This window comes from Juglans microcarpa x Juglans regia, chromosome 2D (assembly GCF_004785595.1).
Source record: "Juglans microcarpa x Juglans regia isolate MS1-56 chromosome 2D, Jm3101_v1.0, whole genome shotgun sequence".
NCBI lineage: Eukaryota > Viridiplantae > Streptophyta > Magnoliopsida > Fagales > Juglandaceae > Juglans > Juglans microcarpa x Juglans regia.
Window position 1 is genome coordinate 7,079,296 of NC_054596.1, and position 144,179 is coordinate 7,223,474.

Consider the following 144,179-nt stretch of genomic DNA (forward strand, 5'->3'; position numbering starts at 1 on the left):
TTAGATATAGGTCATGCAAATTACAATGTCTGTTTTTGAAGTTTAATGTTGTTTTAAAAATATGCTCAAAAAATTATAGAGATGAGAAATGTTATAGTCTCAAAAAGATCTCACAAAACTAAATTTAAAAACTGATATAGTTTCATGTAATACATTATATCTACTTTACAATAATAGTAGTTTTGCAGTCTAACATACTACATCAATTTGTTAGTTTATTAATTTATTTTAGAATATATTTGTGGTTAAAGCATTTCTTATTATAAATCCTATGTTTAGCATTTAATGTGTCTATCTCAATCTCTCTCTCACCCTAAACCTAAAAGTTTGGACAGACAATCTGGAACATATAAATTAATCCTTGAGATTCATTAAAAGAAAAAAATCCTTGAAAAGTACACAAATTTTGCCTCATATCGCGTTATAATAATTGGTCTTTCATTTAAATGTCATATAATAAAAGCTGAAAATCTTGTGAGTAATGTTACATACAGGTATGAAGTATGCAAGCGTTGTACAGTGATTTTGAAAAAGAGTAAGATTCACTATTAAAAAATTAATTTCTTTTTAATTGGGTCTTGTATTTATTCATTTTTTTAAAATGATTGTACGACCATTACATACTCACGACTGCAACTATCATTTCTCAAATCTCATAGCCTTTGGACCTTTACTATGGCACGTGATCATATATCAAAGCCCGTTAGGTGGGATCTTATGTTATGGGCTAAAAATTCAGGGTATGGAATTTGCTTTACTTGCCAATAACATTTTAAGCTACGACCAATTCACTCAAGAAGGGCTCCAAAATTCCAAATCATATGGTTAGACCATCTCACCATGTTGGCACTTTTATTTAATACTAGGTCGGAATAACGTGCAAAGCACATTTGTCTAGTTCGACGAAATAATTATTTTGAAAAAATAGTATATATTTTATTAAAAAAAAATTGAATTTAACCAATAATTTAAGGCATATAAAAAAAATGTGAAATCTAGCAAATATTTAAGGGTAAAGATAGTTAAATAGAGTATAATAATTAAATATGCCACATAGTGATCTATTTCGGTTGGGCTTCGTGTGTGTGTGTAACTTCGAGCCCAGCCCGTATGAGAGAAGATGGGAGCCCAGCCCTACAGAAACGGCGCCGTTTTGGTGCTGCTGAAGTGAAACCCTAAGGGTTTCATCTTTTTCTCTTCCTCTCTCTGATGCGCCGCATGAACCTTCTCTCCCCTTCTCTCATTTCTTCTTATTCTTCTTCTTGTTGTTGTTGCTGAACCTTGTGCCACCATACCCATCTCCCCGAACTCATCCACCCTCGTTTCCATGTCTCTTTGTTTCTCCCACCACCACATCCTCTCTCCGCTTTTCTTCAACTCTCTCGCCTCACTCTGCAATCTACATTTTCATTCTCTCGTCTCTACCTCACTCTCGTCTCTCGTCTCTCTTCCTCAACCTCACTCTCTTGTCCCTCAGCCCTATTCTCCATCGCACACAATCTAGTCGTAGCTTACCAGTGATACCACGCACAGACCCTTAGCCTCACCTCACCTTCTCTGTCTTCGATTCCTCATGGTAAGTTATTTTTGTGTTTTTAAAATTACTTTGAAATCTCAAATCTGGTAGATGATATTATGTAATTATTTTATTAGGATTTTTGAATTCAAAATTTATGATTTTTGTGATTGTATTTGTGTTATTAGAGTTTTGTGATTAGGTTTGTGCTGTTAAAATTACTTTGAAATCTCAAATCTCAAATATGTGAAGAGATTTATAAACGGGAAAAAAAAACAACAAATCTGAACAACATCCATATTTAATTTATCTACAGATTCACAATAGAAAAAACAAAGTAAAGATCAAACAGAAAAAAAAAATAAAAAAAAAACAATAAATCTGGAGACAAATTCTAGATGACGGGCTTCAACGTCTCAGTTACATATATGGTAGACTTAGTTTAGCCAATTAACTAGTGAAATCTGTATATACAACCATTAATAGAAGAATATCCATAAACATACAAATAGAGCAAAAGCAGCACCAATTTGTGTAATAACCTGACATTTAAAAAGTGCACTTTGTAATTTTTTCAAAACTTGGTGACAATTTGGTAGTTGTGCAAATAGAATTTATGAAAATATAAATACGATAGAGGACACGTGTCACTTTGTTATTATCTCTAGTGACGAATTGATTTCCTTCACCTAGAGCAAACAAGTGTATAGATATGTAGAAGAGAAGAAAAAAAACAAATAAATAAAAGAAAGCCAAACAAAATCTCCTCATTGGAGGAAGAGGAAATAAAGAAAAATTAAATGAAAGTTCTCTAAGGATATGCCTCGAAGGTGAAGGATTGAAAAGAGGTTAATAAAGTTCAGTAAACAATCGAGGTTGCTAAGTGAAGTGTATAGGAATTCATGAAGCTGAGGAAAGGCAAGTAGATATGATCATCCCTTACTTTCTTCAAATGTCAGCAAAATATTTTTCTAAAAATTGTTTCAATAATTATGATGTAAAATAGCCTGCTTTTGGTAGCCCTCTTTATGCATCCAACACTATGTCAGAAAGACTTCAAATGTAATTGATAATATTTCATGTTAAGTGTAACCATTATATATCCAACCCTACATAAAAAAGTTAAGATTTTTAGGTCACCATCAAACTATACAATACACATGCACTATTAATGAATAAATAGAATAACATATGCACCATTTTCATTAATGAAAGTGTTGCCTCCTAAACAGTATAAAATAGAACAACAATAAATAACATCAAACCACACAATACACATGCACTATTAATAAATAAATAGAATAACATATGCACCATTTTCATTAATAAAAGTGTTGCCTCATAAACAGTGTAAAATAGAACAACAATAAATAAATAAAATTGAAAAAATAAATTATATAACAAACGACGTGACAAAAATAAATAACACTATATACTTGCAAAGATAAGAGCCAGAAATGTCCAGCTGATCCTCAGCTAAGAACACCTTACAGAATTGGGAAAGCAGCTGAAAATAAATCACCAGAAAAAACCAGCAGTAAACATAAAAAACTAGTAAAAGAAAAAAATGGAAGAGAAGAGAAGAGTTTTGCCAAAAATGAACATCGAACACTTTAATCAATTATTCACCTATGACAATTTGCTTAATCCTCAATTTCAGAATATGAGGAGTAAAGACCAGAATTTGTTTAGTTGAAAGTGAGGTTGTATGAGAAGCAAAGACCAAAATTTGTTTAGTTGGAAGCGAGGCTGCATAGATGTCAGGTGGTTTGGTTTGGCCTCTCAAAACACATTATCTTTTTAAAGTGCAGTGTTCCCTCTCCTCCTAAACGACCTATCACCCATCAGACCATTGCAAAACCAAACAAAAATTACAAAACCAATCAAGCAGACATGAAAAAAGAAAAATGTCAAAATCAGATATGGGAAAAAAAAAACTTGTCAAATCATGCATGTGTATGTTTTTTTTGTGTTTAGCAAGGGGCACATTTTTTTTTTCTGTACAGTTTGTTTTTATCCACTTAGATGTATTCTTCTTAAAATCGTTCTTACTTGTATTTTATTTTGTAGGAAAGTGCAATAACAGGACCATGACAATTGGAATATTATTTTTTTAGTAAACCATCTTTGGGCCAGGACCATAAGCTAATATTGGAGTGCTGCCCTGACAACTGCACAAAATCAACTTCTGGGCAACGTATAATATTTTTTTTAATTAATGATGAAGTTTTTTTATACCCAGATTAATAATATTTTTTTAATAGTTTTTGTGATTTTTTTTATCTATTTTTTAGATTTAGATTTTTTGATTTTACATTTTTTTTAATGTTTTACGTGTTTTTTTCTATGATTTTTTTTTCTTCTTCTCTAGTGAGCACCTTTTTTTTTTTTTTTTTTTTTTTTTAAATTTTTTTGCAGTTTTGTTTTTAAATAGACACAATTGCTTATATGCAAGCACTGATTCAACCATGCATGCACTAATTCAACCTATAGAAGACAAAAAGCATACAAAGATCAGTATAAAAAGAAAAAGCATGTACTGACACAAAACCATCAGATTCAATCAGTGTATCAAAAACCCCAATAATCCCTAATAACATCACAGTCAATGAAATTAATTAAAAACTTCTGAATTATACAACTTGCAATAGAGAAAAAAAGACAGAAAAAACATAAAAATTGTGTACTGATACAACCGACAAAATATAAATGATAAAAATAATAAATCCAACCTGTAGAAGAGAAAAAACATACAAAGAAAAAGTATAAAAGTGGTGAGCTGATACAATTGACAAAACAATCCAAAATATTTTAATACTCAACACATAAAGATGTGAAAAAAAAAAAATTAACTAAAGGATAAGAAAATAAATGTTCCCAAAACTGCAGTAATAACTTAATATTGATTTAACATAAAGTTAACGAAAAATAAAAATTTTCGTTTAGTGACCGTTTGATAGCTATTTATATAATAGTAACGATATTATTACATTTTTGTTTTTTTTAAAATGAGAACAGGTTTTCACATAACCTCGGTGTGTTTAGCATGTCAGCAAAAGGACTTTTAAATAAATAATTTTTCTTTAAAAAAATCTTAATTGCAATACTGTATTCGCTGATCTTAATGACACCGTGTTTGGTGAAGGAAAGTGTCGGCCGTAGGACATCACGCCGCCATATGAACGACTTAGCCCCCAAAAAAAAAAAAAAAAAAAAAAAAAAAAAAAAAAACCTACAAAATGTAAATAAATAAAAATTTTCAAATTATTTTATTAATTATCTTTACATCACAAAATACATATAATTTTTTATTTCTTTTATTTCTTTCTGCATCATTAAATATTAGAAAATTTTAATTAATTTAATAATAATAAAATAAAAATAAATAAATAAAAACATGATATGTATGATCTTGGATGATCTTTAAATCTAAGATCTGACTGATTTAAATAAATAATTAATGAGAGAGATGAATTAATTTTTATCAATATCAATATTTGATTATTAATATTAACAAAGGTATATATGACGGTTTGACCAGAACAAATTGCAATCGACGGCAAAGGACGGAGCCTAAAGCCTGGAATAAGATTAGAAGTGGCCAAAAAAAAAAAGTAGGTAGTTGGCAATTTCTCGCGTCTCGGGAATTTTCAAAACATTCAATTCGCGTTCTTTGATTTTCAAAGGCGACGCGCTTCTGACGAAGAAGGCGCATTCTTCATTCGTATCTTTTCAATATCTGTGTTCTTTGAGCCTGTTCGATCGAAAACAAGTTCATGGCTGCTGCACCTAGCGCACGAGCCCATTCGTATGGTCAAACCGAGATTAACTGGGATAAGTACGTCTCCTTTTTCTTCTCTTGAGTTTTGTTTCCTTTCGTCAGCGCGCTCTTTTCTCGTTATTACTATGTTTCTTTCGATTTTCTTTGTGAAATACATTTGATTTATTTGGTTGCTAAGGAAAGGGGAGAAAGAAAAAAGGGGGAAAAAAATTCAATTCCATCCTTCCCCGTTTGTTTGGTTATCTCGTCAAAATGTTTGTTTAAGTTTAGGCATAGAATTTCTGAAAGCGAGGAGTTAGAAATTCCACGAAGTTGTAAGATCCCTTTTTTGGAGGAAAATTATACCAAGATATCTGGTAATGGGGAGAGGTTTCATTTCAATCTCAAGTGTATCTGTTAAGTCAACAAGAGGTGTAAGATACACTGTATACTTCGAAGTAATTGAATGAATATTTTGCATATCTGAAGCACTTATGCAAACTTTTAACATAGTTGAGGAATATCTTGTTATCTCAATCAACTTGAATTGGATAAATCAAATTGATATGGTTTCGATCACATTGAGTTTGTGCATAACAAAAGCAGTCAAGTGAAGCCATCGTTAAGTAAGTTCTAACATGAAAAACTCTCCCTTGGCAGTGGGTTGTAGTTCATCCTGAAGTTTGCTGTCATCCTGCCTCTTTCTTTTATGCAATCATTTATAAATATATTTAGGCTTATAAACATAGAAATTCATTTCTGCCTATTGCATACTTGGTAGTTATATCCTTTCACATAGCCAATCCCAAAATCCAAGATAAAGCAGGAGGGTTGTAATATGTTGAAAGTCAGTGTAGAACTTTTGTCACATTGTATGAACTTTGATCGTATTTAATAAGTCTTAGTTGAAAGATGTCTTTTCATATAAAAAGACACGCATGCACACATCTTTTTAAGTCAGTTACGCACTACTACGAGCATAACCATCAGACTATTATATATGCGGATGGATTGTTTCTCTCCTGTTTTATTACTTAACTGTGGATTTAAATTCTCACAAGGTTTTGAACTCACTGGTTGTACCCGCTTCGCAGGCTTGACAAAACTAAGTTTTATGTCGTAGGAGCTGGCCTCTTTACTGGAGTTACTGTGGCACTGTACCCAGTCTCTGTTGTGAAAACCAGGATGCAGGTCGCATCAAAGGATGTTGCAGAAAAAAATGCTTTTTCTGTCATCAGGGCCATACTAAAAGCAGATGGGGTTCCTGGTCTATACAGAGGGTTTGGTACAGTCATAACTGGTGCAATTCCTGCCAGGATCATTTTTCTTACCGCTTTAGAGACCACAAAAGTGGCTGCCTTAAAGATGGTTGAGCCATTTAAATTATCTGAGCCTACAGAGGCAGCCATAGCGAATGGTTTAGCTGGCATGATAGCATCCCTATTTTCTCAGGCTGTGTTTGTTCCAATTGATGTGGTATGTAGGCTCTAGATCATATCGTTGGATGAGCATTTTTTGGTCTCTATACCGTGTAAAAATTTGTTTGAGAGTTGGCATATCATCGTCTGATATTTGTTTTATAATTTTTTTGGAAATGCTATTTAGAGTTTAGCCTAAAGGTTACTGACAAGTAAAGCAAAAAAAAAAAAAAAAAAAAAATGCTGATTTCCTCAATTAATTTTGTATTTTTCAGGTTAGCCAAAAGTTGATGGTACAAGGATATTCAGGCCATGCTAAGTACAGTGGGGGTCTGGATGTTGCTCGTAAGGTTATAAAATCTGAGGGCATTCGGGGATTATACAGAGGGTTTGGTCTATCTGTTATGACTTATTCCCCATCTAGTGCTGTATGGTGGGCAAGTTATGGCTCAAGCCAACGCTTGATCTGGAGGTGAGACATAGTAATATGTTGAAAGAGCTTGTTTACCTTAAGAGCCAGTCCAAAGAATAAACTTTTCTAACGTCTAAGTTGGCATCAAATGTTTCGTACCTTCAGATTTTAGGTTTGGTATATCTAATAGATGACCCCTCCTTAGTTATTCTCATTTACTTCTTGAGGGGCAAACCAAAACTGAAATTACATGTCCCTAGGTTTGACTTGGTGGGCTTCAAATTCCAATTTCTTATTGGAACAGCCTAATGAATTAGGAGGCTACAAGGCTGAAAATGTTGGTTCTTATGACTTTTGTCTAAGACGCCATGCTATGGTTCCCTAATAGGTAAGCTAGCAGGTTGTAAGAGATTTGCACTGTCCACATTTATGGACTTCAGGTGCACCATCTATTATTATTGTGGTGGTTTAAATGTTGGGTTCTCCTCTTATTGATTGGTTCATTTGATTTCTAACTAGTGCATTCCTATACCATTTGTTTGGCAGTCTCTTAGACAAAGGTATTGATCATGAGGAAGTTGCTCCTAGCCAGTCAAAAATAATGTCAGTTCAAGCTACTGGTGGAATTATTGCGGGAGCTACAGCATCATGCATCACAACCCCATTGGACACCATCAAAACCCGCTTACAGGTATTCATAAACCTAGTTCTATTAAACCATATTCTTCTATCTCGATGAGTTTCATTAGACTTTGACTGCTAAATAGGCCTTTGGTTGGTTATAATTGAAAATTTAGTGTTAATTTTGCTAAAAAGAATTAATAATCAAAAAAGAATTTGCTAAAAAGAATTGCTTGCTCTTATATTTTCGATTGACAAATGAAATTTATGTATAATTGATAAATCTTTACCAATTTTCCGGGAAACAATACTGATTGTGTGTGTGTTTTTTTACGTGGTTTCCTGGTTTATACCCATGCTTGAAGGCTTGTCAGTTGCCACTTTAATTGCATGTGTGCCGTATATTTTTCCATAAGGATATGGTAGCTATTGCTATAGCTCATATCAGTTTTTCTTTACCATTAAGATAAACATAGGGTTACTTCCTGGGACAGAAAAGCTTGGTCATCAATTTTCCCAAACTTTCACCCACCATTCTAATATTTTCCCCTGCAATTTTACTTCAAGTCATTCAAATCAAGGTATGGAAAGGACATAGTAGGAAAAATAAGTTTTATTACTATGTAAAATCTTTTCACAAGTATTCAGTACAGGTTGGCATATACCCAATTCGTAACGCTAGTTCATTGCTTGGTATTTATTGCTGAATAAAATTGTGCTTTTTTTTTTTTTTTTTTTTTTTTCTAAAGAAGAGCCGGAGGCCACATGTCCAATAGTGACCTCGTCCCAATTTTATTAATAACTCTCACTTGTTGCGGATGAATACCGTGGTAACAAAACCGACACTAGGGATTTACAAATATAACACTAAAACCATCCCTAGTATCCAACCAAAATTAAAACAACCAAATCAACACAAACTACTAAACAGGCCTATAAGAAAAGAACAAAAACTAAACAAGCCTACAAACCCTTAAAAACCCTAGGCAGCTGTACTTATTTTCTTCTCAAATATGGCAAACCGCCCTTATCAAGTCTTAGAAAACCTCTAACCGTCCGTGGAAGATCCAAAACAAAAGAATAAATAACATTAATCCCTTTAGCACCAGATTGAGCCAGAAAATCAGCAACCGCATTACATTCCCTATAGATGTGTCAACATGTGAAGCGAATCTGACCAAGTATGCTCATTATTTCTTCCCAGTAGTCTTCTAGATACCACAAACCACATCTTCTTTTTCCAATCCAGTCAATAATCAATTTAGAGTCCATCTCAATCTCAATGGCATCAAAACCCATACACCTAGCATGCCTTAAGCCATGAAGCAAACCCATAGCCTCAACATGATTATTAGAGCTGCAACCAATATAAGCAGAAAACCCCAAATGCAATTTCCCATCATGATCACGAATGACACTTCCTACTCCTGAAGCACCCGGGTTTCCAAGTGAGCAACCATCTACGTTAATTTTGCACCAACCAATGTTTGGTTTCTCCCACCTCACAATCTTATCACCCCTCATATGAAGTCTCGGGATAGGAATGTGTAAGGATTGCAACAAATCCTCATCCCTTTTACTAAAAGAAGTTTGATCTTTAAACTTTAAAGCTACCTAGGACAACCAATTTTTAATAGAAACCCATACCGTATCAATAGTTTCAAAGGAGCCCTCCATCCAAGCCCTGCATCTCCTCCACCATAAATGCCATGTAATAATAATAATAATAGGGAGGATACCAAGAATTTGTCCACTGCAAGATGAACGTTTGGCCCGTTGAAACTAGCACTCCACCCGCTCTTTCCAATTTCTACCAATCAAGTGTGGCATGCCTAACTGAAGACAAGCACGACTCCAAATCTGTGACGCAAACTCACCCAAAGCAAGCACATGATCCTGATCCTCATAAGCACCCGAAGCACAACAATCACATTTTGAAACCAGAATAATACCAACTCTTCGTAATATACCATCCACAGGAAGGCAACCATGCATGGCCTTCCACATCAAAACAGACATTTTTTTAGAAATAAATGGGTGCCAAACCCAATCCATCCACGGAGTCATCGGAGAACGAGCACGAAGGCACTCCCATGCACTTTTAGTGGAAAACAAACCATCCGCCTTAGGGACCCAAACAAGAACATCCTCACCATTTTTTAGCTTTCCCAATTTTTCAATCAACATATTTTTTTTTTTCAAACCAACCAATCTTTGAAAGAGATCAATATTCCAACCTTCCCCAGATTTACAATCCGCTAGTGTTAAAGAAGGAAGATCTGTGATTTGCTGTTGATCACACAAAGGGGCCTCACCAACCCAATGATCCCTCCAAAAAGATAAGTTAGCATTTTTAACCCGCCACAAGGTATTGTTTTGCACAAAAGGGAGACTTTTCATAATCATTTGCCAAAAACGAGTTCCTTTATGAGGATCAACAAGCGATATATGTTTCGAACCCACATATTTAGCTAGGAAAAATTGGGACCAAAGAGATTTACCTTAGAGAAGATTCTAGGCAAGCTTCATATGGAGAGATTTTTTAATTTCATGAAGGTTTTGAAGGCCCACACCCCCTTCCAAAACTGGTTTACACATGACATCCCCCAAACACCACTTCCGTTTTGGCTTACTATCACGAACACCCCAAAAGAAAGTACTCATAAGCCTCTGGATCTTATCTAACACCGAGTTTTGCGTGGATAAAATTGATAAGCAATGAATCGGAATACTTTGCAAGACATGTTTAAGTAAAAGGAGGCGGGCACCATTTGAAAGCAATTTAGTTTTCCACCCTTCTAAACGGCTTCGGATTTTATTAATCAGATCATCAAAATGATGTGTCAACAAACGGCCAGAAATAATAGGAACTCCCAAATATGTAAAAGGCAATTTATCTTCACTAAAACCTGATAAGTTCAAAAGCATGCATCACTGAGCCAGCATAATTTTATTGGAGAAAATAATCGAAGACTTTGCCTTGTTGACCACCTGACCCGACCAGGCTTCATAGTCCTGCAAGACTTGCATAATAGTTCTCATAGAAGCTTTTCCCCCATTAGAAAATATAATGATATTATTCGCATATAGTAAATGAGAAATCACGGGAGAAGCTCTTGGATGAAAAAAATGCTGAATTTTCCCCATTACAACCTGATGCTTGATCAACCGAGAGAGATTCTCTTCTGCAATAATAAATAAATAAGAAGAGAGGGATCCCCTTGTCGCAAACCGTTCAGAACAATAGAAAACCACAGGGTGGAGATGCATTGATTAATTAAACTACACATTGCAGGAGAAAACCCAAAAGATTGCAGTACATGAAGAAGGAAACTCCAGTCAATGCTATCATATGCCTTTACCATATCAATTTTTAGCACTACATTCCCCCCATGGGTTGGCTTATTTATACCATGAATCAGCTCTTAAGACAAGCTAATATTCTCAAAAATACTATGCCCTGGGATAAAAGCACCTTGTTCGGGAGAAATTATACGAGCAAGCAACGGTGAAAAACGATTTACAAGGATTTTTGAATGTGCCTTATAAATAACCGAGCAAAGGCTAATCGGGCGAAATTTATTAAAGCTCCTCGGATTTTCAACTTTTGGAATAAGCACCAAATAGGAAGTAGTGAAAAACCGAGGCAACACACCACCTCGTAAAAATTCAGCCACAGCTTCAATAACATCCTTACTAACAATGTGCTGGCAGCACCTAAAGAAACCCGAGTTGAAACCATCAGGCCCGGACAACTATCCACCGGAATGGACCAAAGTAAATCATAAACCTCTTGAGATGATGGGAGTTTACATAAAGCAATATTATCTTCTTCTGTGATGATGGGAGTGCTTGCAAATTTATGCCCCCACGCTTGTATTACTTCTTTTTCAAATGTATTTGCTTCAAGCATTTAATTCCTTTGCTACTTTTTCTCTTGGGAAAATAAATGCCCTTATAACCAAGCTTGCAAAAGCTTTTATATTTGCACATACACACACACACGGATGGAACTTTTAATACACAACCTTCGAGTCTCTGATGTGTTAATATTCGCTATATAGTCTATAGACCTCATTATTCTCAAATATAGCCAAAATGAGTACGCTGTTGACCTGGTGCTCATTTTCATTTGATCAAGTTGCTGCTTATTGTTTTTGTTTTAACTTGTGGTTCTGCATTATAGGTGATGGGACATGAAAAACAAAAAACTGCAAGACAAGTTGTTAAAGGCTTGATTATGGATGAGGGTTGGAAAGGTTTATACAGAGGATTGGGTCCAAGATTTTTTAGCATGTCTGCTTGGGGAACCTCAATGATATTGACTTACGAATATCTGAGTAAGACTCTTCCCTCCATTTTCCATTATTCTGGAGTAAACAGATTTTAAGATAATGAAGTGAAAAGGCTAAAGGACTCAATCATTTCTGTCTTCTTTTTTCTTGAGTTTTACTAAATGGATCTCAATTGTCACTAATCACAAGCATTGGAATTTGGAACTCAACAGAAAAGAAAAGTTTGAACTCGCCCAGTGGACCCTGACTTTCTGATTATATTCCAAATTTTTATTTCTTTATTTTCCTGTAATTCTTGAGCATATAAAGGTATTAACCTTGGATATAAATGTTGGTATCGCATGATGTTGTAACTTTTTGTGGCCATGTACTTTCTGGACTCTCTCAATGGTTGCCTTCACCTGGTCTAAACCAGGTGAAGGCAACCATTGACTTTAGTTCAGTTTCTAAAGTCTTCTCATATAATTCTGTTCCTTTAACCCCAAGGGGTGGCGTATTGGTCTTGGGCGAGCCGTATAAACCAGACGTCCTAGGTTCAAAACTCCGCATTTACACTCTTGGAGCCGTATAAACTGAACGTCCCCTTGAATTACGCAATGTGCACTCGTGGGAAACTCCTTGCTGAGGACCTGTACACCCCCATGATTAGTCGGGACTTTGTCCCAGACACCCGGTGCCAATAATTAATATATATATATATATATATATCATTATATTGCTTGATTTTCGCTCTTCTGCTCATGTAATCTCATCAGTTTTGATATTGTCATCTCTAGGAAATTGCTATTTCCCTTTTCATATGTGAGCTTTCCAAGAACTATGTTGCACTCTGGCATCATGTTTACATAAGTTTTTAAACACTTAGCTTCAGGTGATCTTCAAAACACATGCTTGTTATTCTAGGGGGTGAACAAAGAAAATTCAGATCTATAATATTCTGCAGATGGTGAGTTCCTGCTGGATAACCCAAATATGGCTTAGGAAGGAATCCTGACAGTGAAGTTCCTGTTGGTGACTTCCACACAATGACATCAAAATTCCTACTAGGCCACTTAAATATCAGAATTGGGGAAGCATAATTTGTAAAATGATAAATATTGGCTTAGGAAGACAATAAAATGGGAAATAAAGAAGGAAAATCTTGATCTCAGCTCAGGTCATTGATAAAAATGCTGTTTGTTATTGATTAGAACAAACATGTGTCATACTGAGTCTATGGATGGATGGATAACCATTTCAATGATATAATTCTTATGTCGCATCTCACCTGCTTGAGATTATTTTATGGTTAACTAGTGTCTGCAAAATATGTTTGTAACGGTTACTGTAATGTGGCTTTAAAAATGGTCGGTATTAGGGTACAAACGAGAATCATGTGGTATAATTATTGTACGTATTTTTTTTTAGAAGATTTTAGTCAGCCTTCTTTCAGGAACTAATATAGGCAGCATGTAACTTACAGATATATTACCCATGACAATTTCTTTATATCATGAGAAACTACAGGGCGCACAATCACATGCTTGTATGAATGTATTTATTAGTGGTTAACTTCAATGGTGAAAAACAAAACATCATTCATGGTTTCAGCCTCTCTCTCTCTCTCTCTCTCTCTCTCTCTCTCTCTCTCCCCCCCCTTCTCTAATTATCAATGAATGAAGAATGTCTGATGGCCATCCTTATACTGTGATATATTTGTGCCTCAAAATGTTAATACAATTCAGGCGTATTCTGCAAAGCAAAGCAAGGGAATGAGTTTTCTCCATTTTCCTTATCTTGTTGGGGTTTTCAGACCTTTTTCTGTATCAATGCATATCTCTCTCTCCATTCCAAGGTGTTTTCTTTCGGAATCTATGTTACCGTGTGGACACAATCTCTCTCTCTCTCTCTACAGCCATATACAATCACTTTTTATGTATATATGTATATACACATGTATTTACGCTCAATCTAAGCTTATTTTATTGATTGTCTGTTCAGAGCGCTTGTGTACTATAGAGGAATTGTGATGTACTACTAGTCCACAGCCTTGCTTCTTTCCGGCATGAGATATTATCGATGCTGGGTCAAAACAGGCTGGGATTCAGCGTTTTGTTGACAATGGTTGTTTTTGCATATCACTACAACGCTTATCGTGCTGTAGGGTACCAGAACCAGAATTGCTTATATTGAAGCCCCTGGTTATTTTTTGATTAGGAAGCCCATATTGCGGTTACCAGAACTGGATTACTTTACTAATTATTTTTGGATCCTCACAGGAATTTTCGGCCTGGAAATTTGTTAATTACCTTTCCGATAAAATTGAATCAAGTTGAGTACGTAGCAGATAGCAAATGTATTCATTGGCATAGGAAGTGGTGTATTCTTACAGCAAGAGAGATATATCATTAAATGCAAGTAATTTTGATTTCAAAGATCTAGTTGTTCTTTTTTGTTTCTGCTCTCGTCACTCTGAGATATTAGATATATACCTGATAATTACTCGGTTCTTATGTGGGGAATTGTCTGGCTCGTATGTAATTGCAGACAGGCTGTTAGCCTAGAAATAGCAGTAATATATATCATGATTTATGAAGACCAAATTGGTTCCGGTTGGCTTGTTGGTACTTTTAACACCTAAGAGGACTTCCCACTGCAGCGTCGTGCTCACGTTTGTCTTTGGTATTTGGTACTGCCTCCATTGTAGCTCTCTGTTGCCTGGCTTCTGAACAGAGTTTCATATCATTTTGAAAACGGTGTCTAAAGAAACCCTTGGGTCGAACAAAGCAGTCCCAATCAAACCTCACAAACTTGGGGAAGTTCCATCTCGATTCACCCATCCAAGAAACGGGTGGAATCGACAATATCAAGTGAATTACGACAGGCAAACCCGTACTGATTTATGAACAGGGTGGGAGTCCTCTCAAGGCACTGAACTAACCATAAGGGGCTCCTAAATTCTGAGTGTCGGGATGCTCTTTTTCCCCGTGATTGCAGCAAACGTGCCAGTTGTTGGGCTAAAATCAAACCCTTCTCGGATCTCTCCTGCTGCCTTGACCTCGAAACTTCATCCATGGAGAATTTAGCTGAAAACAATGCATTTGTAGGAATATCCCGTTCTTGTTTCCAAAGACCAAATTTGTTGGCAGAACGTTCATAAAGAGCTGCAATCAAAGCCTAACTAGTGCCCAGATGAAAGACAACAACATGCAAAGAGCACTCCAATGGGATTCTGTTGGTTCTAAGAATTTTATTTTCATAATAATGCAATTATTAATGGAGAAGCTGTACACCGCAGATTAAAATAATAACTTATAAAGAATGATAAGCCAGCAGAAAAACAACATAGGAGTAAGTCATCACTTATACTCTTGAAAAAAATGAAACATCATCCGTAAATGTGATACTTTAGCACATATTCAACAAAGAAACGAAACCTGGTATTTTAGCACCTAAGGTAGTGATTAGGACTAAGGAGAGGTCCCCACAAACTGTAACCATCTGTTGGGATGCTGTTCGTATTCCTTAACTCAAAATTAGGTCCTCAACTTCATTATCGTCCTCATCACCGTTATCATCCCTTCTTAGCTCAGCATACTCCTCAACTGATGCAGAAGGAAATAACTCCCCAACCTTGTTTTCTTTGCTAGTTGCCATTTTTTCTGAACTTTTAGATTGATCTCTGTTCATCTGGTGCAATAAAAAGATTAGACACCACATGTTAGAAGAAAAAGGGTAAATGGCCGACATGCTCAATTGAGTGTAAACATGTAATTTATACCAGTAAAACAATAACTAGGAAAGACTACAAAACCAGAGATACCTGTAAGAACTTAACAATGCACAGAGAACAGATATTTCCTATATAATAATCACAACTTGCCGGTGGTTGAGCTTATAACAGCCATGTTATTAGCTATGAAAGTTGTAGCTGGTTCATATAAAAGGGTAAGACATGATTGGTTCATTTTTAACTCACGGATGGTCTACCATTCAAATTAGGATAATAGCAATGTTCTAGTTTTTCTTCCCCACTAAAAGGCAAGAAAAACAATATTTTGATAGTATGAATAACATTCTATCGCAATCCTATACTCCAAGTTGTTTATATCCCCTCAGAGAGGTCTTTTCACAACTATAAGGAGAGATTGGTTTCCTCCATGTTTTGATGAGTCATCTTCTCCCAGAAACGAACCTTGGCCTACCACGCAAGAAGACCACAAGCTTAGTTGGATATCCCAGTGGGAGGAACCCTCGATAAATCAAACAGACAACATAAGGCTACAGCCCTCATTATCTCATTACTGATCTATGAAGAACCTAGCTGATCAGAGGAGACTGCAATTGCCCAACGAATTCATACAGCTTCTTATTTTCCCAGTCTTTTTTATTAGCAACAAATTTTGGACTGTTAGGTATTCTCTGACTGCCTAGATCAATAAGCTCAATAAAATCTTACAGCCATTTAAGAAAAAAGGTTTGAAACTCCAAAGTTTAATTTTCTAAACATTCATAAAAAACATGTTTCCTTTTCCCGTCCTTTGGTGGAAGAGTTTACAAGCATATAGTTATCATACAACTACAAAGACAAGCCAAGAAAAGGAAACTACAAAGACAATTTTGAACCTAGAAGTTTCGTGCAGAAAGAAACATTATCCCTGATTAAGCTTTTAAGTATGCTACCAATTATAATCTCTTGGAAAATGTTACCGCATATCAAATTATATAAATTATTATCTAAAAACTGTAAATTACTTGCCCATAAAAGATTGGTGATATAAGGATTTTATGAATAAATAAAAGTCACATTGTTGAGTTAAAGTGTGTTCTCAACCCCTATACTACACAAGAAAGCACAACCGATTGAACTGAAGAGCGATGTAGAGTTTCTATATAAATAAAAGAAAACAAATATCAGAGCTGAAAAATATTGCTTTATAGAGCTTACAGCTCGTAGCAGAGTCCTCCGGTCCCTTTCTCGAGCATTCTTAATTGCCTATAACAAAATCACACAGACCCTTGAATTATTTTCCAAAATGCTAAATTAAAACCAACTTGAGAAACGCATTAGTGACAAGAAAGTAACCTCGTCAAGCGACTTTTGCTCAGCCTCGACTTCCGAAGAATCTCTACAAGAAAAAGGTAAACAACATAAACAAGATTTCATATATATATATATATATATATATAAATACATATATATACACATATATATATATATATATTATCAGTAAACAAAGAGTATAATTAACGATATAGATAGGCATATATGATTCAAAGACATGCTTTCAAACAAAACCTTCCAACTATACGGCTCACACGGCAACGACACTTTGCACAGACACTTTGCTCCTTCGCACAACCTAGGTCCAAATCAATCCAATGCCTCAATTAAACAAAACCCAACAGCCCCGAAAAAAAAAGGCGTATAATTTGTTTATTCCAACACAACATATTAACTTAAATGCACTTATAAAAAAAAACATATTAACTTAAATGCCTTTCTCGGGAAAATAGATTCTATTGAACCAAACAGAGCTAAAATAATTCAAAAGGGGAAACCAACCAGGACAGAGATTATGGTAAGCCTGACGAACGGCTCGTTTCGAACATTGCTGACTGTAAACATTTAATTCAACAAGTGTTAATTAAAATTAAATCACTTGACCATTTAAAATGAAAATAGGAAATAAAATTCAAATATTAGAAAAAAAAAATACCATTTGGCCGGCTCGGCGAGGGGCTTGTACTTGCCGTAGCGGCGCTTCCAATCGATCTGTTCTTTACAACGTGGACAAACCCCCGTGATCTCTGAGAAGGGCCTAAACTTTCCCCCAACTTCCTGTTAAAAAAAAAAAAAAAAAAACTATTTTTTCTTCAGCCAGTGTAATCGAAAAGCAGTATCTAAATGAGTGAAATTCTTTTTCTTTTTTTAATTCTGTTTTCAGCTTTCAGAAATAAGGAAGAAAGAGATGATGGCGTGTCATACCGTTTCGTTTATCTTGTGACCGGCCTTGGGTTTCCAAGCGTATTTGTTTTGGTGCTTTGGGGGGCCGTGCTTGTTGCTCATCTCTTCGCTCTCTGCGGCCTCTGTTAGTCTGTTTTACATGTTCTGGGTCTTTAGCTCGATGATGACCTATGTTTCATGTTAGCTTCATGAACGGCACGCAGTTTATGTTGTTCGGGACTAAACGCCATGTCGCAATAATATTAAGATAATTATATTGGATTGTTTGGGAAGTGAGATTATCACATTCTATCTCATCTGATTTAAAAATTTATCATAATTTTCTTCTTAAATATCACTTAAATACAAACACTTTTCATATTTAAGTTTTCAATTTTTTTATCTAATCATTATAAATTTCTCAAACCTCCAAACATAACACAAAAAACTATATATTTTCAAATTTCAAAACAAAAATTATATTTTAACAAATTTTTTTTATTTTAGTTTTTTTATATAGTTTTTTTTCACATTATTTTTTTAAAAAATAAAAAAATTCACAATATTAATAAACAACATTTTCTTAATCACTACATAAAAAAATAAAAAAAAAAAAACTAAAAAACAAAATTGGAGCGAGATGTTTGAACGAGATCCCCCTGTCGGGATCCCTATCATTTTCTCACAACCCCTAAATTAATAAATTGTAAACCCAACCATTTAATCGATATTTCAGTCTCTTTTTGTGATGCAAGTATCAACTTAATAAAATTAATTAAATTATAGCTCTTAATTAAGACAGTTCAGCTGGGTACCTACTTGGATTATCCTGAGCCGGCACTTGGAAGAAATTGAGTTTTTTGAAACCCGAAAAATCTGGGTATTCGGGTTTAAAATAAAAATTAACTCTTTCTCCTTTTGTTTTTTTTTTTTTTTTTTTTTAAGTTTGAGTATCCAAGTTGCACTTGGAAATCAGGGTACCTAGATTGGACATAACTTATTTTTAAAAAAAGTAAACATAGATTGTAGGCATCGAGTTTTAAATTCATTACCCACCTTATGTATCTGTACCCGCTCCCAAATATGAGTAAGTAAGTAATCCGGTTATTGGCCCGAATTAGATAACTGCCTCCGAAACCGAGTTATCCGCTTTTCGGATCAGGTAGAAAAAAAGGGGGCCTAGATGAGCCGTGATAGATATATATATATATTTTTTAATCAAGAACAACCAATAAGTGTTATTACAAACAGAGAAAAGGATATGGTTAGAAGAAGCTGGACCCATGCAAATTATGAATCACTTTACTTCTCTGAAGTTGAAAATCACTTTCCAGCATGCATCAATAAGTATTTCTTTCAGCCTGCATCGAATATCATATAATACAGACCCATACCTTGTGCTGATTTGTTCATTTGGAAAATGGAGATTTTCTGGCCTTTTGATGTTAAAAGATAGAACTTTGTCTAATTGTAGTGCTTGAGCTTAACGTTTGACTGCCTTTCAATTTGTTTCCAATGCCGGCAAGAGGAGGAAATTCATTAGGTCGGTGCCGACGAGAAACTGGGAAGGGAGAGGGAGAAGGATGTCACGGGAAGGATATCAGAGCTCGTGCCTTTCAATTCTCTCTCTCTTTTTTTTTTTTTTTTTTGTTGATATTTTTTGGTCATTTTACTCCTCCAAAGTGGATGTGGTGGACGGACGTAATTAAATTAGAAATGATTTTTACAAGTTAAAAATATATAAGTTGCACGCAATACCTTGTAAAAAAGTGAATTTATATTTAAAAAAGTGTAAAATTATTCTTTTATTAATGAGATTCATTTTTTGTTTTTTTTTTAAAAAAAAAGGACTTGCATTTATCTATTTAAAATTTTTATCTAATATTATTCTTAAAATAATAATTTAAAAAAAAAATTTCCATAAACGATATAGTCGTTGTAATTATAGAATATTCCAAACCATCCATTTAGTTTTTATTATTGTTATTGTTATTGTTATTATTTCATGGATTTCGTGTAAAGTTCTTGGTTTGAAAGATAACACAAACGTGTTTTTTTTTGTTTTTTACAATTCTTTTCACAAATCAACAAAAGTTAAGGCCAAACTTTGATCCCACTAAAGTCTCCTTTCCCAAAAGATGTTTCACAGAAAGTTGCAAATCCAATGACTCAAAAGTATATAAAGTAGCCATTCCACTCGAAATGCAAAAGCAATAGTTCACTTCTTTATCAACTAAAGTGAGTCGTGACAGCTCTAAGCTCATTTATAAAGCGGCGTTCACACGATAGAAAGATCAAAGATGAGCTCCTATCTACAATGCAAACGTCGCTCAATTTTTTTAAAATAAAGTAGAGTTTATTATTAAAAAATTAATTTTTTTACATAAATTTAACATTTATTTATTTTTTTTAAAATAATTACGTAATATTTATACATTTTATTACTGTAAATCATTAATTGATTGCTTCCATAATAAATTATATAAATCTACAGCATCAGTCTTTATGTATATGCTCTAAATTACAAAAATAAAATACACTTACAAATTCTGATCAATTCCATAGTTTCTTTCATCCATCTTTACTGTTGGATATAGAATTATTCCATCCCATCTGAATACTCTTCCCACCACTACTAGCTTCCCAACTACTTCTTGAGTTCAACACGTGTCCAGGAGAAGAAAACAAGTCATCAAAATCAGAGGCAGTCACCTCTCCACGTGGATTAGATGGGCTGGCTTGGGTCCCACCTGTGTCCAGGCCAACACAGCCTACATCCTCAACCCCATGTCCGATATTCTTCTCAGCGTTTTCTTGAAGTTTAAGTACAAACTGAAGGGCCCACACCACATCTCTCATTGTTGGCCGTTCGATTCCTCGATCACGTATGCAACTATCTGCAACCTCCCCGAACTTGTTAAGACAATCGTATGCAATCTCACCTCTCAAACACGGGTCAGCGATCTGATCAAGGGTTCCATTATGATAACATTTCCTGGCCCATTGGGCCAAGTTCACTTGCTCCTTGGGTTGGCTCGGCATCAATGCTGGCCTAGCACACAATACCTCAAACATAACCACCCCAAATGAGTACACGTCAGATTTTTCCGTTAGCTTCTGCCTCCGATAGTACTCCGGGTCCACGTACCCAAAACTACCTTTCACGACAGTGCTGACGTGGGTCTGGGACATGCTTGTGGGACCCAATTTTGACAAACCGAAATCTGAAACCTTAGCTAACAACCTCTCATCGAGCAGTATGTTCGTGGATTTCACGTCGCGATGAATTATCATATTCTTTGCACCTGTATGAAGGTAGTTCAACCCATGCGCTGCGCCGATGCAAATTTGGACGCGTTGCTTCCATGTAAGCGTAGGGTTGTCATTTCCATAGAGGTGAGAACGAAGGGTCCCTCGTGCCACATACTCATACACAAGGATCATCTCGTCTTGATCATCACAATATCCGATTAAAGCCACGAGATTAACATGGCGAAGCTGGGAGAGCATGTGGATCTCAGTCCAAAACTCGCGAGTCCCTTGCTTTGACGATGGATTCAACCGTTTGATTGCAACAGCGGTGGACCCACTGTCAATATACCCTTTATATACATTGCCAAATCCTCCAGCACCTATGACTAATTGACGATCGAAGTTGTTCGTGGCCGCTTTGATCTCCACGATCGAGAAGTAACGACATAGTTCTAATGGCAATGTTGAAACGTTCTCGTCAGTGGACCTCCACGTCCTGGAAAATGGGACCCACGAGGATTTGGCCAAGCTCATACCAGATTCATCCGATCTCTTCCTCCTCCTCTGATAGTGAGCTAAGAAACATATGTTAATGAGTATTGCAAGCAAAGCACCAGTGGCAATGCCTGTTGCAATCATAATCGGTGACAGGTTATTTTTAGGCGTTGTCTTCTTCTCTTGTTCTGAGGATGTTGGACTTGGACCCACCATCGTCGGTTCTGGATTGGGCCCGGCTAGGTTACCATCCGATTGGTTCAACTTGAATATCTCTACACCGTTCAAGATCGCATCTGCATAATCCGGTTTTGGAATCACGTCTCTGTTTGGATGGAGTGCAAGCCATAAAACCTGCTTAGCTTGGGATTTTCCAGGAACCAACACAACGTAGTCTCTGTACACAGGACTTCCATTGCCGCCACTCCATTGGATCACATCCATTTGCTCTTCGGCCGTCTGATTATAGATGAATACACGAAACACCCGTTGATTCTCGTGCGTGACTTCTAATTGAGTCTCGCAAAAATGGAGCCTAACCAGATATAGAAACCCAACATCCACAGAAAAAATCCAAGTGAGGTTGTATTTCAAGTTAATGTTAGGATCCGTACCCATTGTACGAGAAGAAGTGTATATAATCTCTGGCGCGGTGTATGGTGGGGTGTCCTCAGTGTACTTGATCGTGACATTGGACCGATGAGGCATGGTGCCAAATGCCTTTCCAAAGATGTAATCCTCATCCTGACTCCAAGATCGGAACATTCCAGTATCATCAACGTTGGAAATATCTTTGCCACCCACGTTTAACCTATACAATGTCTCAAAAGCGAATAGATTATTAATATAGAAGGGCGAGTTGTCGCCTTCATTTACAAAGGTCACTGGGGACGTTTCTTGATTACTAATATTGTATAATTTACTGGGCATAGAAACAACCTCGATCCCGTTGATGAAGGCATAAGAGCTTGGAGATGGCTTGAAGGTTACGTCGAGATTTTGATTTTGTTGAACGTGGACGATGAATTCTTTGACAATAAATGTTGTGGAAGTAGTTGTAGTGGAGATGGAGAGATAGGCGCTGAAGTTGCTTAAGAGTGTGAAGTCATTGGCAGTGACAGAGAAAAAAGATTTGGTTTTGTCGTGATTGGAATATGATGTAGGGTAGAAGTAAAGGCGGAGGAATTTTGGGCCGGGTGAGACAGGAAAGGAATAGGTGAATTTGGAGTGGCGATCAAATATACGAGCAGTCATGTATGGGACTTGAGAAAGGGAAGGGTCAAATTTGGAAGCATTGGATGATGATGATGTGCTTTGAATGTCGTGGGGGAGAACATTGAATTGGAATCGCCTTCCCAGCGTCGGCCATCGAGTGAGGTAGAGTTGGAGGAGGAGCCACAGTTGAGGAGGAAATAATCAGTAGGAGTGTAAGGAGGTGGAGTTTTGGCGGTGGTGATGGGGAGAGATGGGAGAAGATGGACGATGGTAGAGAAGAGGCAGAGTAGTGCGACGATTGCCATGGGGCTAGAGTTACATACTGAAAACCCAGGAAGGAATGTTATAGTTGGAATTTGCAGCAGAAGCAGAGGCCAGTGTGAAAAGCTAATTATTATTAACTTTGTGGATAGACAGGTGGACGTCAAAAGTGGCAGAGAATAGTGCGGTTGTATCCATGATTGGGTTCCGTGAAAATCGTGGTTTATAGATCTATCATCTGATTAAAGCAAGCGATGATATGACGTTGGGGACAGCTCCGCTCGGATCCATGTACTGCCGTTTCTTTGCAATTTATTTTTTCTTATGTTAAAATGGAAAATCAACATGTACTGTCGTTTTCTGTTTACAAATGGACAAAAGTAGGCCCAAATTCATATTTTATTCCTGATTTCTAATGTCCAAGTATTAATTAGTCAAGCCACGCCTCCTCCTCGTCCACACCCTTATTTTCTTACCTTTTGGATTTGATTTTCCATTGATTTTGATGGTCATTCATGAATTTTCAAGTCTTTTTTATCCCACTAAACACTGCTTTTCCAAAAGAAAGTTTCACAACGTTACAAACTCCAGGCCTGAAAAGTATAAAGTAGCCATTCCATCACTCCCACATGAAAGCAATAGCCTCTCTCTCTCTCTCTCTGGTGAATCAACTTGCTGGAAATGCAAGTGGCCGGTTATGGCCAAAATAATTGTTGAAAATATAGGATTTTCCTTGTTGCATTCTATCAATATTGTTGGCAAGCGAACTAATTCGTCCACGGGGTTTATTAATTTCGTGGGAAATTGATATATGTCGGCAGCAGACTTTTAAGGCAGTAAATATTCAAAACGTAAACCTTATTGTTCACGTTCATACCCATTTTCTTGTAGTTGAAGCAGTAGAATATTTTTTTCTTTCATTATCCGATACGCATGAAATGATCAAAACGCGTCTCTTTTATGCATCTGAAATACATGTCAACTTGGACCGGAAAAATAAATCTAGGTTAAAGTCAGCAGTTTGTACGTAGTTTCAACCTGCAAGAATTAATGGTTGTGTTTTATGATTTTGTAATTTGAAAACTATATTATATGGTTTAGCTTATTAAACAAAATAGAATCTTTCAAAGGCAAATGAAGATGGGAGGGTATAAAATTTCATTTTATGAGTGTTAATGCCTAAAAATAGCAAAACATGCCAGAAGGAGAGAAATAGTCATTACCAACCCGCTATGGCGATTTAGGCCTTGGTCGGTATGGTCCGGATCGCCCAACAGTGGTATGGTGCAGTTATATGGTGTCCGTATGTATATCCATAGTAGTGAATAAGAAATAAATGTAGGAACAATAAAAAAGACAAACATACAGATTTACGTGGTTCAGTATAATACTTATGTCCAAGGAGGCTTGAGGAGAGAGAATCCACTATCATATGATTATTTTATAGTCTCTCTCAATTTCTCATCCTCCTTTTACAATGGAAATCAGATGTCTATTGTGGCGCCCTCAATCCCCCTTATATAAATACACAGGGATCGAGACGCCAGGATGGTGACAACACGGTCACACATCCCAACGAAGTGCCAGTGTGTGTACATGCAACAATGTACAAATAAAATAACGCAGCGGATAGTCAACTAAGTACCAGAATTTATTTACAATCAAACATCAGTAAAAATTTAAATAGCAGTTATACAGTCATCCATAAAAATATAATACAATAGTTTTCAAATAAACAAACGAGTGATCCCAGATCACTCCTGTGGCGCCCCCAATCCCCCTTATAAAAATACACAGGGATCAAGACGCCAGGATGGTGACAACACGGTCACACATCCCAACGAAGTGCCAGTGTGTGTAAATGCAACAGTGTTCAAATAAAATAACGCAGCGGATAGTCAACTAAGTACCAGAATTTAATTACAATCAAACATCAGTAAAGATTTAAATAGCAGTTATACAGTCATCCATAAAATAATTTACAATAGTTTAAAAGCTACAAACGAGTGATCCCAGATCACTTCTCAGGCGGAGCCGTCTCCTCAGGCTCGCCCTCCTCCTCCTCATCAGCATCAAAATCTGCGACACCACAAAATGGTCTCGCAGGTAAGTATAACCCAAACAACGACGTAATACAAAATGCATTAAATGCAACTAACATGCATGCACATGAAAACATGCATTTTTCCACAAAACATCATTTTCCCCGAAAATGATAAATTTTTCCAACACACACACACCAAAATCTCATTTTGGTCCGAATTATCCGTAAAACATTTTCCCAGAAAATGATTTACCCAAAAAAAATCGACTCGCACTATTTTCCCAGAAAATAGTGCATTAATACCAAATGCACCATGCATTATTTCCATATGCACCATGGTCTCCCCTATGGACCATCCGCACGTCCTGGCTTCGCAGCGGTGCTCAGTTCCGCGCCCAGCGCGTACGTGGCCAAGCACTCACACTACGCAACGAGCGATGCCCAGTTCCGCGCCCAGCGCGTACGTGGCCAGACATCCTCTAGTCCCCGCCAGCAGAAGGACCACGGAGTCGGCACGAGACCATCTCGTCCGAACCCATTGTCGCCCGGCGACAATCCAGGGGACGTTACTCAGTATATTCCGCTCCCGAGTAACCAGAGGAGCTCCACCGAGTTAATGCCCCATCTCGGCTTGGGGTCGTGATACACACGCACCAAAAATATTAACACATAAAATCATAGCTTTTCAAAGCACATCAACATGAATGCAATACACGAAAACCCAGTTTTCTTTTACAAACATGATCATGCATGAAATAATGAAATGCACATGTACCAACACAATATCCAAACCAACAATGACCAATCCAATCAAATCCAACCAAACAACTCCAATCACAAATCCATCCGACCCCGAACTCCTCAGACTCAGTCCGGCATGCCAAATATACAGTGAAATGGGTTAGTACAAAAATACATTTAAATTACGAAAGTTCTTTGGAGAAATACTTACAGTGCAATATAATAATTTTCCGAGGATCGCGAAGTTGAAAAAAGCGACGTTTGAGCAACACCACAGTGTAAAATACACTGTGGCCGTGGGTCACAATTACCAACTTTCCAACGAGGACAAACGAAGACCCAAGATTGATAGGGTAGGGCCTAGGGAGGTCGGTGAAGCTAGTGGTGGTGGTGGTTTGCCGTGGGTGGCGGCGCAAGGGGCGGTTTTAGGCCCGAAAAGTGCAAATCGGAGATGGACTTGGTGGGGCTTCACCGGTGACGGATCGGAGCTTGGGTTGGGTCCAATGGGTTGCCAAGAGGCCGGGGATGAAGTGGTAGGAAGATGGTGGCCGGAGGTGGCGCGACGGCGGCGCAATGGAGGAAAATGTGCCGCGGCGTCGTGGGTTTCGTGGGCTTCGTGGAGGCTAACGGCGGCACGAACGGCGGTGATACTGGTGGGGTAGGACGGCCGACGGCTGGGGAGTCTAATGGGCTGGGCGGTGACGACCACCGCCGGCGGACGGCGGCGCTGGGAGTGGACAAGGGAAACGGGCGGAGGAGAGGGGAGGAGAGAGAGGGATCGCGCGGGAGAGGAAAAGAATAAGGAGAAAAGAAAAAAAGAAAAAAAAGAGGAAAAGAAAAGGAGAGGAAAGAAAAAGAGGGAAAAAGAAATGAGGTCCAATCCTCATAACTTGGGTTACAAAAATGATCCAACGGAAACGATTTTAAAACCACAAGTTAAATAAAATAATTTAAACGTAATGGTAAAGTCAAATTGAAATAATTAAATCCGACGGTAATTAATTTAAATATTAAAAGCAATTTAAATGCATAATAATAAATAAATATTTGGAAAGCACATAAAAATAATTTTCACCAAATAAAAATCATAGAAATAAACTCACTAAAATCCAACCAATTTTAAAATAAGAGAAATTATTTTAATTACATAAAAAATAATTCCTTCAGTAAAAATACACTAAAATACGGGGTGTTACATCCTCCCCCCTTAAAAAAATTTCGTCCACGAAATTGGGAAGGTCAAATATTGCACCAAGACAAGATCAAGATTCAACCAAGAGAATACTTAGAACATACCGTCAAAATCAATCAAACAAGTATGGATATTGCTCCCTCATGTCGGCCTCTCTCTCCCAAGAGAAATCTTGAGCCAACGGATCACCCCACGCCACTTTCACCATAGGTATTACCTTGGACCTTAACTCTTGCTCTTTCCAATCTACGATCTGGGTCGGGGCAACTTCATAAGTAAGATTGGGCCGCAGTTGAATGCGTTCGGGATCCACAAAACGTGGCTCTTGCTGTCCAAAACTCTTCTTCAATGAGGACACATGAAACACATCATGAACATCTCCAAAATAATCTGGCAAGGCAACTCTATAAGCAACAAGCCCAACCTTCTCTACGATCTGAAAAGGGCCAATATATCTTGGACTAAGCTTTCCTTTCTTACCAAAGCGCTTAACCCCTTTCATAGGAGAGACTTTAAGATAAACCCAATCTCCTTCTTCAAAGGATAAGTCTCTTCTTCTTGTATCTGCATAACTTTTCTGGCGACTTTGCGCTTCAGTCATCTTCTTCCTGATAAACTGAACTTGATCCTTCATTTCTTGAATTAACTCAGGCCCAAGCAATTTGTTCTCGCCAACTTCATCCCAACATAAAGGCGATCTGCATTTCCGTCCATATAAGGCTTCATACGGGGCCATCTGGATGGAGGAATGAAAACTGTTATTATAAGAGAACTCAATAAGTGGTAAGTGATTCTCCCAACTTCCCTAGAATTCCATGACACAAGACCGCAACATATCCTCCAGAGTCTGAATAGTACGCTCTGATTGGCCGTCTGTTTGGGGGTGATACACCGAACTAAACTTCAATTTAGTGCCTAATGCCGCCTGCAAACTCTTCCAGAAATGGGACGTGAATCGCAGGTCCCGATCTGACACAATACTCTTGGGTATTCCATGCAAACGCACTATCTCCTTGACATATAACCGAGTCAACTTACCCAACGAGTCAGTATTATTAACAGGCAAGAAATGGGCACTCTTGGTCAACCGATCCACAATCACCCAAATGGAATTCTTCCCACTAGGAGTCCTTGGCAACCCTACCACAAAATCCATAGAAATATCATCCCACTTCCATTCCGGAATAGGGAGAGGTTGGAGTCTACCAGCAGGTCTCTGATGTTCAGCCTTCACCTGTCGGCATGTGTCACATTTCTCAATAAACAGGGCGATGTCCGACTTCATTCCTTCCCACCAGAAATTCTTCTTTAAATCCCTATACATCTTTGTGCTTCCTGGATGAACCGAATAAGGAGCTGCATGAGCTTCTGCTAAAATTCGCTCTTTAAATTCAGAGTCTCGGGGAATCACTCTACGATCCCGAAACCTAAGAATGCCATCCTTATCCAAGCTGTAATGCAAGGGTCCTTTAGACTTTCTGACTCTTTTCCTGATAGCCAACAGATTAGGGTCCTTTCTTTGAAGAGTCTTCAATTCATCAAAATCCACTACTCGGACATCCAAGACTGAAGATAATAATTCTTCTTGCTGTGAACTCTCGATAAGAAGTCTCCTCATTCCACAAAGGAGAGAGTCCACATCTGAAGATTCCGCTTCATCCACTTGTTGTGACTTCCTACTCAAGGCATCAGCGACTAAATTTGCTTTTCCTAGATGATACTTGATTTCACACTGATAGTCGCTAATTAGCTCTAACCACCGTCTCTGCCTCATGTTTAGATTCTTCTGAGTAAATAGATGCTTCAAGCTCTTGTGATCAGTATAAACTTCACAGGCTTCGCCATACAGATAATGCCGCCAGATCTTAAGCGCAAAAACTATTGCCGCCAACTCCAAATCATGCGTGGGATAATTCCTTTCATGAATCTTCAGCTGACGAGATGCATAAGCAACAACCCGTCCCTCTTGCATAAGAACGCATCCCAACCCGAATTTGGATGCATCACTGAAAATCACAAATGGCTTGTGTGGCTCCGGAAGTGCCAAAATAGGTGCCGTTGTCAATCTTCTCTTCAACTCTTGAAAACTTCTCTCACATTTGTCAGACCATACAAACTCAGTATTCTTCCTAGTCAAGGCAGTGAGAGGTCCTGATAGCCGAGAAAAACCTTCCACAAATCTTCGATAGTAACCGGCAAGTCCCAAGAAACTTCGTATCTCACGAACTGTTGAAGGGCGAGACCACGACAAAACAGCTTCTACTTTACTGGGATCTACAGCCACCCCTTCTTGAGAAATCACATGTCCAAGAAACTTAACTTCTTCTAACCAGAATTCACACTTGCTCAGCTTAGCGTACAATTGATGTTCTCTTAATTTCCCAAGTGCCAGGCGAAGGTGACAAGCATGCTCTTCCAAATCTCGAGAATAAATCAAAATGCCGTCGAGAAACACCACCACAAAAGAATCCAAGAAAGGCCGAAACACCCTATTCATTAAATCCATAAAAGTAGTAGGGGCATTAGCTAACCCAAAAGACATCACCTTAAATTCATAATGCCCATACCTCGTCCTGAAAGCAGTCTTGGGCACGTCCTTATCTCTTATTCTCAACTGATAGTACCCTGACTTCAAATCAATCTTCGAAAAGATAGCCGCTCCCTGAAGTTGGTCAAACAAATCATCAATTCTTGGTAGAGGATACTTGTTCTTAATAGTCACTTTGTTAAGCTCCCGATAATCTATACACATTCGGAGAGTACCATCTTTCTTCTTGACAAACAACACGGGCGCTCCCCACGGTGAAGTACTAGGCCGAATAAATCCCTTGTCGACCAGTTCTTGCAATTGAGTCTTCAACTCTTTTAATTCAGCCGGTGCCATGCGATAAGGTGCTTTATGCACAGGAGCCGCACCAGGTTCCAAATCAATAACAAATTCCATATCGCGAACGGGAGGCAATCCGGGCAAATCATCTACAAACACATCAGGAAACTCGCCCACAACTGGAATATCTACTAACGACTTCTTTTCAGATGACGTAGACTCAACTTGGACCAAAAAAGCATCTGCTCCACGAGCTATATCTCTCCTAGCTTGAATTGCTGATATAATTGTTGGTTTTGCCTTCAACTTACTTCCCGTGAATTCCACATAATCATCATCCGAGAGTTGAAAACCAATTACCCGACTTCTACAATCAATATTTGCTGAATATCGATATAGCCAGTCCATTCCCAGAATTATATCAAATCCCAGCAACTTGAATACAATCAAATCTGCATCCAGTGTCCTCCCTCCAAAATCCAAAGGACAGCCCAAAGCAACTTTAGAGCACCACACCATCTCACCATTTGGAAGTGCCACTACTAGAGTTTGCGATAAAGGCTCCGTGACCAGATTACACATCCGTGCAAAAGTGGCAGACACAAAAGATCGAGACGCCCCAGAATCAAACAAAGTACATGCATAGAAATCATATAGGCGAACTCTACCTGAAGCAAACACATCCACCAGACAATCCCAAATAATCCAACCATAACAAATATTAAATCAAATTAAAATAATTAAATGCATACCAGTAATAACCCCAGCATCGTGGGTCTCTGGAGCTCCGTAATCCACATCACCAGGGGTCACTGCATAAACCCGAGCTTATACCAACTGTCTCTGGTTGCCCCTTCCTCCTCGTCGACCTCCTCGCGCTCCTCGCGCTTCTTGTCCTCCTTGAACTTGACCAGGACACTCCCGAGCAAAGTGACCCGGCTGGCCACATCTAAAACACTGAATTCCTCTCTGGCCACACTCACCCTCATGGGCTCTATTGCACCTGTTACAAACTGGAGCTCGACCTCCAGCACGAGCACCGGTGGTCGTCTGCGGACGGGCACTAGTCCTTTGCACGAACTTATGAGGCGACCCAGAACTACTCCCTTCGCCAAGGTAACTCCGCCTTTTCTGACCCGGAGGGGAACCTGCTCCAAAACTGTTTTCCCGCTCTGCAATGCTGGCTAAATCCACTAACTCTTGAAAGTCCTTAATCCGAAGGCAGGCCACTTGTTTACGTACCTCATGGCGCAAACCCTCCAGGAAGCGCTCGACCCGCAACTCCTCCGTAGAAATGAGGTGAGGAGCGAACCGTCCAAGCTCCATAAACTTTCTTGCATATTGCTCCACAGTCATGCCACCTTGGACCAAATTATTGAACTCCCGAGCCTTTTGCCTTCTCACTGAAGCAGGAAAGAACCGGTCATCGAACTCTTTCTTGAAACGCTGCCAAGACACAGCCAAGGAACCCAACTCCATTTCTAATAATGTCCGCTTGGTCTCCCACCAATTTGCCGCTTCACCTTGCAGCATATAACTTCCATATAATACCATCTGAGCCTCCGTGCATCCACAAACTTCAAATGTTCTTTCCAAATCTTGAATCCACCTCCTAGCACGCATTGGGTCCTCCTCCCCAATGAAGGCAGGGGTCCTATGCGTTAGGAAGCGCTCATAGGGACACCCCACTTGGGCTCCCCTACTTGAATCTCCCTGCGGCGGTCGGAAATTCTGTTGAAGAAATTCTGTCATTCTATTTAATGTTCTTGCCATAGCATAATTTCCATCACCTCTAGGTAACTCATCTTCAGGCACCTCAGCTTGCCTTCTTGGTCTCACCATAATCCTGTCATAGAACATTCTCCAACCCCGCTTAAATCCATATAATTTATACTCAACCAAAAATAAACAATAATTAAAGCGATAAATAAAATAATTTAAATAACAACAATTAACATAAAATGACATAGCAACAAACTCATAATATAAAATAAATAACTTAACTTACATAACTTAAATTTTTTTTTTTTTTTTTTAAAATAAAAATAATAAAAATAATTTTCTGGTACTATCCTAAAGGACATGTGGTTTTACCCAGAGCCGAACTGCTCTGATACCACCTGTGGCGCCCCCAATCCCCCTTATAAAAATACACAGGGATCGAGACGCCAGGATGGTGCCAACACGGTCACACATCCCAACGAAGTGCCAGTGTGTGTAAATGCAACAGTGTTCAAATAAAATAACGCAGCGGATAGTCAACTAAGTACCAGAATTTAATTACAATCAAACATCAGTAAAGATTTAAATAGCAGTTATACAGTCATCCATAAAATAATTTACAATAGTTTAAAAGCTACAAACGAGTGATCCCAGATCACTCCTCAGGCGGAGCCGTCTCCTCAGGCTCGCCCTCCTCCTCAAAATCTGCGACACCACAAAATGGTCTCGCAGGTAAGTATAACCCAAACAACGACGTAATACAAAATGCATTAAATGCAACTAACATGCATGCACATGAAAACATGCATTTTTCCACAAAACATCATTTTCCCCGAAAATGATAAATTTTTCCAACACACACATACCAAAATCTCATTTTGGTCCGAATTATCCGTAAAACATTTTCCCAGAAAATGATTTACCCAAAAAAAATCAACTCGCACTATTTTCCCAGAAAATAGTGCATTAATACCAAATGCACCATGCATTATTTCCATATGCACCATGGTCTCCCCTATGGACCATCCGCACGTCCTGGCTTCGCAGCGGTGCTCAGTTCCGCTCCCAGCGCGTACGTGGCCAAGCACTCACACTACGCAACGAGCGATGCCCAGTTCCGCGCCCAGCGCGTACGTGGCCAGACATCCTCTAGTCCCCGCCAGCAGAAGGACCACGGAGTCGGCACGAGACCATCTCGTCCGAACCCATTGTCGCCCGGCGACAATCCAGGGGACGTTACTCAGTATATTCCGCTCCCGAGTAACCAGAGGAGCTCCACCGAGTTAATGCCCCATCTCGGCTTGGGGTCGTGATACACACGCACCAAAAATATTAACACATAAAATCATAGCTTTTCAAAGCACATCAACATGAATGCAATACACGAAAACCCAGTTTTCTTTTACAAACATGATCATGTATGAAATAATGAAATGCACATGTACCAACACAATATCCAAACCAACAATGACCAATCCAATCAAATCCAACCAAACAACTCCAATCACAAATCCATCCGACCCCCGAACTCCTCGGACTCAGTCCGGCATGCCAAATATACAGTGAAATGGGTTAGTACAAAAATACATTTAAATTACGAAAGTTCTTTGGAGAAATACTTACAGTGCAATATAATAATTTTCTGAGGATCGCGAAGTTGAAAAAAGCGACGTTTGAGCAACACCACAGTGTAAAATACACTGTGGCCGTGGGTCACAATTACCAACTTTTCAACGAGGACAAACGAAGACCCAAGATTGATAGGGTAGGGCCTAGGGAGGTCGGTGAAGCTAGTGGTGGTGGTGGTTTGCCTTGGGTGGCGGCGCAAGGGGCGGTTTTAGGCCCGAAAAGTGCAAATCGGAGATGGACTTGGTGGGGCTTCACCGGTGACGGATCGGAGCTGGGGTTGGGTCCAATGGGTTGCCAAGAGGCCGGGGATGAAGTGGTAGGAAGATGGTGGCCGGAGGTGGCGCGACGGCGGCGCAATGGAGGAAAATGTGCCGCGGCGTCGTGGGTTTCGTGGGCTTCGTAGAGGCTAACGGCGGCACGAACGGCGGTGATACTGGTGGGTAGGACGGCCGGCGGCTGGGGAGTCTAATGGGCTGGGAGGTGACGACCACCGCCGGCGGACGGCGGCGCTGGGAGTGGACAAGGGAAACGGGCGGAGGAGAGGGGAGGAGAGAGAGGGATCGCGCGGGAGAGGAAAAGAATAAGGAGAAAAGAAAAAAAGAAAAAAAAGAGGAAAATAAAAGGAGAGGAAAGAAAAAGAGGGAAAAAGAAATGAGGTCCAATCCTCATAACTTGGGTCACAAAAATGATCCAACGGAAACGATTTTAAAACCACAAGTTAAATAAAATAATTTAAACGTAATGGTAAAGTCAAATTGAAATAATTAAATCCCACGGTAATTAATTTAAATATTAAAAGCAATTTAAATGCATAATAATAAATAAATATTTGGAAAGCACATAAAAATAATTTTCACCAAATAAAAATCATAGAAATAAAACTCACTAAAATCCAACCAATTTTAAAATAAGAGAAATTATTTTAATTACATAAAAAATAATTCCTTCAGTAAAAATACACTAAAATACGGGGTGTTACAACTCCTCAGGCAGAGCCGTCTCCTCAGGCTCGCCCTCCTCCTCCTCATCTGAATCAAAATCTGCGTTACCACAAAATGGTATCGCAGGTAAGTATAACCCAAATAATCCTCAAGAATAAAATGCATTTAATGCAACCAACATGCATGCATATGATGAAATATGCATTTTTCCTCAAAACATTATTTTCCCCGAAAATGATAATTTTCTAACACATGCCAAAATCTCATTTGGCTCAAAAATAATCCGTAAAACATTTTCCCAGAAAATGATTTACACAAAATCCAACGCACGCTATTTTCCCAGAAAATAGCCAATTAATCCGTTATTACCCTATGCACCATGGCCTCCCCTATGGACCATCCGCACGTTCTGGCTTCGTAGCGGTGCTCAGTTCCGCGCCCGGCGCGTACATGGCCAAGCACCCACACTACGCAACGAGCGATGTCCAGTTCCGCACCCAGCGCATATGTGGCCAGACATCCTCTAGTCCCCACCAGCAGAAGGACCATGGAGTTGGCACGAATCTCTCGTCCGATCCCATTGTCGCCCGGCGACAATCCAAGGGACGTTACTCAGTATATTCCGCTCCCGAGTAACCAGATGAGCTCCACCGAGATAATGTCCCATCTCGGCTTGGGGTCGTGATACACACGCACCCAAATTCCATACTCACATGAAAATCCAGTTTTCATAAACACATGAACATGAATGCAATACACGAAAACCCAGTTTTCTTTTACAAACATGATCATGCGTGCCAAATGCAATGTACATGAACCAACACAATATCCAAACCAACAATTACCAATCCAATCAAATCCAACCAAACAACTCCAATCACCAATCCATCTGACCCCCGTACTCCTCGGACTCTGTCCGGCAAAACCAATCAACAGTTCAAATATAGTGAAATATATTAGTGCAAAAATACATTAAATTCACAAGAATTCTTTGAAGAAATACTTACAGCGCTATATAACAATTTCCGATGGATCACGAAGCTGCAAGAAATGACGTCTGAGCAACGTAACAGTGCAAAATACACTGTGGCCATGGGTCACAAATACCCACTTTCAAACGGGGACAAACGAAAATCAAAAAATAATAGGGTAGGGCCTAAGGAGGTCGGTGAAGCTAGTAGTAGTGAAGGTTGGCTGTGGGTGGCGGCACAATGGGCGGTAGAAGACCAAAATACCCAAATCAGAAATGTAGATGGTGGAGCTTCACCGGTGGCGGATCGGAGCTGGGGTTGGGTCCAATGGGTTGCCAAGAGGTTGAGGATGATGTGGTGAGAAGATGGTGGCCAATGGTGGTGCGACGGCGGCGCAGCGGCAGAAAGAGTGCCGCGGCTTCCATGGGCTCGTGGTGGTTAACGGCGGCGCGAATGGAGGTGAGGTTGGTGGGGTAAGGTTGCCGGCGGTTGGGGAACCAAATGGGGTGGGCGGTGACGGTCACGGCGGCGCGACGGCGGTAGGCTGGGCGGACGAAAAAAATTCACGGGGGAGAGGGAGGGGGAGCAGTTCGCGCGAGAGAGACAGCCGAAGGAGAAATAAGGAAGAAAAGAAAAGAAAGAGAAAAGAAAAGGAGGAAAGAAAAATATAAGGAAAAGAAATGAGGTCCAATCCTCATAACTTGGGTCACAAAAATGACCCAACGAAAATGATTTCAAAACCTTAAGTTAAATAAAATAATTCAAACGCAATGGTAAAGGGAAACTAAAAAATTAAATCCAACAGTAATTAATTTAGAATAAAGAGATTTTAAACGCATAACAATAATTAATAATAAGAAAGCACTTCAAAATAATTTTCACAAAATTAAAAATCATAAGAATAACCCAAATAAAATTTAATAATTATAAAATAAGAGAATAAATTTTTGAATAAATAAAAATAATCCTTCAGTAAAAATACACTAAAATACGGGGTGTTACATCTATCTTCTTATGGTGGCCTTGTCATTAGTGCTCTGGTTGTGAGGTTAAAGAAGCTTCAGGGTAAGTTGAAGTCTGGAAGCCCCATTGAACTCGTTTGGTTCCCTCTCCTTTATTTTCTGCCCCTTTCTTTATGTCTCATCCTCTCTTTTCTTCTTGACACCATGTCCTTCTTCAGCTTTTGTCACCTCATTTTCTCTTCTTCATCTCTCATTTTGTTGTCTTTTAGTGGGACTCTTTGATGAGCTGGATTTGGTTTATCTGGAATTGAAATATTTTATCTCCTTCGTGAGAACTATAGTCTTACATAGAGATTTTATAAAAACAAAATTTTATGAAGATTATAATTTCATAAAAAAAAATTTACAAAAATAAAAATCATAAACAGGGATGACTAAATGTGAAATGCTCGATATATTTTATAGAAACAAAAAGTTCTATAATTATCACGGCAAATCATATAAACTTGTGAGTCTTCTATGTGTTTACAAAACAAACATATCTTTAATTTTGTAGGAGGGCTTCTTTTAACAAAATGTAAAACGAGAAATCTAGTAGGGTACACGATTAACTAGAGTTCGTGTACAAGTACATTTTGCAACTTGGGCTTTGATTATTTGAAGGTATCAATTACAACAGTTGCAGAAATTAGTAACTATACTAATCACATTGTCTAATACGATCTATGCATTGTCTGTAGGGGTGTAATCGGTCCGGTCCGGTCTAGTTTTAGACAAAATCTAGGATCGAACAGGTATGTATCGGTTTTGTATTTTTCAAAACCGATTACGCACCGGTTACTCTCCTAAACCGGTACTTCCGGTTTTACCGGTTTCCGGTCCGGTCCGGTCCGGTTTTTCAATTTTTTTAAAATGTAAGTTTCACAATTTGTCAATATAAATTTGTTTAAAAAAAAAAAAAATAATTTAAAAAATATTGTTTTATACTTTTATTATAAGTTATATATTAGTATTAGTTATAAACTATATATTTAATATTAGTATTAGTTATAAACTTTTAGTGATTTAGTATTAACATTTTATTTAATAATTTATAAATTATAATAAAAAATTATTTCATATATAAATATATATAATTATATATAAAACTTTCACATAAAAAATTATAATTATACATAATATATAAAACTTATATATACAATAATATAAATATTATTTTTATATATTTTTTTTATCAACCGGTCCGGTCCGGTCCGAAAAATCTTAAAACCGGAACCGGACCGGAACCAGCCGATTTTCACATTCTAAAAACTAGTCTCAAACCGAACCGGTTCAAAACCAGTAAAACCGGTCCGGTCCGGTCCGGACCGGACCGGTTTTCCGGTTTATCGGTTTCAACTTACACCCATTTGTCTGATACATTCTGACCAGAACCAGAGAAAAGATCGTTCCCATCAACGGTAGATATCTCGCCACCTGGATCAGAGGTGCTGGTCCCCGCAGAGCCCTCAACAACTCCAATTTGGCTGCCCATATTCAACTCGTTGATTTCCTTGTCGGCGTTGTCTTTGTACTCTTGGAGCTGCAATGCGAACTCAAGACCCCACAACACGTCGCTCATATTTGGCCGTTCCTCTCCTTGACAGCGCAAGCAACGGTCCACAATCTCCCCAAACTTTTTCAAACAAGCGGGTGCGATCTCGGCCTTCACATTTGGATCCACGATTTCACTGAGGGTCCCACTTCGATAGAATTTGCGTCCCCACTCCGCAAGGCTGACTTGGTCCTTGGGTAGACCTCGGACCACAGCTGGCCGACCACAGAGGATCTCGAGTAACACCACACCAAACGAGTACACATCAGACTTCACGGTCAGTTTCTGCCGTCGGTAGTATTCTGGGTCCACGTACCCGAAACTACCCCTCACCACTGTGCTTACGTGGCTTTGAAGAGTACAGGTGGGACCCAACCTGGATAACCCGAAATCCGAAACCTTGGCCACCCATTTCTCGTCTAACAGGATGTTCGTTGACTTCACGTCACGGTGTATGATCGTGTTCTTAGCACCACAGTGAAGATACTCCAGCCCACGGGCGGCACCGATGCAAATCTGGAGGCGCCGCTTCCATGGGAAAGGTGGGTTCTTTGTTTTGTGGAGATGCTCGCGGAGAGTCCCACGGGCCATGAAATCGTAGACGAGGATCATCTCACCTTGGTCTTCGCAATATCCGATCAACGGCACGAGATGGACGTGACGGAGCTGGGAGAGCAGCTCGATCTCGGTCCAGAACTCACGGACCCCTTGCTTCGAAGATGCGTTCAACCGTTTAATAGCAACTGTGGTAGAGCCCCCGTCAATATATCCTTTGTACACGATACCAAATCCTCCCGATCCGATGACTAACTTTTCGTCGAAATTGCGCGTGGCCACTCTGATTTCAACGAGCAAGAAGTTACGGCAATGGTGCGACTGTAATGATGAAGCGTGGGAGTTTGTGGAACCAGGTACCTTGGGGAATGGGACCCACGAGGACCTGGACTCACTGGTACGAGAACCAGAGTCCTTGACCCTAGTATTTCTCCGGAAAATGAAGATGCAAATAACGGAAGTAGCTATTAAGACTCCAGTAACACCTCCGGTAACAATGATTATCAACGGCAACCTTTTTTTCCTTTCAGTTAATTTTTCGTTGCCTTCCGGGGATGTGGGAACCACAACCCCGTCCGGGTTGTGCCCAGCTAAACTACCGTCCGATCGGTTCAACTTAAATATTTCCACACCGTTCAACAATGCATCCTCGTATCGTGGTTTCGAAACCACATTAGGATGTAGCGCCAACAACAAATCTAGTCTGCGTTGGTTTCCATTCGGGGTCAAAACAATATAGTCTTTGTACACTGGAATTCCAGTGCTGCCGCTCCATTCTATCACATCTACATCTGTCTCCGCCATTTGATTATCGATGAATATTTGAAAAACACGGTCGTTCTTGTACACAACCTCTTGTATTGTTTCGCAGAAATGAAGCCTAAAGAGATAGCTAAACCCAGCGTCCATCGTGAAGTTCCACGTGAGGTTGGAATTCAAGTTGGCCGTGACATTTATACCCATTGAACGAAAAGTTTTGTACACAATCTTCGGCGCAGTGTAGGCCGGTGTCTCCGTCGTATACTGTATGGTGACATTAGGCAGTTCGTATTGAGTAATCCCGAAATGGCCAATCACATACGGCGAGTCGCCAACCCATGATCGGAACATTCCTGTATCCTCGACGCCCGAGACATCCTTTCCCCCAACGTTTAGCCTATACATGGTCTCCAGAGCGGTGGTGCCATCGAAATAGAAGCGCGAGTTGTAATCTACAAACTTGATTCCAGTACCATGGGCATTGTTCATATATAGATTATCCGGAATAGACATGACCTCTATGCCATTAATGAAGGCGTAGGAGTTAAGAGATATAAAGGTTATGTTGAGACACTGGGTGCGCAACACGGGGATAATGAATTCTTTGACAACGACGGCTGCGGGAGGTTCCAGAGCCAAGATGGTAAGGAAGGCACTGAAGTTTCTCAAGAGAGTGAAATCATTGGCGGTGACGGAGAAGAAGGACTTGGATTTATCGACGGCGGCGTACGTGGCGGGGTAGAAGTAGAGACGAACGAACTTAAGGCCAGAAGAGACAGGGAAGGAGTAAGTAAAGTTGTTGGGAAAGATGCGTGCGGTCATGTAGGGAACTTGGGCAACAGAAGGGATTTGTTCTGTGGGTGTGGATGCATTGGAGGTAGTTTGAATATTGTGGGGATAGAACTTTGAGTGAAAATCGCCCTCCCAGTTCCGGCCATCGGGTGCGGTTGAGTTAGTGGAAGAGGAGCCACAGTTGAGGAGAATATAGTCGGGAGCAATATATGGTGGCGGGCTGTGCTGAGCGGCGCCGGCGTGGGCAAAAAGGAGATGGAGGAAGGAGACGTAGAGGGCGAACGTTTTCATGGGGTTGGAGATGAGCTATTTCTCATCGCGACTATATTTGAGAAACTTAAGTGGAGCGTGATGATGATTTATTTAAAAAATAGTTTTAGGCATTTCTACGAAGAGCCGGTTGTTGTCTCGTGAGATAAAAATTATTCATAAAAGATTAATTTTACGTGGTATAAAAATATTTAAATAAAATTATTCAAATAATGGTTGTAGGCATTTTCTAGGAATAAAAGCTACTTGCAGATAGGCGGCTCTGCCCGAAGCTTCGGCCCCGGAAGAAATTAGACCTTGGCTCTTTGTTCGGTTTGTATCGATAGGGCTATCAACCATCTCAACTAATTTTATTTTATTATTATAATTTTTTTAAATTTATATAAAAAATTTAATATTTTTAAATCTTCAAACAATAATAATATTAAAAACTAATATTATAATAATATTTTATTCAACTTTTAACTTTATTTTAATTAATTCATCTCAACTCACATCCATATATACTTTTTTTTTTTTTTTTACTAAAAGGCTATTTAAAAAAACGTACAAGTCAAATGAAAAGACAACAAAAATAACCAAATTACACTTCTAGTAGGCGTTTTAGAACTTTTTAGGCTCAATTTGAATTGAGAAACATTCTCAATCTGTTATGATTCTCAATGTAACTTGGAGTAAAAAGGTAAATTAGAGTGACTGATGAAGATGTAATGGAGTTGAAATTATGAAATGAATGTAATCAGGAAGCTGAATCGAGGAAGAAAGGATGCACTGTGAGAAGATAGTAATGTCGACGAGTTGTTTGATGAAATGGGAAGAAGAAAATCAGTAAATTCCAATAGTCACGAGAGTGCTTCGAGGGCCTCCCAACCTCCTTACAAGTTTCCAGATAATTCCAAATGCAAGATGATTTCCACCATTTCCTTCCAAACACATGTATTCCCTAACAAACTCAACAGACTCTGACACATCACACAAATAAAACGCACAATATTGACTGAGTAAAACCTACAATATGGAGACTACATGAAAAAGACAAAATGCATAGTATAACATAAATTGAAATAAACGGTGCCGTTTAGAGCTGGCTTTATTCAGAAATCTTGTCTTCCAGATCTCAAGTTTTCGTCTAACCCAACCCAAAGTCCCTCTAGTTCGTTGTCTTGTGTGGGTAAAGCTCCAGTAACTTCATCAGTTTCTTCTAAAATTCTTACTTGAGGCTTCAGTTGAAGTCTCTCCTATATTAATGGTGACTAACACCTTGAAAAATCTGTATGCACTTCGCACACTGAAAATACCACTCATTTCATGCTCCCAAATCCACCTTTCTGGTTCATTTGAAAAACTGGGATAAATCCTCAACACTACCTCAGCAATTTTTGGATTAAAGAGAGTCTTAATCTTAGATATATTCCTCCAACGTGTATTGCAGTCAATTAAAGAAGAGACTTGATCATCCAATTTAGCCTGTGCATTTCTATATTGGTTACAAATAACAGAAGCTTCTTTGCTTAGTTCTCGAAAGCCAGGAATCCAAGAGTCTTTGAGGATATGAATACTACTACCATTACCCACACTCCATCTCCCTTCTTTGAGCAACAGATTCTTAGCCTCCCATATCTCTCTCCATGCAAAAGAGAGTGAATTACCAAGAGGGGCCTCAAATAGATTAGAATTAGAGAAGTACTTGGCACTGTAAACCTTGTAGAACAAACCATCTGTGTATTGCAGCAACGTCCAACTATGTTTAGCTAGCATAGCCATATTGAAGGTTTCTAAATATTTGAAACCTAAACCTCCTACAGTTTTAGGCTTGCACACACTCTGTCAGTTAATCCAATGGATCTTTCTTTCTTCATTCTTCTATCCCCACCCGTAACTTACCATCATTCCTTCAAGATCATCACATAACTTGTGAGGAAGTTTGAAACAAGACATGGCATAAGAAGGAATAGCTAGAGTCACTGCTTTGAGCAACACCTCCTTTCCCCCTTGAGAAAATATATTGCCTTTCCATCATTGTAGTTTCAACCATACTTTGTGCCTAATCTCAGCAAATGCAGCCATATTTGATTTACCAATCAATAGTGGCAAAACTAGGCACTTGTCATAGTGCTGAACTTGTGAATTACCCCATAGTTCCATAATAGCTCTCTTTTTAGTAGCCTCAGTATTCTGACTAAACACCATGGCAGTCTGGTCTTGGTTAATCAGCTGACCTGAAGCATCCCCATAGATTTTCAATAGCTCAAGTAATCTGTGATTAGTCTCAACATTAGTAGTACAGAAAATGAGACTATCATCTGCGAACAGCAGATGATTAAGGCTTGGGGCCCCTTGACAGACTTTGAAATGGGATCTCCTTGTCTCAATCCTCTAGAAGGAATAATATGTCCAGAAGGAGCTCCATTGATAAGAATTGAAATGAGGCACTTTACACACATTTCATAACAAGTTTGATTAATCTTTCATGGAAACCTAGCTTTAACATAATTGCTTCAAGAAATGGCCATTTCACTCTATCATAAACTTTACTCATGTCTAGCTTGAGAGACATATAACCATTCTTACCCCTATTTTCCTTTTAAAAAAAATGAAGAATCTCATAGGCAACAAGAACATTATCCAAAATCAATCTACCAGGTAAGAAGGAAGATTGGGTTTCTGAAATAATAGTAGGTAAGACATATTTAATCCTATTAGCAGTGACTTTGGATATCAACTTGTATATTACATTATAGAGGCTAATGGGTCTAAAGTCATTGATTCTAACAAAATTCTTCTTCTTGGGGACCATGGTAATATAAGTATGATTGATTGCTTGTTGGGAATCACTAGAGTTTAAAGCATGGAGGACAACAACAAATATAGAATTACCAATTTGAGGCCAATACTGTTGAAAGAATAAAGGGGCAAGCCATCAGGTCCTGGGGCCTTCGATGGATGCATTTCTTGCATAGCTCTACTGACTTCATCCACATAATATGGCTTAATAAGATCTGCATTCATCTCCTTTGTAACTTTGCTGACTATGTTATCAAGCACATAAGGTATATTACGAGTACCTGCAAAGGAAAACAAGGAAGTAAAATGGTAAATGATAAGGTTATCATAACACTCTCCTTCATGCCAATGTCCTCCTTCATCCATGAGTTTAATAATCTTGTTCTTCTCTTGTCTTTGAGATGCTTTAGCATGGAAGAACCTTGTGTTTTGATCACCTTCAGCTAGCCACAGGGCTTGAGATCTCTGCGTCGACATCACATCTTCCTTACTCAACCATTTATGAACTTCTTCAGAGGCTACATTAACTTCCTCAGAGTTTAGTTCAAGAGGATCTTTTTGTTGCACCAGTTTAAGTTTATGCCTTGTTTTCTGCAGATTAGAATGAACTATACCAAACTAGTCTTTATCCCATAGTTGTAATTTAGCAATACAACTAGAGATACTTGACATAACATCTTCTAAACATGACTCATTACCAAGCAGGTTCCAAGAGTTAGTCACAATCTGATTACACCCATCTTCCCTAACCACACAGCCTCAAATCTGAATGTCTTAGGCCTTCTTCTCCTTGGTTAGACTCCCCTAATATCAACCCACAGTGGTAAATGATCTGAAAAACTTGAAAAACCATGGAATACAGCAACCCTTCCAAACATGTTGCACCAGGATAGATTCCCCAAAAATTTGTTCAACCTTTCAGAAACCAGAGCTGAGTCCTCCCTCTTATTACACCATGTGTATCTCGAACCACTAAACCCAAGATCCTTCAAATTGCAATCAGATAATAACTGGCAGAAGTCTAACATTTGCTAAACAAGTCTATCCCTCCCTCCCCATTTTTCTCCCTGGGTTAGGATTTGATCATTAAAATTACCAAATACAAGCCAAGGGTCTGAATGACCTCTAGGCAACCCTCTTATAAGATTCCAAGTTTCAATTCTTCTAGAAGCTTTAGGTTGGCCATAAATACGAGTTAAGAACCACTGCTTTGAATCTTCCTCCACCCATGCATCAATATGAGAAGAAGAGTAACTAATTACTTCTAACTTTACATCCTTTTTCCATAAGAGAGCCAATCCACCACTATGGCCTGAGGCATCAACAATTAAACAATTTGCAAACTTTAATTTCACTCTATATAGTTCCATTTTAGCAGCTCTAAGTTCCATTTAAGAAACAAAACTTCGGGATCTTCCCTTTTGATTAAATCAGCAAGAGTTCGAATACCACGAGGGTTTCCAAGCCCTCGAGTATTCCAGCTTAGGATCCTCATGGGGCTTCAGCCACCATAGAATTAATATGATTAATACCATTGACTTCCTCACTCAATTTCCCCTTATTCTTCAATCTTTTAGACACTCTAGGGGCCTCCACTCCAGGACTTGAAATATAAGCCCTTTTAGCACCAATCTTTAGTTTGTCATGCATACAAGGATGCTTGAGCCTTTTCCATTTACGTGAATCAGTCACTTGAAGTTGGAATTCATCCAAAGCTTCTTCTGTCCCACCAACTTGAGTCCAAAAACCAACTTCATCAGTAGTTACTAACATACCCCCATTAGCAACAAAATCCTCAGAGGCCCCCCATCAAACATGTATCATTCGAAATTCCTTTTTTAACGCCTGATATCCTACAGAGAACAGATCCGGAATTTTTTGCATCATGATAAATTGAAAATAACTGCTTTTTAGGACTTACTTGATTAGGATTGGCCTCATAGTGTAACTACTTTTTGGAACCTGCATGATTTGGATTGGCCCCTTGGTGTAACTGCTCCAAAACATACTCAGAATTTGAATGATCCACTGAAACTTCCACCCTCGATTATTCTTAGATTCACTAGAGACCTGATCGTCAGAGTGCACCGATGGGCTTTGCTGATCGAGTTGTTGGTGGAATCGACTCAGAGTAGGGCTACTATCACCCCCTGTACAGAGCCAAGGACTGTAGGGAAATTTAGATACTTTCAATGAATTCATAGACTCCTCCCAAAGATCACAATCACGATGGCTATGTCCAATCAAACCACAAAGGTAACACAGATTAGGAAGACGTTCGTATGTGAAGTTCACCTAGACGGGCTGAGATGAACCCACACAGACCTTCTTTCCACGTAAAAGAGGTTTTGACACATCCATGCAAACCCTGATACGCTTAAACTCACCACATGCCATTTCATCAGCTTCTAAATCAAGTGCCACCACCTTTCCTATAGCCCTCCAAACGAGGTTTCCCATTGTATAATTCCGTGCCATAACAGGTAGGTCATGTATGCGAACCCAAAATAGAGCCTCAGTAAGATGAATTTGATGAGTTTGTTTCAATCCGTCCACATCGCTGGTTAGAACAAGTTGCTTATCAAAACTCCAAGGACCATCAAGTTTAACACGGTCTTTATCTTTCATATCTTCGAACTCAGAAATAAACAGCGTGGGTTGTAAGTCACAAATGGTTAAAGCATGGACAGGACGCCAAACATTCTTCATAGTAGACTTAAACGCTTCATTGTTGAAGTGTTTGGAGGTTAACAACTTGAACAACAAACATCTTTCACCCCTAACAAGAGCATCCCCCAAGGAATGCTCCTCAATCTTCAGGGGTGATAAACGGTCCGTCCAGACCTAACGGACCGACCGAACAGACCATTTTGGTCCTGACCGGACCAGACCAAGACTGAGACCGGCCGGTCTCGGTCCACGTTTTAGAGGACCGAAAAGTTTCGGTCCGGTCCACGGTCTAGGGTTTTTCTGGACCGGACCATACCGAATGAAAAAAAAATATTATTTATATAATAATTATACAATTAACAATATAAAATTTTAAATATGTTATTTATAATACTTTTTAATATTCTATAAATTAACAATATTTTATATATATATATATATATTCATCAAACCTATCACTATTAACAATATAAAATTTTAAATATTTTATTGACACTTGTTAATATTCTATGAATTAACTAATATATAATATCAATTAGTTAATTATATAGTAATTATATAAATTAATAATGTAATTTTCATCTAATTTATTATTATTGACCATATAAAATATTTTTTTATTGAGTTTGTTACATAATTCACATTAATAAATCACTTAGTTTAATTTAATATTTTAATTACATTTTTTTATTAATTGATTTAAAAAAGAAGAAAAAAAATAGACCGGACCGAATGAAGCGACCGGACCAGCGGTCTGGTCCAATTCCTATGGGTGTTTGGTCCGGTCCGGTCCAGAAAAATGATGGACCAAACATTTTCGGTCCATCACAGGACCGGACCGGACCGACCGATTTGCACCCTAAAACTTCTTCCTTCTGCTCAGTTACCGACAAGCGCACACACAATAATTCAAGACTTATACTGTATCCAGTATCCACCGAGAGAAACAAAGTAACGTAGAATTAAGATGAACGATAAGACCCGGCACACGACAGGAAAGAAACCTCTACCCCAGGAAACCCCGTGAGCGGAAATCGTTTACCCGCTTTTAGTCCTTCATTACAAGACATTAATTACGACAAAGTTACCAACAGGACATTAGGACATTTGGGTTAAGAATTTTTAAAGTAAGAAACATTAATTTGAAGCATGAATTTTAGAGGGTCGGAATCCAGTGAAGATCTACAGTCGAAAATAATCAATATAGAAGCTGGGAAACTTATCCAGACGACGAAGGGATTAATAGTCTTGGCGTGTGGCCCGTAATGGCGTAATTAGTCTAATCGGATTCCAGTGAAAAAAGAGAAGGAAAAAAAAAAAAATGAAAAGAAAGAAAGATAGGAAATATTTCTGCATAGATGAAGAAACAAAAATGCTGTTTTTGAATTTTAGGTTTCAATACATGTTGACGTTAATTCATGATTAAGTGAAGGAAAAACAAGGAGAGTACGATGAAACTCGAACATGCAGCTTACAGCTCTCAGATGGGATGATCAATGATCAGGTGAATTTATTATGAGTAACTATATTCACATGTTTTTGCTTCATGGAAAAGATAGAAATCAAAGTACGAGAAAATTAGAAATTAAAATCTATTGCCAAAATTACAAAGTAATCATGTTAAATTTCATTTTCTATATATAATAATTGGGTGCTATTAATTAGTATAACACAATGAAACATTAGAACCACGAAAATACTGAATTAAAAAATAAGCAAGGGCGCCAGTACTGAGAATGATATATAGGTAAAGGTTGAGAATTGTAACAATAACATTGCAGAAAATATAATATATAATATACATAATATAAAGATGATACGTACATCTCGAGGGATAAGCTCTATATACAATAGGGAGTGCGAGAGGATAGCTAGGCGCTTCAGTCTTCGTATAAAGTAAAGATACAAATTAAACACATTATTTTAATTCACTATTTTGATCAAATTGACAAAAATATAGATCGAGACCGCCTAGCTGTGTTTGCTTGCTTGTGATTTCAGGGATGGCCTGATCAGCCGGTGATACCGCGTTTGCATCGGTCGTAAGTGGAGCAAGCTCGCGTCCGTCCACGCACTGGGACTATGCAATTACCATATCTTATTCCACTACAGACTGGTGGCTGGAAGAGAGATCTGTATGCTACATATTCGCTAGAATAGTAGTAGTAGTACGGTTCGGGTTCTGGTTCTGGATATACTTGGTAGTCATCGAGCTGCTCTGCTAATTCTCGGCCGCATTCTCCAACCGAAGCATCGCATCCAGTACTTGTATTTCTGCCATGATCAGGGACTATACCGGACTCGATCATGCTCGGTATTACGGCAAAAAACAATATCACCACTCCAAGCTGCAACGATCTCTTCGATTCTTTTCCCATCTTTTTTATTGTTGTTTGAGCTCGTTCCTATGTTCCGGGGGGCTAGCTAGCTATATTTAAATGGGGAGAATATTCCTTCGCTAAAAAAGCAGAGCCGGATTATGAATGAAAGGCTGAAATTTGATTGGAACGACTCCCCGGTTGTTTCGCCGCCTGACCAGCAAGTTAACTCAAAACGTGTTTCCAGCACTGGAGCGTAGTCTTTGTCGACCGAATAATATTGTTTTGTGATCTTCCTATTCTTTTCGTACGTCTTGGATCGAGATATTGAAGTGTTTTAGCGATTTTGGCCGAATCATCACATGTGCTGCAAGGGTCCAGTTTGATTAAGATTTCTTCCGTTTGCTCTTTAATTTAATTATAAATTAATAAATCTTTGGACTATGTTTTTTCTTAGAAATTGAACAGTCGTGAAAATTATATAATTTTACTAACAAAAACTTAATTAGTTCTTATAATATATATAAAATTGTAAAATTTCTATCAATAACAAATTTTTTATAATTTAAATCATAAAATATTTAACGCACAATTTTGAATAATAAAATAGTTAAAGATCGATAAAAGTACAATGTAAAGGAAGAAGCTCTCCTCAGTCCTCTCCCCATCAAAGTCCAAACGACAAAGGTGCGTGGTGGCTGGGCTATCCATGTAAAACAATATGACATAATTGCCTTATCCGATAATCTTGTGTTGGCCAATTAATTAATTCAAGCTGCTTAGTGACGACAAGATTAGGTGGCGCATTTGCCATTTGGTGTGGCCCTGCAGCCATCACCTAGCGGTTAAAAAAGCGATCAGGAGACTTCTTAATTATTTCATTTCTATCATACAAAATTTTACTTTTATTTTTAATTTATCTTTTCTTAAAATTTGAACTATCTTTCGATGATCAGGCTGTCACACCTTCTTCGTTAATGGTGATAAAAGGAAGAAATTAATAGAGTGACCTGTTTCTCGGTGAGAAGAATGTTAAGGTATTCCTCTGCAACAATGAAGCGAGGGTTTATTAATAAAATTAAGATTCTGTCTTATTGCTCATTTGATCTCTAAACTTGCAGTATTATTGCTCTATATATAACGTCCTTTATTAGCAAGAAAAAAAAATCTACAAAAATCGAACTGATCGATTGAGCCCAAAGGTCTCGCCTTAATTCATATATAAGTTATTCAGCATGTGAATTTTCCCATTAATTTCACATCTTTCACACGTACGCTCCACACATGATGCATAATTAAGACAAGTACACAAGTTTGAAAACACAGATACTTACACAAAGACTGACAGAAATGAAAATTTTCTGTTTTCCAAACAAAAAAAAAAAAAAAAAAGTCACACAAAGACTGACCATATAAATTAAGGGGGAGATTATGCATCATTTTCGCAACTGATCAACATCGATCGATCTCATGAGATATAGCGACGACGGTGACGGCAGCACCGAGTAAAATAGGTACAGGGTCGATCGTGTGGACTGACGCGCACTATGCAGTTGCCATAGATATTCGCATTACAAACAGGAGGTCTCTGAAGAGCTCCATACGATATGACTCGTTGATCCATGGGCCCTCGAGCAACATCATGTTTACCCTTTTCATGATGATCTGCACTCAAGTACTCATGATCTTCTTCTTCTTCTTCTCCTACACTGTTGGTCCCATTATTATATAGCTGCTGGTTCGTGTTGTTCTCGGCAGAAACGCTTGGATGCCCTGAAACTGACATACTCGACGTTGTTGATCTGGAGATAATAATCGAGATAACTATAAGCATCAAGCAAAGGCCTACTCCATTTAATAGGCACCCCATCATTTCTCTTTACAGGATCAGTATGCTCCTATTAAGTTCTCCACTTGTTTAAAAGGAAATTGGCGGTCATAATTAAAGAATCCCACACATTATTAAAGACCATTATTTCATGTTTGTGCACTGTACTTTATTCCCACTAACTAAATCTTGCTCGAGACTGATCTACTTTCTTGATGCAAAAGGAAAAGCTAGCTGCAAGGATTTTGTTTTTTTATTTAAATTCATATGGAAAACCTTCTGGTAGGCCCACAAAAATAAAGCTAAAGTCTTGGTAGTTTAACCTTTTGTCGATGACCTTTTATTCGTCCGGTAAACATTGAGGAACACGCGTAACGTATTCTAGTAAGTAAACTAGGTTGAACTTATCTAAATTAATGGAAAAGTTGATCATTTCAAAGTACCGGAAAAAATTAAGATTCTTCTTGGAATTGATATATAGGAAAATAAAAAGAATTATCATTTTAATCATCGTTATCATTTGAATAAGAGAATTGTTATAGGCAGAAATAATTAATTACAGAAAATAAATACATAACAAACTGATATAGTTTTATAGAATTCGTTAGATCTACTTTTTAATAAAAGTAATCTTACGATCTTACGTACGTATCACATCAAATCATATCAGTTTATAAATTTATTTTTATATACTCACTTTGTGATTAAAGAATTTTTATTTGAACAACCGTCTTTAAAATTATTTTCAGAAGAAGGGTAGCGTACTGAATGTCGCTACTGAAAATGATACGGAATAATCCTTTGCCTGGAAGACCTGGCAATGAACTGGAGAGTCTTTGGCATTTTCGAATACGAATTTTCCATGAAACTTCGTTAATTGGCATCTTTGATAGAGCATATAAATGAAGCAAAAATAAGCTGTATCTACTTTGAAATACGCGCAAGCCTAGTGATGTGAAATTAGCGGGGGAAAAACCAAATTAAAGAGTACTCGATCTATAGTTTTTTTTTTTTCCTCAGATGAAAATGACATTTTTTAGAAGAAAATATAGGTTCACAAAAAGCATATAAATCCCAAGCTCGCGCGTATGAATTAAATTGGGGACCTCAAATCTATCAGTTAACTTATAATTCAACTTGTATGTTTTTTTTTGTTTGTTTGGTACTACTATAAATTAGCAAAAAGTGATCGAGGCCCTAAGTTATAATCCTCATAGAGAGTGAGAAGTTGTCATATAATCACCACGGAATATAATATGCTAAAAATAATAAAAATGTACGTCTCTAATATATTAACCTCAGATTTTAAATGTCACCTAACAATTTAATTTAATTTAATTTTTTTTAAATGGAGACTTCATCTTTGTCTATACGAAGGAGTACTGTCAACTAAATTCTATATATATAGAACTGTCCATATTTATGAGATTAACTAAGCAAGCCTATTATTTAGAAGATAATTAAAGTAGTATTGAATATTTAAAAAAAAGTTTTACAATACAAAGTACTACATCGAGTTATATAATAAAGTATTGTTTTTTGTTTTTTTCTTTTTCTACACATTTACCTTAGGAGTGACATTTGAAGTGATCAACTGGACTTAATTATCTGATGTACTCATGAGAGTCGTGCATGATATCTTTCGGACTCAATGGTGAGTACTTTTATCATCCACAAACTCAGAGAATCTTGATCCATTCACGCGTTTGTAGGTGGGTCATGATGAGTCACGACTGACATTTCATGATCATGATCAGCGAATCTTTTCCTTTTAATTTTGATCTCAAGTGTCATAGTCTGTCCGTCAATTTTGCATCCACGACAAGTCTTTTTCTTTTTAGATTGTCGGACTGGAAGAAAAGTCTAGCTCTCTTACATTAGAAAACATTCGAATGCTTATTACATTCGAACGAGGAGTTCATTATGTTTGATCGCTACTCGAATGCCGATTACAAATTACGTTCAAATGTTCTGTGTAACCGTTCTAATGGTTAGACTGACGATATATTTGAATGATTGTTAGTCATTTGAACAATAGGAATTTAATTTTACCAAATAATGAAAAATGAAATACACATACATAACATCTTAAAAAATATATTAGAATTTATTCAATAAACATAAAAGTAGTCTCATAAATGCGAAATAAATAAATAAAACAATAGTGTTCATCACATAAAAATAGTTGTAGAATCTATATAAATTAAATTAGTTGCTTGGAGACTTGAATTGTTGCATAAGCATATGTATTTGGAGTTACATCTCTCTCTTGAACTCTTCTTGTTGCTGTTCTTATTGTTTCAATCGCATCTCCATGTTTTGTTGCGCCTCTTGAGCTTTTAACTTATGTTGTCTTGTTGTCAATTTCTTGATCTCAAACCTTGATTCCTCTAACATTCTAGCAATGTTGGAGGCATTGTTGGACGATGAGGACAAGCTAGAAGGCTTGAAGCACGATCCATACCCCTAAAATACGATCCTGAACGTGGACTCAACTCTTTTGCAAAAATGTGAACATCACTTGTTGATGAATTTTGATCAAATGCAGATTCAGCATGCAAGACAACTATTTTTTTTTCTATACACAAGAGAAAGAATTAATATTTTCAGAAATATACAAATATGTTTAATTAAAATAGATAATAATACTTACATAATTTTTACGGGCATCAGGATAAGTTCACTCTTCATTACGATCAGTACGTGGTATAACATATAATTTTGTCCGATCGTAATTGGTATCTAACTCTTGCTACATGACACACATTTTATTTATATGAAGTCATTAGAATATGAAAAATGACAAACTTAAGCAATCCATTATATAAAATAGCATTACCAATTTCTTAGAGAGGTGATAGAATGATCTTGAGCTTGCATGATGATGAATCGTTAAGTTTGATCTATTTCTTTTTTTTAGAACTTCGCTCCTGCATAGAAGTAGTAAATATTAGCAAGAAAAAATTATAAAATATGACACATAAAACAAGCCATTTACCTTATATGTAGGATCATTAAAACATCACAAAATTTGTCCAAATCAAAAGGTCGAACATCCTGAAAATGTTGGTGTGCCTTGTACTTGTTCTTGAACTTATTGAAATACTTATGACATATCGCCTTATATTTGTAGAATGCATTATACATAAACTCATTAACAGTTTTATGCTACTCTCACATGCCAAAATTTAGTTCGAAATCATCATTGCAAAAGAACAAATCATTTGCATATTCTATATTTTGCATACACATTAAATAATTTGATAAATCAATTAAACATTACTAAACATTGCTTTTTTGTAAGGTTTTTGATATTTTGGGAGACTTTATGCCATGAATTCGTAGCCAAAAGAATATAAGTTCGTATATACTATTTATAGTATATGATATGTATATATATATATATATGATATGTATGATATGTATATATATACATATCATACTATATGTATATATGTATGATATGATATGATATGATATGATATGATATACTATACATGTATGATATGATATGTATATATATATATATACACACACACATACTATAGTATAAATAACTACATATAAATAACTATATATACTAGAGTATACTCTATATAATATATATAGACTATAATAGTATAGTAGTATATATGTATATATATACATCTATACTATATATAAATATAATATATTGTATACTAGTATCATGACTCATATAGTATACTAGTATATGAGTAAGTAAACTATATGAGTAATATATAGTATATATACTGGTATACTATACTACAATATATTGCTAGTATATATATAATACTAGTACTAACTATATATAAATATACTAGTATTGTATACCAGCTATATATAACTTTAGTACTATAATATATAGTACTAATATTATATAATTTATATAATATACTATATATATAGTATTAATATTTGTTTGTAAAATATCAGACATAATTTAGTGTTCAAATGCTACTTGCGTCTATTCAGTACAATGTGTTATCGTTCAAATGATAATCGCGTATAGAAATAAAGTGTTCGACCTATTTCTATCGTTTGAACTATTTTTTTCCACACAGTATGTTAGTGTTTGAATGATATATGTAGTTCGAACATGTATACAAGGCATTCGTACGGGATTAATCCCTTGGAATTATATTTGAATGTCTTTTAAAAACTGTTCGAACGGATTTACACATAAAACACCCTACAAGGGTTGCGGATATCACACCGTTTGAACCATAATATTATTCTCTCTGCCATTTATAAGCACTATAACCCCAATTCTGCAGTCGTTGTCACCACCACCAACACCACCAACATCCACTTACATTAAAAGGTATGCTACTTCTTCTTATTGCTTAGTATGATTTCGTTATCGTTTGGTGTATATACAACTACGAAATAATGGATTAAATTTTTGATATATTCATGGCCAATGGGACACCGTAGGTGGTTGGAAAAAAAATGGTCGGGATGCCAATATGCTCATCTCGGCCATGTTTAGTTGTTATTTATGCAATAATCAAAGGAATCCACCGATTACTTTCATTTTAATGGGCATTGAGTTGACTGATCATCAATTGTTGAGTTCGATCCAATAACTATTCAAACGCTTTTGAACGAAGAACTAGACACCTCGAACAATTTTGTAATCATTTGAACATATGTTGGTTTGAACGTAAGGTTATTATTAAAATATTTGATGGAATGTTATTATGATTCGATCGAAAGGTGATACACAAGACATATTGTAATTGTATTATAATGGCAATATTGTGCATTCCATACTGTTTTTGTCATGATATAATTATTTTCATGCAGCTTTATGTATTATTTTTTATAACCACTCTTCTTAATTTTATTTTTACCATTTTAGGTTCATAATGACTTATAGGAGAAGGAAACGTGGCAGGTCAAGGCAACCTTCTAGAAAAGAAGTTCGAGAAATGACTGTTTTACTGAAGTGTCAGGTGAAGATTTTAGACTTTCAAGATCTTCTCTGGGAGGGTCATTCCCTGCCAGTTCTCTTCTTTGAGGGTTGTTGGACACCAATCATCAACTAGAAGGACGAAGGGAGTGTGAAACCCCGTATTTTAGTGTATTTTAAGTAAATAATTATTTTAATTAATTTAAATATTGGTTCTCTTGTTTTAAAATTTATTGGGTTTCTCGTTGGTTTATTTCATGATTTTTAAGTTGTAAAATCTATTTTAGTGTGCTTTCTTAATATTAAATATTGTTTTGCATTTAAATTGTTCTTTAATTTAAATTAGTTGTTTGTGGGTTTTAAAATTATTGTGTTGTTGGATTTAATTATTTTATTTTACTTAGTCTTTGTATTGAAATTATTTTATTTAAACTTATTGTTTTGAAATAATTTTCGTTGGATCATTTTGTGACCTAAGTTGTGAGGATTGGACCTCATTTCTTTCCCTCCATTTTTCTTTTTCTTATTTTCTTTTTCTCCTCATTTTCTTTTTCTCCTCATTTTCTTTTCTCCTCTCTCTCCTCTCCCGCGTGCGAGGCCTATGTTTCTCATGTCCGTGCGCCGTCCACCCACTGCCGCCGTGCACCGCTGAGGTCATCACCGCCCCTCCCATTCTTCTCCCCACCGGCCTACGACCTCATCTCCCAATTTCCAGCTCCTCTTGCGTCGCCGTGGGCCTCCACACACGGCATCAAGCCGCGGCCACCATTTGTTACAGCACCACCGTCGTGCCACCTCTGGCCACCATCTCTTCACCACATCATCCTTGACCTCCCAGCAACCTAACCCACCCATCCTCAGCTCCGATTCGCCACCGGTGAAGCTCCACCATCCACATTTCCGTTTTGAGCATTTTGGCCTCCAAACACCTCCCACGCCGTCACCCACGGCCAACCACCACCACCATTAGATTCACCGACATCCCTAAGCTCTTCCCTAGTAATCTCGAGTCTTAGTTTGTCCCTGTTCAAAAGTGAGTTTTTGAGACCCATGGCCTAGTGCATTTTGCACTGTTCCGTTGCTGTGCCGCCATTTCTAGCACCTCCGTGATCCTTCGAAAAGTATGTTATAGCGTTGTAAGTATTTTCCCAAATAACTTGTGAGATTTAAATGTATTTTTGCTCTAATACATATTTACTGTAATTTGGTTAGTTGTGCCGGATTGAGTCCGAGGAGTAAGGGGGTCGGTTGGATTGGAGGATGGTGTTGTGTGACTGGATTATGCTGGGTTTTGTTGGCTGTTGAATATTTGTGTTATGTCATATGCAATGCATTTGCACTCATGTTCATGTTTGTAAATGAAAATTGGATTTTTGTGTAATTGCATTCATGTTTATGTGTATATTTGAAAATTAGATTTTCATGTGAGAGAAATGAAAGAGACTGTAGGGATGGTAGTAAGCAGGGATGGTGGTAGAGTCCTACCTGTGATTCCCGCCTACAGTGCATGTGGTAGGAATGGTGGTAAGAGGGATGGTGGTATAGTCCCGCCTGTGATTCCCGCCTATAGTGCTCTGATTGGTACTCATTGTGTGAAATGGAACTGTAGGAATGGTAGTAGAGTCCCGCCTACGGTGCACGCAGTAGGGATTGTGGTATAGTCATGCCTGCAATTCTCGCCTACAGTGTCCGATAAATAGTTGGATTTTGTGTGAATCATTTCTGGAAAAATGAAGGATTATATTTTTGGGCCAAAATGAGATATTGGCGTGTTGGAAACATTCATTTCTGGGAAAATAATATTTTGGGTTTGATGCATATTTCATCATATGCATGCATGTTGGTTGCATTAATGCACTTTTATCTCGTGGGTTGTTTGGATTATTACTTACCTGCGGTACCGTTTTATGGTACCGTAGATTTTGATATAGATGAGGACGAAGAGCCTGAGGGATTGGCTCTATGAAGGGAATGACATGTGGTTGCTTTTGGATTATGGGATTTGTTTCCCTTTTGTCTATGTATTCGGTTTTTTACTTTATTTTACAGATAATTGTATAACTTTTTAGAGGTAATTTATTTTGAATATTTGTATTAAACAATTCTGGTACTTAGTTGACTAGTTTGAATTTATCCCCTGTGACTTTTGTGGTGCTCTTCTTGCTTATTGCACACACTCGAGCACTTATCATTGGGATGTGTGACCCGTGTTGTCATCATCCCGACATTACGATTTTTACGTTTCCGTACGTGGGAGTCTGACGTCACAGGGAGGGACATCATTGTCTACATCGACATCGTATCTGAGTTCTATAGAGAGCTTGGTGGTGCTAGCTGAGATGATGAGGCATACACGATATTGGTTTGGGGCACATCAATTAAATTTTCAGTGGACACAGTTGTTGATTTTATTGGTATCCCTCGACTGCCCACTGCATATCCGAACATGGTGCCCAGGGAGTCTACAATTGCGGGTGATGGGGAAAAGGCTGAGGACGAGGGCACTGATGTAGATGGACTCGATGGTCTCGCTGATCATGAGGTTCGTCAGTTAGTTGTGGGTTCTGATGCTACTTCCTATGATGGGACCAAGAGCATCAAATAGGTCGATTTATCAGGTTTCTTCAAGATTATGAACATAATCATTGTCAACAACATTGATCCTCAGTAGCGCAAGATTGAGGTTGGTATGGATCGGACACGATTTATGATACGCATCGCTTTTGATGTGCCTATTGACCTAGTAAGTTATATTTTTACTAGGATTCGATCAGAGGCTTACTACGTTAAGACATATATATTTCCATTTAGGGTCTTGATCACATGATTACTGTTAGTGGTCGGGGTCCTACAAGATTTTATTGTGCATGTTCGGGAGCCAATTGGATTGATAAACTCGTCAACCTAGTCACCCAGCATGAGACACTCAAGATTCTGTTGTAATCGAGACTTAGGGTGATGCACACCTGAAAGATCATGGCATATTGAGTGAGACATCTACACAGGAGGCATCACACACTGCTATTCGTGAGGAGATTGCACACTCCAGATCTTCGTACACATTGCATGAATCAACTTTGCTACATGTGCACAGATCTCTACACTCACTATATTTGTGCGTTGGAACAGATATTAATACTAATCGAATGATCACTATCCATGTTCAAACTAACTCCTTGGAGTTTAGACAATTAAATAAATTGTTCGAATGATAAGTCAATTTTTTGCTAAATTTAGTAACTTAACCTGCCGATTTCTCGTTCGACCGTATCGAATATCCATTTGAAAGTGTATTTCATTTATGATTGAACCATTTAGTCAACGTTCGAAGAAAAAATTTATTAGGGAAGAAATTTCCCGTCCTTACGTATATCATTTAAACGAAACATGGATTGTTCGAACGGTGAACAACTTCTATTGGTTTTTAGGGACTAAATTTGAATTTCGTCCCTAAAACTCATTGAGTAATGCTATACACCACATCACCATCCCACTTTCGTCCCACTATGTATGATGTGGCACATTTATCATTATTGGATGATAAACAATCATTTAATAAAGAATCATCTAATGGCAATAAATATGTCACCTCTTATATAATGGGATGAAAGTGAGATGGTGGTATGGTGTAGAGCATTTTTCATGACTGCAAATATTATTTATCAAATAAAAATAAATAATTATTTAATTTACAATAAAAAACAATGCTTTATATAAAAATTTTAAAATAACTTTGTACAAATTAGTTTCCAAGGCAAAAGCCTAGGTAACGTTAATAACCGCCATGAAGTCAACAATAATGGCGCACGGAAGGAATGAGGATGGAACTTGAAATGGGGACAGTAGGCGATAATGAGTGTAAGGGCAAAGTTACCAATCTTTGTGTAATTTGGTCGTTAGGGTGAAGCACGAGTATAATTATGTTAACAAGTTATATTTATCTCAAAGTTTGGATGCAATTCGCTCTCTGTCTTTTTTTTCTTTCTTATAAATTGATCATGAGTTGTTTATGTCAAGACTAAAACGAAAAACATAAGATTAATGTTTGTGTAAAGTTGATTATCAAAGATAAAGCTAATCTCACAACTCATATATAAAAGAGTGTCATTACTAATTTGGTTGTTTTATCGTTTTTCTAAAATTTTAATAATTTAATTTAGAGCTTTGCTATTCATAAGCCCCACACACCACACATCACATTTTCTTTTATTTTTTTATTTTTTAATTGTTTTTAATTATTTTTTAATTTTTTTAAAATTTTTTTGGGTTTTATTATTCTTAAAATAATTGAATTCTTCTATTCATCATTCATATACCATACATTTGGTAAGAGAAAAAAATTAAAAAAAAAAAGAGTGGTGTGTAAGGCTTATAAATAGAGCTAAGAGAGCTAAACCTGTTTCCACAATATGTCTATGTTTGCGCTCAGCCACCCCATTTGTTGGGCAGTATGTGGGCAAGAAAGTCAACAAGATTTTCAGGGAAATTCTTAAACTGATTAGAAATGTATTCCCCCCCTCCCCCCCACCCCATTTGTTTGTAAGACTTTGATCTTAGAGGATAACATATTTTCTACTAGACACTTGAATTTGCAAAGCATGTATAGACATTAGACTTTTGTTTGATTGGAAACAACCATGTGAACCGAGAATAGTCATCTACTAAGATGACATAATACTTACATCCACTATGTGATGGAATGGGAGATGTCCACACATCAAAATGTATTAAATGAAAGGGAGCATTGCTTTGTCGAATAGAGTTACGAAACGGTAATTGTTTGTGTTTTGCAAGTTGACATGAAGAGCAAGAATGAATTTTATTAATAGAATATGTAATTGAAAGATTAAAACATTGCAGTACTTTTCTAGTTAAAGAGATATGAGGGTGGTCTAATCTAAGATGCCAAACTGAGCTGGATGTCTTGATGCCAAGTAGGGCAATGATTTGACTAGTCTTATTTTTGAAAATTCCAGTTGAATTGGATAAAGTCAATTCTCATTCCTTCCTTGCAATAGGATCTTCCCTATGGTGATGTCCTTAACAAAAAAAAAAAAAAATGATTAGAGGTGAGTAAAAAACAACAAGAATTATCAGTGCAAGAATTTTTGAATTGAAAGAAGATTTGTAGAGGCTTTTGGACAGTGTAATATGTTTTGCAAGTGAAAAGATGAACCATTGGCTTGAAAGGTAGCTGATCCATTTTTGCAATGTTAAGATTAGAGCCATTGCCTACAGCTAGAGAGTCATTGCCTTGAAATGGATGCTGTAGGGTTAGATTTTCAATTGAGGCAGTGATATGCTGGTTTGCTCCACTATATTCAAACCAAGAGTCAGTTTTCTCAATTGAGCATTGGTTTGAGCAACCATGCCAGCTAGTTGGTGAGGAGGATGATGCCTTTGAAAAGGGTAATCCATCCTGTGAAAACAATCAAGAGCTTGAAGGTTAGTTTTGCCACATATTTGACAAGGTGTGCAATTATTGTTTTGAAAGATGGATCTAGATTTGGCTATAGGAGCTTGACTGTGGGTGCTATTTGAAGGCTGCTGATTTGGATTCTTAGGAGGGAAAGTTTTGGAGAAGGTATTTTGTTTGAACTTTCGATTATTGAAATTCTTGTTGTCTTTGTTGCTAAAGAGAGCAAAAGTACCAGTTTTAGGATGAATAACTTTTTGCTGAGATTCATGTAGCTAGAATTTCATAGTTATGTAATTTTGCTTGAAAATCATCAAAGGTCATTAGATTGGTATGAGTGGCAAAGGAAAAGGAAGTAACAAAAGGAGTATAGGATGGATGTAAGCCACTGATGATGAAGAAAATCAGATCTTCATCATCCACATGCTTGCCAACTACTACAAGTTGATTTTCCCTAGATTTGGCAAGTTAAAGATATTGAGTGTAGGACTTTGAGTCCTATTTGAGTGTTTGAAGTTGCCTCTTTAGATGAGTAACTTGAGACCTTGAGTGAGAGGCAAATCGAGATGCCAAGGAAAGCCATACTTGGCGTAAGGTGTTGAGACCCAAAACAGTAGAAATAACACTCTCAGTTAGAGTTGCATTAATCCAGCTCAGAAGGTACTGATCCATCTTATTCCAAAGAACATAATCTGGACTCAAAGTAGGTGTAGATCCATCTTAAGAAGGAAGGAATTTGGTAAGACATGGTTCAGATCCATCTATAATTCCTACAAGATCATGGGTTCTTAACACTGGTAGAAATTGTGAAACCCATAACAAATATTGTTGCCTAGTTTAATGGAGATGAGTTGAGTGAGGTTTGGAATGAGAAATGAAGCAACAAATGATGTATTTGACATGATGAATTTTGGTGTTAGCCATTGTGGCTCTGGATACCATGTAAAAACAGTAAAAAGACAGTAAAAAAAAAACACAGAGAAGAATGGGAAAATGAAAACTGTATTTACCTCAGTTGTACATGTCTATTGATATACACATTGTAATGTAAAGTCTAAATATGTAAATACAAGATTACTAGTTTAAATGAAAAGATTACAGTATCAAAAGAATAGAAAAGGCAAGAATAGAAAATGCATGATTTTCTCATTCAAATTTGGATCATATCACAATCAGTGTAGCCTTGCTTACATTGATTCCTTATTTGCCAGCTTGATCTTGGTTGGTAGATTCCTTCTTCATGTCTGCCGTGATTGCAGCATAGTGGTTAACATGCCCAAATTGCATCATCACAAACCAAGCCTCTCACTGGGTGTTGCACTTTGCTGTTCACCTCCATGCTCCACCATTGATCTTAGCCAGCCACCACCCATCACCGGTTCTGCACCGGTCAACCCCCACAGCTCAATCATGCTCCTCCCCACGTCGTTTTCCCTTTCGGTTAACACACATACCCCACCATATGTAAGCATTTCTCTCTCTTTCTCTCTCTCTCTCATTTTTATGTTCTACTGCCTTGGACAACCGTTGTCGCTCACCCACACCGAAAGTTGACTGACAAGCCCACGGCCCACGTCACATGGTTACTCTGCCGTAAGACCCTCTCGCCCACTTCTCCGGTTAATACACATCTATGGTTAAACCGTTAGAAATTTAAATTACATGTATGCCCCTGCACAGTTAATGGTCGTAGCAATTGTTCCATTCAGGCGTTACAACAAATAGTAGTTTTGGTTGACAGTCTTATAAGATGTCTACTAAAAGTTTACATTTCAGACGTGAAACAGTGCTATAGATGAGGTTGCACCAGTTCTGGATATATTGTTACAGTTGAAGAAGGTTATCAGCTCCTATTCTATAGACTTGGATATGGAGGGAGTAATACTTGAGACCCTGCAATCAAATGGAGCGGCGCTTAGTTGGAGCTTTGCCGCGTGATGCACACCTGCTACTATTTTGCGCCACTTCTCACCCATAGACCTTCCCATTCCTTGCCATCTGGCTTCCTTATTCACTGCATGTGGCGCTTGACTGCTTGTCTACCAGGACATGTGTTTATTAGCTCCCGTCATCTCAGACCGGGTCTTATACCCAACAGAAGCCATTTTTATTTCATTTTAAAGAAGATGTGCCTTAATTATAGTAACTTGGATGTAGCTGGAGCATGAAAAGTTATGTTCCAAGCTTTTAGAGACTCCACATGTAAAGCCCAGCCAATTAGAGTCAACAAAAGAGTTATGCTGATAATGGTCTCCGCTTGTTAGAGTTTGAGGTTGGAAATAAATTATTTTTAAGGATAGCACCAATGAAATAAGTTATGAGATTTGGAAGGAAGGACAAGTTGAGCCCTAGATATATTGGGCCCTTTGAGATTATTTATCGGATTGGACCATTGGCAAATAGAGTAGCACTTTCTACCGGCACTTGTGACAGTGCATAATGTATTTTATATTTCCATGTTGAAGAAGTATATACTCAACCCCACGCACATTATTAACTATGAGCCACTTTAGATTCAGGAAGATATGACTTATGCGGAAGAACCAGTACGGATTTTAGAAAAGAAAGAATAGGTGTTATGGACTCGAACTATTCCTTTGGTTAAAGTGTTGTGGAATAATCACGCTACTAACGAAGCTTCTTGGGAGCTTGAGGAAGAGATGCGAGATAAGCACCCACGACTTTTTGATGGGAGTTTTAATAACTTGTAGCAAATTATGAGGATAGAATTTTTATAAGGGGGAGGACGTAAAGCCCAGTCCATGGCCCAGACAAATGGAACTCAGCCCTCTGGAGGATACGACGTCGGTTAGGTAAGGTTAGTTTTCCCCTTTTTGCTTCAGTTTTTCTTCTTCCCTTTTGTTTCTCCCCACCCCACCTCGGATTTGCTCTATCTCCCTCTCTTCAATTTCTTCTATTATGAAATTCTCTCATGCCCGTATCCCATCTTCCCACAATTTCACAGTTTTGTTAATTTTTTTTCTCACATACAGCTTTCTCTCAACAATTGTCCCTCCCACTTCCTCTCTCTCGCTCTCCTGTGATCTTTGCCGTGATTTTTAGGTTGCTATCTCGTTCCTTCTATCATGCAGTGCTTCCACATTGGTAAGATTTTCTGATCTCTCTCTCTCTCTCTCTTTCTCTCTCTCTCCCCGAGTCTCACACTCCTCACGAATCCTTTGGGTTGCAAGTTTATTTTTCTCAACTTGGCTCCACCAGTCATGCAACCCATCGCTGTGAAGTCATCGCTGATTTTTCCTCTATACACAGGTAATCCCTACGCACTTTAACCCTCTGCTTGTACACCATGCCCTCACCCACAAAATTTTAGAATTTTCACTCTCTTTGCACCTCTGGGCACACATTTTCCCCAAGAGTTTTAGTATAATTATATATATATATATTTTTTTTAATTTTTGAAACTTCTTTTGGAATTCCAGTACTTAATCCAAAATTCAGACTTCTGGTCATGGGTGGTATAGCGTGATCTCGGTCCTAAGTGTCGCAAGGTAAAGTCCTCACTCAATATTACAGTTATGCGTATGATAAAATGGTTGGAAGTTGCTGAAATTTTTATTGGGTTATATTTGAATGGTAGGACTTATGAATGGTGTTGTATTCTTGTATGTTGCTGGTCGGGTGAAATTGTTGGCTGTTTGAATCAGTTAGTGACTGGTCGGTTGAGATGTTGGATTGTGGAATGATAGGTGGCAGCTTGGATTGAGGGGTATGACTTGTTTGAACTATTTGGGACTGTTTGGATTTTTTTTTTTTTTTTATTTGGCCTTTGTCAGGTTTGAACGTAAATAGATATAGTAACAATGGTTGTTGCGGATTGAGTTGGATACGGAATTGGTTGGAATGGTTGATGTGGGGTTTGCGTGGAATGTGGAATGTGGCATGTGAGCTTGTTGTGTTGGATTGGCCTCGTTGTTGAATTAAGGGCATGGGACGTGAAATACGTTAAATAGATACTCGGGTTTGAAGGGTGATTGCTTTGGTTGTTGTTGGGTTATATGCCGTCTATAAGAGTTGATGATAAACTGTTTTGGATTTATTATGTTGCTGGTAGTTTACAAGTAACACGTGGAGAGTGGCAAAAATAGTGTTGTGGGTTAATTTAAGATCTTGACTAGATAAGAGCTTGTTCTATTCTACTCTTATGAAGGTGGAAATTTTTGTTTGCCAAGCTAAGTACTAGTGTGAGTATTTATTAACATGTGCACAAATATTATGATATAGGTTATGGTGACACGACTAGAGTACAGTTCTAGAATTTAGAGAATACGCTATAAGAGTCAGGTAAGTAGGGTTCCTATGCTAGATTTGAAAAAAAAAAATGAAAAATGATTTGAAGTTGGTTTGTAAAATATGCATGTTATGTTTTTAAAAGAAAATGTGAAAAAAAAACCTCAATTATGTGTTTTGCATTTACTCATGAAATATGTATGAAAGGAAAAACCCTTTTTGACGTGAAAAGTGTAGACATGAGTAATTTTTGACATGTTTCTGAAATGTGCAAAAGAGCGAATATGAAATCTTAGAATTTTTATACATGTGATATAAAAATATTTTGGATCTGTTTTGGATCATATGAAATGATATGAATATGTTTAGCACTTGGTTTGATATGATATAAATCTGAAAAACCTTTGGCATGACTTATCTGTTTCTACTCTGATTTTGATTTTGGTTATAATATGATGATACTGGTTCACGTGATGTGGTTGGTACCAACATGATATGATATGATATGATATGTGTGCATCCACTTTGGAAACAAAATGATTTTTTATGTGTTCTTTTATGTGTACACACTTGGGGTTCCGAGAATGAATAATGAAAAGTTTCACAATATGATACTGTATGGTTTGGCCACCGGGGATAGCACAACCCTACAATAGGGGTTAAACATGGTATAATATGATACGATACGATACGATACGATATGATAAGAAGAAGGAGTTCAGTTATCTTATGCCAAAGCGTTTTTCTTAATATGAACAGTTGGTTTTTGAAATATGAAAAAGATTGAAATGTCGCTCTGATATGTTGTTTATATGTTTTGAGATTTGCATATGAAAATGAAATGTTTCTGTGTTTTGTATTCTGAACTATTTGAAAAGGCTCATGTTGTACACACTAGTGAATTGTTGATAACTCACACATTTATCCTTAAAATATTTTTCAGATGATGTGAAAGGTCCAACTGAGGACCAGGAATATGAAATGTGAGCATGACTAAACTAAGGAGAGGGTGTTGAGTATCTTAGGGTACTACTGTTAAAAGAAGGAATTCTAATGTCTTTTAGATATATTTATGTATTTGGTTTAGTAAGACTTAAAGATTTATCAGTTTATTATGTTGAGACTATTGGGAGATTGTTGACCCTTTGGTTTATGTTATTATTGTAGTGATGACTTTGTAGAATTTATATTGTGTCTATTTGAAAAATATGAGATTGTTTGCTATTTATGAAATCTCTGAAGATTTTAGATGTGTTGGGAGACAAAACATAAGAGATAGGTAGTAAATCTCCGACCCAGCTGGATACGGGGCGTTACACCACACGAGGGAAGTCTAGACCTACTCACACTCATGATCATCGTTCACATCTAAATTCTTACTAAATTTGGACTCTGAATAATAACAATGAAAAAAGCAGTGAAGCAAGTACAGCAACTCCGGTCCAAGATATACTACCGAAAATAAAACTCGTAAAAGAAATAGAATTACACCATCCCACGTAGAAATGACATACACACGTGGACCTTTCCCATGTGATCTGGCCTCCAGGTCAATTACTTTTCTTAGGATTGCTAGGAAATTCAACGATTATTCCTTTATCGCGCATTCCCATCCATAAGCTCAGAGAACACATGAGCAGTACTCTCGGACAAGAAGCAAGTACTGGAATCCTTGTTAGAAAAAATTGTCGTCTCCAGTACTGCTTGTAATGTTCAGATTGCTGCTGATCACTGCATTGAATAAACCTTCGCTAGAAGAAGTAAGCATGTCATCGCTATCACTTATACCGAACTTTTGAACGAGGGGTCCCGTTGTGTCCTCACCACGGCCGATATCATTGCCGCTCTCCTGCAGTTGTAATGCAAACTCAAGACTCCCCACGACGTCGTTCATCGAAGGTCGTTCGCTTCCGTCATCTAGTAAACAACTCACTGCGAGATCCACATACCTCTTCAAACACTCGGGTGTGATCTCTCCCTTCAGAAAAGGATCAATAATCTGATCAAGCATGTCGCTGTTATAGTATTCTCGGACCCACTCCACAAGGATCACTTTGTTCTTCTCGGCACCACGAAAAAACGGTGGCCTTGCAGACAGTACTTCACACAACACTACGCCGAACGAGTATACGTCGGACTTTTCAGTCAGCTTCTGAAGTCTGATATATTCCGGGTCCAAATACCCGAAGCTACCTTTGACCTCCGTGCTTATGTGGGTCCTGGACACACTAGTTGGTCCGGTTTTGCAGATGCCGAAATCAGAAACCTTGGCCACCCATTTCTCATCCAAAAGAATATTCGTCGTCTTCACGTCTCGATGAATGATCATGTGCTTTGCACCGGTGTGGAGGTACTGCAACCCTCGTGACGCACCGATGCAGATCTCGAGCCGTTGCTTCAACGAAAGAGGAGGATTATCGGTGTTGTAGAGATGATCACGGAGGGTCCCACGAGGCATGTAATCATAAACAAGTATCATTTCGTGATCATCGTTGCAGTAGCCAATCAAAGACACCAGATGGAGGTGTCGTAGCTGGGAGAGCGTCGCAATCTCGGTCACGAACTCGTGACATCCCTGTTTGGAGCCCGATTTCAGCCGTTTGATTGCAACTCGGGTGATCCCATCATCAACGTACCCCTTGTACACGTTTCCGAATCCTCCAACCCCGATGATCAAAACATCGTCGAAATTGTTTGTGGCGGCTTTGATTTCAGAAAATGAAAAGCGACGACATAAATCTGACGGTAAAGATGAGCCTTCCGTCTTGGTTGACTTGGTCGTAGTGGAACAAAGTAGACTCCGCCATGAATAACCACCGGCGGAGCCCGAGGCCGTTGCTCTCTTTGTCAGCCGCATAGTCAAGAAACCAAGAATGGCGAGTAGAGCTACGCCAGAAACTGCACCACCAATTATTGCAATTATTAGTGCACGATTACTTTTGGACTTTACCGATGCTCTGTTTCCGGTTGAAATTGGCGGAGGTATCATCTGCAATGGGTCAGGGTTCGGCCCGGCGAGACCACCATTGGATTGGTTCAACTTGAATATTTCTAGACCGTTCAGAAATGCGTCAGCATATGTTGGTTTTGATATCATGTTAGGGTGCAGCGCGAGCCACATGTCTTTCTTGCCTTGTCTTTCATTGGGCACCCGTACCACGTAGTCTTTGTAGACGGGAGTGTTTCTCCTACTTTTACTCCAGAACATCACGTCCGCTTGATCCTGCGCCGTCTGATTATTGATGTATATTGTAAACACTAGCTGAGACGATTCCGTAACATACGGCATAGTCTCACAGAAATGGAGCCTAACAAGATAAAGAAATCCAACATCGACTGGGAAGACCCACGTGAGATTGTGCTTGAGGTTGAAATCAGCATTTCTATCCATTTTACGGAAGGTAGTGTAAACTATCTCCGGCGCCGTGGAGGCTGGCGTGTCCTCAGTGTATTCAATCTTAAAACTGTTGTTGACGACCGTCATCCCAGCGACGTCAAAAACATATTTGTCGTCCTGTTTCCATTCTCGGAACATTCCAGTATCTTCTTTACCGGAGACTTCTTTTCCACCAACGTTTAACCTGTAAACGGTCTCAAGAGCAGTGGAATTATCGAGGATAGCATTGCAATCAATGAAGGTGACGGCCTCTTCTCTTCGATCAGTGTAGAGGTAGTCGGGCATGGAAACGACTTCAATTCCGTTAATGAAGGCGTAAGAGTTTGGCAATGGAATAAAAGTTATGTTGAGCCTCTGATTTGTTTGCACGTTGACGATGTATTCATTAACGAGCTTTGCACATCCAAGTGCGGAAACAGTGAGAAAGGCACTAAAATTGTTTAAGAGTGTGAAACCATTGGCCATGACAGAGAAATAGGAGTTGGTTTTATCGTGCCCCGGATATGTAGCAGGGTAGAAGTAGAGGCGGAGGAACTTTGGACCAGGTGAGAGGGAGAAGGAGTAGGTGGAGACGGAGTGAAAGATGCGAGCAGTCATGTAAGGGATGAAGGGAACAGAAGGGTTTTGTTCGGTGGCCGTGGAGGGTAAGGATGATTTGGGAGAGAATTGTGAATCTTCTTTCCAAAATCGTCCATCGAAAGTTTTGCTGGAGGATGAATTACCACAGTCCAGGAAAAGATGATCAGTTGGGGCGTAAGGCGCCTGTGGGTTTTCGGTAGCAGAAGCGGCATTGCAGTATAAGAAAAGGAACAAGGAAAGGTAGATCAGCACGAGCGTGTGCATGATTGAAGATTGGGGCAAACGTTATTCGATACCACTTTGTTGCATAATATATATCAAATCTCATAGCCGGAGCGAAAGTGTGGCTTTAATTCGTAATTCGTCTCCGTGCGCGACGTTTGACTTTGGTCAAGCTGATATTTTTCTCGTGAATGAATTATCGGGCACCTCCTGTGTGGATGGAAAGTATTTTTTTTGTTTTTTGGTAATTCTGTGCGAAATTTCCTAATATTCTTAGAGCAGGACCGCGTGCATATGTTACTCTGGGTTAGGAAATATAGCTTATAATTTTAAGATTTATAATTTTATTATTAAAAAATTATTTATTATTGATAATTATATGTTTAAAATTATTTTAAATATATTATATTTGTTTGGAAAAAATTAAAAAAATATTTTCTGAAGTAGAAATGAAGATTATTTGAATTTTTAAACATTATAACTATATCTTTAAAAATTTAAAAGCTCTAAATATTTGAAAGCTGTATGGATATTTTCTTTCGTTAATAATTTTTTAAAATTTGAATTACTTTTCAAATTATTCAAAAAATCACATTTGAGAAAAAATATATTTTCTTCAAACGTAGTTTTTAGTTTATTTGAAATTAAAACTATTTTAATATATAACATCCAAACAATTTAATTTTTCCATTAAAGAGTTTAATTTAATAATTTTTTAAAACTTTTAATGCAATCTCAAATAGGCCCTACATGTACCTACAATTTTATTTATAATTTTCCATACAAGATTAATTTTGTCAATTTTTTTTTTAAATTCAAATTTTAAATTTTTTAATTTTCAAACGTATCAAATTTAGACATACGGAACTTACTGTATTTAATCTCTGATTCTTTACCTAGATTATTTAAAAAAAAAAATTGTATTCAGTTCTGAATTATATTAAAAAATTGTAAAAAATCTCCACTGAGAGAAAAACTTTGAGCTATATTAAGGTCCCGTTTGGTTACGCAGTTTAAATGAGATAAAATGAGATATTTTATTAAAAATTGAATAAAATATTGTTATAATATTATTTTTATTATACAATTTGAAAAAATTGAATTGATTATTATATTTTGTATGAGAATTTGAGAAAGTTGTAATGATTATATAAGACGAAATGAAATGAGATAATTTGATTTTGTGTAACCAAACCAGTCCTAATGTTCAAGTGACAAGGCTAGTACCAGCGATGATAATAAAGGTTGTAATAGCATGACTACTCTGTGACATAAATGTAGGCATATGAGGAAGGATAATGATAGGCTTACTAACTCATTTCCATCCCTCTTATCATTATCCCGTGGGGAGGATAATGAAAATATTTTATCTCATCTCATCTCATTATTATAATTACTTTTTTAAAGTTCCTCACAAAATATAATAATAATATTTTTATTAAATTTAAACTCATCGAATAAAAAAAAATAGAAAAAAAAATTTAAAATAATATTATTTTATTATATAATTATAAGCAAGTTGTTATACACTAGTAAGTTATCCAACTGTAAACGGCTAACATACACGAGTACCAACTTGATACAGTGCCCACAACACCAAGCTAACTGCAACTAGAATTGCAGCCCCCTAAGAAAAGACCAGAAACAATCCCTGCCCAACTGCCAACTGTGCAAATGTTATATAAACAATAATCTATTTAACGAAGATAGCTTAAATGCAAACATATATATATAAATCTTGTGGCCTGCCGGTAACCACAAATTATACTCTGCCGATCGAGATCCTTGCCTTTTCATTCCTCACAGTTACGAGCGGCACATATTGTAGAGAGTGCAATGCCCAGGTTTACCAGTGACTGCTTGTAAACAATTACCATATATCATTGAATTACAAATTGACCCTCTACGTAGAGTTTTATAGAGATTCCCAGCATTGGCTTGGAGGAACCTTCTACTCACTTCAGACTCCATCAAGGGCTGTACTTCTTCGGCAATTGTGGCATTGCGGGAGAGGATTTTGTTGCCATCAAAAGTAGAGGCTGCTGCAGACGGATTCGTGCCGAGTGAAATCTGTTGAAGTCCATGCCCTGAGCAGTCATTGTTGACTGCTCAGCACTCATCTCCCCAACGCTCAACGCCCCAACGTCCAGCAAATGAATGCAAAATTAAATGCATTCATACACAATCGTCGCCTATAAATTGAAGCTCCATGCGAGAGCTTCAATCAACACCCAAGGAAGAGAAGAGAAAAGAGAGAGAGCCTGGAGAGCTCGGAGAGAAAAAAAAAAAAGAGAGTTGAGTTGAGTGGAGAGTGTAATCCTCCTCTTCTGTAATATTTTCTTGTGTACCACTATTTAATAGTGAAGCTCTTTTCTGTGGATGTAGGCAGTTGCCGAACCACGTTAAATTCTTGGTGTCACTGAGTGCGTAGATTGTACTCTTTTATTACCGTTTTTATCCCTTCCGCTGTGTTGATTTCCCCAACAAGTGGTATCAGAGCTATTGTTGGGAAGAGTTTTTTTTTTTTCAGAAAACTCGTTTTTAGTGTGTAGCTCAGTTTTTAAATTTGAGCATACTACTGTGTTCGTCTCATCGAGACAAGAAAAACGGTGAAAACCAGAGGCCGGATGGAAGCCGCACGCGCCCCCACGCGCCGTCTGAAGATCGGAGAGTGAGTCCACTCTCGACACGCGCTACACGCGCCCAGGAGAGGCACGAGCGCGTGAGACCCACTCTCGGCACGCGCCGCACGCGCTCCAGGGAGGCCCTTGCGCGTGAAGTTCACGCGCCTGACGTTCCATTGACCCAGAGAGCGCGTGAATTACACGCGCCTACGCGTTCCACGCGCTCCAGTGAGGTTCTGGCGCGTGAATAACACGCGCCTACGCGCTGTTAGTCGCGCACGTGCTGCACGCGCGACAGTGTTCCTGTTTTGGTTCTTTTGCTCATTCCTTGTGCTATCTGAGTCCGATTTTGACAAAACAAGACTCGTTTCCAACAAAATCAAGCGTTCCGGACACAACGGTGCTGTCCGTTTTACGATATTCCATTTCAAAGATCCTATACTTGCATTTTATATTTAGAATCAGTCTAAATCCATGGAGGATTCAGCATCAGGCGCCATGATAAAGCTGACTGCCTCAAACTACAGTCTTTGGAGGCTTCGGATGGAGGATCTATTGAACTGTAAAGATCTGTCTGACCCTTTGGAAGATGAAGGGAAGAAGCCAGATGAAGTTACGGATCAAGTGTGGAGAAAGATGCACAAGAAGACTATCGGTCAGATCAGACAATGGATTGACCATAGTGTTTTTCACCACGTGGCCCAGGAGACAGATGCATATAGCCTCTGGAAAAAGTTGGAGGATATGTATCAAGCTAAGACTGCTCGAAACAAGGCCCTCTTGATGAGACGGCTTGTTAACTTGAAGTTGAAGAGCGACACCTCTGTTGCCGAGCACACTAGCGAGTTTCAAAACCTAGTTAACCAGCTCAGATCCGTCAACCTGAATCTTGGCGATGAAGAACAAGCCCTGCTACTTCTTAGTTCGTTACCAGATAGTTGGGAGACGCTGGTGGTCTCCCTCAGTAACTCTACTCCAGATGGCAAACTTACCATGACGATGGTTAAGGATGCCCTGTTTAATGAGGAGGCCAGACGAAAAGAGACAAGCATGAATCAAACTCATGTTCTTGTCACCGAGAGTAGAGAAAGGCCTCGAGGTGATGATAGAGGGAGAAGTGGAGGCAGAAACAGAGGGAAGTCTCAACCACGTGGAAGGTCCAGCAATAGCAGGAACCAGCAGACGGGTAACATGAAATGTTACCATTGTGGCAAAGAAGGCCACATAAGGAAAAACTGCCGCAAGTTTTTAAGGGAGCAAGGTCAAAGCAGTAAGCTGAAGAAAGAAGATGGTGAAACCCTTGTCACTCTTTCGGGAGATGTGGCAATACTCTCCACCAGTGACGAGACGTGTCTGCACGTTGCAAGCCATGATGTTGAGTGGGTGGTAGACACAGCAGCATCATACCATGCCACTTCCCATAGTGAATTTTTCACTACGTACAAAGCAGGAGACTTTGGTACGGTAAGGATGGGAAACGCCAGTTCCTCGAAGATCGTGGGAGTTGGCGAAGTGCAGATAAAAACCAACGTTGGTTGTACCATGGTGTTGAAAGATGTTCGACACATTCCTGACCTTCGGCTCAACCTGATTTCGGGAACAGCCCTTGATCGACAGGGCTATGACAGCTACTTCAGCAATGGCACTTGGAAGCTGTCACAAGGTGCCATGGTTGTCGCCCGAGGACATATTTGCGGTACGTTATACAAGACCCATGTGAAGATTGATACTGATAGCCTCAATGCAGCGGAAGACGAGGCATCACCGAATCTGTGGCACAAGAGACTCGGACACATGGGTGAGAAAGGGTTGGATACGCTTGTGAAGAAGGCACTCATCAAGGTTGCCAAAGGAATAGCGTTAAACCCTTGTGAGTACTGTTTGTTTGGCAAACAACGCAGAGTCTCGTTCAATTCCTCTACGAAGAGAAGATCAGAGTTGTTGAGTCTGGTACACTCTGATGTATGTGGTCCCATGGAAGAAGAGTCATTGGGAGGTAACAGATATTTCGTGACATTCATTGATGATGCTTCACGAAAGGTCTGGGTATATGTTTTGAAGTCAAAGGATCAGGTCTTCGAGCACTTCAAGAATTTCCACACCCTAGTGGAAAGAGAGACGGGAAAGAAGTTGAAGTGCCTGCGAACGGACAATGGAGGAGAATATGTTTCCAAAAGGTTCGCTGCATACTGCGCTGATCGCGGTATTCGACATGAGAAGACGGTCCCATATACCCCTCAGCACAATGGTGTAGCCGAAAGAATGAATCGGACCATCATTGAAAGAACAAGATGCATGCTCAGTATGGCTAAGTTACCAAAGCCATTCTGGGGTGAAGCTGTTCGTGCTGCCTGTTACTTGATCAACAGATCACCTTCCGCACCACTGGAATTTGAAGTTCCTGAGAAGATTTGGTCTGGAAAAGATGTCTCTTACTCTCACCTGAGAGTGTTTGGGTGCAAAGCCTTTGCACACGTATCCAAGGAGCTGAGACAGAAGCTCGATGTCAAGTCAACTCCATGTATCTTTGTTGGATATGGAGATGAAGAATTCGGATACAAATTATGGGATCCAGTGACAAAGAGAATTGTCAGAAGTAGGGACGTTGTGTTCCATGAAAACCAGCATATAGGAACTGAAGCTTCCTCGATGTCAGTAGAGCTTAGTTCCTATACACATCCTGCACCATTACAGTTCGCCACAGATAATGAGGATATGCAGGATCGAGATCCAGAAGCAGAAGAAGAAGCTCAGGGTGTTGAGCAGGGGGAGCAAGAACCCTCTCCACCAGCAGCTGGTGTACCACCACAAGGGTTAGATGGTGATGAACCTCCTTTGGTTGATGAAGCTCAACCAAGAAGATCGGCAAGAGGCCGCCTATTGATTCCGTCGATGAGATATCCGGAATCAGACTATATTCTGCTTACTGATGAGGGGGAGCCGGAGAGCTTCCAGGAAGTTCAAACTCATGCTGATAGAAGCCTATGGGTGCAGGCAATGCAAGAAGAGATGAGTTCTTTGCAGAAAAATCAGACCTATGAGTTGGTGAAACTTCCTGAAGGAAAGAAAGCCCTAAAGAGCAAATGGGTGTTCAAGCTGAAGAAAAATGGCCAAGGAAAGCTGATAAAGCACAAGGCCAGATTGGTTGTCAAAGGATTCCAACAGAAGAAGGGAATCGACTTTGACGAGATATTTTCCCCGGTGGTGAAAATGATGTCAATCCGAGTCATACTCGGATTGGTAGCCAGCTTGAATTTGGAACTCGAACAGATGGATGTGAAGACAGCCTTTCTCCATGGAGATTTGGAGGAGGAAATCTATATGGAGCAACCAGAAGGGTTTGAAGCTCCAGAGAAAGATCACTTAGTCTGCAAGCTAAAGAAGAGTCTCTATGGCCTCAAGCAAGCGCCGAGGCAATGGTACAAGAAGTTCGACTCATTCATGATGAGTCATGGTTACAAGAGACTTGTTGCAGATCAGTGTGTCTATGTTCGAAGGTTCCAGGATGCCAAGTTTGTCATACTCCTTCTTTATGTTGATGATATGTTAATCGTTGGTGAGGATAGGTCCAAGATTAACAAACTAAAGAAGGAACTATCCAAGTCCTTTGACATGAAGGACTTAGGCCCAGCACAGCAACTTTTGGGCATGAAGATTGTTCGTGATAGGAATGTCAAAAGGGTGTGGCTATCACAACAAAAATATGTTGAACGGGTCATCAGACGTTTCAACATGGGAGATGCTAAGCCAGTCAATACTCCACTTGCTAACCACTTCAAGTTGAGCAAGAGCTCGTGTCCTTCTTCAAAGAAAGAAATTGAAGAAATGAAAGTAATTCCCTACTCTTCAGCAGTAGGAAGCCTGATGTATGCAATGGTTTGTACCAGACCAGATATTGCTCATGCTGTAGGCATGGTGAGCAGATTCCTTTCAAATCCAGGAAAGGATCATTGGGAAGCAGTCAAGTGGATTCTCAGGTACCTAAAAGGTACATCAAAGATGTGCTTGTGTTTTGGGGGAGCTAAACCAGTTTTGGAAGGCTATACAGATTCAGATATGGCAGGAGATCTGGATAGCAGGAAATCTACTTCAGGATTTCTCTTCACTTTTGCAGGAGGAGCTGTCTCTTGGCAGTCTAAATTGCAGAAGTGTGTTGCCTTATCTACAACTGAGGCAGAGTACATTGCCGCAGCGGAAGCTGGAAAAGAGATGTTGTGGATGAAGCGTTTCCTCCAAGAACTAGGGGTTAGTCAAGAAGACTACAAGGTACATTGTGATAGTCAAAGTGCTCTAGATTTGAGCAAGAATTCAATGTACCACTCCCGCACCAAGCATATTGATATCCGCTATCATTGGATACGCGAAGCGATGGAACAACAACTATTGAAGCTTGTGAAGATCCATACGAAAGAGAATCCAGCGGACATGCTAACGAAGGTGGTTACAAGTGAGAAGCTTGAGCTATGTAGAGACATAGCTGGAATGGATGGCATCTAGGTAAATGGGCAGGGAGGGGGAGAATTGTTGAAGTCCATGCCCTGAGCAGTCATTGTTGACTGCTCAGCACTCATCTCCCCAACGCTCAACGCCCCAACGTCCAGCAAATGAATGCAAAATTAAATGCATTCATACACAATCGTCGCCTATAAATTGAAGCTCCATGCGAGAGCTTCAATCAACACCCAAGGAAGAGAAGAGAAAAGAGAGAGAGCCTGGAGAGCTCGGAGAGAAAAAAAAAAAGAGAGTTGAGTTGAGTGGAGAGTGTAATCCTCCTCCTCTGTAATATTTTCTTGTGTACCACTATTTAATAGTGAAGCTCTTTTCTGTGGATGTAGGCAGTTGCCGAACCACGTTAAATTCTTGGTGTCACTGAGTGCGTAGATTGTACTCTTTTATTACCGTTTTTATCCCTTCCGCTGTGTTGATTTCCCCAACAAAATCAGTAGGAGTACTTCAAAACATGCCACAAGGCGTACTTTCTTTAGTTCAGTGCCCATGATCTCTTTCTTTCCCATGTTCTAAGTTCTTTCCTCTCGAGGAACATTCAACATTATATAAAGCACGAGAGCAAGGTTATATAATAGCTAAATAGTTCAAGAGATAAGAAACGAAAGGCTATCCCTGTTTTCCGGTCTCTTCTTTTATTTCTTTTCTTTAAGGTCTGTTTGTTTGTGTGTTTGTTAGCTGTATTTTAAATGAAAAATGATAATTGAACCGAGTTTTTGTACCGACAAAATAGATCGATTGTTATTTTTATTTACTCAATAATTAAGAAAATAATTATTAGTTAATTATTTTTAAAAAAAAAAATATTTAAAGATATATAAAAAATGATTGAAATAAAAACAAAAACAAAAATAAAAAAGTGCATTTGCTATCGGTACCTTTTAAATAGAATAACGTGATCGCGAAACTTTAAAGCTTAAATGAAAAATTATAACATTTTTAATAAATACCAGTACATTATTAATAATTAATTATAAAATAGTTTCTAAAGTAATTGGATACACTTAAATGATTGATATTCTTGTAGGCTATTTCGGTTGTACTTGTCCCCATTGTAAATGCATGGGCGGTACTCCTCTCCAACCCCGGGCTTAATTGGTAGGGCAGTACTTATTTTTCTCGTGCACCACTCCCATATTTCATCATAGACAACTAAAATACGTATATATATATATAAGCTAATTAAATTTGAAAGTCCGAGAAACAAAAATACAAATCAATCCACATGATCTAATGTGTCTAAATTAATCAGCTATATTATAAAACAATATATAAAAATAAAAAAACTCGATGAATATGATTAAAACTTATTTGAAAATTTTAAGAGACACAATTAGTAAAGAAACTTGTTCGATTCTTTTTTGTTTTACTAGTTTATAAAAAATAAATAGATTATAGGTTAAACATATTTTATTTTAGCAATTCACTAACTATAAATATGATGAAGATGAGTTTTAATTTTGATGGTGCAAAATTTATTTATATTTCCTAATTATATATATTGACTATATAAAAATAACTTAATCTAATATTTTAATAACTAAGCGGGGGCCATCCTCTATATATGGCCTCTATATGCGCCCGGCCCCTTACTCCCGTCACTGCTTATATATCGTATCTGTTGAGCTTTATGTCCAAAACCAAATCAAAATCAAAATCAATGAAGACAAATATGGAGTGTCTAGTGTGCGCACCGTGAGGCCGTGGGTCCCTGCAGCCACGGGTGTTGTTGTCAAAATGGAATCCTAGGCTCCTAGCTAGTTTGACAAATTGTCAAATTAATACGTATCATGTAGTATACGAAAGAAATTAATTAGAAGATAGAAATGACCAAAATCTCATCAAACACGTACGGCTCTTAAGAGGTTCACCGATGTACATATAATGTAATAGATCAAAGTAGGAAAATAATGGAATGCAACAAATCTGATGAAAAGTTCATATGTGATAATGCTCTCTTCGAGGGGAGTTCCTCTATAGATGAAACATAATAACAAATTGAATAACAGGTTCTGGATGATTCCTTAGGCCGTTGCTACACTAGATATACTAGTAATGTGTAAAAACAAGATTACCCTTAGATGATTCGGTTATAGAGTTAAAAGAAATAAAATGTTATAAGTAAATCATGGATCCGGCCTTTGGTTCACTCGAAGCCCACTATCTCTACTTCTCTTCTAAGACATGGTTCAACGCTTCCAGCCCATTCTCTTACTTTGGCCCATGCAAGGCCATTTCATAACCAAGAAGGATATCTTCTGAAAGAACCCTAGCTGTTGACAACTCTATCTCCATACTTCCGTAACTCATACTTTCGTACTTTGTTCTTCCCTCAGCGAGATCAGCATGTAACATATAATTGTGAGGGTTAGAACAGCCCACACACACGAGCAGAGCTGCCACTAAATTAGGATTGATTACGAACAAAACATTAGTTCTCTAGCTCAAAATCAAGTGAGGAACATATAGATCGATGCAATTAGAGGAAAAAGAATATTATAGTACAAAAGTAGCTCGAATACGCTGTGATACCACGATAAAGGAGAATTATCGGTGCTATATAGATGATCACGACGGGTCCCACAGTTCATGTACTCGTAGACAAGTATTGTTAGGGTTCTGACAGGTTGGAACTAAGATGAACTCAAGAGAGACTTGAAGGAACCGTCGGGTGGGGAAGTACAGAACTGGAAGGCGTTGGAAGATTAGAAGGGAAGGCGTTGGAAGATTAGAAGGCTAAGAGACGACGTTGTTAAAGAAAAAGGAAGAAGTGCATGTTGGCCTTGTGCACCGTTTTAGTGTTAGGAAGTTTGAGGTGCTACGCACCTTTGAGAGGTCTTTTTATTAAGTCTGTAAACGCAGCGTTTGGTATTGATACCAAACAGTGCGTTCGTCTGTCTTATTTTTATGTTACTGTCAAGGTCAGTTTAGTTTATTCTCAATTTTGTTAGAAGGGTGAGTGTCTTAAGGTAGAGGAAAGTAAGTGGGATGGATCATCTGGAATCATTTGGCATTTTGTATTGGAATTTGTAAGGAGGTTTAGGGAGCCCTCGAAGTACTCCTGTAGTTATCCATTTGAATTTTCATTTTCAGCATTTGCTCATACATCTGGCGTGCAAGCTGTAGCAGTACAACAACCATTCATCCACCATTATCATCTTCTTCCTAATACACAACCACACATAGCAAGCATAATATCCACCACTACACAGTCACAAACAAGCCTAATATCCACAACTATTCAGGTTCTTAACAGTAGTATAAGCTAGCAGTCGTTCCTATGGCAGAAAATACACGCTCCAAAAATCAGCAATATGATGTCCTCAATCAACAAGTTCAGGATATCCAGCAGCGAAGCATTCATCATCATCAAACAATGGAGGACCTAAAAGCAAACATATAGCAGTTAAATGATTTGGTACGTACCATTGTTATAGCCCAAAATACCCAAGTTCCCCAAAACAAAGACCATCACCAAGAACTTCCCCATTTTCAAAATGACCAATTCCAAAATGACCATGACCAAAATGACCTCAGAAGGCCTAATCTGAGGGGAGTTAAACTTGATTTTCTCCATTTCCATGGTGATAATGCAGCAGCTTGGCTCTTCAAAGCCAATCACTATTTTGAATTTCACCAAACACCTTTACCTCACCGTTTACTTATGGCCTCCTATTATATGGATGGAGAAACTCTTGTGTGGTACCTAAGTTTACCGAACTCTCTTGTTTTGCCCTTACTTGATTTTGAATGAAGGGAAAAGAGTTTAAAAATTTTAGAAGGGTTGGAGTGATAGAATACGTCACCTCATACTGGCTTTAGGTGTTAACACATATATGAAAACAGTTAGGAGAGCCATGGCATTAAAGGAAGATTTTAGATTGAGAGATGCTTCCAATGTATACAAGAAGAGATACTTGCAACCTAGTGCCCAACCAGGAAAGGACCATGGGCAAGGCTTTAAAAGGAGGATTTTTAATAGTGGTGATCAAAAGGGACAACCTTCTGAACAAATGAGTGGAAGACCTTGTTCACGATGTGGAAAATATCATGGAGGGCAACCATGCACTACTGGGGTCAATTTGTGTTACACTTGTATACAACCTAGTCATTTTGCTCGTGAATGTCTGAATAATAAACAACCACAACCAGTTTAGAAAAATAACAGTAATATGGGGAAACAAGTTCAAAGTAGAGTATATACTATGACAATGCAAGATGCCTAGGCTACGGACGAGGTCGTGACAGGTATACTCAATTTATTTTCTGTAAATGTTAATATACTTTTTTATTCTAGATTGACTCATTCCTGTATTTTCAGAGTATTGGCTAAGATTTGTGATAGAAAACCAAAACTACTTGATTATGAGTTAGTAGTTTTAACTCCCGCAGGCAATACATTAATAACAAATCTTGTACTCAGGTCATGCCTTATTATTATTGAGGATAGAGAATTGTTAGCAGACTTGATAGTCTTAGATATGCATGAATTTGATATTATTTTAGGAATGGATTGGTTAGCAATATATCATGCTAATATTCATTGTTTTGAAAAAGTAGTGTTTAAATCTCTTGGAGAATCTGATTTTAGATTTAAAGGATTGTCCACCGAGTCTCCATTACGAATAATATTGGTTTTAAAGGCCAATCGGTTACTTGAATGGATATTATGTGTGAGATCCCTTGTTTTGTGATTTTATTTATTATTAATGGTTGTGTATTTTATTTTTACTTTATTGTATCTTTTTCTTTTATTTTATTTTTGAGTTTGGGCTTTCTGTGCAGTGCTTTTGTGTGTGTTTTTTGTTTGGGTCGTGGGTGTGTGTGTGTGTGAAGGGCCCAGCCCGTGTACATAAGTGGAGTGCAGCCCCTTTAGCCTAAACGACGCCGTTTTGGCAGGAGCCCTTAGGGCTTCATCACTTTCTCCTCTCCCCTTACTACGTTGCTGCCCCTTCTTCCTTTTCTTTCTTTCTTTACTTTCTTTCTTTCTTTTTTTCCCTTTGCCTTCTCTTTCGCCAAGCTCTTCATCGCCACCCTCCTTCGCTAGCCAACGTTTGCCACGCGTCCCCCATTTCAAGCCCCTCCACTGTTGCCTGCACCACAGTCCCTAACCCCAATCTGTGAGTTTCTCTCCCTGTTTTTCCCCCACCCCTCTCTATGAACTGAGGCCTTTTTCAGCCACGAGATGACTCACTGTCGCTTGGAGTCGTTGTTTGCGTGCCATGTGGTGGTTCCTCACAGACCCACTGCACGATTGCAGCATTGTCTGCGTTGGCTGAGAGACCCAACTTGGCCTATAAATAGGCCGAGCTCCTCCACTGCTAAATCATCCCTCAATCGACCCTCTTCCTTCTCAAAGCTAGTTTCGGTTGTTTTCCCCCTTCGAATCGTTGTGCCGAAGCCTTTAAAGCTGTTTTACCGTGCGTCGCAGTGCTTAACCACCTTCTCTTGGCCACGCGATCATCCTCGAGCCATTACACTCCCTTTCTCGTCGTCTCTATCCCACAAAGCCACCCAACCCGTGGGTTCTAGCCAACCACCACCGTTGCCCCGCCATTGTTCCGCCACTTTTGGCATCACCTCGGTGAGACAATCTGCTTGTCCAATCGCGGGACCTGTAGACCGACGCACGCTCTATCTTCCAAAATTGCCTAACCATGTCGTAAGTACCTCTCCAACGTGACCCTTGGGATTAGGACATCCATTTATCACTAACATTGTTTGTAGTCTGGTTGTGTTGAGATGACGAAGTGTTGGGTTTGAAAATCATAGTAATGGTTGGGAGTGGGCCATGGGCCTAATGGAAGATGAGATTACGCATGTAGTTGGGTTTGTTAAACTATACACTCTGTGAATGTTGTGATGATGTATATTGTCTGATATATGTTATGCCATGTCATCCAATATATTGTCTGTCATGCATCTGCATATTTACCTTTATTAATATCTATCTTGATTATTTAACTATGTTATGTTCTGCCATGTGGCATGAATTGAAAACTGGGTTTTCATGTCTTGGAAATATTTTGTGGGTGTGTGTTATCACGACCTTAGGCCGAGATAGGGTATTACTCGGTAGAGCTCATTTGTTCACTCGGGAGCGTAATAAAACTGAGTGACGTCCTCAGGGTTGTCGTCGGGCGACAACGGGCTTGGATAATATGGTAACACTTTCGTGCTAACTCTGTGGCCCCTCGCTGGTGGGGGCTAGAGGATGTCTGGTCACAAACGCGCTGGACGTAAAGCTAGGCATCGCTCGTTATGAAGTCACATGCATGGGTGTTACATGTGGTGTGATGAAGGGAGTCAGGGTGTGTGCATGGTCCATAGGGGAGACCATGGTGCATGCATAATAAATAATGGTTGTATTTTGGGCCAAAGGGATTTTTTTGCATTAAGTGTTATGTTTAAATGTGTAATTTCTTGGAAAGGGTGGAAAATGGATACCGTGGTCTTATGCTTGTATGGTTGTCATACTATGTTAGTTGTATAGATGCATGACTTAATCTCTTGGTTGTTGCATGTTGATTACTTACTGAGATTGCGAAATCTCGTTGTGGTACTCCTACCTATGGTTTCGTTTATGGAACCGTAGATTTTGATGCAGAGGGAGAGTTTGAGCTAGAGGGATCGACTCTACCAGAGGGGTGATTGCTGGAGCTTTCTATTTTTCTCCCGCATTTGTTGTGGGACTTATTATTGCTTTATTTATATTTTTCGCCGAATGACTATATAACCTCCTAGAGGATAATTGCTTTTGTTTTTAAATTTTTGGTACTTAGCTTGACTACCATTTATTCCTTTCTGCTGTGTTTATTATTGTTGCAAACTTATTGCATGTCGCACACACCAGCACTTGGTGATGGGGTGCGTGATCCGTGTAGTCATCATCCCGGTGTCACGACGTCCACCAAATCACACGTGGGGGTTGAGAGCACCACATTATGGGTTATTGGCTAGCATAGTAGATGTCTAAAAGGAAGAGTTGAAACTTGTGGATATACCTGTAGTTAGAGACTTCCCTAAAGTATTTCTTAAGGATTTACCTAGATTACCGCCGGATTGAGATATAGACTTTTCTATGAATCTTACCATTGATACCAATCATATTTCTAAGACACCTAATAGAATGACACCAATGGAGCTAAAGGAACTTAAAGAAAAATTACAAGAGTTATTAGATAAGGGGTTTATTCGTGCTAGTATATCACCTTGGGGAGCTCTAGTATTATTCGTAAAGAAAAAGGATAGGAGTATGAGATTTTGCATAAACTACCGTGAGTTAAATAAGGTTACTATAAGGAATAAATAACCCTTTTTCCTCATCTGTTGAATGTGAAAAAGGAAGATGTGCTAAAGACAACTTTTAGGACTAGATATGGGCACTACGAAATACTTGATGGATTTCATGAATAGAGTTTTTCAAGAGTATCTAGATTAATTTTTAATTGTCTTTATTGATGATATTTTGGTCTATTCTAAGAGGCAGGAGTAACATGAAGGGCATTTAAGGTTGGTACTACAAATTTTGAAAGAAAGACAATTGTATGCCAAATTAGAGAAATGTGAGTTTTGGCTTGGTCAAGTCACTTTCCTAGGATATGTGGTATCCAAAGACATAATTATGGTAGACCCTAGTAAAACTGAGGTTGTGACTGCGTAGACTAGGCCAACTAATGTGTGTGAAGTTCGCAGTTTCTTAGGTCTTGCGAGGTATTATAGTAGGTTTGTAGAGGGTTTTTCTCATACAACAATGTCATTGACTAAACTAACTAGGAAAAATGTTTAGTTCGAGTGGACTGTTGAATGCGAGAGTAGTTTCCAAGATCTTAAGCATAAGCTGGTTACTGCCTTAGTGTTAACCATACCCTCTAATTCTAGAAATTTTGTCGTTTATAGTGATGCCTCATATAAAGGATTAGGTTGCGTATTGATGCAACAATGAAAAGTGATTGCATATGCTTCCCGACAGTTGAAGGGCTATGAATTAAATTATCTTACACATGACTTAGAGCCAATTGTTGTAGTATTTGGCTTAAACATTTGGAGGCACTATTTATATGGTGAGAAGTGCGAAATTTACACCGATCACAAAATTTTGAAGCATTTATTTACTAAAAAAAGTTAAATATGAGGCAATGGAGGTAGTTAGAATTAATTAAGGATTATGATTGTACAATCAAATACCACCTTGATAAGGCAAATGTAGTGATAGAGACACTTAGTAGGAAATCCTACAGATGCAAAATTTCTAAAGATCATGCAGAAAGTACGAGATGGGAAGAAGTCTGAATTCAACATGTCAGAGGATGGTATTTTGAGATTTCGATATAGACTGTATGTTCCTAATGATCTAGAAATAAAAGGAAAAATTTTGGAAGAGGCCCATAATTGTTGTTAGACCATACATTCAAGGAGACCAAAATGTACAAAGATATTCGGGGTACATATTGGTGGAATAACATGAAACGAGAAATAGTCATATTTGTAGAGCAATATTTAACGTGTCAACAGGTGAAAGTGGAACACCAATGAGCTTCGGGTTTATTGCAACCACTTCCTATTTCAGAATGGACATGCGAGCATATAACTATAGATTTTGTTTCAGGCTCACCAATGTCGAATAAAGGACAAGATGCAATTTGGGAAGTGGCGGATTGACTGACAAAATTAGCGCATTTTCTTCCAATTAAGGTGAACTATCCTCTCAACAAGTTTGCCCAAATTTATATAGGAGAGATTGTAAGGTTATAAGGTGTACCAGTAACCATCATTTCAGATAGAGATCCACGTTTTACCTTACAATTTTAGAGTAAATTGCAATGATCCTTTGGTACAAAATTAACTTTTAGTACAACATTTCACCTGCAGACAGATGGACAGTGTGATAAAACTATCCAAATCTTAGCGGATATGTTAAGAGCTTGTGTGATAGATTTTAAAGGGAGTTGGACTGACCATCTACCTTTAGTGGAGTTTGCTTATAATAATAGTTACCAGGCGAGCATTGGTATGGCGCCTTATGAGGCTTTTTATGGGAGGAAATGTAGATCTCCTCTTTGTTGGGATACGGTTTGTGAAAGAAAAACTTTAGGGGTCTAAGATTGTAGAATGGACTTGTGAAAATATAGGATTAATTCATAACCAATTGCAAACTGCTCAAAGTACACAAAAGAGTTATGCGCACAGACAGGGGAAAATGTTGGAATTTGTGGTTGAAGATAAAGTATTTCTACGAGTTGCACCAATGAAGGGTATTATGAGATTTGTTAAGTAAGGAAAGTTGAGTCCCCGTTATGTAGGACCATTCTAGATTTTGGAAAAATTCGGTCCAGTTGCTTTTCAAGTTGCATTACCTCCTGTACATTCTAGAATACATAATGTTTTTCATGTCTCCATACTAAGAAAATATGTATGCAAAGATTGCATTATGAACCATTGCAAATCCAAGAAGATTTGTCATAAGAAGAGAACTCCAATTCAAATTGTGGATTCCAAAGAGCAAGTGTTACACTCCAAAATAATAAGATTTGTAGAAGTTCTTTGGAGATATCAAATTGAGAAGCATCATTGGAATGAGAGGATGATATGGAAGCGAAATACCCTTAATTATTTTCTATGGATAATATATCAAATTTCAGGGGCGAAATTCTTGGAGGAAAGATTGTAATAAACCCAAGCAAAGGAAAACAAAAATAAAATAAAAGAAACCCAGCCCACCCAAAGGCCCTACCCCTCCCCTTTCTTCCCCTTCCCCCCAACCTCTTCTCCTTCCTTCCTGTAAGTTCCCACCCTGCCCTTCTTACTTTCTCTCGCACGAAACCCACCCCCTTTGCTTCCAGTATATTTGCAACCTAGAAATTTGGAGTTTATCAATATTGGAGGATAATATTTTAGAACAAATCTAAATTCATGTTATTAAGGATTGCATGAGATTGTAGAATTAAGTGAGATAATTTTGAGAGTAGAAGTTGACGGATTATAATGGTGCCTTGAAATAGGTTGTGAGTGACTGTTAGTGAAGGAATATCTTGGCTATTTTGACTAGAAATCATGGTAAATGGCTCTTTAATGGGTTTTTTTAATAATTGTTGGTTTGTTTGGAATGGTTCACTTGGGTATTATATTTTCAACTTGTGTAAACTTTGAATTTGTGCACATTCTTATGCTATTTTGGCTCTGTTTGTGGGATTTGTGCAAATTTTATAGTGGTTGGAATAGCTGAAAAATGCTATGTGACTTATTAAATTTAAAAGTCAAATGTAAGCATGCTATTTATTTTTGAGCCCATGATATGAATGTCTTTGTGACATGTTTGACATCTCCCTGTGCCGTGATGTTTTCGTGGTATGATATCTTTGTGGTATATTGATTCCCTTGCGGCATGATGTTTTTGTGGCATGATGTTTTTGTGGTATATTGGTGATTTCCCTATTATCATGTGGCCTTTTTTTTTTTTTCTTTTAGGAAGAGCTGAAAGCCACCCACATAGCAACCATGTCCCAATCTTATTAATAAACCCTCACTTGTGGCTGAAGAATACCGTAGTTACAACCCGAGGCCTGAGGCTACAAATATCGAAATAAACCAAAAACCCAGACCTCCAAAAAAAAAAACCATATAAACTCAACCACAATACAATTGGCACTAAGAAAGCAAACTCAAAGCCACAACTTGCAAAAAAAAAAAAAAAAAAACCTGCACAAACATAAAGTAAGAAAAGAATTGATAAGTGCAAAGAAAGACATACCTGGAGATAAAACCAGCGCCCATAACCCACTAGCAACGTCTTCGAGTTTTCCGTATATAGGGAGGGCCCCCTTTGTGCAGCAGGATATTACCTCTAATGGGAACAGACAACTTAGATAAAGAAAACCATGAGCCAGTTTTACCCTTAGCACCCATTTTAGCAAACCCATAAGCAACCGAGTTACATTATCTATAGTAGTGAACAAGAGAAACATTAAGCCCAGCTAGACGACTCTGAATTTCATCCCAATAATCTTCCATGTACCACAGGCCACATCTCTGATTCCTCAACCAGTTAAGCACTAACAAGGAGTCAAGTTCAATCTCCATAGAAAAAACACCTAACAAGCCAATGTGCCGAAGCCCATGAAGTAAACCCATCAACTCTGCATAGTTGTTAGAATTGTGCCGAGTGGCTACTGCAAACCCGCAAAGCAAATCACCTTTATCATCCCCACTGATGCCTTCTACACCCGAAGGACCCGGATTACCAAGAGAACAACCATCCACATTCAATTTAACCCAACCTTGCTTAGGAAGCTTCCACTTGACCGAAATAATAAAATCCTTCCTCATGACATTTAATGGCATATTAAAATATTGTAAAACACCTTCATCACGCCAAGTAAGCAAATTAGCATCATTGAGCTTTAACGCAATCCAAGAGACCTAATATTTTATGGAACACCAAACCTGTTGGACCGATTCCATCAAGCCTTCCATCCTGGCCTTACAACGACACCCCCATAATTGCCAAGTAATGATAGCCGGAAGAAGACCCAGCAATTGACCAGGGCGAGTAGAATTTTTTGCCCGCCTATACCAACACTCCACCGCTGTCTCCATGAACCACCTTCCATCCAAGGAACTCCAAGAACCACCGAAAATATATGCCAAATTTTTTCAGCAAAGTCTCCTCTCGCAAGACTATGATTAAGATCTTCATACTTAGAATTTGAGCAACAATCACATCGGGAGACAATAGAAATACCAATTCTGCAGATTCTGTCATCCACAGGAAGACAATCAAGTATGGCCTTCCACATAGTAATCGATATTTTTTTGAGAAAAGCATGATGCCAGACCCATTTTGCCCAAGGGAAATCTGGACCCTTCATGCGAATACAATTTCACGCGCTTTTAGTAGAGAAATGCCCGTTAGCATTAGGGAGCCAAATCAGCATATCCTTCCCATTATTAACCCGACCCAGATTCAAAATAAGTTCTTCAGCTTTATGATGTCCAACCAACTGAGTAAAAAGCTCCATATTCCAACCCAACCTAGTTTTACAATCTTCCAATTTAAGATTCGGCATATCATAAATCTGAATATTATCGCAAAGAGGGCCATCATCAGCCCAATTATCCACCATAGAAATATGTCTATCACCAACATTGTGATACCTCGTATTTTATTTTAACTAATTTAAATATTGGTTCCCTTGTTTTAACTTTATCAGACTTCTCATTGGTTTATTTTTATGATTTTAAGTTGTGAAATTTATTTTCACGTGCTTTCTTAATATTAATTATTGTTATGCATTTAAATTGCTCTTTATTTTAAATTAGTTTATTGTTGGATTTAATTATCTTATTTTTATTTAGTCACTACATTTAAATTATTTTATTTAACTCGCTGTTTTGAAATTCTTTTCGTTAGATCAATTTTATGACCCAAGTTATGAGATTGGACCTCATTTATTTCCCTTACTTTTTCTTTTCCCCTTTTTCCTTCTCCTCTTCACTTTTTCCTTATTTTCCTCTCTCCTTTCCTCTGCTTTTTCCTCCCGCGCGCACGACAACCCTCCCCTCTCCCCAGTCCGTTTGCATCGTCCTCCCACAGTGCCGCCGTGCACCGTCCATTGCCATCACCGCCCCTCCCATTCTCTTCCCCTCCAGTCGGCGATCATTTCCCTCCATTTTCAGCTTCTCCTTCGCCACCATTAGCCTCCACGCACGGCTTCAAGCCGAGCAGTTTTTGTGCTCTAACACCGTCGTCACGCCGTCATTGGCCACCATCTTTTTACCACAGCACCGGCGGCCTCCCAGCTACCTAACCCACCCAAGATCATCTCTGATTCGCCACTATTGAAGCCCTTCTAGCTCATTTTACGATTTGGGTGTTTTGGCTTTCAACCGCCGCCCACCCCGCCACCCACGGCCAACCACCACTACCAGTAGCTTCACCAACACCCCGAAGCCCTTCCCTAGCCCGAATCCCTTCCCTAGCCATCCCAAGTCTTCATTTTTTCCCGTTCAAAGGTTGGGTTTTTTAGACCCACGACCCTTGTCCATTTTTCACTATTACATTACTGTGTTGCCACTTCTAGCATCTCTATGATCCTTCGAAAAGTATACTATAGCGCTGTAAGTATTTTTTCAAAGAACTTTTAAGATTTAAATGTATTTTTGCACTAACTCATATTTACTGTGAATTGGTTAGTTGTGCCGGATTGAGTCCGAGGAGTAAGGGGTCAGTTGGATTGAAGGATGGAGTTGTTGTGTGATTGGATTATGCGGGGATTTGTTGGCTGCTGAATATTTGTGTCATGTCTTGTACATTGCATAATTGCACGCATGTTCATGTTTGTAAATAAAAAACTGGGTTTTCATGTGAGAGATGATTTTTAGTATGTTTGAAATGATTGGATTGATCGGTTTGAGAGAAAGGAAAAGAGACTGGAGGGATGGTGGTAAGCAGGGACGGTGGTATAGTCCCGCCTGTGATTCCCGCCTACGGTGCACGTGGTAGGGATGGTGGTAAGTAGGGATGGTGGTATAGTCCAGCCTGTAATTCCTGCCTGCGGTGCATGCAGTAGGGATGGTGGTAAGCAGGGACGGTGGTAGAGTCTCGCCTATGATTTCAGCCTACAGTGCTCTGATAGGTACCTCTTGTGTGAAAACGAATTGTAGGGATGGTGGTAAGCAGGGATGGTGGTATAGTCCCGCCTGTGATTCCTACCTACGGTGCACGCTATAGGGATGGTGGTATAGTCCCGTCTACGGTACATGCGGTAGGGATGGTGGTAGAGTCCTGCCTGTAATTCCTACCTACAATGTCCGATAAATGATTATGTTGGGTCATTTTTTGGAAAAATGGCGGATATTATTCACGGCGTGGTTTGGGTCAAATGAGATTTTTGGTGTGTGTTGGAAAATAATTATTTTCGGAGAAAATGATGGTTTTGGGTCACATTCGTGTTTCTTCATGTGTACGCATATTTGTTGGATGCATTAATGCATTTTTATCTTGTGGGTTGTTTGGATTATTACTTACCTGCGATACCGTTTTATGATTTTGATGCAGATGAGAATGACGAGCATTAGGCTTTGGCTCCGCTGGATGAGTGATCTGGGGTTGCTCTCGAGTATCGAGATTTATTTTTCCACTTGTTATGTATTTTGCCCTTTGTATTATATTTTGGGATAACTGTATAACTCTTTTCTGTACTACTTTTATTTTGGTAAGTTTGTATTTAAAATTCTGGTACTCAATTGGCTAACTTTTAATTTAACCGTTGCAACTTTTGTTGTGCACTTTTTGCATGTTGCACACACTTGAGCACTTATCGTTGGGATGCGTGACTCATGTTGTCATCATCCCAACATCACGATTCCTGTGTTTCCGTGAGTAGGAGTCAGGGTGTCACAAACATATTTAGCTAGAAAAAAATTGGACCAAAGAGATGTACCTTGCGAAAGGTTCCAAGCTAACTTCATGTGAAGAGAAGACTGCTCATCTTGAAGGCTGCGAATTCCCAGCCCACCTTCCGAGATAGGCTTACAAAGATCCACCCAAGAACACCATTTTTTCTTAGCTTTACCATCCTTAACATCCCAAAATAAGGTGTTGATGATTCTTTGAAGTTTCTCAATCACAGCTTTAGGCGTAGATAGAAAGGCTATGCACAGGAATACTTTGAAGCACATGTTTAATGAGAATCAATCGCGTCCCACTGGATAACAATCTAGCTTGCCATCCCTCCAATCTAGACTGAACTTTATCAATCAAGTCATCAAAGTGAGTAATCTTCAGTCTTCCTGAAATAATAGGAACTCCCAAATATTTAAAAGGAAAACTTCCTTCCGTAAAACCAGTGAAATGAAGGAGTGCCTGAAGTCTAGATACAGAAACCTGTGAAGAGAAAAAAATAGAGGATTTGCTTTTGCTCACTACTTGCCCCGACCACTTTTCATACATCTTCAACACATAAGTAATAGCTTTCAAAAAAGCCTTGCCCCCACTAAGAAAAAGCACCATATCATCTGCATAAAGCAAGTGAGAAATAATAGGAGTGCCCCTCGGAAGGAAAAACGGAATGTTGATCTTGCCCATTTGAACCTGATTGTTTATCATCCTCAAAAAAATTTCCTCCACTAGGATGAATAAATAAGGTGAGATGGGGTCACCTTGACGCAACCCACGACCACCTTTGAAAAAACCTTTGGGGACACCGTTCATGACCACGAAGAACCAAGGATTAGTGATGCATTGACGAATCAACATACAAAAAAATTTTGAGAACCTGAAAGCTTTAAGAACATGCAAAAGAAATGTCCAGTCTACACTATCATAGGCCTTCGCCATGTCAATCTTCAAAGCAACATTCCCACCATGAGCTGGTTTATTAATAGAGTGAATCATCTCTTGCGTCACACTAATATTTTCAAAGATGCTGTGGCCCAGAAGGAAGACTCCTTGTTCAGGAGAAATAATTTTAGCAAGCAGTGGGGAGAGGCGATTAACCATAATTTTAGTGCAAATTTTGTAGAACACACTGCACAGGCTAATCAACCTAAACTTATCAAAACTAGTCGAATTTTCCACTTTCAGGATTAAAACCAGGAAAGTTGCATTAAAAATTGTGGAAAAGCCATGCCTTGGAAGAACTCTGCCACAACATCAACAACATCAGTACCCACTATTTGCCAACAAGATCGATAGAAGCCCGACCCAAACCCATCAAGACCTAGGCTACTATATTCTGGAATGGAGCAAAAATCATCGTAGACTTCCTGAGATGAAGGAACACGAGAAACGAAATCATTGCCACCCTGCGAAATAATCGGTTGGACTAAGTCCCCTAGAATTGGCTCATTGCGGCAATTGCCAGCCTCCAAGAATTGAGAAAAATAAGAAATTGCCCCTTCGTGAATCTGCTTTGGTGAGGAGAGAATAGTACCCATCCTCTAGCTTCATCTCTTTCGTCTCTTTATGATTACGATGACTGATAGCACGGAAGAAAACAGAGTTCGCTTCGCCCTTCTGAATCCAACCTTGTTTAGCTTGTTGGGTTAAACGTTTTTCTTCCCTATCCAACCAAACTAAAAGCTCCAACTGGGAGGCAACGAGATCATCCTCCACGTCTTCAGTATACTCAGATTGCAAGCTGGCCTCCAAGCCCTTTATCCGATCCTCAAGTGCTGCTATGTGAGTATTAGCTCTACCAAATATTTGCTTGTTCTAAGCTCTCAAAACAATATTTAGTCTTTTAAGTTTAGTAACAAGCATATACAAACGTGACCCCCCAACAGCATCACCATTCCAAGAGTACGAGACACAATCGAAAAATTGAGCATGAGAAACCCACATTTGCTTAAACGTCATCGGCGCATGATCAGAAAAAGTGCGCGCCAAGTATTCCATATTAGCATCAGGAAAAGCATCAAGAGCCGTTGTATTAAAAAAACAACGATCAAGTCTCGCCCAGTTCCTGGATCTTCCAGAATGAACATTACACCAAGATAGAGAATTCCCATGGAAAGGCATATCAAGGAGCCCATAAGAGCCCACCCAAACATTAAACTCCTCCATCGCCAAAGCCAACCTTGGCCTGCCCCCTCTACGCTCCGAGTCATTTATGATAATATTAAAATCTCCCACAACCATCCAAGGTAAATGATGAATATTAGCACCCATCAACGAACCCCACAACTTCTATACTCCAAGTAGGAGCATTTTGCATAAACAAAGGTAATCCGAAAGTCATTTAGATTAGTGATTCGAACTGTCAAGAATTGATCTCCCATACACTCAACAACAAGATTTAAATCTTGAGACCAAAACATCCATAACTTTCCGCCGTCATCAATATTAGAGCAACAACAATCAAAACGCAATCTATCATGCCACATATCTAAACGGGAGTTATTTACCATTGGCTCTGCAATAACAAGGAGTTTAGGATGAAACTTCGATACCAATTTTTTAAGATGCTTTCTCGATGTTCCAACACCCCGAACATTTCAATACAAGTATGAAATCTTGACAAATTAAGACGGGAGGGCTTGCTTACAACCCTGGAAGAACCCCTTAATTTAATACCTTTCCCATTCCATTTCTTTTTCGACTGAATATCCGAGTTTGAGACCACAAGGTTGTTCTTTGTTCAATGTTCCAAGACCCCTTCTGAATCAGAGTCTAAGCAAACGTGCTCATCAGGGCAGTCATTCTCATGTTCAACGTCCGCACAAGCTGGGTCACATCTGTACTAGGCAAATACACTCCCATCATGGACCAGTTCTTCATCACCTTCATCATCAAGCTCTTCAATTATAATCATGTCCAATTGAACCTTTGAACTGGACCCAGTTTCACCATGCCCAAGGTAACATCCACAAGACCAAGTCCCATCGAATTCAATTCCTTTGAACAACCCAAAACTAGGTCAGCACTCGGATGAAACTGCTTCCCTTCATAGTGGTCCTCAACACTAGCCCCAATGCCAAGAGCTTCCTCACACAACCTAGACATAGACGAACACACAGGCCTTGGACCCTTAGCACCTTCATCAGCAGCCCTGTCCAACAGAAGGTCAAAAATATTCACGGCTTTCGGGACACCCTCTTGAGTGGTTACGGTCACTGTCTCGCCAACCAAAGCAGGAACAACCTCCATCAAAGGCTCATTCTCATAAACAACTTGCATCTGCTCAACAACCCCTAAGCCATGGAGACTTTCAGAGGCAAATGATGTAGAGAAATCTCTTTGTGCTTCTTTACTAGATTCTCCCTGTTCAGCTATCACAACACCAACAAAAGGCACTAGATTCTTCTCAATATTATCCAAATTCGACACTACAGCTGTAGTCGGTAAACCTCCATCCACGTTCTCCCCCTTAGCACTAGGTTTTTTAGATTTCTTCACCCAGATCTTCCCTCCTTTCACCTTTTGTTTTTTATCACTTCCATACCGACAGGTCCTTTGATTATGACCTTGGCAACGACACATCAAACAATAAGCCGGCAAAGTCTCGTAAATGATCTCCTGCCTACGGCTTCTCGGCATCCCAGGATACCAATCCAAAAATGGGAGATGGGATCCTGTGAGGCATCAATTTCTAAGCAAACTCGAGCCCCATCTATGCGAGTGGCACACGTCGTAGGATTGTCATGGCGGATATATCTCCCTATAGGTGTCGTGAGCATCTCTAAGAGGGAGGAATGATAGAAGTTAGGCGAAAGGCTTGGCAAAAATACCCAAACAGGAATAGACGGCGGCTCAAAGTCTTCATCAAATCCCGGTGACCATGCAAAGGGGCGATAGGGGACACCCTCTATATCACACAATTCCCTTGACAAGTCAGATTCATTGGTCATGTGAATAAAATATTCCTGGGACATTGCATGGCCGATACGACAGGCATAGATGACAGACCCCAGCGGCTACAGATGAATGCACGGATGCCGTCGAGGGAGGGTCTCTGTCGTAGGAATTTCACTACCATTGAAAACCTAAGTGGTTCTGCAGTTTTAACAATTTCCTAAGATGAAAAAGAGAAAAACACTTCACCATCCATATATTTCAATTGCCGGAAAGGAACAACCACCTCTGGCAGTGGTTGGGGCACTGTTGAGACAAGATCATCGAAAGATCGAGGTGGACCAGCCATGGGAGGCTGGCCATCAATGGCCGCCATGCAGCGTACGTGAGCGGCTTACGAGAATGAATGGTGAAACCCTAGCAGAGCGAGTTTCACATAATTGCCTTCTAATATTTACTTCAAAAATCTCGTCCCTTCTTGGTTCATTATCATGTGGCCTTGAATATGATATATGGTTGAACATGTTGGTTGAGATAAAATTGTATTGCTCATATTTTATTGAGAATTTATTTACTCTCTAATAGTCAAAGAAATTGCCAACTCCCACAACCCTATTAAATTGCTACATACTGAGCACGTGGCAGCTCACTACTTCATTTGACATATTTCTCAGAGTTGTAGCAACTTCCCTCCTTTGAAGTGATAGCTTTTGAGCCCAAGATTCCAGAGTGGACTTGGTTTAGTCACTTGAGATTGGAAGTTTTAGGGATTGATAGTTTTGTTACGTGAAGATGGTGGTATAGAGAGTTTTTATGGTCATATTTTAGTTATTTTACAGTTTTTGTTGTTGTATCAGTATTGTAATTATTTAGAACTTAATGGCTATAGCCGAACTTGTGAATGCGTTTTTTAGGACTATTGTATTATTGTATCTAATATAGAAAAACTCACCTTGCAACCGACATTGTGCAACTGGTGCGGAGTCACTGATGTAAGCTGTCCACGTGTTTTAATGAAATGGTCGTGTTTCACTGTAGATGGGTGTTTGATGGGCGGGAGGGAGATACAAGTGCTGTCAGTAATGTCCTATTGATGAAACAAATGTTACAAGATCCTAAGCAGGGTCATTTACAGAGGGGACTCCCACTCATTCCAAAAGTTTCTTCTTTCAGAATCCTTGGTGAATTGGAGCTCAAGACCAAATAAAAATTTCTAACCTCCAAATATCTACAAAGCGATGAGACCCCCCCTCCCAAAAAAAAGAATTGCTAAAAATGAAGAATTAAAGAAAAATCTATGAGAATCAAATGGTTTTGTGGAGAAAAAGTAATGAAAAATAAATCTCAAACCAAAAGAAAAATCAATAGGAATATATCACCGTCCTAGCAAAAATGAGGAAGCTTTTTAACAAAAAAGTAGAAAATGGAGCACATTAGAATATTCAAATGGAAGATCCACGAATGAAGAGACGTAGATAACATGAAAGAGCCAAATGAAAGGAAAACTTTAAAAGAAGAAAGAAATCCGATGGGTAATTTTATGATGTTCAGGACTACTCAGTACTGATCCATTTGTTGAAGCTCAAAGAGAGAGAAGGAGAAGATTGGCTGCGGAGCTATAGAAATGAAAAGAAACTGCAGATGGGTTTGCGAACTGAGGGAGGTAGGGAGGAGATATCCTTGAGTTCACTGTAGATTGGTTTGCAAACTGAGGGAACTGAGGGAGGGAGAGAGGAGATTTGCTTGGGTACTCAAATTGGAACTCTTTTGCAGTGAAACAAAACAATAATAAAACGTTGCCGTTTTTTCTTATTTCTCACTTATGCACACCACGTCAGATGCTGATTGCACGGCGACTCCACCAACGGTTGTATGTAGAAGGTTTTAAAAATATAGACGGAACTCTATCCGTTTATGATTTTGGGTTTGGTGTATTACACGTTGACCCAAAGCAAAGTGGCCTTGGGTTTTATGTCTATATATGGATTTGCATTCAGCAAAAGTGACAACCCAAGTCTTTCTAATTGCCTAGCACTTTGCTTGATGAATTGTTCTTGTATCACCTTTGTCGGTTGTGAGATATAGACCAACGAATCAAGTTTTACAAAGCAGGTTAGGGCTTAGGAGAAGGAGCTTGAACAATTAAAACTATAGCCAAGTTAAACGAAGCGTCTTACTTCTATGCATTTTTCCACTTAAATGAAACGAAGCGTTTCACTAGGCAACGTCAAAAGTGCTCCAAGTCTCCCATATGTGGCACTGCATAAAGAATTGGAGAGGGTTGAAATCTCAGTCGTGAATTCATGGGCCCCTTGTTGTGACCCAAATTTCAGTCGTTTGATTGCAATTGGGGTGCTCCAATCTTCAACGTACCCTTTATACACGTTCCCAAATCTTCCAACCCCTATGATCAAACCATCATCGAAATTGTTAAGGACGTCGCAGCATCTAGTTCTCAACCTGAGAGGGTGGAAACCCAGCGATGGCCTTTGAAGATGGAACAAAAAGCATCTCCTTCGATGCTAAGGTCAGCCGCAATGCCATCACGATGAACAGGGGAATCGCGAGGTCGCGAAGAACCACCACCAAGAGAGGGGTTTGCACCTTTGTCTCTTCCAGTGGCCATGGATAAGCAGAAACCAGAGGAAAGCACTGCAGGGAGAAGGATGAGAGGGTTTGCAGAGCAGAAGGCATGAAAGGTTTCGGACGCGAAGCGAGAGGTGAAGGAAAACGAAGCTTGTGCAAGAAGATAGGAAGTAAGGAAAAAAAATAAAGTGGCAGGGAACAATAAATACCTGCGGCAGTTGACAAAGGGGAATGCGTATCGACGTGATGATGAAACGACTCTAACAGACATCCTGGAGGAATAACTAAGCAGAACCCCCAACGTTGCCCCAAGAACGAGTCTCACCACATCGTGCTTGGTGAGGACTCGCGGGGTAACCAGAGGGCTCTCGCCCAATTCAAAAGACCCAACACCTCGTGGTTTAAAAGCCCCATAGCACAACACACGATGAGGCTTCACGGGGTAAATGGAGGGGCATCAATTAACTCTACGGAAGGGCCCAACGACATCTTGTACAAAAGTCCCATCACACCAAATGTAATGAGACTTTGCAAGGTAACTAGAAGGGCTTTCATACCACCATAAGGGCTCCTGAGGTGTCACCATGGGCCTGGGTCATGGTGGCTTGAAAAATCACTCCACTCAAGGCTCAAACCCCTTTGGCTCGATAGGGCTCATGCCATTTTGTTAAAGGAAAGAATGCCCGCCCGCTTATCCTGGGATAATTAGGGTATTCACTCATTCAAAGTGAGTAAAATAGCCCTAATGTTCCAGAGTTCAAATTTCAAATAGTAGACTAAGCAGTTAGTCTAGGTGATCCTAAGAAGACAAAAGATCTATTTAAAGAATCTAGGTACGCTAATAAAAGCTAGCTCTCGAATAATATGGCTCTAAGGAGATTCCTATCATTACTGACTTAGGTATCGAAGGCGCCCCATAAAACGCCCCAAGCCACCTTACTCTTGGGTTGCAGGAGATTGGAAGTGCGTAGCAGTAAAACATGCAGTCCTTAACAGAATTTTTTTGTGGTGGTTTTGATTTCAGCAAACGAAGAGTAACGACATAAAAGGGACGGCAGAGGCAAGCAATTAGAATCACCAACGTTCATGGGGCGCAGTTTCTAAGCTCTCTTACTCAGACGGAAACTTAAGAAACTAAGAATATTAATAGCAGAAATTGCAAGACCGATAAGCTAGCTAGTTTGCGTTGCGCAAAAAGGAGATAGAGGAAGGAGATGTAGAATGCAACCGTGTTCATGGGTTGGAGATAAGATATTAATATTCGAGAAGCTTAGCCTAATAAATCTATTTATATGTCTTATATTTTACACATCTGCCACCCCGTGGATTTAGAAATTTTCTAAAAAAAAAAAAAAGACGGTATTTTAGTATTTTTAAGTTATCTTAGGTCCCACTATAAGTTGTACCTTAACACATCAACTTATCATTAGCAAAATTCTTAATCTAACAGTTGATCTGATCTACTTTCAAGGATTTTTTTTTTTTTTTTTTTTTTTTTTTATTCCAATTCATGTGGGAAAACCTTCTGGTAGAACCACAAAAATAAAGCTGAAGTCTTAGTAGTTTAACCTTTTGTTGATGATCTTTTATCTGGTAAACAACGAGGAACACGTACGTAAGATTGAGCCAATTACAAGTTTGAGAACATAATATTATAGTAAGTAAACTAGATATAACTTGAACTTATTTAAATTAAATGCAAAAGTTGATCAATGATCATTTCTAAGTGCTTATTAATTAACGATTCCTCTTGAAATTATGAAAATAAAAAGATATTATCATTTTAAAGATCGTTCGTTGTCATCTGAACAATGGTCTGATCTAAAATTATTTTCAGAAGAAGGATAACGTGAGCGATACGGAATTATAACCCTTTTCTTGGATGACCAATGAATTGGAGAGTCTTTGGCATTTTTGAATATGAAAGTTCCATTCATAATTGTAGGGGTGGTAATACGTGACACGATCCATAAACGTCCTAGCACGAACATGGCACAAAATTAGTGGGTTTGAGCTTAATATTAATGGGTTTGAGTGAAAAACAGGTTGACTCATTAAGACGGGATTTATAAATGGGTCAATAACGGTTCGATCCACTTAACCCAAAATGAACTCGTTTTGACCCGTTAATTTTATTTCAAAATTACAATTTTATTATTGTTGAGTTGTAATATTGATATTTCTCAATATATTTATATTTTTATTGTTGTGATTGTAATTATGGACCAATGCTCATATTTGTTATTATAGAGATTTTAATATTAGTTTTATTATATGTTAAAATTTGAAAAATATTGACATTTCTTTTTAGTAGGTAGTCTTGTTCTTTTTAAGATATTGTGACTACTAATAAATATTGATTTTAATTTTTTTTTTATGATATTATGTCAATCGGGTCAAATGCATTATGCATGTTAGTTTAACTCATTCACATGAACGGATTTAAATGAGTCGGATCTTGTTGACCTATTTCTAATTAATTATTAAATAGGTCAAAATGGGTGACACGACATGACTCATTATCTAAATAGGTCGTGTTAACGTCATGTTTCACATGCCTTTAGGCCAGGCACGAGCAACTCAGGTATTTAGAGTTAGGCCTTGTTCGGTGTTGTGTGGAGCCCCCAACAGTGGTCCGGTGCGGCTGTACTGTATCAATGCGTACATTCACAGCGATTAACAATATTTAAATGCAGAGAAAATAAAAAGATGAACACATAGATTTTATGTGATTCGACACTAGACCTACGTCCACGGGGTTTGGGGATAGGAGATTCCACTATAATAAGCTTGTTTACATTCTCTCAGGGCCTTTCCTTTCTCACTATACAATGGAAGCTATAAAGCAATTGACTGGAGAATAATTTCTCTCTGGAGCTCTCTGGCTGAAGGAGAGGTCCAAAATCTGAAGAAGTTGAAGTCATCCCAAAAAGAGAGTCCCGCAATCTGTTGGTTCCTCTTGTCTTTTATCCCCTGCCCCCCACTTACTTCAAGTCACTTCCCTACTTTTTCTCTCCTGACACATTGTTTTTCCTTACTTTATGTTAAATCCCCAATTTTCTTCCCCTGACATTGCTTTCTCATGACTCCTGACACCCCATGCCTTTAGTCCCTTCTTGTCCCTCATTCTTCTCTAATACTTTGTCTTTTAGTGAGTCCCCCCTAATGGCTGGGCTTAGGACATTCCATGGGTCAGGGAAAAATCCCCATACAGTTACCCCACCAATTCCTTTCTGACCTATCCAACGGGAATTTTTTAGCTTGTTTTCCATTCGTCTCGCCTCATTCTGCTGGGCCGTCAATTCTTCCGCTTATTGGTCTTTAGGCGGGGTTCTACCCCACCGAGCCTTCATGTCGTCGCTTTGCCCTTCCGATTTTCTTTAACCTTCTTTTTCATTTCCTATTTCCTTTAACCTTCATTTTCCTTTCCTATTTCCTTTAGCCGCCTCCTTCTATTAATGCCTTTACTTTAGCTATTTCCTTTAACCTTCTTTTCCTTTCATATTTCCTTTAGTCACCTTTTCCTTCTATTTATGCCTTTCGTTTAGGTATTTCCTTTAACCTTATTTTCCTTTCCTATTTTCTTAAACAGCCTTTTTCCTTTCCTCCTATTTCCTCAGCCGCTTTTCCCATTCGCTCCTATTTCCTTTAACCGGCTTTTCCTTTCGCCGCATTTTCCTTTAGTTGCCTTTCCTTTCACTCCTATCGCTTTACCCCGCCTAGCCTTTTTTTCTTCCCTTTCACCTTGTCCCACCGCATTCCTTTTCTTTTGCTTTGTCCCACCACTTTTTCATAGCTTTTCTTTCCATTTGCTCCGTCATTTCCTTTTCTTTCACCTTATTCCACCGCTTTTCCTTCGCTTTCCTTTCCATTAGCTTTTTCCTGCATTTTTCAAGTGTTAGTTTCCGTTTGCAAAGATTCCTTTTGATGGAAATTTCGTTGTTGAAGATATTGTTGATAGAGATTCCGCTGATAGAGATTTCGTTGGTGAGATTCCGCTTATGAAGATTATGTTGATGGAGATTCCGCTGGTGAATATTTTGTTGGTGGAGATCCTGTTGTTGAATATTCTTTTGTTGAAGATTCCGTTGATGAAGATTTCGTTGATGTAGAGACCGTTGGTAGAGATTTTTTTATCTTCGGGTGGCCAAGGGCTGACCCGCACTCCTTCGCAAGAGGGATAAAGCAACCTTTAATGCCTACCTTTCCCTTTTACCCCGCAAGGATGTAAGTTGTTGATGGTGATCCCGTTGATGTAGATTTCGTTGATGATGTCCGTGTCTTTCTCTTTATTATTCGGGCAGTCCATAGACTCGGCCCGCTCTCCTTCGGGGAGAGGTCGGAATGCTTCATGCCAAGCTGTCTCTTTCTCCCCTAAGGATGAAATTCAGACAGCTATGTGGCCAGTCTGCTCCTTCACCACGGTGGGGGTGAGGATAAGTATTCAGGCAGCCTCATGACTAAACCCGCTCTCCACTGCGAGAGGGATAAGGCAATATTTTAGGCCTATCTTCCCATATGATATCCCGTATGGAGGTAAGTCGTTCGGGTAGTTTGTTACTGGACCCGCTCCCACTCGTTGACACCATAGGAAATGATAAATTTGGGTCAGGCTGGCACTGATCCCACACTTTGTCACCGCGGGGGTCGGGGTAAGCTATTTGGGTAGCCGCGAAGTTGATCCCACTCTCCGCTGTAGGAGGGATAAGGCAACCTTTTAGGCCTACATTTTCCTATGGTATCCTGCATGGAGGTAAATTGTTCCGGCAATTTTGTTACTAAACCCGTTGACGCTCACGTGGAAGGTAAAAGTTTTTTCCTTAGGGTAGCTAAGGACTAACCTGCACTCTGTCGTAGGAAGGATAAGGCAACCTTCAAGGCCTACCTTTCCCTTTGTTATCCTACGGGGAGGTAATTCGAACAACGATGTCGCTGATCCGCACCTTCATCGTGAGAGGGGTCGAGGTAAGTTATTCGAGCCGCCTCGAGGCTAATCCTGCTCTCCCGGATGAGGAGGCTAAGCCGCCTGCTGAACTATCAACCTTTGTGGGGACGTAAGTTGTTCGAGCAGTTTGTTACTATACCTGCTCCTGCCCTTTGACACTTATGAGGAAGGTAAAGTTGTATATTTGGGTGGCCAAAGACCGACCTGCACTCCTCCGTGACAAGGATAAGACAATCTTTTAGGCCTACCTTTCCCTTTTTGCCTCGCGGGGAGTTAAGCTGTTGATGAAGTTCTTGTTTAGTGGAATTGACTTTCGTGACAGAATTTAGTTGATTTTGTCATTGTTGTATGGAGCCCCCAGCAATGGTCGGGTGCTGCTATACAGTATCGGTGTGTACATTCATGGTGATGAACAGTATTTAAATGCAGAGAAAATAAAGAGATGAACACAAAGACTTTACGTGGTTTGGTACTAGGCCTCCGTCTACGGGAGTTTGAAGAGGAGAGACCCCACCATAATAAGCTTGTTTACAGTCTCTCATGGCCTCTCCTTTCTCACTGTACAATGGAAGTTGTAGAGTTATTGACTGGAGAATAATTTCTCTCTAAAGCTCTCTGGTTGAAGGAGAAGTCCCAATGTCCAAAGAAGTCGAAGTCGTCCCAAAAAGAGAGTCCCGCAATCTGTAGGTTCCTCTTGCCTTTTATCCCTGCTCCTCACTTGCTTTAAGTCACTTCCCTACTTTTTCTCTCCTAACACATTGTTTTTCCTTTCTTTATGTCAAATCCCTCATTTTCCTCATCCTTGCTTTATGTCAAATCCCCAATTTTCCTTTCTCGACATTGCTTTCACATGACTCCTACACTCTCATGCCTTTAGTCCCTTCTTGTCCCTCATTCTTCTCTAGCACTTTTTCTTCTAATGAGTCGCCCCCAATGGCTGGCCTTAGGACATTCCATGGGCCGGGGAAAAATCTCCTTACAGGTCGGGTAAGGGTTTGAAAGTTTAACATTTAAATTAACGGATCGGGTTTAGGTTAGCTTATATAGTTGAATATTCATAACTTAACACGACACAGCCACAATCTGATTGCCATTCTTGCTTAATTGGGATGTTTGATAGAGTGTATAAACGAAGCAAAAATAAGTTGTATCTACTTCAAACGTTCCAGAATCTACCATACATGGTTATGCAAGCCTAGTGATGTGAAAGGGGGAAAAAAGCAAAAGAGGAGTCTATAGTTTTTTGAGATGAAAATGACATTTTTTTTAGAAGAAAATTTCCGTCTACAAAAAGCATATAAATCCCAAGCTCGTATGAATTAAATTAGGGACCTAAAATCTGTCAGTCAACTTATTATTGAACTGATAAGTCTTTTTTCTTTATTACTATAAACGGAAAAGTAAGGTAGTAAGTTCTAATCTTCACAAAGATATATTTTATTTGTAGAAATATGAAAGAGTGAGAAGTCGTCCTATAATAACCACGGAATATATAATATACTAAAAATAAGAAAAATTTACATCTTTAATATATTAACCTTAGATTATAGATATAACTTAACTGGATATTTTACAAAACATAGAGACTTCGGCTGTGTTTGGTTGTTAAAGTGAGGTCAACTCATCCCAAATCAATAATTGATAGGATCCACTACTTTTTCAACTTCTTATAAAAAAATTAAACTCATCTCAACCTACATACATTCAAACACAATCTCAACTTATTTAAATTCAAACACATCTCAGTGATACCTACAAAATACTACCATTCATAGATCAAATTAGATCATCTGAGATCTCCTCAGCATCCATATGCATCCGAAATCTTTGACCATACGCAAGAGTTTCAACTACGATCTATAGAACTGTTCATATTTAGGAGATTAAATCAGAAAGCCTATAATTTAGAAGATAATTAAAGAAATTTTGGATATCACTGATTTTATTTAAAAAATATTTTACAATTTGATTTACCATTGACTTATACGACTTATACATATAACAATGTTTTGAATTTCTTTTTGGATCTAAACATTTATCTTAGGAGTGATTGAAGTGAATTGGACTTATTTGATGTAGTTGGCATTATATCTTCCAGATAAAAAATGATAAACACACATAATTTTTCACAACACTTTACAAAATATATTTTAAAATGAGTGGTTTTTTTGTATAATACCTTATAAAAATGACATTACTTTATAAAAATACTCTCAATTTAAAATATGTGTTGTAAAATATGTTGTGAAATATATTGTGAGGCTATCTATCATTACTCTTTCGGATTCAATGGTGACCAATTTCATAATCCACAAACTCACATAATCTTGGACCATTAAAGCGTTTCTAGGTGGGTCATGAGTCGCGACTAACAATAGATCAGAGAATCTTTTCCGAGTGTCCTAGTCTAGCCATCAATTTTGCATCTGGCCCCGTTTGGATACGGAAATACTCTCAACCCATCTCATCCCATCATTACAACTTTCTTAAATTCTTATACAAAATATAATAAACAATTCAACTTTTTCAAATCTCAAAATAATAAAAATATTAAAAAATAATATTCTAATAATATTTTATTCAACTCATCTAAAATCATCTCATCTCACTATCCAAACCAGCCCGTCTTTGACACTTTCCTTTTTCTTTGTCCGAATGGAAGAAAAGTCTAACTCTTACAACTGAACAAAAAGTACTATGCGTGTATTCCCCGGTAGAAAAACTACAAACAAACAAATAATGATGCGTACAGACAAAGTGTAAGTTGCTTAGAGAAAAATACCCAACACATACTCAAATCTTTGGTATTTTCTTTTTCCAAAAGAAAAATATACTAATACTGTTATGAGTTTGAATTGAAGTTAGGTACTAAACTATATAAGGAACACAACCATCGTAAATTTGTAATACACGTCTTTGGTAAAATATAATTATTTTTCAAATTTAAACACATCAAAATCAAACAAAATTCAAATAAATTAAAAAATGGATGTGAAGTGTTGGGTCAATCTTACAAAAACAAGTTCATAAACTGACCTGATCATTATGTGTGCAATGCGTGAGAAATGTGACAAAAAGGATTAAGAAGGGTTAGGTCCACAAAGAAATTTTATAAATGTAACCATACAAACTTACATAACATAATGTGAGACGTCATATATATATATAAATATTATAATAAAAAGAGCTTTATAGTCTGACCCCCATATTGAATCACATCAAATTGTTAGTTTACTTTTGAAAGAGTTTTTTCTACACTAAGCTTCTCCAAAAGGGATTAGGATGTTTTAAGTTTTCTATTCAAAATTTTTGAATAAAATGAGAGAGAAATACTAGTACGGACACCAATACGCAATAAGTCTCAGTTCATCTGTTTATCTATGTCTTATAATTTATGACGGAGAATAAGAACATGACATATACTACAAGAAATCAGATCTTTTCCAGCATTCAAAATCATCGCAAATACTCCAAAAATTACTGCAAATGATCGTTTGCAAAATCGCTGCATGTTTAACGCAATTGTCGAGTTATTTCTGATCACTTTCAACGATAGGCAAAAATCATCGTAAAAATATACTATTCCCAGAAATTTTAGCCCGTCGCAACTATCCCAAAAATTGACGGAAATGGCCTTTCCCTTTACCATGAAATTGTTGGAAAAAATCAATTACGGTGAAATATCGTCACTAAAGCTTAATAAATCGTTACAAAAGTATCTATTATGGCGATTTTACTTTTCGATGAAAATAAAATGCTGCTATAGTGTCAATAATTATTTACGGTGAATGAAGTCACCTCAAAAACTTCAACAGTGATTTCTCCATCAGTATTTTCCAAATTCATGCGAGAATTTAGCAGCAAACTTGAAATCGCCGCAAATAATGACTATTTGCGGCATTTTTTTTTGCAACGATCTTAAAATCGCTAGAAATGACCTATTTTCTTGTAGATATACAAAATAAGGCAGAAATGGAATGGAGGAGCATCCCAATAACCTCATTCAAGATGCTCAAATCTTTATTAAACTTTGGTCATTTATTTGTTGTATTACGTCGAACCTCAAGTACAGAAATCTTCTCTCTAAAAAAAACTGGTAAGAAAATATCAAATAGTACTACTCCTCCCTAAACCCTTTGTTGCTATGTAGGCCGAGGAAGGAGTTAAAGACCCCCCCAGGAAGGGGATGCACTCCTCTAATTTGGCTTCTTCCCTCCCACAGCCATCCATCCCACCTTTCTTCAACAGCGCATATGTGCCACTGCAAGAATATTGAACATTTACGAAGAGTTTTTTCAATGAGCTAAATCATTATTTATGATGAAAGCAGACTCATTTTGATAGAAAATAATCATTTTAGCAAGAAATAACTAATCAAAATTAAATAGTTTTCTTATAGCGCACGGCATCTCATGCCCTGACACTGACAAAATCAATGAATTGAAATTCTTCGTTTAAGAAATTTACAACTCTAGTAGTGGCCCTATTGTTTACATCAACATTGCTTTTTGTATTAGGTAATGAGTTTATGCAAGAACTTTTTACTTTGAACCTTGGCTTACAAAAAAAATATATATATATATCCTAATTTGGACAAGTTAGACAGGATGTTAGTTTTATTTTTGGATGTTGGTTGTCTTTAGTATTTATTGACCTAGCTCATGTGTAGTATTTTTCTTTCATTTCGCTGGGAAGAAGAAGAAGATAAATTGCCAACAACAAAACAGATTGATCAAGGAATGAATGAGCTCAATCATGAAATTTAGGACTTATTCATCCATGAAGTACGCTTTGCTTTTCTATTTGTAGTTGTTAGAAATACTAGATCAGAATATGTAACAGAAGCGATATTACCTCGTTGGTAAATCGTAGATCTAGTGTGGTTGTTCCATAGATTCTCCGTTGTTGTCGTTGTTCATCCGTGATCTTCCGTATCAATGGTGGAATGTGCTACATGGTAATACCACAGCAACACCCACATATCCCACAACCTAAATGCCAGGACTAGAGAGAACCATTTGAGAGAGAGATTTTCTGTTTGTGATGCAAGTGTCTCATACAAAGAGCAGATGGACTATGTAAATTGCCTCTCTAGTGTAACCCCTTGACTGGCCACTAAGGGCTAGCCATCAAGCCTCATGAACTGGCTAAAGAGCCACTTCATAACCCCCAAGAAAAGGTGAATGGGTGCCCACTATGGGTGCCTCTTTCTTACATCTCCCACTCACATATAGTGGGCGAGACCCCAGGTCTGCATCCCTCAATAGATTCTCAATCTTATTCATACTGGCAAATAGGACGTGCGACAATTAAGCACAGCTGTAAAAGAAAAATGAGAATACTATACCAAATCTCTCTGAGAGAATACCAGCATAGCAACATCCTTAAAAGTGTCTCGTTATGCCCCGACTCATTTGGTCACATCAGACTAAGCATCCCTAATCCATCTCGAGTCCAAATGACTCAGAGCAATGCTCAATCTCCATAAAACATAATGTACTCATAGCCATGTTGCAACTCCCAAGAAGTAACATAACTTGCTGACAGTGAGTACACACCATTATCGATGTGTTACCAAATAGTCTTTCCTTCACCCTCATGTCATTTAGTTTCAGTTTAGTCACTTTCCTAGCAATGTTTCTTTAGACTATATCATTCATGGTCATAGATAACACGCCAAAGTAGTAGACACTAAAACATCAAACTTGTGACATAGTCAAAGGTCTCCTAAGGGCATAAATAAAGTAAGGTCATCAATTATGACCTACAGGACTCACACGGTGAGAAAGTAGGGATCCATTCACTCACCTTTACTGTTGGTCACAAAAGCACATGTAGTATGAAATATATGTTACAATGGATTTCTCTTTCTGAAAAAAGAGCGTATATCTAATCTCAATACACCGTACAGATCTTAGTCTAGTCGCTATTTCAGCCCCTAACTCGAGTCCCTCCATTTGCTCGTTATTCAAACCACCAAAGAGGATCTCGCACCTGACTAAACCGCAGGCTACGTGAATTATGGGTAACCATGCACGGTCCTTTTAAATATGATGGACCTCATCTTAGATTCCACTAAGACGACATATCTTTTGTGTCTTACAACTTATCCCTCTCTGAAAAAGTACCGAGTGACACATTGCCTCATCTTTGCTGGCTACCTCTTTGTAGCGCCAAAGGTGATCGCTCGTGTGAGTAAGCTAATCTAAGCCTTTCAATATACATTTTTCACCATAACTTCTAAACTTATGGTGAATGTGTGTGCTTACCAAAAAATACTTTCAATCACGCCACATGATCATAGAACACATCAATATCATGTGCACGACGAGCAATACCATGAGGTACAGAGAAATCACATGGTGAATAACAAATTATTAAACCATAACTCTCAAGTGGTGTTTAAGGACCATTTCTCTCCATATGCATTCTAATGTGTAATAACTTTCCAAAACATGCTCCTATCAAGAGACTCCGTTTTTACATATAAAAGTCCTTTGCACAACCATGAAGTCAATGACAACTCATCGTGAATCTCATTTAGGTCAAACTCACAATATAAACCTTAAATTCTAGTCAGCAAGTCCAACTGCGATTTTTAAGAATCTACAAGGTGACCACAAATGTCATTTAGCAAACTTAATTTGTAATTTCAAGGTTTCATATAAATCTTTTGTACTCAACAAAAGCATGTGAGATAACCATAATTTATTTTTCCTTAAGGGTAAAGCGATTAGGGCCTTTTCCCCCAAAGACAATCATAATAGTCGCATCACAAACTCACTTAATCAAGTAAGTCATACTTACCCTTTAGCAAAATATTAACATCTAACTCCCATGAGCAAACCATAATAGAAACACCAAATAGTCAAGGCAAAACTAGATTCTTTGGTAATGTCCATCTCATTAATTGTCTATGGATTTTAAACAAGAGCTCGTAGAAACTGTTTTTTGTATACACAGTCTCACACGACTTGAAATCTTAACTACTTTTCATAAACTCATGTTCATCACCTCGTAAAATGGAAAACCTCTTATTAGACGATAACTAATTATCTAAGACAACCAATTCGCAATATCTCTTATGATGACACTTTTCTAATATTGTCAATAGCGTTCAAAGAACTCCATTTTATTCAATAAGTCGTTTAATAAAAAAAAAACGACTAGGTACATTAGGTATCTTCGAATAGATGGTTTGTTTAGGCCGCATGTAAACAGTACTAGCAACATTCATTCGCTTTCTGTACCAAAATAGTACTAGCAACAATCATACACTCAAAGTACTTCATGCGTAAACATCACAAAAGCTAACCATCTAATTCTCCTATGAGGATCAGCTATTTAACACATTCAATAAAAGTTTCAATAAATATGCGATCAATAGCTATCTAAATGCAACTCAATTAGTACCAAGAGATGGATCTATACCTCTATCAACTCCACTTTTCCTTTATCAATTAGATCAACAATCCCATGTTGGATCATATAAGTGAAGCGAATCTAAAATTCTATGTTGGGATTCCTACTATGTGAATTCAATATATTTAGCGGAGCCATATTACAAATATTCTCTTCTAGTCTCTAAACGACGAGAGAATATTGATATAAAGCTACCATGCTATTTATGAGGATCCTTATATTCTATAAATTTTGGGAGTCATTGGCATTAGTAGTACACCATCACTCAAATGTATACTCACACTAGTTGAATTACTCCCATTATTTTCGGCGATCTTTTAAAAAAATTTAAAAATATTAAAGTTAAGGTAATGTGGAATGCAACGTGATGAAAACGTTCTTTCCAAGTGTTACAAAAAACCATAGTTCTCCACCCTCACCGAAAATACAAGTAATTTTCTTGACTCAACCAAAAAATGATCAAGCTTAGATCCTCTCAATTTTTAATAAAATTATTGTTTGCACAAAATGGTCATTCTGCCTTTCTCAAAGGCGAATGAACTTGATCTAAGGACGACAAATCAGAATTAAGGCCGCAACCCCAAATTACATCAACCCAAGTGTGATGTAACAACTGCTTTGCGCCATAATTAATTTATAACACCATTCTCAACAAGTCAATAAACTGCGAGATAGTTGTTCTTATCATATAACTCGTACGATTGCAATTTTAAAAATAATTTAACTGAAAAAAAAAATATTTTCCTAAAAAAATCTTGGAGTCGTATTGTATTTATAGGATGAAACAATATTTTTATTATCTCATGTTCTCATGCCCTTAGTGTGCACGTATAGAAACTTTCATATAGAAAATGTTCACATTACTTTTTCTCTTTGACTCTTCTAAATAAAGGAGAGGGATCTCAATAGCGAGAAAAACTTTAATTTCTCAAGCGTCACACATGTCATCTTATGCCTCCACAGCACATTTTAACATATCATCTCTCTACTCAAGAAATAATATCACTGAGTCAAAGAATGACCATCCAACTTCAAAAACTCTAGAAATCTTAACTAACACCACTATTTTCAATGAGTCTTAAACCAAATTAGGTATAGACTTCACTAATATCGCATTAAAAAATGTTAATAAAAACATCGTTTTGTGCAACAAGTGCAGTATGTGATGTTTTAGCTGCTAACTAGCGATATATCCTTATTTCTTGCATACTCAATATTTTTCATATTCTCCAATCCACTATAGAAGAAAAAAGAAAAACTTTGTGAGAAATTATCTTAGCCTAAAACCTATCTTGCATCAGTGCAACCATAAGAAAAATTTTTAGGTTAGGCTTAGATAAGTCGTACCTAATTATTCAGACTTTTGTCATAGTTACCATGCAAATCTCCAAGGTGCTTGGTATTACATTACTCTCAATGAGTGCTCCAAAGTTTATATATCTACAAGAACCTATTTGTTCTTGGTAGAGAGAAATAAAACTTGAGCAAGATTACCAGTGCTAATACCATATAAAGGTGCACTGATAAAACCTTTAAAAAATGAATGTGCTAATCAAGCATATCCTCAACACTCTTGCACACTCAAATTTTAATATCCTTACTTGCCAGACATACTAACAAGTAGAGAGGGTTTGTGCTTATCTGTGAGTTAATCTAAGTTGCTTCAAGATTTATAATGCTCAACCTCAAATATAGGAGCAATTAATCTTTGCGTTACAAAAACAACACGCAACTTCTATTATTACTCACAAGATTCAAAGGCGAAATAGTGGTTTAGCTATCTGACAGTTGATCTTATCAACTTCTATGAAAAATTATAGTGCATGCGTCCCATGCGCACTTCCAATTTTATTCTAAACCTTTCAGAAGTTTCACAATAATGATGGTCTAAGACTATCTAATAATAACCTTTATTCATTTCCAACTACTTGCTCATGGAAGAGATTAATGTGACAACTAAGTCGCATACATAATCTCTAGGCTTTATTTTTGGTTATCTCAAAGTTACTAATCTATGCGCATCTAATTGCACACACATATAAGAAGTTTTCCATGTTAATCTAAGTCAAAACAAAAATAATTAATACACGTCGCAAGATCAAAAATTCGCTAAGCTTCCTAATCATCTATTGTGCCTCAATTCCTAATTATTAATTTCTAATTTAATTTTCGTGCAAATTTATATCGTATAGGAGATTAATTCCAAATCAATCTCAACCATACTTCCACTAGGATAAGTAATCTACCGAGGCAATCACATGAAAAATAATTTCGTCCTAGATCAAAGAAATCAATTTGAGCCAATCAAAAGCAGGTACTAATCAAACGTGGGCTACTTAATCCTCGAGTTTATCACATTCTAAAAAATTGAAGACTAATTCTTAAAAATAGCCTAAAAATACAAGTGATAAAATAAGCTCAAAGTTTGACATGTAAACATAATACATGTACAAAAATTCATCACATCACATTTCATCCAAACAATTATTATTCACAAATAATAATAACGTTGGCAATCTATACTATAAAAATAAAAAGTCTAACAAATGTGACAAGATTTATCTCATAATCTCATGGCATGCATATATTCAATAACCATATGCAAAAATATTTCAGAAAAATAAATATTATATGCCACAATTATATGTTGAATTAATAAATAAAATCAACATACACACTAACAATAAATTGGGCTAGAGCTTATAGCCCTTGTGTGTGAGGTATTGGATTCAAAACACCACCTAAGCATTTTGTCAAAAAAAAATTTATGCCACTATTCTTGGACAGCCAATGGGCCGCACCACCTTGGGCGCCCAGCTGCAGAGCGGGCTTGTGCATGCTGGGCTCATACCCCAATTCACAAGCACCCTTAACAGAATATGATACGGGCCGGATTTTTTAAAATAAATGACGGCCCCAAACAGTATAAGCCTAAAACAAGTTCTTAGCCCAAAGATAATTTAAACCAAACTAAAACTACTTTTGTTTTGTTGGTAAAAAAATTATATGGGCCGGGCCGAAAAGCTTGATTTAATAAAAAAAAAAGGCCCAACTCCCTTTAAATCCAGCCAAACTTCATCACAAACTAACGTAAAAACAACTGGAAACAGCAGCTTGTAACCGCCGCCTATTGTAGTGGGTGGCCATTAACCAAGACTCTAAAGGTCCTGGCAGAGCCGCCAAGCCATGGCAGTGCCGCCCCCATTCAGTGGGTTGCACTGTGTACAGCGCTGCACCATGGCAACGTCATACAGCTATGTGTGATGCACTATGCAGGCTGTGCCATGGGCGACGTCCCGAAGCTGCAGTGCTTGTCGCCACCCTATCAGCCATCGCACAAGGCTCTGCCCTCCATGGCTGACACTCCACGGGGTTCTTGCCTTCCGCCTCTCACTGGTGCGCACAACACCTGGTGCTCGCTACACTTGGTACCCGCAGCACCTCGTCAGTGCATCTCTGTTGGCGCGCGCTGCTCCTTTGCAAGCAGCAAAGGTAGCAAAACGACCCTGGCGGAGCCATGGTGCGATGTTGCGCAAAGCACTTAGTTCTGCATGTGGCCCTGCATGCGGTTCTACCTGCAGCAGAGCCTGCGGCACCACCATGGTGCAAGGCTTTTCGTGCAACAGAGTCCCCACCGCATCTAGTTGCTCCCCACCACCTACGGGTAAGCACCGCCCCTTGGCAACATGGTAATACCAGAGCAACACCCACATATTCCACCCACATATTCAGAATATGTAGTGGAAGTGATATTACCTCGTTGGTAAATTGTAGATCTAGTGCGGTTGTTCCACAAATTCTTCGTCGTCGTTGTTCATCCACAATCTTCTATATCGATGGTGGAGTGTGCTACATGGTAATACCAGAGCAACACCCACATATTCCACAGCCTAAATGCCGGGACTAGAGAGAACTATTTAAGAGAGAGATTTTCTGTTTGTCATGCAAGTGTCTCATACAAAGAGGGGAGGGGCTATGTAAATGGCCTCTCTAGTATAACTCCTTGGCTGGACATAATGGACAGCCATCAAGCCTCATGAGGTAGCTAAAATGCCACTTCATAACCCCCAAGAGAAGGTGAAAGGGTACCCACTATGAGTGCCCCTTTCTTACAGTAGTACAGTAGATTAACACAAAAGACAATCATGACTATCGTCGTGGTTCTTTCCACAATCACATCATGCACTCTATGAAGCAAATGAATCAAACGTACATGGAGGAAAACTTCTCATTTTATTTCCTTTGAAGGAAGAAGTCTTACGTTTACTTCTTAAAAAACATAAATGATTTAGGGCTTATTTGAAAAGTAAGATGATATGAGATGAAATAGTTTTAAATGAGTTGAATAAAATATTATTAGAGTATTATTTTTTTTCTATTGTTATTTTTTTTGAGATTTGAAAAAATTAAATTATTTATTATATTTTGTATGATAATTTGAAAAATTTGTAATAATGAGATGAGATTAGATGAGATGAGATAGGTTGAGGGTGTTTCTGTATCCAAACGGGGCCTTAATGTTGAGAGTAGTGAAAATTTTCAAACTGTTACATAGCGCGAGAGAGAGGAGATTGTTTGTGAATAGTAGTAAGATTGTTGAGTTGAGATGAGATGATATAGTTTTTGAAAATTTTGTGTGTTTGGATTTGGAAGTGAGATGAGATGGTTTTAACTTTTTTGAGATATGATAGATGTAGGTCCTACCAATTATTGCATAGTATATGTTTGAACTTGTTTTATTTATAAATATATTTATAAATAAGTAATAGTAATTTCTAAATTACCTACCCAAATTTCATTTTTTATAATATATTTCATAATAATATTATAAGATGACAATATTTTTATAAAATTAAATTATTTTATAAAATATCAAATAAAAATATTTTTTATTTAAAAAATAATTAAATAATTAAAAATATCTTTACAAAATATCTTTTATAAAAATATTGTGCTTAAAATCATTTTCCATTTTCAAGTACTAATAATCATGATTTTGTCCAGCTTTTGAACTTACTTTATGCAAACACCATATGTCATTGATGATTGAAAATTACTCAGATTTATTTTGGCAAAATTATATCCTATAACGTTCTCAACAACTCAACATAGAGCAAAGAATTGTTTTTGCCTATATATTTATTTTATAGTCTGTCTCATATAAAATCACTTTATTTTATAATTTTATTATTATAAAAATTATGTCTGTACCAATCATTTATTAAAATAAATCTACGTATAGACCTAAAATTAGCGATGCTAATTTGTAAAGAAATGTTCTACAAACTTCCCCATGTATGTAAATAAGTAATCTATCGCGAGACCCATTAAAAAATATATCTATAAATATATTTTGTTTATAATGATTTTTTTTATTTATAAATATATTTATAAATAATAGTAATTAATAAATTACCAACCCAAAAAATGAATGGTGCCTTCAGACAACGTTCGCTCGATGTTTGCTGGACTGTGGCAGCTCGAACGAACATCACACAAGTTGATCGCTTGAGGAGTCACTCGAATATGGTTCTAGCGAATATCACACAGATTGTTTGCTCGAGCCACAGTGAACATCACATAGATTGTTCGCTCGAAGTTTTGCTCGAGTGTGGCTCGAGAGAAGTAATGACAGTTTGTCGTTACATGAAAAAATTTGAAACCATATTTGAAATCTCACATTTACCGTTTGGATAAGAGGTGAGTTTTCCGTAAGAGAGGTGAGAACACAACACTGCAATTAGATTGTTCTATTACTAAGCCTGTACTAAGACTTCAAGCAAGAATGGATATGTACAGGCTTAGTAAAGCTGTAAAGAGAAAAAAAAATGCCAACGTTGGATGGGTGGTAAAGCTGCTGTTACGGATAATAAGGGTATCATCACCCTGGTGTGGCCAATACTTATCTTCCAGACCCGAGAATCCTTTCTTCCCCTTTCCTCTGTTTTGTTTTTTTTTGTTTTTTAATATATTTACTGACGTGGCAAGTGCGATTCCCCTACGGTTACAACTGCCCGTTGTCTACCGAAGAACTCTTGCTTTAATCCTATGGGTACTCTCTCTTTATAAAATTAGAAAAAAAGGAGAATTTAGTAATTTAATCACCATCAGTAACACGTGCATGCGGTAGAGAAAAAATAACTTGCTTGAGAAGAACGCGAAAAAAATTGAAATCGCCACATGATAAATTTAAAAGAAAATACTACTCATGAAAATAATAAATTCCTACAGCAAATATAAGCATATCATCAAATATCTGATGTGAAAAAGGCATTCATGTGGACCCTATTAGCTAGCAAAACCTTTTTCTCGATTGCTGCTCTGATTAGCACCGGTAGAAAACATATCATCGCTGTCACCTATCGCCAACTTTTGAATCATCGAGCTGTTGAATTTGGAGAATCACACGAGCTCCCCTGCAGTTGTAATGCGAACTGGAGGCCACCCACGACGTCCTTCATGGATGGTCGTTTGCTTCTGTCATGCAGTAAACAGCTCATCGCAACCTCTACAAACTTTTTCAGACACTCTGGCGTAATCTCATTCTTCAAAAATGGGTCAACAATCTCATCAAGCTTGTCCTCATGATAGCATTCTCGGAACCACTCAGCCAGGTTCACTTGCTTCTTCAACGCCGTCCGAACCAACGGCGGTCTTGCTCACAGTTCTTCGCACAGTACTACACCGAAGGAGTAGACGTCGGACTTTTCCGTCAGCTGCTGAAGTTTGAAATATTCCGGGTCTAGATACCCAAAGCTACCTTTGACTTCGGTGCTGATATGAGTGATGGAGACGCTTGTGGGTCCCATTTTGCACAAGCCGAAATCTGAAACCTTGGCTACCAAAGTCTCGTTCAAAAGTATATTCGTCGTCTTCACGTCTCGGTGAATAATCAGGTGGTTCGCACCGGTGTGGAGGTATTCCAACCCAAGTGCTGCTCCGATACAAATGTCGAGCCGTTTCTTCCACGTTAAAGGAGGATTGTCGGGGCTATATAGATGATCACGAAGGGTCCCACAGTTCGTGTACTCGTAGACAAGTATCATCTCCCGGTCCTCGTCACAGTAGCCAATCAAAGACACAATATGACGGTGTCGTAGCTTGGAGAGGGTTGAAATCTCAGTCGTGAACTCGTGGGCCCCCTGTTGTGAGCCGCATTTCAGTCGTTTGATTGCAACTGTGGTGCTCCCATCTTAGACGTATCCTTTATACACGTTCCCAAATCCTCCAACCCCTATGATCAAACCATCGTCGAAATTTTTTGTGGCGGCTTTGATTTCGGCAAACGAAAAGTGACAACATAAATGGGACGGCAGAGGCGAGCAATTAGAATCGCCAACGTTCCGGGAGCCCAATTTCTTAGCTCTCTTACTCATACGGAAACTTATAAAACCAAGAATAATAACCGAAACTGCAATGACTATAATAACGGCCATGATCCGCGGTGACCTCCTTTTCCTTTCCGTTACTTTTATGTTGCCTTGATCAGGGGATGTTGGAACCACAACCCCGTCCAGGTTGAGCCCAGCAAAACTACCGCCCGATCTGTTCAACTTAAATATTTCCACACCGTTCAACAATGCATCCACGTATCGTGGTTTCACAACCACATTAGGATGTAGCGCCAACAACAAATCTAGTTTGCGTTGATTTCCATTAGGTGTAAAAACAATATAATCTCTGTACACTGGAATTCCATTGCTGCCGCTCCATGCTATCACGTCTGCATCTGTCTCCGCCGTTTGATTACTGATGAATATTTTAAAAACACGATCGTTCGGGTACACAACCTCTTGAATTGTTTGGCAGAAATGAAGCCTAAAGAGAGAGTTAAACCCAGCGTCCACCGTGAAGTTCCACGTGAAGTTGGAATTAGCCGTGGCATTTCTTCCCATTGAACGAAAAGTTTTGTACACAATCTACGGCGCCGTGTAAGCCGGTGTCTCCGTCGTATACTGTATGGTTACATTAGGCAGGTCGTAAGGAGTAACCCCAAATTGTCACTCAGTACATACGGCGAGTCGCCAACCCATGTCCGGAACATTCCTGTATCCTCAACGCCCGAGACATCCTTTCCCCCAACGTTTAGCCTATACATGGTCTCCAGAGCGGTGGTGCCATCGAAATAGAAGCGCGAGTTGTAATCTACAAACTTGATTCCAGTACCATGGGCATTGTTCATATATAGATTATCCGGAATAGAAACGACCTCTATGCCATTAATGAAGGTGTAGGAGTCAAGAGATATAAAGGTTATGTTGAGACACTGGGTGCGCAACACGGGGATAATGAATTCTTTGACAACGACGGCTGCGGGAGGTTCCAGAGCCAAGATGGTAAGGAAGGCACTGAAGTTTCTCAAGAGAGTGAAATCATTGGCGGTGACGGTGAAGAAGGACTTGGATTTATCGACGGCGGCGTACGTGGAGGGGTAGAAGTAGAGACGAACGAACTTAAGGCCAGAAGAGACAGGGAAGGAGTAAGTAAAGTTGTTGGCAAAGATGCGTGCGGTCATGTAGGGAACTTGGGCAACAGAAGGGATTTGTTCAGTGGGTGTGGATGCATTGGAGGTAGTTTGAATATTTTGGGGAGAGAACTTTGATTGAGAATCGCCCTCCCAGTTCCCGGCCATCGAGTGAGGCTGATTTGGTGGAGGAGGAGCCACAGTTGAGGAGAATATAGTCGGGAGCAATATATGGTAGCGGGCTGTGTTGAGCGGCGCCGGCGTGGGCAAAAAGGAGATGGAGGAAGGAGACGTAGAGGGCGAACGTTTTCATGGGGTTGGAGATAAGCTATAGGTATTTGACTAGCACAGCCGATAAATCTATTTATAAGTTTTATCTTTTATAAATTTATCATTTTAATTATACTAAAAAATATTGAGAGTTTAATATTTTTAAAATTATAAAATATTAAATTATAAATTATGCGTTAAAAAGCGAAATTGATGGTCAACTTCTTCTAGCCCACAAAAATAAGAGTCATGAGTTTTTTTTTTTCCACGAACTCACGGTATATATCTTGATCCGTTCACGCGTTTTAAATCAGAGAATATCTTTCTCTTTTAATTTTTGTGCCCCCTAGCTAAGTGTCCTAGTCTGGCCATAAATTTTGCATCCAAGATAAGTCCGACTCTTTTTCTCTTTCTTTGTCGGAATATAAGAAAAGCCTCTTACAATTGAACCAAAATTATGCGTGTATTCCCCGGTAGAGAAACTACAAATAAAGATGCGTATAGAAAAAGTGTAAGTCGCAATGAGCATCATTTGCCTCGCAATTACTTTTCAGTAATACTAAGTGCCAAAAAGCTTTTCGCATCGAAATAAGATATAATCGCAAGAAAGTATTCATTTGGGGTGAAATTGGTTCACACCAATGAGGGACGCAAAAAAAATTCGAAACGGTAAATAAAGCCCTATTTGCAGCGTCTATATCATTGCAAATAGTCTTATATGTCGTCGCAAAAAAAAAATCATGGTTAATTATTGTCAGTAAAGTTTTTTCTTATGATTTTTTCTCGCCGGAAAAATGTCAAAAGTAATTACATAAAGCAATTATACAATCCATAAAGTAATTATAAAGCAATCCATAAAATAATTATACAAAGTACTAGCTTTATATTCTAAGCAATTACATTATATTACAATCCATAAAAGCAATTATATACATTAGATGAAATTATATAAAGCAATTACATTATATTCTAAGTGTGCAACTTTGAATTTCTCAAGGCACATCAAAGTACAAAACCTTTAAACTTGATCCAAGAAATTGTGATCTCTTAAACCACATACCTATGTTATCAAACAGGAAGGGAAAAAGCAAGAGGAGAGAGAATGGCTCACCAGCACAAAAGGCACCCTACAAACATCAAACTGGTACAAAGCCAGGAGTGCAACTCCAAATATGGTTGCCACATTCTTTTGCAATGAACGCAGCATCCAGGGACTCTCAACTTGCAACGGCCAGCAAAATCATGTTAGAATCTCAAAGCATATTTAGCATGCACATAGATGACGCTATATTATCAAATCACAAACTTATGCTATATTATCTGATCCTTCGAGTAGAATCATCACTAACCAGACTGACAAGCATGTTATACATTATCCATCCCACTGCAGAGGGCCTTAAGGTGCCTCTAAGCAATCTATTCCTTGTAACACCCCGACCCGAGGGTCTAGAGAGTTAACTCATAAAACCTGATAATTAACTCTAATAAGGCTAGAGTACTTCCAAATTCAAGAATATATCCATTTTTCCAAACCTCAAATCGAACGTAAATACTTCAATTAAATAAATTCAATAAACTCATTTATCCAATATTCAATCCAACAACCTAAATAAAATCAATTCTTCTTCATGTCTCAATTAACAACTAGAAATTATATAACATTAACATAGTCTCCATAAACCGTCTAAATCCATTGAAGTAAACTTAAGAAAGATAATTAACCTCCAACACCAACACTAATATCATGATATACCCGACAACAATACAATGTTAATCTTCTCCATAGACTCTAATACTGATCTTCAGTTGACCTATCGATATCATCTGAAATATTATGAAGATTAACGGGGTGAGTTATCAACAACTCAGCAAGCAGAGAGCATATACTAGCATGTAAACATGAGCATTTATAACATTTAATAAGCCGAACAAAACATTTACTTTCATAATGCAAAAAACAAAACTTGTACAAAAACTTTAGAGCGAAATTTTCAGAAAAATAAACTTATTCCAAAAAGAACATCCGTTGGCATTTCCAAACTGAAATATTATAATTAAATCATCTCTTAGCATCACATTGGGACAATACCATGTTTAAACCCTGTGGTAGGGTTATAAACCACCATTATACCCGTGGCTGGGCCTTAACAGAAACAGAACGGATTTCATTGAAAATCCAGTTACACACATATACAGAATCAGAACTCCATGCCAAGATTTTCAGATGACACATCATATCAAAACAAATCACTAAAAGCTTCAGATCATTTCACATGTTCGAGATAAACATAAACAAAGTATTCTCATTTATTCATAACAAAACTTTTAGAATTCCTTATTCGCTCTTTTACATAGTTCAGAAGTACAGTACACAAAAGTAGCTCATGTCTACACTAGTCATGACAGAAAAACACTTTCTCTTATATAGAATTTATGCATATGCAGAATAAACATCTGAGGTTGTTTTCAGATCATCTCTTTCAAAAGAAAATAAACACATTTATTCTCAAAGTCAACCTCCTTTTATTTATTTTATACAAAACTAGTATATGAACCTCGCTTACCTGGACTTTTTAGCTTTTCTGAATCTTTCCACAATTGTGCCGAATGGATACCAATCGTCACCTATACAGAATACTAAACATTACTAAACTTCTAAAAGAACCGCTAAAACTCTCCATCTACTTAAATTCATCCTATGGAAATGGCTTTGATAACTGCATAGGTATCAGAAATCTAATAAATATATTATCATTAAAAATAATCTTTAACTTATTGTAATATAATTTTATTAAATATGGCAAAACAACTTAAATTCTTTTCGAAAGTTAACTTGATCATATTTAAACTCATATCTCTATAAACTATTATTAAAACAATAATTTAATACATCCAACATATAATCTAGTAGGAAATCATAAATTTCTTAAGCAATAGTAATTCATAAAATATTAAAATTAAAATATATATATATATAAACAATAAAACACTCATTTAGTAAAATATACTTAAAATCGATTTTAAAGCATTTAGAATAAAGATAAAATCTTATTATTTACTGATGAAAATAGTTATAACAATTATTACTATATAACTAAAATTTTAGATCTTTAAATATTATCTATATGAAATTATAATTTCACGCTAAACATGACTCCCAAGAAACATCTCAAATAAATCAAACTCAATATCAAGGTAAACATCAAATGGCAAGAAAGCGTACTGACTTATAAACTAGATGTAGTAATATAAATATATTAAAACAATTTCTTTACTATGCTTTACAAATGCTATACGATAAAGTATTAAAAGTGGTTTATTTATACAATTAAAAAAATCTTAGGTAGGGAACAAAAACTAGAAACAGAAATACTTATGAAAATGCGAACGAAATACTTGAGAAATACAAAACCGTGCGATACAGTCAGGGCTCACCGAGAGAAAAGGCCAGGGATGACGGAAGCGGTGGTTGGCTAGGTCTACGGTGTACGGTGCGGTGGCACGGCACTGAAAGAGAGAGAAAGTGAACGTGAGAGAGAGAGAGAGAGAGAGAGAGAGAGAGAGAGAGATGGAACGTCCCGAGAGAAAGAGGGAAAGGGAGTTACGGACCGTGCAACGGGGCTGGAGTCTGACCATAAAATCTTGCTTCGTGATCTGAGGTGGCTCCACTAGCGGGTTCACGGCTGGGCTACAGCTCACGGACGGCCAGTGACTGGGCGGCTTGCATGGAGGCAAAGTTAGAAGGAAAGCATGCTCTATTTTTGGCAAGTGGAAACAGAGGCTCTTAGGGTGCGATGGTGGCTTGGGTTTCACGGTGAAGGGTGGTGGCAATGTAGAGCTCTAGCCGTGAACTGGTGGCTGGAACCGAGGGAACGTGGGAGGCTCGCATGGTGATGATGTGTACGAGGCAGTGGCTGGGTGGTGCAAGTCCGTGGGGGTTAGTGATCTGCAAGGGCGTCTCACAGTGACAGCGTGGTGGTCGTGGGGTTGAGAGGGTGAGCTGTGGCTCGCTGGTGCATCTGTGAAAGCCACAGGTTGGCGTGATGGTGGTCGTGCGGGATGGTTGGCGATGTTGCAGTAGTGAGTGATGGCCCCGTGCTACGGTGTCTGCAAGGAGGTTTGCAGTGAACGAGAGAGACATGGATAGAGAGAGTTTGTGAGATTTGATATAGAAATGCACAGCAAGTATAAGGCAATAAAAAGTAGAGAGGGAGAGACCTGAATGATGGACAGAAACGAAAAAAAAAAAAAGAAAAAAAATAAGAGAGCTCAGAAACGGAAAGGGAGTTCAAACTGCCTAGACGTGAGAAATTTGGGTGGAGGAATTTTCGGGAGTGCAAGAACTAAACGTGAAAAAAGAAAAAACCATCGGAAGGATAAAATGCATGCGGAAAGACGAAGCTCTTGACGTCGTGGCTGCGTGAAAAACAGGGAAGAAGAAAAAGAAAAGAAAATTGGGGAAGTTTATCGCTGGGGGAGGCAAGAGGGAAAAGAAAGAGATGGGAAAAAAAAAATTCAAAGGGCCGGGATGTTACATACCTGGTAGTGTTGTATAAATATGTTAATGTAAAAATGAGTGTGTTGGCATATTCTTGTGAAAACCTTTGTAAAATTGTATTATAAGAAGTTTGAAGTATGTCAAAGTGAAAAAAGGGGTCAAGTGAGCTCAAAAAGAATACGCACAGTAAGTTCGCTCGACATACACTAGACTGGCGCTCGAGCAAATCTCATACAGAGAGTTCGCTTGACATTCGCTTGATATGGAACTCAAGGGAATATCACACAGAGAGTTCGCTCGACAGATGCTCGACACACGGCTCGAGCAGAACTCATCCAGAGAGTTCGTTCGACAGGCGCTCGACATAGCGCTCAAACTAAAGTCATCCAAAGAGTTCGCTCAAACTTCGCTAGACTGGGCGCTCGAGCGATTTCAGAAGTACAATGTTTGCTCGACCCGTGCTCGACATTTCACTCGAGCCAATGTTCAGAAAACCTAATTTTTCTTATGGTTTGAGTGCCTCATTACTTGGGAGGTATAAATAGAACATTTTGTTCTGTCCTTTGTAGAAGTGAGAGAGCAAAAAACTGAAGGCATCTTCCAAGAGCATTTGAGAGCTTGTCCCCCACATTCAAAATTGCTTCTCTTGGAAAATATACTTCCATCATATCACACTCAAGATCAAACACATTTGAGTCCATTGGAGTAGACGTGTTATTTGGTCAAAAGGTTTTCGGAACTACTGTTGCTGCAGAGATCGAGAGGTTCTCGTGAGATACTATAGGAAGGTCGGAGTTCCGACACTACATGTGCATAGAGATTGAGTGGGTCACTCTTGGAGTTGCAAGCCAAGTTTAGCTACTGCAAATGTTTTGTGTGTGTTTCTAAATTGGTTGTAACAAATTAAAATTTCTATAGTAAATTTGTGGTGGTGACCTACACCCAGAGTGGTTTTAAATTTTAACGACGTTCTTCAAATGAATTTCTACTTTGTGAACAAATTTCTGTATTGATTATTTGTGTGTCTTATGTCTTTGATTAATTGTTTACTTGTCAATATTTTCCAAATCCAACTTCTGGGGATTCGTGTGATTCTCCAAATCCAGCAGCTCGATGATTCAAATGTTGGCGGTGTGATAGCAATGATATGTTTACTACCGGTGCTGATCAGAGCAACAATCGAGATAAATGGTTTGCTAATAAGGTTGTTGATGTCGGGAAGCTGAAATTGGGACACTAGCATGTTAGGATTACGTGGTCCACGTGAATGTCCTTTTTACATCAGATATTTGATCATAAGCTTAGATTTGCTGTAGGAATTTATTATTTTCATGAGCAGTATTTTCTTTTAATTCATCATGTGGTAATTTCAATTTTTTTCTACATTCTTCTCAGCAAGTTATTTTTTCTCTATCACATGCACGTGTTACGGATGGTGATTAAATTACTAAATTCTCCTTTTATTTTCTAATTTTATAAAATGAGAGTACCCATAGGATTAAAATTCACTGCAACAAAATCACTCTTTAGGGATGAAAATTTTTGTCCCAAAAGGTTTCAATTTTGTCTCCAAAAGTGTTTTGAGACAAATTTTTTTTTGTCTCTAATTTCGTCTCAAAAAGTATTTTGAGACAAAATTGGTCATTTCCGTTCGAATGGATTTTTTTTGAGACGAAACAAATTTCATCCTTAATAATTGTTCGAATGCCAAAAATACCGTTCGAATGTATGGTTATGTTACAAACGAAAACTTTTTCCGACGACCTCTTATCGCGGGAAAAAGTCTTTTACATAAATAAAAAAAAAAAATTGTACTAAACCATAAAAAGCGTATTCATTCAATCTTCTCTGTGAACCATTACAAAGCTTGAATTAATTCTGATGCAATCTGTGTGCAACATGATGAACCCATCGTGGAGGAGGTGAGTCCAAGTGAGGTGAATAAATCTGAAAGAAAATTATGTATCAATAATTCAGAGGTTAGGGGTCACTAAACAAAACACTTATTTTCACAACTTTCTAATTGATCAACAAATCATCAACTAGATTTTGTATAATCTAACAAATGGTTGAAACTAAAAGCAGGAGAAGAGATAAACTCTAACTCACATAGCCAAGAAGCGCAGAGATGACTATGCCAACTTAAGCCACCAAGTTGGTGTTGCTTCATGCTTCCCTGTATACCTGAAGATCTGAATCAGCCATTGAAATGTTAATTGAAGATCTGAATCAGCCATTGAAATGTTAATGGATAACACAACAGACTAAACCAAATGCCATATCTATATATATAACGCAGCTGGCACATGTGGCTTATTATATTATATGCAGCATATATTTACTAAAATAGAGATGTCATTGAGCTTTAATTTGGTCTCTGTTGAGCCATTTACTAACTTAAAAAAGCATACAAACAACAACAAAAATGCAAATCATTGGACATGCAAGGAATGGTTGTACTAAAATTGTAGTAGTGGCTGATGGCCATTGTTATGAGTAATGACAAGAGTGTATGTTCTGTTTCAAACAAACAAAAAAAAGAAATTCCTAACTGATAGAAAAATTGATCAACCATACCTAAAAAAATATTGAGTATAAAATATCATAGATATCATGAAGACCCCAAGCAAATTAATCGCACCATATATTGATAATCAAATTATAATTAAATTATTTCATCTAATTGCACCAATTCAAGCAAAACATACTACTTTTATTTAATTCCAGGCCACTGAATTATATTAACCCCACACCAGTAATAATTATATAATCCAACAACAACTTAAAGTGATTAATAAACAAACCATTGAAAGTCTTTATAGATTTGGCTTCATATAAACAACTAAGCTAGGAAAAGGGGCCCAATCGTATAGATAGGAATTCATAAAATAAACAACAATGGAAGAAGAGCTTTGGAGAGACTAGTCTGGCAGCTTCTATAAGAAGAGCTTTGGAGAGAAATGAAGATATGGAAACAAAGATCCAAGTCTTTCATATGGTTTTGTACTCATACATGCTAAAACATATAGTCCCAACCACAATACTATCAAAAACACCTTCGAGGCAACTTAGTCACGAGTCAAATTATTTCAGTTAACATAAAAGCTTTGCCTTGAGCCATTTACTAACTTAAAAAAACATATAAACAACAACAAAAATGCAAACATTGGATATGCAAGGAATGGCTGTATTAATGTTCACCAGGCATGCTCTTGATGATTTCAAAATCACCTGAAAACCATCAAATATTGCAACAATCAGAACAAATCAATTTGTTAGTTTAGGACTGAAAAAAGTTTAATGGCTCTGCTTCTGCTACATACCAAGATCAATAATGCTAAGACAGCATACTCTGAAATTGCAAATCATCAAGTTCAACTCTAGGCAACCACATTATTGACCTCCAAGTAGCATCGTTGTTATTCATTAAGCTAGGGTCAAAAAAATTTAGAATTGGAACTTCAAGATGGTATAGATTTCTCTAAATTATGAAAGAAAAGCTAAAATACACACCACTCAACCTGATTAATAATGTAAAGAATAAGAGTTTTTTTCTTTTTGAAGTGGAACCTCACTTAAGCAAGGAAGCCCTTCAAAAACCTCTAGAGAGTAAAATCCCGCATACACGACCCCACCAACTACAACCATGTATAGATAAGGTAATCCAAGGGAACTCCAAGTACAAAATCAAAATTAATAACTATGAAGATACTATCAGATATAGGAGGCTTAAAGAGATTTCATGTAATACTAGGATTTTATAGGAAAATTGGTTAAGACAGTAGATGACGTTTCTGGAAAAAGGTAAAGTTCCTATTTTTTTTAACATAGGGTTCAAAAACATACCATGTGGTCTTCCTTTGCTGCTGATGATTTCAGATCAAACCGTAAGCACAAAAATCCCAAATCCATGCATAGCCCGAGCATACTCCTCTCATTCTAAGCCCTAAAATCCAGACTTTATAACTGAAAAACACAAGAAATTCACAAAAGCAAAGCAACAACTTCTGTTTTGAGGGAGAAATAGAAGAAAATGATAGAAAGAACAAAGCTTACCGCATGTGACTTGGTGAACGAGGACGATGGTGGTAGCGCAAGGAACCACTGGCAATAACAGAGTAGCCCGTAAGCACAAAAATCCTCAAATCCATGCATAGCTGGCCGAGCATACTCCTCTCATGCTAAGCCCTAAAATCCAAAATTTATAACTGAAAACACAAGAAATTCACAAAAGCAAAGCAATAACTTCTGTTTTGAGGGAGAAATAGAAGAAAATGATAGAAAGAACAAAGCTTACCGCAGGTGACATGGTGGATGCGGACGATGTTGGTGGCGCAAGGAGACAGTGGCAATAACAGAGTAGACCGAGACACAGAGAGTGAGAGTGAGAGAGAAGAGAGAGATAAGAAAGTGGCGTGCGAGAATGAGAGAAAGGAGGAAAGCTTACTTTAGTGGTTGGCCGGGCGTTGGAGACGAAGGTGGTGACTAGAGGCTAGAGCATCGGCGATGACAATAGAGAGAGGAAAATGGAGAGCGGGAGAACAAGAGTGAAAAACAAAGGAAGGAGGGAATAGCTTGTTTTATTAGGGATTGATTTTCACAGTGTTATTTGATAAATTTACGTTCGAATTATGTTCGAACAACAAAAAGTTTGATTGCCGCATTTTTTGGAGCAAATATTTTTTGGGTTGAACTATTTCGTCTTTAGATACTTCCATTCGAACTATAAAGTGGTAGTTCGAACTATATTTTTTATAATTACAGTTTTTGAGACGATGTTTACGTTTTATCTCAGAAAATTAATTTTAGAGATGAAAAAAAATTTCTCTAAAAAGTTTTATCTCTAAAAATCAAATTTATTGTAGTGAAACCAACGGTCCCATCCTCCGCTGTGCTCATGCAAACGGAATATTTAATTAAACTATAAGTCAACCACTTTTATTTTCAATAGTATTAGACATCAAGCAAGAATGGATACATCATACAGGCATGCTAATTGCACTGTTCTCAATCACAGCGAATTCTTTGATTCTCTTCTGGCTTGCGCCCGCTGTGTAACAGTTTGGAAATTATTTATGTTTTTTAAGAATTAAAGGTAAGACTTCTTCCTTCAAAGGAAATAAAATGAAAAGTTTTCCTGCATTGTATGTTTGATTCATTTGGTTCATATATAGAGTGCAGACGGTGAAAAGAAACGTACACGACGATAGTCATGATTTTCTTTTGCGTTAATCTACTGTATTACAAGAAATATAACTTTTTGCGTCCAAAATATTTCAGTTGACGCTCAAATCGACGCAAAAAAATATTTTTTTGAGTAAAATTAAACTTGACGATAAATTTAATCGTAAGTAGTGTCATACGGTAATTCCAATAATATATTTTTATATTGCAGTAAAATTTTAAATTTTTGTGGCATTTTTTTGTGGCCGCAAAACTACTATATGAAAAATAGGTTTTTTGCAACAATTTTAATTTGATCGTAAAAAGTCAATTTTTGTTGTATTTTCGCCTTTTTATTTCTTACAAGTAAAAATTCGTCACTAAAAATAATTTTTTACGACTAAACCAAATTTATTGTCGCAAATAATCTGGACAGAAAAAAATAATTTCGACACCTTGATTTCATTTATGGCAACATTAATTTGTCGCTAAATGATCTATGTAATATTTAATTATTTGTAATAATTATTTAACTATTTGCAGCCAAACACAACCTTAATATTGGGTTAGTTAAATGATCAGTAATCGTCCGCATGCAAAGTTTTTTACAAATTTATTTTCAATAAAGTGATAATTTAAATTTAAAATTCAAATTTAATACTTTTTAATAAAACGAGACAATCCCATTAATCTTATATATTATTAATTAGTCCACCGTAAAATCACAAAGAAAGTTACCACTTTGGATTTGGTAGATTGTTTACTTATTTATTTTTGGGTCGTACGAAACTTTACAAATTTAAATTGATTAAGTATTCTGGCTAGGAGTGATAGGAGGGAATAATTATGGTGCATTTAACACACACATACCATATGAGCTCGGTCATTGGCATGCAGCATATCCATGAATACTGTATCACTTGCTAGCCGGTAATAAAATTAATGCATTTCGCCTCATGAAAAGGGCACGACCTTGAAGCAATGGAAGAATATATACCAGCGCGCGGCAACTCCCTTGAGCTTTTATTCCTTCTCTGATCTTGCGTGTTATTTGTTCCATTTCTGCTCAAAATTGCAGGGCCCAAGTGACTTCGGTCCTTAGCTTCTATATTATGTTATTAGATTAGAAGGTTTTTAGTTAATATTCTGGGTGGGGTTACTGATCAGCTTGCTAATATGCATCATGATTATGCGTTGTCCAAATTTGTTGATGTTGTAAATTTGAATATTAATTAAGGAATGTTAAATGGAGGGTGGGCGCGTTGTCTTGGGCAAAAATGAAATATAGACTAATGACTAATTAATGACTAATGAGGTTATTTGTTGGCTGAATCGCGTAGAAGTACCATTAGATAAGTACTGGGTCCTTCCCATTTATGACAATATGGGAGAAATATCTTAGGCAAGCTGATAGGAATGCGTCTTCTCTAAAAGGATGCGAACATTTTTGCCAGATTGTAATTTGCACCCGATCGAGTTTAATTACTAGAATAGGTCCCTCTCGTTTTTTTTTAAGCAATCAAGCTATTAATTATTTTGGGGAACACACTTTAATGAGTTCTATTTTGATCTCCTAGATCTCATAATTATGTAAGGGTTATTGTGAGTATTATAATGTCTTGTATTGTTATTTTTTTATAGCTTGACCATGAAACATATTTCATAGTGTCTCTGCAGGCATACTTTTTTTTTGAAGTTAACTCAGTAATATCATTCAATTCAATGTTTGGCCCATACAAACTGTATCATATAAAACTGTCCTATACAATTCCTTTGGACATTCCTCTATCTAGACTTGCTCCTCCTCCCTAGACATGTCTATCTTAGCAAGCTGATGAGCTACATTATTGCATTCTCTATGAGTAATTGAATTCTCCACCCTATTCTATTTTGAGAAAAACCTTTGATATTTTCTATCAATTGGCCATACCATGCCCAACATTCCTCGACATTATTCACAGCCTTTATAACTTCTAAAGCATCACCTTCAAATGTGACAGAATTAAAGTACTAGTTGAGTTCAGCACATGATTTCAAAGCCCTCCATAACTCTAATATTTCTGCAATCTTCGGGTGTGTAACTTCCTTCCTACTCATGCATAGAGAAACCAAAATCTCCCCTTGAGAGTCTCTAATAACAATTCCTGTACCCATCTTTTTGTTTCCTGTATCAAGTGCAGCATCCCAATTGACTTTGACACCACTCCCAAGGCGGTCTCCACTTAGCCATGCCCTTGTCAGCACTCCCAACAACTTTTGACCCCCCTAAGCTATCATATGCCTGTGTGAACTCATCAAGACTCTCGCTTGCTTGTTTCACCACCACTCTAGGACTAGAGAAGGTCCTCTCAAAAATAATTTGTTTCTTCTGGTCCAAAGCCTCCTCATGATAATTGCTATAACATCCAAGTCATTTTGCATAAGTTTCAGAGATAGCTTCTTCCATAACACTATGAAATCAACTTCATTGCTGGACCATTTGTGGATAGGGCTTATAGATTCAGTCCACACATCAGATGTAGCTAGACAGCTCCAAAGGGTGTGACAAATTGTTTCCTCCTCTCTTTCACATATTGGGCACAAGGGGTTCTCAATAATCTTCCTTTTAGTCAGGTTCACTCTTGTAGGGAGACAATTATTGATAGCTTTCCAAATGAAAGTCTTCACAACACTTGGAGTATTCAACCTCCAAACAGGATTCCATCTTTCACTTCCCATTACACAACAAGAGGCTTCTCCCTTCACTCTCTTTCTTCTACTCATATCCGAATGATTTGCACTTTTTACATTGAAATGTCCATCTTTCATGTCTCCCCAAATTTGCTTGTCCTTTAAACCATAAAGGCTAAAGGGTATGTTACAAAACAGTTCATCTTTCTCTTCATTTAAAGTGTCTTTGATAACATCTTCTTTCCAACAACCCATTTCTTCATCAATAAACTCCACAACTCTTGAGTAACAATCAAATCTCTTTATTGAGGATTGTAGGCAACAAGTGGAAGGTCTTGTGATTCATCTGTCATCTCAGATTCTGATATCTCTACCATTCCACACCCTCCAAATAAGTCTCTCTTTGAGTAAATTCATTACTCCCCATAAGCTCCTACAGATCAAAGAAGGCCCCTCGCCTAAGTTTGCCTTCAAGAACTCAATATATTTGAAATATTTCTCCTTTATGATCCTTGCAGCCAAGGAGATGGGGTTTGTCAAAATCCTCTAACATTGCTTTGCAAGTAGAGCTTGGTTAAAACTCTCCAAATCCCTGAACCCAATCCCTCCATGAAATTTTGGTTCCCCCATTCTACTCATCTACACCGTTGTACTTTCCCATCCTCATGTTTAAAGCCCCACCTGAAACGAGCCATCATGGCTAATATTTCTTTACACAACTTTGCAAGTAGCTTAAAGACACTCATGTGGTAATTAGGTATTGATTGAATCACAACTTTTAGAAGGATTTCCTTACTAGAGGAGGATAGAAATTGGTTTTTCCAATTGTTTATCTTCTGCCACACCTTATCCTTAATATCTCTAAGTTATTGTATTTTGATCTTCACACCATGGCTAGAAGTCCTAGGTATTTCTCATAGCAGTTGCTGACTTTTGCTGCCACCTTTCTTTGAATCAGTTTCCTTTCATTAACCTTTGTGTTCGAGCTAAAGAAAATGGAAGTCTTTTGTTTATTGAGACATTGCTCTGAGCCTTTCTCATACAGTTCGAGTAGGCTATTGATTTTCTTCCATTCCTCCAACTTCGCTCTGTCAAACAAAACACAATCATCAGCAAATAAGAGAAACTTCTTCCAAATGACTTCATTTCACCTGTCATATGCCTTTGACATGTCTAACTTTATAGCCATATTCTCCACTTTCCCATACCTCCTATTCTTCAGGTAATGAAGGAACTCATAGGCTACACAATGCTATTAGAGATGAGTCTACCAAGCATGAATGCATTGTGGTTACTTGAGATAACAACATTGAGTACATGTTTTAGCCTATTAGCCAAGGTCTTTGCAATGACTTTATACAATGCATTGCATAGGCTAATAGACCTATAATATGTAACAGCGAGAGGCTCGTTCACCTTAGGTATCAACACAATATAAGTAGAGTTGATGGTTAGGTCCATTTCAACCCCTTTTAGAAGAGCTAAGACTGCATTACACACTTGATTCTCCACTTTACTCCAGAATCTGTGACAGAAACATGCCCTAAATCCTTCAGACCTTGCAGATTTTAGAGGTCCTATTTGGAACATATCTGCCTCCACTTCTTTGTGAATTCCCTCAATAGCCTCTCATTCATTTCCTCAATCACTTTCCCTTCCATCGAGTGTAAACAAGCTGATAGCATTTCTTTGGTGGGCCAGGTGGATTGAAATATCCCTTCATAATGCTTCTTAAATGCTTCAGCTATTTCCTCATGTTCTACTCTCATTCTTGAATTAGAATCAACTACCGCCGACTTTATTTGGTTCTTCCTTCTTCTCTGGGATGCATATACATGAAAAAACTTTGTATTTTTGTCCCCAATGAGGTACCAGTTTCTTTTAGCCCTCTGCTTCCACTTCAGGTCCTCCAGTTCTAAGAACATACCTATTTCATTCTATAGCCATTTAATCCTTACAAAATTATGGGGGCCTTTGTCATCTTGTAGCTTTCTCAACTAATTAGATTTGTAGCTGATTTCTTTTGCACAGACTTTAGCCACCCCTTACTCCACTGAATCAAAGCACCATTGCATATTTTTAAAGACTCTTGGACCCCCATCAAGGGATGCATTGTATTTACTCCATTTGACCACACCTAGTCAATTAACTTTCCACACCCTTCCATAGTAGCCCAATTAGCATCATATTTGAATAAGACATCTCTTCTTGTTTTGAAAATTTCCCACTGTCATGGACATTAGTAAGGGTTTATGGTCAAAGCACCTTGCTGTAAGATATCATAATCTCTCTCATGGACTGCATGCATACTTTGATCATTATGTTCTCTATCAAAATGTAATTTGTTATAGACATCATGTATGTAGTTGGCTTTACAGCATTATGAAGAGTCAATCTATGTGCCTCTAATGTGTCTTAATACTCTCTTTGCACACTGTAAAGTGAGATATTTTGAGAACCTTCATAAATCTACTGATAATTTTAAAAACGTCTAGCGTAGTAGATATCAAATAATCTAAGCAAAATTTCTTGGACGGTCAAATAACCCAACTTTACATAAATATCTTTCCTGAAGAACATAAATTGAAGGCCAGTCGACTTGCTAATTTATATATTGACCGATGGCAATAGGGAAATTTTGTTTAATGCAAAGCTGGAACTTCATTGTATTGTGAAAAATAGACACACTAACAATGAAAAACAAATAAAAACAACGATCAAGCAATCACACAATACATAATTTATGTGGTTTACCAACGTGCCTACGTTTACATAGTTGCAGAAATTTTATTGATTCAAAGAAAATTACAATCACATAATCTCAACTCACACGCTCTAGGGCTTTTTCTCCCACAATATGCACTCACACTTTGCCTCTTTTTTGTTCACTCTACAACTACTGAATTTTTGTGTACAATAAGTAAAAATATTACATATATATAGAGAACGGAGCTAAAAACCTTAATTGGCAAAAAATTACGTTATTTGCTAGAGTGGCATGTAGAGTGCGCCTCGAGCGAACAACCAATGAATATTGGCTCGAGCGGTGTGTCAAGCATAGCTTGAGCGAACACTAGGGTTTATGTTTTGCCCGAGCCCACTGTTGCGCGAGACTCTAGCGAACTCATGGGTTGAATTTCACTTGAGCCCACTGTCGAGCACATCTTAAGCGAATTTACAGGTTGAGCTTCGCCCGAACACCAAGTCGAGGGAAGTCACGAGTTACTCCTTTTCTGCTTACGAACCAGGCTCCGCATGCAACCCAATAATCTCCCACTTGGAGATTGGTTCTCCACATACCAACCATTATTACTAGCCAAGCCCTATCACCTCTGTAGCTCATAGCTCCCATCTTCAAGCCAGAAGACGCACTAAAATTGAGCCCAACTTCAATCTCTCACGTGTATCACCCTTAGTCAGCACATCTACTGGGCTACTCATAACACCCACTACACTAGGAGTATATGGTATACAACTGATCCTGACAACCTTAGCCAACTTCCCCAGGCTGAGATGATGAACGACAAAACTGACTCATTTTTTCTTCCTCATATGATTTGCATGACAAGGCCTGCCTTTTTGCAATCTTGTATTTTGTAACACCCCGTATTTTAGTGTATTTTTACTGAAGGAATTATTTTTATGTAATTAAAATAATTTCTCTTATTTTAAATTGGTTGGATTTTTGTGAGTTTATTTCTATGATTTTTATTTGGTGAAAATTAATTTTTATGTGCTTTCTTAATATTTATTTATTGTTGTGCATTTAAATTGCTTTTAATATTTAAATTAATTACCGTGGGATTTAATTATTTCAATTTGACTTTACCATTACGTTTAAATTATTTTATTTAACTTGTGGTTTTAAAATCGTTTCCGTTGGATCATTTTTGTGACCCAAGTTATGAGGATTGGACCTCATTTCTTTTTCCCTCTTTTTCTTTCCTCTCCTTTTTCTTTTCCTCTTTTTTTTCTTTTTTTCTTTTCTCCTTATTCCTTCCTCTCCCGCGCGATTCCTCTCTCTCCTCCCCTCTCCTCCGCCCGTTTCCCTTGTCCACCAGCTGCGCCGCCGTCCGCCGGCGGTGGTCGACACCGCCCGGCTCCACCGCTTCCCCAGCCGCCGGCCGTCCTACCCCACCAGTATCACCGCCGTTCGTGCCGCCGTTAGCCTCCACGAAGCCCACGAAACCCACGACGCCGCGGCACATTTTCCTCCATTGCGCCGCCGTCGCGCCACCTACGGCCACCATCTTCCTACCACTTCATCCCCGGCCTCTTGGCAACCCATTAGACCCAACCCCAGCTCCGATCCGTCACCGGTGAAGCCCCACCAAGTCCATCTCCGATTTGCACTTTTCGGGCCTAAAACCGCCCCTTGCGCCGCCACCCACGGCAAACCACCACCACCACTAGTTTCACCGACCTCCCTAGGCCCTACCCTATCAATCTTGGGTCTTCGTTTGTCCTCGTTGAAAAATGGGTATTTGTGACCCACGGCCACAGTGTATTTTACACTGTGGTGTTGCTCAAACGTCGCTTTTTTCAACTTCGCGATCCTCGGAAAATTATTATATTGCACTGTAAGTATTTCTCCAAAGAACTTTCGTAATTTAAATGTATTTTTGCACTAACCCATTTCACTGTGTTTTTGGCATGCCGGACTGAGTCCGAGGAGTTCGGGGGTCGGATGGATTTGTGATTGGAGTTGTTTGGTTGATTTGGTTGATTGGATATTTGTTGTTGATGGGTTGGTTGGATTTGTTGGTTTGGATATTGTGTTGGTACATGTGCATTTCATTATTTCATGCATGATCATGTTTGTAAAAGAAAACTGGGTTTTCGTGTATTGCATTCATGTTCATGTGATTTGAAAAGCTATGATTTTATGTGATGATATTTTTGGTGCGTGTGTATCACGACCCCAAGCCGAGATGGGGCATTAACTCGGTGGAGCTCCTCTGGTTACTCGGGAGCGGAATATACTGAGTAACGTCCCCTGGGTTGTCGCCGGGCGACAATGGGATCGGACGAGATGGTCTCGTGCCGACTCCGTGGTCCTTCTGCTGGCGGGGACTAGAGGATGTCTGGCCACGTACGCGCTGGGCGCGGAACTGGGCATCGCTCGTTGCGTAGTGTGAGTGCTTGGCCACGTACGCGCTGGGCGCGGAACTGAGCACCGCTGCGAAGCCAGGACGTGCGGATGGTCCATAGGGGAGACCATGGTGCATATGGAAATAATGCATGGTGCATTTGGGATTAATGCACTATTTTCTGGGAAAATAGTGCGAGTTGATTTTTGGGTAAATCATTTTCTGGGAAAATGATTTACGGATAATTTGGACCAAAATGGGATTTTGGTGTGTGTTGGAAATTTATCATTTTCGGGAAAATAATGTTTTGTGGAAAATGTATGTTTTCATGTGCATGCATGTTAGTTGCATTTAATACATTTTGTATTATATTGTTGTTTGGGTTATACTTACCTGCGAGACCATTTTGTGGTGTCGCAGATTTTGATGCTGAGGAGGAGGAGGGCGAGCCGGAGGAGACGGCTCCGCCTGAGGAGTGATCTGGGATCACTCGTTTGTAGCTTTAAACTATTGTAAATTATTTTATGGATGACTGTATAACTGCTATTTAAATCTTTACTGATGTTTGATTGTAATTAAATTCTGGTACTTAGTTGACTATCCGCTGCGTTATTTTATTTGAACACTGTTGCATTTACACACACTGGCACTTCGTTGGGATGTGTGACCGTGTTGTCACCATCCTGGCGTCTCGATCCCTGTGTATTTTTATAAGGGGGATTGGGGGCGCCACAGGTGGTATCAGAGCAGTTCGGCTCTGGGTAAAACCACATGTCCCTTAGGATAGTACCAGAAAATTATTTTTATTATTTTAAAATAATAAAATTTTTGTTTAAGTGGTGCAAGTTAAGTTATTTATTTTATATTATGAGTTTATTACTATTTTATTTTATGTTAATTGATGTTAATTGACGTTATTTGATTTTATTGTTTTAATTAGTGTTTACCTTTGGTTGAGTATGGTTTTATCGGCTTTATTTATTTTATTATATAATAATTCTGTTGTTTATTTATTTTAATGTATAATAATTTTGGTGTTTATTTATTTTATTGTATAATAATTTTGTTATTTATTTATTTATTTGTATGTCATTTTAATTTAATTGTTTTATTTTATGGCGGATTATTTTATTGTTATATTTATTTTATGGTGAACTACTTCATTGGTTTTATGCATTTTGTCGTACGTTATTTTATTTATGGAATTTTATTTTATTTTGTTTTGTTCGAAATTGAAAGGTGGGTTAAGGGTTATGTTATGACAGGAAGATGGTACGACTGAGAAGGCCATTGTTAGGCTTAAACATTGGTATAGTAGGCCTGAACTCTTGGTGATTGGTTGTTTTAATATCAAGGCTCGAATATCAGGATCTGGGAGAACTCTTTGGATTAGGTATTCAAGTTGTTGCTAAGGAGGGGAATAGTTTTTAATTGCTTAGGATAATTGAGGATTTAGGTTCCGTAGAATTTAGGTAATGAGTCTTTGAGGTAGGGGGTTGTAAGTTCAACGAATGTCAATGTTAGATTTATGAGATGTTCATCTAAGGTTTGTGGCCCCATAGTTTTTTTTTTTAGAAAATAAGTTAATGGGATTTAAGCTGGTAGGTTCAACAAGCAATTAAGAGATTACTTAGACTAGAAGTTTTTGATCTTGCCGACCTCGATAAGCAATTTGATAACATTTGGGGTTTTAGAATTTACAAGTTTTATAAGGCGAATGTTTTAGATTTGAGTTCATCGATCTTGAGGATTTCAGGAAATGATTTATATCTGGGTTAAGGTTTTAGAATTGCAGAGTTGAATGGCTGAATTAAAATAGGATTGATTTGAGTTGAGTTACTGATATGAGAATTTTTAGGGGAGAATTTCTTTGGAGATGGAAGATATTGATCTAGTTCGGTTAATAATTATTTTTAGCATGAGGTTACAGTGTCAGGTTGAGGATTTAATTTATACCAATTTTAAGGATAATAGATGGTGACGATTTAAGAAATGATTCTTATTGATTTCGAGGATATAGGTTTAGTGATGGAAATGGTAATGAGGATCACTTGCACGTTTGGAGGATTATTGGTTTTGGCTAAGGGTGCGTAAGATTGATGTATAGTAGTGGTGAGTGGTTATGGATTTCGGAGAGTATAGGTCCTAGTCTCATTTTGGTTTGAAAGAAGTGGTTTTGGTAGGTGTGGAAGAGGAGTCGACACAATAGTAGTAATTCAAGAGACCTTGGCTTGGAGTTTTTGGTGAGTCGATCGAAGTGTGCAATTGAAGTGGGTTACTCAATGAATCATGGTTGGGAATAGTTGTTGTGATTATCTTCAGGAATTAATTGTGACTTGAGGTTACCTAGGAATTTAAATTTTAAGGTTATACTTTCTTTTGGAGTTTGAGCATCTAGTTGGTTGAATGAAGGACATTGTTATTTAACTTGAAGAGAGATTGATGGGATGTCACGTATGGTATATGAAAAGATCTTGGAAGTTGAAGTTTAGACGTTAGCGATGAATGATATGATCAAGTATGTGAGTTAATAAAGCATTAGGATCCTTGGGTGCTTTGCAATGGCTTTTGGTAGATTGAAGATTTGATCAGTATGGTTTGCCCTGAGGTTAATAGTGATGTGCTATTGAAGGAACTAGTTGTGTTAATACTAGCTTATTGGAGTAGAAATAGGTGGGCGAGTTACCAAGGAAGTTTTGTTAATGTTTTGGTGAAGTCAATGGTGGTTCGCTGTGAGTTTAGTCACCGTTAGATTAGAGGATGTTTAGAATGTAGTTGGTGAGCTTTCGGGTTTAGGTTGTTAGGTAGAAGTCTCTAGGCACTCTTTTTGATTCGCTAGGTTGGAATTGAGTCTTTTAAAGTATGTTTCTTATCTTAGAAGAGATGAGTGTATTTTGGGTTGAGGTTGGTTATTTTCAATTTGGGATGCTGAGGTTGTTTGATATTGGGTTTCTGTCTTTGATCATGGTTGTATTTTTTTTAGAATTTGATTTTGATCAAGGCAGCAGAAGTTAATTGAGGAATTTGAGTTATAACTCGTGGTTTTGGGAGAGAGAGTGTTTTTCTACCAAATTGTGATAAGGGTTTTGGTTAGTAGGGTGGAGCCACCTTGTACTCGATGGTGTTAGTTTCATGAGAACGTAATGTTTTATGCATGTGGCGAATCAGAGTGCGCAGCAGAAGCGTGGTATTTTTGTTGTAGTCAGGAGTTCAAATTGTGCTGATTTGAAGAATTAACGGTGACTTGAATTTTGAGAAGATATTTGTAATTGGAGATTAATCATTTGGTTGTGCAATTTGTTATTGATGGTTAACATTGGAGGTGGCTATTAGGTTTCCAATAGTAGAATTCAATAAAGGTTTAGAAGTTGGAGCATAGGAGTTGATTGCAGTTGGCACATATTATTGTAAGGGCTTTTGATCATTGGAATTTATTGGATGTTGTATTAAGGTTCTCGAGGAAATGAGATTTTTGGATAGCAGTCACTCTAGGAATACTGGTCGTGATGTGTCATTGGGGGACTAAAATGAGTATGATGGATAGTGCCATGCTCATTGAGGAATGTGCCACGTGCCGTCTAGTTAAGGTTGAGCATCAAGGTAGACTTCAACCTCTCCCTATTCCAGAGTGGAAGTGGGATGATATTTCTATGGATTTTGTGGTAGGGTTGCCGAGGACTCCTAGTGGGAAGAACTCAATTTGGGCGATTGTTGATGTCCAAGATGTGTTGGCCATTTTCTGATCGTAGAGAAGGTTGCGCTTGTTGCTTATAGAGTGGCCTTGCCGGACTATTTTGGCGGTATGTTCTTAGTCTGCTCTTAGTTGAATCTTATTCCTGTCTTAGTCTTAATGTGGACCTTGCCAATTTCGTGGACGAAATTTTTTTTAAGGGGGGGAGGATGTAACACCCCGTATTTTAGTGTATTTTTACTGAAGGAATTATTTTTATGTAATTAAAATAATTTCTCTTATTTTAAATTGGTTGGATTTTTGTGAGTTTATTTCTATGATTTTTATTTGGTGAAAATTAATTTTTATGTGCTTTCTTAATATTTATTTATTGTTGTGCATTTAAATTGCTTTTAATATTTAAATTAATTACCGTGGGATTTAATTATTTCAATTTGACTTTACCATTACGTTTAAATTATTTTATTTAACTTGTGGTTTTAAAATCGTTTCCGTTGGATCATTTTTGTGACCCAAGTTATGAGGATTGGACCTCATTTCTTTTTCCCTCTTTTTCTTTCCTCTCCTTTTTCTTTTCCTCTTTTTTTTCTTTTTTTCTTTTCTCCTTATTCCTTCCTCTCCCGCGCGATTCCTCTCTCTCCTCCCCTCTCCTCCGCCCGTTTCCCTTGTCCACCAGCTGCGCCGCCGTCCGCCGGCGGTGGTCGACACCGCCCGGCTCCACCGCTTCCCCAGCCGCCGGCCGTCCTACCCCACCAGTATCACCGCCGTTCGTGCCGCCGTTAGCCTCCACGAAGCCCACGAAACCCACGACGCCGCGGCACATTTTCCTCCATTGCGCCGCCGTCGCGCCACCTACGGCCACCATCTTCCTACCACTTCATCCCCGGCCTCTTGGCAACCCATTAGACCCAACCCCAGCTCCGATCCGTCACCGGTGAAGCCCCACCAAGTCCATCTCCGATTTGCACTTTTCGGGCCTAAAACCGCCCCTTGCGCCGCCACCCACGGCAAACCACCACCACCACTAGTTTCACCGACCTCCCTAGGCCCTACCCTATCAATCTTGGGTCTTCGTTTGTCCTCGTTGAAAAATGGGTATTTGTGACCCACGGCCACAGTGTATTTTACACTGTGGTGTTGCTCAAACGTCGCTTTTTTCAACTTCGCGATCCTCGGAAAATTATTATATTGCACTGTAAGTATTTCTCCAAAGAACTTTCGTAATTTAAATGTATTTTTGCACTAACCCATTTCACTGTGTTTTTGGCATGCCGGACTGAGTCCGAGGAGTTCGGGGGTCGGATGGATTTGTGATTGGAGTTGTTTGGTTGATTTGGTTGATTGGATATTTGTTGTTGATGGGTTGGTTGGATTTGTTGGTTTGGATATTGTGTTGGTACATGTGCATTTCATTATTTCATGCATGATCATATTTGTAAAAGAAAACTGGGTTTTCGTGTATTGCATTCATGTTCATGTGATTTGAAAAGCTATGATTTTATGTGATGATATTTTTGGTGCGTGTGTATCACGACCCCAAGCCGAGATGGGGCATTAACTCGGTGGAGCTCCTCTGGTTACTCGGGAGCGGAATATACTGAGTAACGTCCCCTGGGTTGTCGCCGGGCGACAATGGGATCGGACGAGATGGTCTCGTGCCGACTCCGTGGTCCTTCTGCTGGCGGGGACTAGAGGATGTCTGGCCACTTACGCGCTGGGCGCGGAACTGGGCATCGCTCGTTGCGTAGTGTGAGTGCTTGGCCACGTACGCGCTGGGCGCGGAACTGAGCACCGCTGCGAAGCCAGGACGTGCGGATGGTCCATAGGGGAGACCATGGTGCATATGGAAATAATGCATGGTGCATTTGGGATTAATGCACTATTTTCTGGGAAAATAGTGCGAGTTGATTTTTGGGTAAATCATTTTCTGGGAAAATGATTTACGGATAATTTGGACCAAAATGGGATTTTGGTGTGTGTTGGAAATTTATCATTTTCGGGAAAATAATGTTTTGTGGAAAATGTATGTTTTCATGTGCATGCATGTTAGTTGCATTTAATACATTTTGTATTATATTGTTGTTTGGGTTATACTTACCTGCGAGACCATTTTGTGGTGTCGCAGATTTTGATGCTGAGGAGGAGGAGGGCGAGCCGGAGGAGACGGCTCCGCCTGAGGAGTGATCTGGGATCACTCGTTTGTAGCTTTAAACTATTGTAAATTATTTTATGGATGACTGTATAACTGCTATTTAAATCTTTACTGATGTTTGATTGTAATTAAATTCTGGTACTTAGTTGACTATCCGCTGCGTTATTTTATTTGAACACTGTTGCATTTACACACACTGGCACTTCGTTGGGATGTGTGACCGTGTTGTCACCATCCTGGCGTCTCGATCCCTGTGTATTTTTATAAGGGGGATTGGGGGCGCCACATATTTCCCTACACATCACTGGAACTTGATGTTAAATACAAAGAGTTAGATCACATCCATGACCAACACACTCTTAGTGATCTTCCACGCTCCTCCAAAAAGCAATATTGTATAATCACTGTCATCAAGCTGTCCCGCAGAGATCAAGTTTTTCTTCAAATCTGGAACGTATCTTACTTGCTCTAAAGCCCACACACCCCTATTCAGAAGTGTGATGTGCACATCACCCACTCCCAATACATCTAGTATCTCTCCATCAATCGCGTACATGTTCCTAAAATCACCAGCAACATAGTTTTGCATGATCTCTCGATATGAGGTGCTATGGAAGGAAGCGCCTGGAAGCCCCTGAATCTAACACCCAATCATCAATCGGATTATGCACTGCAAGGATTAAGGCATCATGTATTTCTTCAGTCATTGCATTCACAGAGTCATTCTCAACACTTTCTTGATTCTGGCAATCTCTCTTGATGTGGCTCGACTTACCATAACTCCAACAAGTGATCCGCTGCCCAAATCTCTTCTTGCTCTTGCCTTTAATCTTGGAGCTTAACCTATCATGTCTTCTGTCCAGATTGTCAACATTTAGAGCGAATCCCAAACTCGAGAAATTACCAAAGTCTTTTCTACGTACCATTTCAGCAAATATCATGCCGCATACGTCATCGTAATTCAGTTTGATCTTGTTGGCTGAACTACTCACTTCCATCCTCATAGCCTCTCAACTATTTGGCAGCGATGCCAACAGAATCAACGCTCTGATCTCATCACCAAACTCAATCTCTACAAAAGACAATTGATTTTTTATCGTACTAAAGTCATTCAAGTGTTAGGCAATAGACATACTCAGCATCTTCCATGCTCTCTAGCTTCTTTCCAACAGTGGAAGATTGAGCCTCTTCCCATAGAGATAGTTTTCGATATGCATCCTCCAAAACTCGAAGTCAATGCCATCAAACTTTTCGATCTTGGGTGCTTTCAATCTGTCTCTAGCCATCGTTCTCCTTCAGACTCGAACCTTGGCTCTGATACTAGTTGTTGTAAAAAACACACACCAACAATAGCAAACAAGTGCAAGCAACAATCAAGTAATCACACAACATACAATTTACATGGTTTGGAAACGCGACTACGTCCACAGAGCTGCATAAATTTTATTGATTAAGAGGAGATTACAATCACACAATCTCAACTCACTCTCTAGGGCTTTTTTTCTCATAATATGCACTCCCACTTTGTCTCTCTTTTGTTTACTCTGCAACTGCAGAATTTTCGTGTACAATAAGTCAAAATATTACATATTTATAGAGAACAGCGTTGAAAACCCTAATTGGAAAACAATTACGTCCTTCGCTCTAGCAGTGTTGACAAGAACCCTAGAAGAAAAGGTGTCAAGAGAGAAAATAAGAGCGATTGGGTAGCGTTTGAAGACTTGGTAGGGACATGCAAGGTCTTAGAAGGACTTTGTGGCTCAGTCATGATCGAGCCATAGCATCTTGAACCCATGACAGGTCGTGGCCCAGCCTTGGCTGCACCACGACCCATGCCACCAGCAAGCCATGGCCCAGCCTCCACTACACCGTGGCCTGTGCCACACGCAGGCCATAACCAAAGGCTAGCCACTGGCCAGCCTACAGCATGCCATGGCAAGCCATGGCCCAAGCAAGGCCACCACCAACCCATGGCTAGCCATGGCCACCAAGGAGACATAAAGGAGGGGGACTTAAGACTTCTAGAAGATAAGGTTATTGGAGAGGATAGAGACAAGATCAAGCAAAACTCTCAAGTGATTACACAAGATAAGGTACTAGAGTCCAAGATTGACTCTAAGAGAGACAAAGAGAGAGGAAGAGTACTCCAAGATGAAGCCAAGACGAACCAAGACACCATGAGGCCACCAAGAGGGGATAAGCCTATCCCTACATTTTAGGCTTTATCCCCTAGCTTTTAGACTTTATCTCCTATGTTTTAGACTTTATTTTCCTAGCTTTTAGCATTTCATTTGTGTAGGTATTTTGCTAGAAAGCCCTATAAATAAAGGCCTTGTGGCCTAATTTTTATTCATTCTTTGGCTTTTAGAAATTTCGGCTAGGCTTGTTTAGTTCTTCAGATTTTTGGTGCTAGGGTAGTTTGCTCTACACTTGGACTACTAGAGTGCAATTCGTGAACCCCTTGTAGAGAGTGGCTCTTTCCAATCCATGAACAAGAGTGACTCAATTCTATGATATTTTCTTGCTTGCCTTCCAAACACCCAAACCCTTATTCAACTCAAACACCAACCTTTAACCTCATATTGTCGGATCTAGGCTTATGGGAGGAGATCTTGTGTTTCCTTTGATTGGTATAGGTGGCTTCATCATTCGGATCTAAGGAGAGGAATACTTATGTTTAAGGACTAGACCAAGGCTCTTCACAGGCATATCGAGTGCGCCTCAAGCGAATAGCCAATAAACATTTCTCGAGCAACACTAGGGTTGTGTCTCGCTCGAGCCCATTGTCGAGCGTACCTCGAGTGAACTCACGGATGGAGTTTTGCTCGAACGCTAGGTCAAGCGACAATCGAGGGAACTCACAGGTTACGCATTTTCTGCTCATAAACCACGCTCCACACATAACGTCCCAACACATTGGAAGTTTTGTTTCATGTGCTAAGTACAGATTGTGATGGATTTTTGGTGATTGAATTTTATTGGAAATATAGCTGAAGAGTAAGCCTATAGATCTTGAAATTATATATAGAATTAGTCATTTGAAGAAAATAATAGCATCAAGCTAATAATATATAGCTGAGTTTTTATCTTTCTAATTAAGCATTAATTAATTGCACGCTGTTATGCTATGTTTGAGAAGAGTTACATACCATATTGATCTTTATCGTCCTTTCGGATTCACAAGATCAGAGAACGCTGTCCCAGAGATCAAGCTATATGATTCCTTTTCCCCGAAACTCGGCTCCAGTTCGCTGCTGCC

The 144,179-nt window shown here is 38.4% G+C and overlaps 9 protein-coding genes, 1 long non-coding RNA gene and 1 pseudogene across 11 annotated transcripts in view; 1 reads left to right on the forward strand and 10 right to left on the reverse strand.

The window, feature by feature from the left end:
- Positions 1-5,070: 5,070 nt before the first annotated feature.
- On the forward strand, positions 5,071-14,434 carry LOC121248341 (solute carrier family 25 member 44). The gene is made up of 6 exons (XM_041146789.1): positions 5,071-5,354; positions 6,371-6,752; positions 6,970-7,166; positions 7,653-7,797; positions 11,914-12,067; positions 14,003-14,434. The coding sequence occupies exons 1-6, from the start codon at positions 5,293-5,295 to the stop codon at positions 14,029-14,031; spliced, it is 969 nt and encodes a 322-aa protein (XP_041002723.1). The 5' UTR covers positions 5,071-5,292; the 3' UTR covers positions 14,032-14,434.
- A 904-nt stretch (positions 14,435-15,338) lies between these two features.
- LOC121248371 (uncharacterized protein C9orf85 homolog) lies at positions 15,339-18,151 on the reverse strand. Its single transcript, XM_041146831.1, has 7 exons — positions 17,991-18,151; positions 17,722-17,843; positions 17,568-17,620; positions 17,301-17,364; positions 17,088-17,130; positions 16,950-16,997; positions 15,339-15,691 (listed from the first exon to the last, which is right to left on the reverse strand). Exons 1-7 carry the CDS (start codon positions 18,069-18,071, stop codon positions 15,527-15,529), a joined length of 576 nt encoding a protein of 191 aa, XP_041002765.1. The 5' UTR covers positions 18,072-18,151; the 3' UTR covers positions 15,339-15,526.
- Positions 18,152-20,396: 2,245 nt separating this feature from the next.
- Positions 20,397-23,370, reverse strand: LOC121248246 (putative receptor-like protein kinase At5g39000). Its single transcript, XM_041146649.1, is given in 2 exon segments — positions 20,397-23,009; positions 23,012-23,370. Coding segments are annotated over 2 exon segments (2,694 nt in total). The 5' UTR covers positions 23,216-23,370; the 3' UTR covers positions 20,397-20,519.
- A 13,354-nt stretch (positions 23,371-36,724) lies between these two features.
- Positions 36,725-40,264, reverse strand: LOC121248251 (receptor-like protein kinase FERONIA). Its single transcript, XM_041146654.1, has 2 exons — positions 37,610-40,264; positions 36,725-36,930 (listed from the first exon to the last, which is right to left on the reverse strand). Exons 1-2 carry the CDS (start codon positions 40,189-40,191, stop codon positions 36,924-36,926), a joined length of 2,589 nt encoding a protein of 862 aa, XP_041002588.1. The 5' UTR covers positions 40,192-40,264; the 3' UTR covers positions 36,725-36,923.
- Positions 40,265-47,636: 7,372 nt separating this feature from the next.
- On the reverse strand, positions 47,637-48,002 carry LOC121248553 (protein RALF-like 27). Its single transcript, XM_041147047.1, has one exon. The coding sequence runs from the start codon at positions 48,000-48,002 to the stop codon at positions 47,637-47,639; it is 366 nt and encodes a 121-aa protein (XP_041002981.1).
- Positions 48,003-49,410: 1,408 nt separating this feature from the next.
- On the reverse strand, positions 49,411-49,728 carry LOC121248555 (protein RALF-like 27). The gene has a single exon (XM_041147049.1). The coding sequence runs from the start codon at positions 49,726-49,728 to the stop codon at positions 49,411-49,413; it is 318 nt and encodes a 105-aa protein (XP_041002983.1).
- A 15,981-nt stretch (positions 49,729-65,709) lies between these two features.
- On the reverse strand, positions 65,710-68,871 carry LOC121248254 (receptor-like protein kinase FERONIA). Its single transcript, XM_041146656.1, has one exon. It carries the CDS (start codon positions 68,587-68,589, stop codon positions 66,025-66,027), a length of 2,565 nt encoding a protein of 854 aa, XP_041002590.1. The 5' UTR covers positions 68,590-68,871; the 3' UTR covers positions 65,710-66,024.
- Positions 68,872-91,521: 22,650 nt separating this feature from the next.
- On the reverse strand, positions 91,522-92,241 carry LOC121248560. The gene is made up of 2 exons (XM_041147055.1): positions 91,947-92,241; positions 91,522-91,850 (listed from the first exon to the last, which is right to left on the reverse strand). The coding sequence occupies exons 1-2, from the start codon at positions 92,239-92,241 to the stop codon at positions 91,522-91,524; spliced, it is 624 nt and encodes a 207-aa protein (XP_041002989.1).
- A 22,907-nt stretch (positions 92,242-115,148) lies between these two features.
- Positions 115,149-117,738, reverse strand: LOC121248257 (annotated as a pseudogene).
- A 6,240-nt stretch (positions 117,739-123,978) lies between these two features.
- Positions 123,979-126,519, reverse strand: LOC121248402. Its single transcript, XR_005937447.1, has 4 exons — positions 126,452-126,519; positions 126,001-126,342; positions 125,308-125,385; positions 123,979-124,346 (listed from the first exon to the last, which is right to left on the reverse strand). It is a non-coding gene; the product is annotated as an uncharacterized LOC121248402 (long non-coding RNA).
- Positions 126,520-129,517: 2,998 nt separating this feature from the next.
- LOC121248249 (receptor-like protein kinase FERONIA) overlaps positions 129,518-144,179 on the reverse strand; it is a 17,405-nt gene continuing 2,743 nt past the window's right edge. The window contains exons 1-3 of one of the 2 annotated variants that reach the window (XR_005937413.1): positions 144,070-144,179; positions 132,242-132,285; positions 129,518-130,082 (exon numbers count right to left, since the gene is read on the reverse strand). The exon at positions 144,070-144,179 is cut by the window's right edge and continues 2,743 nt beyond it. Coding sequence is in view for 1 of the 2 variants with exons in the window: in XM_041146652.1 (XP_041002586.1) it covers positions 144,081-144,179 (99 nt within the window). In the remaining variant the exon portion in view is untranslated. Of the gene's footprint in view, positions 130,083-132,241; positions 132,286-133,282; positions 133,584-141,213; positions 141,225-144,069 lie in introns of those variants that run through there. The other variant, XM_041146652.1, reaches the window with a different exon arrangement.

What these genes read in the sequence shown, in the direction of transcription:
- LOC121248254 (XM_041146656.1), bottom strand. Translation starts at nt 68,589, where the DNA reads ATGCACACGCTCGTGCTGATCTACCTTTCCTTGTTCCTTTTCTTATAC.
- LOC121248555 (XM_041147049.1), bottom strand. Translation starts at nt 49,728, where the DNA reads ATGTCAGTTTCAGGGCATCCAAGCGTTTCTGCCGAGAACAACACGAAC.
- LOC121248560 (XM_041147055.1), bottom strand. Translation starts at nt 92,241, where the DNA reads ATGGAGGAGTTTAATGTTTGGGTGGGCTCTTATGGGCTCCTTGATATG. An exon ending in TGATGCTGTTGGGGGGTCAC is followed by an intron (nt 91,851 to 91,946) that starts GTTTGTATATGC and finishes CTCACATAGCAG; the next exon opens with CACTTGAGGATCGGATAAAG.
- LOC121248341 (XM_041146789.1), top strand. Translation starts at nt 5,293, where the DNA reads ATGGCTGCTGCACCTAGCGCACGAGCCCATTCGTATGGTCAAACCGAG. An exon ending in AGCCAACGCTTGATCTGGAG is followed by an intron (nt 7,167 to 7,652) that starts GTGAGACATAGT and finishes TTTGTTTGGCAG; the next exon opens with TCTCTTAGACAAAGGTATTG. An exon ending in ATTGACTTACGAATATCTGA is followed by an intron (nt 12,068 to 14,002) that starts GTAAGACTCTTC and finishes TTGTCTGTTCAG; the next exon opens with AGCGCTTGTGTACTATAGAG.
- LOC121248553 (XM_041147047.1), bottom strand. Translation starts at nt 48,002, where the DNA reads ATGGGAAAAGAATCGAAGAGATCGTTGCAGCTTGGAGTGGTGATATTG.
- LOC121248251 (XM_041146654.1), bottom strand. Translation starts at nt 40,191, where the DNA reads ATGAAAACGTTCGCCCTCTACGTCTCCTTCCTCCATCTCCTTTTTGCC.
- LOC121248371 (XM_041146831.1), bottom strand. Translation starts at nt 18,071, where the DNA reads ATGAGCAACAAGCACGGCCCCCCAAAGCACCAAAACAAATACGCTTGG. An exon ending in GTGAGCCGTATAGTTGGAAG is followed by an intron (nt 17,131 to 17,300) that starts GTTTTGTTTGAA and finishes TTTTTCTTGTAG; the next exon opens with AGATTCTTCGGAAGTCGAGG. An exon ending in AGCAAAAGTCGCTTGACGAG is followed by an intron (nt 16,998 to 17,087) that starts GTTACTTTCTTG and finishes ATTTTGTTATAG; the next exon opens with GCAATTAAGAATGCTCGAGA.